We start from the raw sequence: 109,553 nt of genomic DNA on the forward strand, positions 1-109,553 counted from the left end.
AAAATCATTCCACTCTGTGACCCTGGGCAAGCCTCACTTTGCCCTTCTGTGTCTGTGTTTCTTCATCATAAAAGAAGCATAATAACAGCATCTACCTCTCAATTGTTTGTAAAGATTAAATGAAAGAGTATTTGTAAAGCACTTAGCACATTTTAAAGTGCTGTGTAAATACTATTAACTATGATTACTCGCTTAATTTATTCTTTTTTTTATTAGAAAACTAACTGTATTTGGGGTTAGATACTTTAGTTCAGTCCACAGAAGACTGATCAAAATTCAAATAGCCCTTTTCTACTGGTTCTGCAGAATTGCCAATTGTTTTACTGTGCCTAGAAAGTAGGTATGGTCCAGCTATGCATAATCTTTGGCACATCAATGGTGTCCAGGAAGTACCAGATTTATCAACAACAGAGCAGGGAGAGCTACTTAAAAAAAACTTCTGTGTATCAAGAATTCACTGCGGATATGATTAGTGAATCAATGTGCTAGAAAAATAAAATATCTCAACTTTGAGGGAAATTCCAAAATGATTTCCTCTGAAGACCTGAAATAACTACTCAAAATATTGTGGTAAGCCACCATATTACCAGAGCCAAAAAAAATTCTGTTGGGTTTGCCAAATGTACAATGCCACCATGAACTCTTACCTGTGCCTGTGCTACTCTCTTCCTCTCCACCCTTCCATTCAGAGGTAAGACTAGGGATAGGAAAATGGGCAGCCACCCAGGGTGAATAAAATCATGTACGACAAGGAACACTTTTTAATATTATGTTTTATAAATGCACATTCTGTTATGCTTGGAAATTATTCTCTGTGTTGCATTCAGCTACTTATTTTGTGGTTAATTGAGTTAAATGCATTTCTGTGGCCCAGAACCAAAATTTTGGGGTTTATAGGAACCAGGTTTATGGGGAGAAAGGGTCTGTTCCCCTGAGAATAAAAGAAATTGACTCATATCTAGTCTTCCACGTTCAAAGGAAATGGTCCTCTCCCACACCTACAGGCCAACAAAATAGAGTCTCCTCCAATGGATCTCAAGAGGCTTAGCCAAGAAGCTCCTCATTGCTCTGCTTTTCTCTGAGTCACTTGGTCTTCTCTCAGCTTGATCCCCAAGATTCCCTACAGGGGGACATGCACTAGCTTCCCTCAAGAGACCTAAATCTGCCTCCTGAGTAAAGTCTCTCTTCTCTCAATGTCTCTCTGAGCTTTCTTCATCTGTCTATCTCTGTTCTCCACCTTCAAAACCATGCCCAGGTTGATCATGGCACTGTGAATCCAGCCTTCATTCTTAATATGGTGTCAATGGACCAGAAGGGTTGGAGGGTAAGGCAAGTTTTAACTTTGTCAAGGAGTCATCATCAGTGCCAGAACAAAGACTCTATTAATCTTTTTAACACAGAGTTAACCTTGATAACTGGTTAAGGAAATGCAAGGAGGACTTCTACTATCTACTGCTGCTAATAGCTAAAGTCCCAAAGTCTCTGGTAAATAGTAATACATAGAAGTATGAGTTTCAGACATTGCCTGAATATTTAAATGCCTTGTTCTGTGACTTTTATCCCACCCCACCTTTATTTTTCTCTCTTTAACACTTTATGTTGCTCAGTTGCTTTCAGTTGTGTCTGACTCTTTATGAATCCATTTGGGCGTTTTCTTAGCAAAAATACTGGAGTGGTTTACCATTTCCTTCTCCAGCTTACTTTACAAATGAAGAAGCTGAGGCAACCAGGGCTAAGTGACTTGCCCAGGGTCACACAACTAGTAAATATCTGAGATCAAATTCAAACTCAGATCTTCCTGACTCCAGGTCCTGCACTCTACCCAATTATCACCTAGCTGTCCAACTAACCCTATTCAAAAATAAGAGAGTTTATGACAGTGGAAAAGAAGTGGATTTGAAGTCAGAAAACCTAACTTCAAATCCTGGTACTGCTGAGTGACCTAAGACAGGTCATTTAAACTTTCTCAGCCTCCATTTCTTCATCTATAAAATAAAAACTTTGAGTAAATAACTTCCAATGTCTCTGCTAGTTCTGTGTTATGATCCAATGGAACTTCTTAAAGCAAAGGCGTCCAGAGTTTCCTCCACAAAGAAAAACTTCTATTTAAACTAAAACAAAAGAGAAGAGGCAAGAGGACATATTAAACTTCTATCTCTTGGTTTTCCTCTGATGCTCCTTAGGAGTTTTAGTCCTTACATGTGGAACATATTGAATTCCATTTCATTAAATTCAACATATATTTCATAAAGGGCTGCTAGGTAGAACAATGGATAGGGAGGCTTACCTGGAGTCAGGAAAACTCACCTTCATGAGTTCAAATCCAGCCTTAGATACTTTCTCTCTGAGTGACACTGAGCAAGTCACTTACCCCTATTGGCCTCAGTTTCTTCATCTGTAAAAGGAGCTGGAATGGGAAATGGCAAATCACTCCAGTATCTTTGCCAAGAAAACCCTAAATGGGGTCGCAAAGAGTCACATCCAACTGAAACAACTGAACGACAACAAATATTTAATAAGCTCCTACTGTGTGCAAGTACTAGAAATACAAACACAAATACAGTCCTCAGCAGGAAAGTGCTTACATGCTTAGCACAGTCAGACCTCATAACACTTACAACTTAACCCTTCATAAATGTTTCTCAACTGACTATACTCTTCTTAGAGAATAAAACATGATCACAAATCAGTATGCTACATGGAACGCTGAAGAGGGAGAAGCTACTAGCCACCCCCACAACGTTCTAGTCCTTCCTCTGTGCTCTGCCTTCCATGCCTGGAGTGTGGAAGACTTTGACATTTACTTTGTAAATCTGTAACTCATTTTGTAGCACAGTTTAGGGACCACATCCTACAGAAGGTTTTTTTTTTTTTCAGATCTACCCCATTAGTACTCCCCCTCTCAAAATTACTTTGCATTACTTTATGTCTATTTGGCATTTACTTAACCATACACACATTGTGTTCCCACGCCCACCCCCAAGCCTCTACCCCCATAAGAATATAGACTCCTTAGGACTGTATCCCAAAGAGATCATAAAAATGGGAAAGGGTCCCACATGTACAAAAATTTTTATAGCAGCTCTCTATGTAGTTGCCAAAAACTGGAAGTCAAGGGGATGTCCATCAATTGGGGAATGGCTGGACAAGTTGGGGTATATGAATATAATGGGATACTATTGTACTATAACAAATGATGAACAGGAAGACTTCAGAGAGACCTGGAAAGTCTTATATGAACTGATGCTGAGTGAAAGGTGCAGAACCAGCAGAATTTTGTACACAGCGACAACCACAGTGTGTGAGGAATTTTTCTGGTAGACTTAGCCCTCCACAGTAATGCAAGGACCTAAAAAATTCCCAATGGACCCTTGAGGCAAAATGTCATCTACATCCACAGAAAGAACTATGGAATTGGATCGCAGAATGAAGCAGACTCTTTTCTCTTGTATTTTGTTTTGGTTTGGTTTTTCTCATGGTTTCTCCCATTCATTTTAATTCTTCTATGCAACAACTAAGGTGAAAATGTATTTAGTAAGAATGTATGTGTTGAACCCCCCAAAAAAATCATCATGAAATATTACAAGTCATACTACCTTCCAAAGCAATGAAAAACAGAATTGGTAGAAGTCTACAGAAAGCTGTCTACGAAACTCAATTAAGCCAATTTATCCCAAGAGCTCTGATGGGCAGATCAGGAATGAAGACAACAAGTAGGGAGAAAATGAAATTGATTTGCCAGCATTCTTATGATGATCGAGTCCCATCATCAGCAAGAATGGGGCCACCAGATTTGGATTATAACACCCAAGGATCTGATTGCTGCTTGAGAAAATAGAAATGGGCCTTAAGAAGATGACTCTGGGGAAAAGCCCAAAGGACCAAACCAAGAACACATAGAAGAAATCAATGCCAGAAGGATGCAATTTTGAAAACACCAAGGGATTAATTTTCAATATTTTCCAACAAGGAAAAAATGCAAATGAATGGGATAAAACATTTATTGAGTTCTTACTTTGTACCAAGCATTATGCCAAATAAAAAACAAAAACAAACAAACAAAAAGAAGATAGGCTTGTTGAGGGCAAGGATTGCTTCATTTATCTTTGTGTCAGGGATGACCATGAAACACATGAAATGCTGAGCTCTCCTGGTCACTTGTACCCAGGTCTGAAGAACTTCATGCAATACTTGGTTGTTGTAATGGCAGCAGGGAGAGGGCTGGGTCAGAGGAAATTCACCAAAAAGCAAGGAAGAGCTGTCCACTTAGACTTTAAAGGAAGATGCAACTTGTACTCTAGCTCTCTCTCTCTCTCTCTCTCTCTCTCTATACATATATATATATGTATATATATATATATATATATATATATATATATATATATATATATATATATATATGTATCTGATTCTGTGTATCCTTCTGTGTATGTGTGTGTGTGTGTGTATGTCCCTCTCTGTAACTGTCTGTTTCTGTCTCTCACTATCTGTGAGGCTCTCTCTTAGATTTTCCACTTGGAAGATGCCCTCCTAACCACTCCTTCCTTTTTTTTTTTTTTTTATTAAAGGTGCCATCCCTTGACTCACTTCTTAAAGAGGCCTATTCACCAAATGGGTATTGCCTCACTCAAAATGAGAACCTGAAAAGACCTTAGCTTAAAAGGACCAAGATCTCCCACTGCATCCTGGGCCATCTCCAGTTGTCCTGGACACTGGACTCAGACGGTTTTGGAGAAGGTGAGGTTGGTGACTTTGCACAGCCCTCCCTCACTTAAACCCAATTAACTTCCAAGTCATGGCACCACTTTTCTGAAGTCATGGTTCTCTTTGACAATGAATGACAAACCACACCACACAACCACAACCATCCCCAAGCACTTTGGCTCTGTATTGTCTGAAAAAAATCCCTCAAGGTCTGTGTCTTCTGGTAAATTAGGTAGGGCTTATTCTGCTCTTAGTGGTCATCTTTTCCAAGAAGAATATTCTTGCAAAAAATTCTTCCTTTTGCCAGTCAGCTCTGGCCCAAGAGCTCTTGACCACTCATACTCACATGTTTGACTCTAAGAAATACAAGTGGACAAGATAGCCAGGGAACCAAATCCAAGCTCAGATTCACCTAGGCAGCACATGTGCCCATTCATACCCTTACCTAGGGGTGCTCTGCCAAAAGAAATGTAAATTTTGATCACTGAAAGATACCTTGGGGTTTACAGGTTGGATCTCTTTGTTAAGGACCAGGCCTTAAACCCAAATCACTCTGGCTATCATTGATTGGCCAACAAAAGGTCCCAGACCAAATCCCACTTAGTTGGTGTTTGGGCCCCAAATGACTCAGAGTGAATGTAAATAGCAATTGTTTCTATTTTGGTCAGAAACCCTGAAGGTCTTCCCTTCCCAGATTGATTTTTTTTTTTTTTTGATTAAGTAAAAAAGGCCATTCTCTCCTTCAATTCTTACTTAACCTTAATCACTGAAAGGACATTGCCTCAATCAAACTGAGACCTGGGAAAGACCTTAGCTTAAAAAAGCCAAAGCCTCCCACTGCATGGGGACCATCTCCAGTCATCCTGATCTATATTTTGCCACTGGTCCCAGATGGCTCTGGAGGAGAAAGAGAGGCTGTTTACTTACCACAGCCCTCCCTCACTTAAATCCAATTCACTTGGAAGTCATGGCTTCACCTCCCTGATAGCATGGTCCTCTTTGAGAACAAAGGACAAGCCATGACAAGTAGCCACCACAGTCCCATTTCAGCATCCTCTTATTGTTTCTACTTTTCTTCCAATGTCTTTGCAATTCAGACTTTCCAGAAAGAAGTGGAAGCAGCTGAGGTTGATCAAGGACAGATCCACCCAAAAGTTCACAGAAAGAGTTTCTGAGCCTAGTGACATGGGGAAGCCAGTTCAGCCATGAGAAGAAAACATCTAGATTGCTTGGAATCCTCTTGTGTTCACAAGCCAAGGAAGATAATTTTTCTCCCTCTCTCTGTTTTTTTAGTCTGTGATCTTGAAACAAGCACACTTCCCCCTGTTCTTTCCCAACAACGCAATACATGTAGTCCTGATTCCTTTTAGCAACACGAGAAGGTCTGGGAGGGTGATGGGAGGAGGAGGAGATGGTTGGAGGTAAATGTTTGAAAAGGAGTATTTGATTTAGTTTCCTTTTCACTTTATTCTGTGTACAATAAAATAGGTGATCAGAGTATGTTAAATTTCTGACTCTAAGAAGTGTGGGAAGTTAACTGAATGAGTGGAATCCAAAGATAAGTGGGGGCTCTGAGCCAGGTAGAGCAAACAGATTTTGTATTTTAATACTTCAAATAATATTCCCATTTATTCTCAAATTAAACTCAAACAGTCAGTGGGGTTAATCCATGTTATTTTCAGGCCTGGGCTCAGCACTTCAGTGCTATTTTCTAAATTCTAAATTCTAGGCATTTTAAGCTGAGTGCCCTCTGGTGGCGCATATGAATGCTGCAGCTTCTTAGGATAAAGCTACCCAAATGATGGACAAAGAGACTTAGACCTTCAGATAGAGCGTCATCTGGTGGGCAGGGCAGGTATGTCACCCCTTCCCTAGTTAAACAGTAATCAGGTAAATAAGTAAACAGGTGTCACCACACAACCAAAGGGTCCTATATAGCGACTAATGTTACAAAAAGAAGTGGTCAGGAAGAATTTATTGAGTCCCTACTATGTGCCAGGCTCTGTGCTAAGTGCTGGGAATACACAGACAGGCAAAAAGACAGTCCCTGCCCTTGAGCTCACAATCTAATAATGGAGGAAGACAACATGTAAACAACTCTACGCAGGACAAATTGGAAATAATCAACAAAGGAAAAACATTGGAATAAGGGGGATTGGGAAATGCTTCCTGTAAAAGGTGAAATTTTAGTTGGGACTTGAAAGAAACTAAGGAAGTCAGGAAGCAGAAATGAGGAGGGAAAGCATTCCAGTCAATGGAGGACAGTTAGTGAAAATGTCCAGAATTGATAAATTATTTTGGTCCTGGAATAGCAAGGAAGCCAAGAGAGCGGAAGTTTAATATATATTAGAAGACTGAAAAGGTGGAGAGAGCTAGGTTATGAAGGACTTTAAACATCCAACCGAGGTTTTTATATTTAATCCGGAAGGTGATAGGTAGCTCCTAGGTAGAGTTTATTGAGAAGAGATGCGTGACATGGGCAGGCCTGACTTTTAGAAAAATAACTTTGGTGGTTGATTGGAGGAAGGATTGGAGTGGCAAAGACCTGTTGTAGGCTGACCAATCAGTTGGCTATTGTAAAAGTCCCAGCATAAGTTGATGAGGGTCTGTGCTAGGGTCAATAGTATCAGAGGAAACAGGGGATGGGTTCAAGAGACATTGCAAAATCAAGAGGCCTTGGCAAAAAATTGGATAAGGGGCAGGGAGTAGGGTGGTGAGATATAATGAGTTGTCTTGAATGATTCTAAGTTGAGAGCTTTAGAAGACTGGCAGGGCAGTGGTGTCCTTGAGGTAACAAGGAAGTTTAGAGAGGAGGAATGTTTGGAGAAGAAAGAGAATGAATTTAGTTCTGAACATATTGAATTTAAGACAGATTTTTTTAGGACATCCTATCTGAAATGTCTGATAGACTGTTGAAGATTCGAGACTGGAGGTCAGCACAGAGGTGAGGGCTGGATAAGTAGATTTGAGAATCATCAGCAAAGAGATGGTAATTGAATTTGTAGGAGCTGATGAGAATGCCAAATGAAATAGTACAGAGGGAGAAAAGAAGGATCAAGACAGCCCTATGGGATAGCTGGGGTCAGCTGGCAGTGAAGAGAAGTTTGGAGGAGGAACGTAATTAGGGAATAAGATGTTGGGTTACACTTTGGATATTCATTTCATAAGTTCATTTAGAGTACTATGTTCATGGAACTGTGCTGGAAGCTAGATATAAAGACCAAAAAAAAGCCCTCTGGGACAAAATAATTACTATCCTTAAATTTTAGGGGATGCATTTAAATGGACAAATGCAATATAATTGTATCAGTCTGTCAACAAGCATTTATTAAGCACTTACTGTATACTAGGCACTCTGCCAAGCACTAGGGTTCAAAGGAGAGGCCCTCCAGAAGTTCATTCTAATGCAAGGAGACAACACAAATACAGAGCTGATGGAAGGCACCCTTACAGGAGAAAGCATTAGCACCAACTCAGGGGATCAAGACAGGCCCCCAGTAGAGACTGACCGAGTTGAATCTTGAAGAAAACCAGGAATTCTAAGAGGCAGAAGAGAGGAGTAAGAGCATTCAAAACACAGGGGACAGAAAGTATAAAGGAAACTACACTTTTGGCACCATAGTGCAGAGTGCTGGGCCTAGGACCCCAACACCTGAGTTCAAATGCATCCTTAGACACTTACTAGCTATGTGACCCTGAGCAAGTCACCTAACCCCTTTTTGCCTCCGTTTCCTCATCTCTAGAATGGGGGTAATCCAATCTCCCAGGGTTATGGTGAGGATCAAATAAGATAATAACTGTAAAGAGCTTAGCACAGCACCTGGCACATAGTAAGCACTAAATAAATAGAGCTATTATTATTATTTTCAAAGGCACTAAGATGGGTGACGGAAAGTAAAGAATGGCAAACAGGCTGGTACAAATGGATTGTAGAGTCCATGCCAGGGAGTAATGTGTAAGAAAACTGGAAAGTTTTCTTAAAAGTTTAAAAAGTCTTTTAAAATACTGGAAATTTAGGAAGGGTCCAGGTTGTGAAAAGCTTTAAATGACAAACAGAGGAGTTTAATATTTAATCCTAATGGAAATATGGAGTCCTTGGAGTTTATTGAGTATAATACCAATCTGATACAGTCATCCCTATGCTTTACAGTTAATGGGATTAGAAAAGACTTCCTGTAGTAGGAGGAAATGTTCCAGTTGAACCTGGAAGGAAGCTCATGCTCCTAAGAGGCAGTGTTATCACTGAGATCACATGAGTACTTCCATCTTGAATATGCAGTGAACATATGCACTCAAGCACTTTAAAGAATGAGAACAATATATTAATGTCTTTGTGGAAGTTCTGTAACCAGATATTGGTCAGGACAGCCTAACTGTTATCCAAATATAAAATAACTCAACAGGCTTGCCAGGAGTTGTTTATAAAATATGTAAGGGGAATTTCCTGCCAAAATGACTGGGGAAGGGAGGCATTCCTCTGAGTTCCCATATTCTAGCAAAATCCAAGTTTGTACCACACTAAATGATGATTAAGAAACAAAAAAAAAGAAACTACCGTAAATCAACTTTGTATTCCCAGAACTTCACGAAAAGCTAACCATAAGCCCACAGGCAATAGGGAACGGACCTTTCCATCAAATCTAGTGTGATCTTGACCAGAGATAGGTCATGTAGAGCCTATAAAGTTCTTTGTATGAAAGCAGGAAGAGCAGAGTATTCCCCAGAGAAAGTCCCAGAGTAGTGGGGAAAAGCCCTGGGTCAAAACCTTGGGAGCCCCACAGAATAGTCGAGGACAGGGACCAAAGACTGGTGAGTCTAGTACCTCCAGTGCAACCTTTATGCTCAGACTTTAACATTTCAGGCATAGGGGCTCTGATGTCCTATGACATACCATCCAGAGATATCACCATAGACCCTTGAAGATCCATGAGATCCTAACCCCAAGAAGTGAAGGTCAACACAAAATCTAGAGAGCTCAGGGTAAGACCAAGCAAGGGAAAGCTCCTCATCCACAGCAGAGCAGTGAGGAAAGATTGACCCTGTTACAAACCCGCAATTCAGAAACTCAAACTAAAGAAATTAGTAAACCAAACATTAATGCAAATATATCCCCTGAAAAAATAAAAAGGATTGAGTGATTCCATAACAGTTGCAAGCAGGGATAGTTTTCCACAAAGATTACATGAGTATCCAGAAGAAATTTAAAAGAGTTAAAAAATGAAGCAAAAGCTCTAAAAGAAAGAATTGGACAGAGAATTAGCAGCTTAGAACAGAAAATAGTAAACCTTACCCAAGGAATGGATTTCTTGAGAACTAAAATAGACCAAACAGAAATCAATATTATGAGGTAGCAAGAAATGTTAGAATAAAATCAGGCGGAGGAGGAAGAAGAAAAGAAAAGGAGGAGGAGGAGGAGAAGGAGGAGAAAAAGAAGAAGAATGATGATACAAGCTCTCAAAAAAAAAAATAACCTGGAAAATAGGTCAAGAAGAATTAATTTAAGAATCACCAAACTCCCTGAAAGCTATGATAAAACAAAATGCCTGAGTACTGTATTTCAAGAAATCATAAATTAGGATGTCCAGATCTATTAGAATCATAACACAAAATAAGGATTAAAAAAATAACACACACACCCCAATCACCTTCTGCAAGGAACTGCAAAAAAGAAAAGTCCCATGAATTTCACATTCAAAATCCAAACCTCTCAGGTCAAAGAAAAAGCCCTGCAAGTAGCCAGGCCATACCAGACCCAGGTCCCCACCACCCTTGGTGACAGATTAAGCTGGTGCTACAGAACTGACCAACGTCTCTAGACAAGCTGTGATACCTGGATAGTACAAGCTTGATAAGGAGAAGAAAAACCCCACCTTGCCTCTTGCTTCTAGCGAGTCCAGAGGATGTTAACTGTCTGACCTAATTATCAGTGCCACAACTCCAGACTTAATTGCCTAGAACTCTTTACTCCCAAACCACAGACTTTCAATTGCTGTAAGATTGTCCCTTGGGTGGTGTAATAGATACTAGGCCAGGAATTCCCCCCTTACTAACTTTAGGGGTATTAGGTAGTTTCCATTGTGTGGTGAGGAAACCAGAGAAGGGGTTTTTCCCCTCCCAGCAATTAACTCAGTGATTTGTTATTGAATGCTATAGGGCATGCATCAGTTTAACTTGGAGTGAATAAAGCATATCTTGTAATTCAACTCAACATGCCCAGTCTGCCCATGATGAGGAAATGCTAATGATAAGTACTATCTGCTCTTAAAATATGCCACCTTGAATATATGTACCCAAGAAGTCAGTAAGAGAACCTGGGGCACAGAGGGAAAGAGAGAATGCATTCCAGGAATGGGGAAGGTAGAGGAATAGGCATTTATTAAGCACCTATTATGTTCCAGTAAATATGCTAAGTCATTCACAAATATCACATTTGATCCCCACAGCAACCCTTTAAGATAGGTGCTATTGTTATTCTCATTTTACAGTTAAGGAAACTGAGGCAAACATGTTAGGCTCACACAAAGCTACTAAGTGTCTGAAGCTGGATTTAAACTCAAGTATTCCTGACTCCAGGTCCAGCATTCTATCCATTGTACCACCTAGCTGCTTCATATGCTTTTATGAAGGTGGGAGATAGAATTCAAAGTTCAGGTGGGAGAGAAAATTCAAAGTTAAGGGAGTAAAAAGTAGTCTAGTTTGTTTTGAACATAAAGTCCATGAAAGGAAGCAATGTGAAATGTTTGGAGAGGTGTGTTAGAGCCAGATTGTGAAACATTTTAAATGTCAGACTTAGCTCTTCTAGGTAGCATACTACCCTCCACCCCCATCCCCAATCACTCCTCCAACACACGCTCACACCAGCAGGTTGAGTCCCTAGAGAGGAAACTGCTTACTTAGCTTCAATGGGCATACCAACTCCGTGGTGGTTGTTTCAGTTTTATGGGTTAATCTGTTCAGTCACTCAGCTTCCAGGCTGACTCCTCACAAGTTGGGGCATCTCTAACAGGTAATCAATCAAATCTTCTGGACTCCCTGAACTCACTCTGTAATGGGTAACTGTGCTCTAGTCAGGCTTAGTTGGATACCACTGTGCTCCCTCTGCTGGAGTATTATTGTACCCTTTCGGAAAGTACAAAGGTCCTCAACTGATGACTGGCAGAAGCCTTTCCATCCCTTAGGGCCTTGGGTTTTTCACCTTCCAACCAGGGTTGGGAAAGGTTAGATCTCTCCTATTCAATAATCTTTCTGTTTCAGACCTAGGTTCCCTAAATAAGGGACCTCACCCTAACTTATGGTGACCATCCTATACATTTCTCAAATTCCTCTTTGCAAATGAGCAAAGAAAGAAGGCTAAAAGGATGATGAAAGCATTGAGTGAGTCTGTGCTCTAGGGAAAGTTTATTTATTGTCTCTTCTTCCCTTTACATTTACAACTGAGCTGCTCAAAGCTTTAGGTTTCCAAATGATGGAGTGCTTGGGTGCTTGTGATTGGACCCCAATTCCAAGATCACATTTCTCCCTACTTCAGAACACTATTCCTGACAGTTTTCTCCCCAGTCCAAGGACACTATGCCTAGCAATAACTCATGAGTGAGGCCCAATAAAATAAACTATCTTTCCCCATCACAAAAACAAGCTGACCTCACAAGAAATGCTCTTGCAAAAACAGGACTATCTTGTAACCACAGAATTATCATGTATTGATTCTCAAAGTTACCATATTCAATCCAGAGGTTAAGCTATAGACATCACCTCTCAAAATTATCTTGCTACAGATGTAACAGATCAAAAATACACCCCTGAGAAACCCCTTCCCCTGGTTTCTAGTAGTGAATGATGCCAGGGACTAAGGTTGTAAATTACCACCTAATTAGCATATCTGCCAGATAATCTATTACTTTTCCTACATAAACTTTAGCATCTTTCCTGTTAAGTTGCAAGTTCCTTAAGGAAAGAAAGTTCTTTAAGGAACTCTCCCCACCATATTGGTGTTACAATAAATCTTTGCCACCTTGACTTAAAAGAATGCTTGCGTCTGTAAATTTGTTCCAGATGACCCTCTCCTATTCTCAAGAGGTCCCTGAAGCTCTGAAACCCCCCCACCCCTACAAAAGTACATCACTACTAGGTCTGGAATGTTTCATTTACAAATGAAAGGACACATTTCTTTGTCTTTGCTGCTTATGACTTTCAAATTTGCTGAAACCTAAAGCACAGCTTACATGTATTTTATCCTATAGGAATTGGGGAATCATTGAAGCTTCTTGAGGAAGGTATTAGTGTAGTCATACTTGTGCTTTAGGAATAACAATTTGGTAGGGCATGGTTGTTCATACCTCTAATCCTAGTGCTTGCAGAGGTATGTGGATCACTTGAACTCCAGATCTCTAGGCTGTAGGAAGACTAAAGCTGCCTGAGTATCTGTAATGTGTTCTGTACCAATATGGTGAGCCCCTGGAAACAGGGCACCATCAGGCTCCCTTAAGAGAGGCAAACCAGTCCAGGTCAGAAAAGCAAAGTATGTCAAAGCTTTTAGGTGAATTAGCAGTAGGATATAGCCTGTGAATAGCCACTGCACTTTCAGCCTGGGTAAGATAAGGAAATCTACTGGTTTGGAAAAAGGTACCTCATCCCCTCCAGGACCCCACTGAACAACTTTGTGTCCATCCTCCTAGATTACCTATTAGTTTTATGAGTATCTTTGGCTCATGTTACTGTCTTGTCTGTTTCATGTTTCCTTGTACTAGCTTTATTGGTATTTCAAACTTTCTTAACACTTCAATTAGAGGGCTTTCTGCTGCACTTGCTGGCTCACTCAGAGCCATGAACTGAACTGGTAAAAGGGAAAAGACTTCCTTCCCCTGTTCCTTCTCTTACCCTGGCTCTGAGAAATGGACCTGGGGATATTTGTTTCTCTTCTATTTCTTTTGTCCTTCTACGTTTCAGGTGCCAGCAGCAATTCCCACTGGACTTGATATTTTGGAGCCAGGATTGCAAGCAGTATGGTGCAGTTGTTGTGGTTTGGGGAGCTGGGAATCCAGAAATGTAAAGGTACAGGGGGTCTACCTCAGAAGAATTTGACCTCTCAAGTCTTCTTTTAGTCAGAGCAATGGGGTTTTATTATAATACTAGTTAGATGTGCAAGATTTCTAGTAAACCTGCTATTGTGCCACCATTAGGAGTCAATGATATTCTAAGAATCCGCACAATTTAATGGGGATAGGATTGGTATTTATATACAAGAAAAGACAGTGAGAAGATTTGGATAGGATTGGAGTGGTAAGTGGTCCTGGGTGGGCCAAGTACAGACAATGGAAGAAGTTGAATGGTCCAGGCTGGGTCAGAGGGCCACTGTGAAAGCACAGTTACAAAGATAATTGAGTGTTCTAGGTACACTGGGATGGGCCAGATGCCTCAGGTGAACACCCAGGATCTGGGCTACTAAAATGTATGGGGATGTTCAGGGGTTGGGTTGCATTCAAAGACATGGTCTTTTCCTTTTAGGAGTCCAGGTCCCATTACCCCATCACAGCCTACTACGGATGTTCTGAGAAACCTGGGTATCTGGGACTCAAGAATAAGAGGTTTGGGGACTTGGAAATTGGGCTGTGCTCTGTAAGAAAGTGAGCGAGGGGAAGGCAGAAAACTATGCCTGCCAGTATTTGGGGAGTGTTTGTGTATTTGTGATTATACTTTCTGAAGTAAATATTTCTTTGTAAAAAACAAAACTACAGAAATCTACATTAAGACACATTGCCAATTTTTCCTTATTTCTTTGAAAGCGTACATTTTTTCTTGAGAACATTCTTTATGATATTTTATGTAGTTTTTTCCCCCCTTTTTTCCATCTCTCTTACTACTGATAGTTTAGTTAAAAACACTTGTCCTACTATGTATTTTTTATTAAATAAGTACTCTGCTTTGCATTAAAATTTGGGACTTTTAAAAATTGTTTTTCTTCTGTTTCTACCAAGGAACATAATGAAATATTAAAAATCACTAGGTATATGGGGGAGGTTCAGAATTTAGGGAGAAAAAGGAATAGTTTCTTGTGGAGTAGGAAAGGAACATAGCTCTTGGTTCAATCTCAGTCGACACCATTTTTCACTATAAGTTGAAATGTAACGTGAAGTTCAGTTCAGTTCAGTTGTTAAAATATCCCACAGATGACTCTATTGATTGGTTTTGTTTCTCGTATACCAAAGGATTCATTTTGTACTACAAAGATATGACCTTAACTCTATCTTCCAAGCCCAGGCTCAACTGGTAACTTCTTTTTTTAGCCCACTTTCTGCTATGACCTAGAAGGGCAACACGGTATAACAGATTTAAAACTAGAGACTTGGGAATTAACCAATTTATGTTCTAGCCTCAATGTCTGCTGGGCAAATCAACTTCTCTGGATCTCAGTTTTCTTATCTGTAAAAATGAGGGTAACACCAACCTTATCTATTTCACAGGATTTCCAGGAGAATAAAATTATATAAAGCATGTGTAAAGGCTTAGACCCATACAAATGTATGGCACTATACAGAAGTGTTACCTCCATTTTGTTCTGCTTTTAGGGAACTTCCTGTGATACAAGGTGGTAGGAAAAAAGGGGACCAGTAACCTAAATAATGGGTAGGTATTTGTGCTGCTTCCATTCACCGCCTACCACTAAATAATTTTCTTTTCTCTCTCAGAGAGGCATTAAAGGAGAAATAGTACTGAAAATAGGAGTTAGAAACACCACTTTAGGGTTCAGGGCTTTCAACAAACTACTGTTCTTCAGGATTCTCTCTCATCTAACAGAGAGGGATTGGTGACTTTAAAAATCCAACAACTGTATTTTGTTTATTTTCTATCATTTTTGTATTTTGGTGTTTTCAACTGTTCCCATGGGAGACTTCTTTTCCTGTGGAGACCAAATCTCTGTGCATGTTGTGGAAACAGCTTGAAAATTCATACCTGTAAAATACGGAAAACAAAGGAAACACATTACTTGAGTAACTTTTGACCAAAGTTAACAGTAGACAGCTGTGTTACTATAAATAAGTAGTGATTTTATATAATCACAGAAACCAGAAGTGAGCTATACTACAAATGAAAAACAAATGAAATCAAGGTGTTAGGTTTTTTGTCTTTTGTTTTAAGAATTAGGGCTCATGATTCTGAATATACGTATAGGAAGGAACTTCTATATTTACTGTGCTAAAAAAATGTTGATTTAAGGGTCTATGTAAGGAAACCAATAACCCTCTCTAGGGACAAAGAGGTATGAAATATATCTTAGGGGATGAGGTATAGGAAGTAGAGGCATTGCTTATTTAAGATTCTGTGGCCAAAAAAATTGCCCCCCAAAAAGGCTATTCATTACCATCCTTGGTATGTGGTACTTTTATACTTAAAAAAAAAAAGTAAAAATCTTCACACAAAGACTGGAAGACCACTTATTAGGGACATTTTAGGACTTTTGTTCATATATGGGTTAGACTACATGACTTCTGAGGTCTCTTCTAATGCTAAGATTCTATTTAGCAAACGCAGTAGAGATTTGTACTGATATTCATGGTACCTTCTCTTTACATAAGTATTTGTTGTGTGTGGGGAAAAAAATTACCTAATAAAAAGTCCCACCCTCCCAAAGCTGTTTGCAAATATTTCCTATGGAGTTTACCATGTATTCTTCATAAGTATTTTGTTTAAAATGATCTCTAGTTGGTAGTGGCTCAGAACACTTTAATGTGCCATTGTTTGTTTGTTTATTTTTTCCAGAATCTCTGTTAAGGAGCTAAAGATCTGCAGGATTCTTGATAGAATTAGGAGAGTTCCAATTTATCTGTTCAATAAGTTTGTCTAAGCAGGGGCAAGCCTGTATCTTCTTCAATGTCATTACCTTCTGAGATTAAATGAGTTCATTCTTAAAACTTATAATAAATTTCATGATTTCTTAGTTTCTTGGATATCAAGTAAGTAACCCATTTTGAACTCAAGTTCTGCACATTTGGTAAAAAATAGAAAATGTGAATAAATATTAAAAATAAAGAAAATAAATCTTGACTACATTTTATAACACAGAAAAAATTAAGTATGGGAAGTACTTTCCTTAAGAGCACATGACTGTGTAAAGTGGATTTTGTCTATATCATAGCAAAAAAACATTCTAAGAAGTGTGTTCTAGACAAAGGCATCCAACCCATGGCCCCTTGTAGTCAGCAAAACTCTGTAGTGCAAATGCAACCACACTTAAATGTAATTAGGAAATGTTTGCCAAAATAAATTAAAATGTAGTATGATATAGATATTGTTAATTTGTGGTTTTCTAAGTCAATATGTGGCCCACAGATACATGTTCCTATTTGAGTTTGACATCATTGTTCTAGAAAAAAGTAGAGGAATACAGCACAGGCTTAATAATAAAAATGAAAATCCCTGACCGTGTTTCATGGAAACGTTTCTTTCAAACTGTTATGTTCTTCTGTACTGAGGATATTTCCTGCCAAAATTTCATCTTTCCAACAAATAAGATTCACTCATAGCCGTATAGTTGTTGAAACTATTCTATATTGCAGGATTTCAGGTAGTGTAGGAGTTTCTGCCCTGAGCCCAAGAACTCCCCTGTATTTAAGTCAAATGATGTTTAAAATTTGCCTTCCTATTTCATTATCTAAATATCTCCATGACACCAATTATCATTATAAATGAGTTATAACCCTCATTAGCCACCCAGACAGGTGAAGTGTCTAGTATGGGCATTACTGCCCATGCTGAAATACCCCAAATATTATCCTTCTAACTATATTCTGTAATTACGAATTATGTGACCCCTCCCCCCCAATTTCCCACCTTGGTTTAACTACTCGCCTGACAGTGAAATGGAGCAACAGAAAGAACTACAAAGAGATAATGGCAATGGAAACACTTATGCCACATTACTATGCTGATCTTGATAGCATGCCAGTGATTCATAAAATTGACCTACTTACATAGAATCTGGTGAGATCCCTTTTAATTACAGGAATCAAAGTGGTTGTGTTACGCCAGGGTCCCCAACATACGTTGTTCCGTAAACAAATGTTAGCATGACACATTATGTGAAAAAGTCAGACTGGAAAAAAAAATCAAGAATATGCTAAATATAATCAGATTCAATCAAAACCACACAGCAATGTCTTTCTGTTTTCTACTTCTATGAGAGGTGAGGGAGAAAGGCCTTAAACCAAAGTTGGAGTTAGAGGATGAATTTGAGAAAGAAAAATTTGGAGAAATTTGAGAGAAATCAAGGGAGATTTGACAGAGAATAATCTTTAAGCCCAGATAATAGGGGTTGGAAAATGGAAAAAATCAAGGGCAACTAAGGAGGACATAAAAAAGGATTAAGAAGGATCAGAGAAGAGGATCTGAAGAGGATCTGAAGAGGAAGACTCAGGAATGAAAAGAAGGTAAATAACAAAATAAAACAAGAGAAGTGGAACAATTGAAGGGCAAAGCAAAATGATACAGTGGGTTTGTGGACAAATGGGTGAAACAGGAAATTGGTTCAAAGCAGGAGGGGTAGATTTGACTACAAAGTCTTTGCTTAGATTAAGGAAAAGAAGTTAAGGAAGATTGTCAAGAGAAAACGATTGGCTGACTTAAAAAAGGTCTGTCTGTGCTTAAGGTTGAGATATAAATATCCACAAGTAATTAAAACTAAAAAAGGGTGGAAAATCACCATCAATAGGGAACATAGGAGAAACTATGCAATGACTGACATAAAATGTGTAATGCTTCTTTTTTTGTGAGAACCAAGAGACTATTTGTTTTAAGAGGGAAGTCAGTTAAGGGACTGGAAAAATGCCTTTCTGTACTCTAGGTTGTACCTGAAGGAAATTAAAATGAGGTTTCAATGGGAAGGGGTGTTCTGGAGTGTAAGAGGGATGATTTGAAGTTTTTTAGGATCTTCGTGAGTAGAAGTGTCATACAGAAGAGAAAGGGAAGGAAAGGGACAGCTACAAAATTAAGAGTTTAAAAATAGAATTGATGGTCATCTTGGAAAAACAGAGAGGTGGATTCTACGATGAAGCTGCTGGTCCACCAAAGATTGACACAATGGACTTCACAAGTCATCAGTTGAGATCATCCAGGGGCAGAAAAATGATATAAGAATAGTAGTAATAATTGGGGATTCCCTAACAGGGGTGAGGAACTTGCAGCCTCGAAGCCACATGTGACCTTCTAGGTCCTCAGGTGTGGCCCTGTGACTGAGTCCCAGTTTTACAGAACAAACCTTTTATTAAGGGGGTTTGTTCTGTAAAGTTTGGATTCAGTCAAAGAGCTGCACTTAAAGACCTAGAGGGCCATAATGTGGTCTCGAGGCCACAGGTTTCCCACCCCTGAGGCAGCTATTCTTTGGCCTGTCAACAAGAATAGAGAGGTCTGTTGTCTTCAGGTAGTATTACATATCCGAGACATAGCAAAGAACCTCTTGAGACTCATTAAAATCAGATGACAAATAACCTCTTCTTGTGAATGACAATGGGCACAAATGATACTTCCAGAAAGAACCCAAAAAGTATTTGCAATGATTATAAAGTGTTGAGCAAGAGATTGAAATCATAGTGTTGTTCCATCCTCTTTTGCCCATTGAAGGCAAGGGTTGCAGAAAAGAAAATTTGATTTGGGGAGTAAACTGGCTAAAAATTTGGTGTCTGAGATTAGCATTTGGATTTCTGAACCACAGCTTAAAATATAGGGTTGATATTCCTGGCCAGAGATTGTATAACCTTATGAAGACTGGTATTAAAATGTAATTGCCATATAACATGCAAATCTCATCAAAAGGACTTTAAACTAAAATAGGTTGGAGGAGGGAGAAGGCTGTCCACGTTTATTTCTCAATTTTGGTACCATAGGGAGTAGTTACAAAGAAGAGCAAGTAGCCCACCCAGAAGGGTCCAAGAGACGAAATCCAAGAAATGAGCTGAGTAAATAAAGCCCTCATACATTCAAATGTCTACACGCAAATGCTCAAAGTTCAAGCAACAAGCAAAAGAACTAGGAGTTCTAAGTAAGGGTCCTACTCTAAGTAGGCAAATATGATCTAATATTTGAGTCTTGGTAGAAAGAAACCCATGACTGGACCATGGCTCTGGATGAGTATAATATATTCAAAAGAAATATAACAGGTACAATATATTAAAAAGGCAAATTCATGTGAGGAAATCCCAGAAAAGGAGCAGGTAAAGGGGGAGGGCAAAGGGGAGAATGATGGAGAGAAGGAAGGAGGAAGAAAGAGAAGTGATTTTATTATGGCAGTCTGCAGACCACTGGGACTGAAAGAGGAAAGAGAGGAGGAGTTTGGGACAAGTCAAAAGCCTGGCAAAGGCAGTTTCAATTATCCAGATATGTTTGTTTTCTTTCTCTGCCAAAAGCATAATAGCCAATCATTTTCTGATTTGCCCTAGTGACAGCTTCATCCTTCATGTAACAGAGGAGCAAACAAGGGGAAATTCTATTCTGGATCTGATTGTTATCAACAGGGAAGAAACTGGATGCTGGAATGGAAATGTTCGGAGGGCAACCAGAATGGTGAAGGGTCCAGAAAGATCAATTGAAGGAAATGGTTATTTTTGGCCTGGAGAAGAGAAGACTTCAGAGGACACAAGAGTTGTCTCCATGTCTCTGAAAGGTTGGGCAGTTGCGGGGGGAGGGGGGAGCCCACAATCAGATTTATTGTTAGCACCAGAAGGCAGAAGGCAGAACCAGGAAAACAGGTGCAAAGTGTATGAGGTAAATTTAGGCTAAATGGAAGGGAAAACTTACCTACAATTAGAACTCTCCAAAAGTGTCATGAGCTATCTCAAGATATGCTGAATTTCCCTCTTTGGAGGTCTTCAAGAAAAGGCTGGATAACTACTTGTGGAATATGTTATAAGGAGAATTCCTTTTACATGTAGGCTGAACTGAATGGCAGCTAAAGTCCCTTTCAATTCTAAAATTCTGTGCTTCTCTACTGTACTCTGTTCATTATGTACAGCATATACATAATGTATATACTCTCTGTATTCTGTACTCTCAAAAAAGCCAGTCACATAATTTTTGTTGTTCATATCATGACTCTTCATGACCCTATCTGGGGTTTCTTGGCAAAGATATTGGACTAGTTTGCCATTTCTTTCTCCAGCTCATTTTACAGATTAGGAAACTGAGGCAAACAGAGTTAAGTGACTTGCCCAGGGTCGCACAGCTAGTAAGCATCTGAAGCCATATTTGAACTCAAGAAGATAAGTCTTCCTGAATTCAGGCCTGGCACTCAATTCACTGCTCTACCTAGCTGCCCACATAATGTACACTATTAAAAGAAACATTTAAGCAGAAATAGTTTAGTAATTTGAACCATGCAATTGAGACCTCTTTTTTATTTTTAATAAAAAATATAAATGTACAATGCTCTTTAGAGAAATAAACATTCCCTCAATGTCCCAGAAGTACTATTTGGTTTAAAAGTCATATTTCTTTTTTAGCAATATATGTATTTTTAACTGATTTCTTATGAGTCGTATCAATTATGTTTACAACATTTTGCCTTTATTTCAATTAAAATTCCAGACATTCTCCCTTATAATAAGCCAAATCAGGTCTGTCATAATTGAAAGAGGATCAGCTGCTACAAGATAGCACTGGTAAATACTGTCAGTAAATTGGTGAACAACTTTGCTACAATGAAATAGTGATTTTACGTAAAGTACCATGGAAAGATATATTTTAGCCAGCTAGTCTCAATTCTAAGCTTCACTTTTTAGAACTTATTTAATATCATACTCTAATGATTTGATGTACAGCAGTTTTATAGGAAATTGAGAATCCAATGCCTGGTTAAAATAATTTTTTCCCAGATCTTTCTTAAATAGGAAAGAAAAGTGCCAATGTAGCTATTCATCCAAAGTGTGTCATAGCATGCAATATTTCAGAACTGGTGGTTTTCTCATCATCTCGGGTTCTTTTCTCTCTGCTTTTTGCTGTCCAACCACACAAGAAATGCTAGAACTTTCATAAATAAAAAAAGCTGTTTAACTGAAATGGGACAGGAAGTGCTCCAGTTCTTTTAATCAATGACATTTATTACCATGCTTTAAAGTAACCAAAATACAATGACAGCACAATCCCCAAAGTACTCAAAACATTCCTTTTTAAAGCCAAGGCACCTTCTCTTGGTTTCATCTGTTTGTCCACAAAGACCAAAGTGAAAGTTCTGGGAATAAAATAAGCACAACAAATTGTAATTTACTCTTACATGAATTCCATATCCTCTATGTGAGGGTAAAATTATCAACTCTTGTAAAGATATTATAACAAAAGCTCAAATGACCCCACATGATACAGAATTACTACCAGGGAGGACTTCAAGCATAACAGGCACATTCCATCGAACAACCATTTTCATTCTGAAATATTTACATTTACAATAACTACCTGGACGGTATTCAAAATGGTCCAGAAACAATGTAAACCAAGTCTTAGGATATTTTGGAAAACACATACGATCAAGTAACCAAAAACAACAAAAACATATCCAGTTTCTAAGACATTAAATATTCTTCATCCCTTTATTGCTCCAAAACACAAAGACTGAGGGGAAAGGGGAGGGCTGGGCTAGCAGTCTACTAATGGTGGTCACAAAATACCAAAGGGGCAAACTTGAATCTGCACACCAAAGAACACCAGGTTGTTAGGCTCACAGGCCAGATGAGTGCATACCTTACAACCAAAGAAGGACAGACATTTACTTGTGTGCTCTCCATCATGGTTCATATCATCTTCCCAGGGAAGATGTATCTTCCCTAAAATAACATTTCATAACAAACATTTGGCGAAAAAGTCATTCAACAGGGAAGAGTGGATCAATTACATATAATTTTGGTTTAGTAATAAGAGATCAAAACTTCTAATTATCTAAGAAAGGGACAATGATAAAAGACCTCATCACAGAAGCAGGAGAAGAAATATTAAATAGTATCCAGTACTTACTTGTATTTGTTTTAAACAAGTATATTTTTCAAAGATTTTTATCTGTCATAAGCCTGATTCCTCATACTGTATCAAACCCTCTTTTGGGGAAAATAAACCTTCACGTAAATGTAGACTTGGATATGAATGGTGAAGGTCAGTGGAATAATTGCTCTCTGCTCCCTCTGGCCTCCAACATTTATGGCAGGGATGTGTACAGCCATAACACTTATGTTTGAACCTAATGTGAGGCTCAGGACAGAGAGCTGTAGCTTGCACAGGACTGAAGTACTCATTTGCTCTGAGTTTTTCTTGGACACACAAGATATGGGTTCTTCTCTGGTAGGGAATCTATCTGGCTTGAACAAGTAAGAACAGAAATATAACCCTTCTATTGTGCCTTTCTCAGAATGGAGCACAAATCAGGCCCAAATCCCTTTTTAATCTCAAGTCAGGAAAGAAGTTTGGTATTTTGGTTACTGTGGCAGCTATTAGAGCTTTAAGCAATCTGTATGTCACTTTATTACAAATCTTGAGGCAGAAACAAGATCTCAAAGGATCAGCAGCTAATTTTAAACTATTTTCTCTACAACAGTCTCCCAAGCTTGAGTGTATGAAAAAAGTGTTTTAATATCTCTTTATAGACACCTGTCTACATTCTCTTTTTATATATATCTCACTACATTCAGCAACAACAAAATGTTCACTGCATCTGAATACCTGAAAAGTAATTTTAAAATCTGATTAATTTACTTGCTAATATAGATGGGGAAATTTCAATAGTTTACAAATATAGTTAGGGAGGACAGTTATCAGAGTTTTCAAATGAAGCTTCCCCAAATAGCTTTTCATATGGATTGTCTCTGTAAGTACAATATAACAGAAAGATCATCATGGGTTACAAAAATAAAAATGCATATAATTGTTAATACATATGCATAATTTATATTGGAATGATGCACAGAACAAATCTGTGATTCCTGCAGGAAATATACATTACAAATCACTCCAGTAAATTTGACAAAAGAAGTTCAGGCCCATTTTAAAGGCTGAAAACTTATGATTTACCAAACAGCCTAATTTGGTTTCTCTGAATAAGACTACACAAAAAACCAAAGCAAATGAAGTGATACCAACACACACAATTAAATGAAAAGAACATAATTAACCAATATGGAGCTAAGGTGCAAAACTACTGTCTTTTAACTTATTATCCTCCATGTCACATGGGTTTTTCCAAGCATCACATCATCTGCAAATCTATTGCAGCTATCAACATCAAATGAAATAGGACTGAATATTCTGAATTTTCCTGTTGTTGAAGGTTAAAGCAAAGTCCTTCAACATGTACAATCACAGACTTTTGTCAACAACTGCAAGTTAACATAAATGACCACTGAACTGCGTGCAGCAAATTAAATTCCAAAGCCCAATCTTGTCCATTCTTCATGTGATTCTGAATGTTCAATTCAGCAACTGATTCATGAGTTTAAATAGAAATGATCTTCACCCTAAAGAAAAAAAAACCCAACTTTTAACACCAAAGGAATTTCAAAACAAACTTTAAACTTGTGAAAATTTTTTGCCTCAATTAGGCATCTACATGCAAAGCAGTTTATAAGACTTTTAAAAAATATATTCAAAGAATAATAGGTTGACTTACTATTCCTCAATTCAATTTATAATTAAGATGTTTCCTGATCAATGATGTTCATTAAAAAACCAATTCTCTTCATATAAGATTAAAAAAAAGGAATGTGAAAGACTGATTGTTTATAATGTTCTTCCCTTTATTAATCTAAGTGCTCCTAGAGCAACTGGTAGAATGAAGACAATTTCAATATGACAAAATAGCATAATTGAAAATATCTAAAATAACACAAACCCCCTATATACAAGACAACTGTTTCTATAACGTTTCCCCATAAGGAGTATCAGATGCTCTTTATACACTCAGGTAAAACATGTCTTAATGTTTAGACACTCAAGTCACTTCATTTGTTCATCATAACAAATGACATAAAAATTTCATTTTAATCTAAACTTTTGGTCTGGGGAGAAAGAGAGACTGCAAATGAAAGACCTACCATGAAACACTTCAATAACTATCAATTTAACAAACACTATGCACTTACAGGAATTGTTATTAGCTTCTGTTTTTATAGTCTTGGTATGTCTGCTCGAGTTCTGCTGAGATTTGCTCTGCTCCTCTCCAGTTAGGAGAGCTTTTATTTCAGAGGGGATTTTTCCTTGATCCATTGCCATGCACCACTGCTTGTACTGAAATAATGTAAAATATATTTAAGCAAAATTAAGTCAAGTCATATTCAAAAAACATTTATCATGCACCTTCTATGTGCAGAGAAATAAAACCAATGGGAAATATACCAAGAAATTATGATACAATCCTTGCCATCATGGAGCTTACATGGAGGGGGAAGAGGTCCCACACATAAAACCAGTAACTATACTACAAATGGGTAAATAAAAGCACAGAAAAGAGGTTTAAAGTGCTGTATAAGGCAAAGATAAAAGCACTAAGATTACAAGGGTCTAGAAAAGGCTTAATGCAGAAGGTGGGACTTTAACTGAGACTTGAAGGAAAATAAAGAAGTTAGGAGCTAGAGATAAGGAGAGAGAAAGTACCAAAGCATGGGGGACAGCCAGAGGAAAAAAACTTAGAATCCAGAAGTCAAGGACTAGCAAAGAGGCTGGTGTCACTAGCTTGCAAAGGAAATACAGGTAAGGTATAAGAAGACTAAGTAAGTAGTAAGACTAAGTAGAAGACTGAGTAACATAGAGAGAACCAGGTTATGAAAGGCTTTGCATTTGATCTGGGAAGTGATAGGGAGCCACTGTATTTTAATGAGTAGGGAGAAGTAAGGGGATATGATCAGACCCGTATTTTAGGAAAATCAATTTGACAGCTGAGTGGAGGATAGATTGGAGGGGGAGAAACATGAAGAAGTGAGACCAACCAGCAGGCTATTCCAATAGTCCAGGAATGACTACTTGTTATTTATTTTTCTTTCTACTTCACTGTCATTATAGGTGTTCTATAATCAATAAAAACATGCAGGATAAAAAGAAACCTATAAATTGCTCCTACAAAAATCTTCCTCACATACAATTTACAGTAGGGCATAATACTCCAGTACAGTGATTCACCCTATATATTAATATAAGTTAAAGCTCCTCAGCAAGGCATTCAGAATCTTCTAACCTTATATTCTCTCTACTTTAAAAAGACATTTTTGGTCTGCCTACACAAATACAGTACTTCAATTACATTACTTACCTCTTCCACCACCAACCTCACAAGACTGTTACAAGGAAAAGTCCCTATAAACTACAAAGAGCTGTATAAACATAAAGTATTATTACTGTGCCTCCCCATAAATTATCATACCTCAGAGGATATCTGGCTGGTGAGGCTACACCAGAGTGTCAACCTCACAGCTTGCAAAACTCTCCAGTGTGGGCCAAACCAGATTAAAATGTAATTGGGAAATGTTTAACAAAAAAATAAAAATACAATAAAACATAAGTAATGTGAATTTGTGGTTTTCTAAGTTGATAGGCAGGAATCCATTTCTACTTTAGTATGATACCACCAATCTACACTGTAGGGTAGCCAACAGATTTTTTACTCTGTCATACATTAACTTCGTTGCTCTTTTGGCTAAGTGAATGGAGACAGGCACTGGATTAGAAATGCAGCTAAAATGAAACAAAACAGAAATGCCTTACCATTTCCAGTTCTTCTCTGAGACCACAGATGGCTCTCTCCCGACTAGATACCAATTCTTCCAGATATTGATATCTCAGCTTCTTTCTAGCCCTACATTCTCTTGCACTCTGCCGGCTTCTCTCAAGCTTTGCCTTCAAGTCAATTTTGGCTGGCTTCCGACCTCGTTTACCTGGTTTTTTTACTTTGCCTCCAACTACCTTCAGAAAAAAAAATATATATAAATTATTCTCTTTTCAAAAGGATTAGGATGTAGTCTATTATCAGTCTTTTTTGGGGGGCGGGGGAGGGAAGGGAGTGGTAATTGAGGTTAAGTGACTTGCCCAGGATCACACAGCAACTAACTATCTGACGTCAAATTTGAACTCTGGTCCTCATGACTCCAGGTACAGCGCTCTATCCACTGCACTACCTAGCTGCCCCTCTGTTATCAGTCTTGTGACTAATATAGCACACTGGCAAAAAGCACACTTTAAAAATAATAGTAAGGGATAGTTTCACAAAATCAAGGAAGCAAAATCCTATCAAATGAACTACTGATACGAGCTTCACACAGATTTTTTTTTTAAATGACAGATTTTTTTTCCCCTAAGACACAGAAGGGGACAGAAAAATAGAAACTTTGATATTATTAAAATGTAACATTTTTTCATGGAATTTATGAAATCGGGAAATTTTTTTTAAGAAAGACTAGCTCAACTAGGTATATATGGCTATTGCTGCTACCCTTCATATCTATTCAAGTTCGTATCAACGGAAAGTCACAAGTGTTTCGGATAATGCTCTTTTCTTTTTTAGGGCCAGAGACAGAAGCCTAGATAATTTCTATAGGTTCAGAGTTTTCCCCACAGCTCCCAAGTTCCAGAGAGATCTAGCCTGTCCTGCCATTCATAAGCATGCAATCACAAAATCACAAGAGTTGTAACAGACCACAAATCATCTAGTCTCCCCTCATACCAGCCACATGAGTAGCTTCTACAACACCCTTCACAACTCGTCATTCAGTCTCAGTCTGAACTCAATTGATGTGGAACTCACTATTGTATGAGGTAACCCATTTTATTTTTGGATAGCATTAGTAGAAATTTCTTCCTTACAGGAAGTTCAACTTTATTGCTTTGTAACTTGCATCCATTAGTTCTAATTTTGTCCTCTAAAAAATTATAGAAAATAAATGTAAACCCTCCCTTCAAATGATGTACTCATAGCTATCATGTCCCTTATTAAGGTCTTCTCATTTCTAGGTTAAAATCCTCAGTTCCTGTAACCATTCCTTGCTTTACATGGCATAAAATGATAACAATAACTCCAGTCACCCTCCTCTGGTGATGCTTCAATTTGTCAGAGTTCTTAGAAAATGTGGCATCTGAGACATAACACAACACTGCACAGCACAGAGTATTACAGAACTATAATCACTATTATTCAGGACATTCCTATTCATACAGCCGAAGACTACATTTGGGTTTTTGGTTTGTTTGGATTTTTTTCAAACCACATCATACTAATAACTCCAACAAAGGTTTTAGCCAATTAAAACTCAAATTTTTTTCATCCAAAAAAAATTAAACCACACAACTATACTGGAACTAAGTTCAAGACTTTACATTTATCCCTCTAACATTTCATATCTTTTTGCTTTAATCTGTCATCCCAGAATACCAGGATCTTTTTGAAATTTGTTACCCACAGCCTTTCTAGATTTCAATCAGCTACAAATTTGTTAATTATGCCATTCATATATTCATCCAAGTGATGGATAAAAATTCTGATGAGGAATGGGTCAAGGGCAGAACCACATAGTATATATAACCAGTACACATCTCCTAGTAGATATTGTCCATAAGGATACCATTAGAGACTGTCTAATATCTCCTATAAATTCAGATGTTCTACATATATAGATTCCCAGATCTTCCAATTATCTTCCTGGCCACATTTTAGGTGACTGGAGAATTGGTTTAAAGTTGAAAAATGGGGACTTCTAGTCAAGATAACATAGGGAATAATGGCTGCAAATAAGTCAGGTTCCATAAATTAACTGGGTGAGCTCCTCATCCCTTCTCTTACCTAGTCTATCACAATAGCCTCCTAGCTGTGAACTAGTCCAAACAATCTGAAAATCAACTGGAATTATGCTTAAAAAAGAAAAAAACTAACTCAAATATCTATATCCTTTGATTCAGTGACCCCACTGCTAGGCAAGAAGGTCACAGAAAGCTCTTATATACACCAAAATAGTTATAGAAAACTTTTTACAGTGGCAAGAACTGGAAACAAGATGCCAGTCAACTGGGGAATGGTTAAACAAATAGAAGAGAAATGGGTTAATATCTGGCAGTTGCACTGGTGTTAAAAGAATCCTTCTTAAAATTGAAGAGGAAAGAGATAGTCATCAACTGGGGAATGGCTGAACAAGTTGTGGTATATTAATGTAATGGAATACCATTATGCTATAAGAAATGATAAGTAGGCAGATTTCAAAAAAACCTGAAAAGACTGATAAACTGATACTGAGTGAAGAGAACTGATCCAGGAGAACATTGTACACTGTAACAACAACACTGTTCAATGACCAATTCTGATAAACATATTTCTCAGCAATACAATGATCTAAGACAATTCCAAAAGATTCATGATGGAAAATGCCATCCACATCCACAGAAAGAACTATGGATCAAAGCATATTATTTTCTCTCTTCCTTGCAGTTTTCCCTTTTTGTTCTGATTCTTCTTTCACAACATGACTAATGTGGAAATATGTTTAATATGATCGTACATGTACAGCCTACATCAGATTGCTTGTAGTCTTGGTTGGGGGGTAGGAAAGGGAGAAAAAGAATTTGGAACTCAAAATCTTATAAAAGTGAATGTTGAAAACATTTTTTATGTGTAATTGGAAAAAATAAAATACTATTAAGTGGGGGGGAGCAACCAGAGTAAAATGAAGAAGACCAATATATTGGTTGCTTTTCCTCTCATAAAAGCAAACAAAAAAAAGTGGAGAATTAGAGTTATTATCTAGAAAAAAATTGAAGAGGCCTGTCATGCCTCCAGGTTCAAGTTAATATTCCACTTCAACGAACCTTGGAATAATTTCAGGCCCAATTCACTGGAAGTAATTTGGGCTCTTTAAAAACAATTATACCACAAAGCAAGATCAGTTAGGCTCCACAGATGGAGAAACAGAGATGTTCAAAAGTTAAGTGTCTTGTTCAAAGTTGTACAATGAGTCAATGAAATAGTAACTGACTCCTGATATCTTGAAATTTTAACAGCTTCTCTATGGACAAAATTGGTGATTTTTGTATTAAAAAAGACCATTAAAAATACAGGTATATGAAAATAATTTTAACAATAAATAATTTAAGATTTTTTAAAAGTTTAAAAACTAATGAAACAATTTCATTCTACATCATAGTTTCTCAAACAGTGGGATGATTTATTTATCTTCCTATAGAAGATTGGCTTTTAGGTGAGACTTAAAGAAAGTCAGAGAAGCTCAGAGAAGGGAGGTGACTCATTCAAGGTCACACAGTCACTGGTGGTACTAGGGATGAGATTTAAAATCCTCCTGACTCTAACTCCAGCATCTATTTTATCACTCTGCCTCTATCAAGATAATGGAAGAATAAAAAAATTTTTTGAAGGATGTCACATATTGGTTAGTGGCATTACCTCATTACTGCAAAATGTGTTAATACACAGGAAAACTTATAAAATGCAGCATGTGACAACAGTCAGTTGTAATGATAGGATACCTTCATTCCTGAAGATGAACTGGTATTTAACATTTAAAACAGACGATTTCTAAGAACTTTTGATTGCTTATGTCACTAGGACTACAGTGCTCTATCATAGTCAGCAAAGGAGGAACAAACAACTTGACCTTCCTGTGTCTCAAGCCCTGAAAAGAAAGACAGGATGTCTCAGGAAGTGGAAAGTTAAGAAGAGCCTTCCCTCTAGTGGTGCAGCTATGTGAACTGGCAAGGCAAAAAACAAACACATAAGAGGTTTCATGTTTTTTTCTTTAAAGAAATTTAACAAAAATAAGTTTACAGTAGAAGCATGGAAAATATATTCAGGAAAGGTACAGCTGTGGTTCAAGAGCAAAACAGATCCCTGGATCTTCTTATCTGCCATGAAGGTAGGCCCAGTCAGAAAGCTATGCTGACTGTACAGCTACAGGGAGTCCATCAAGTCTGGGAAGTTCCATTTCCTTGTGCACTGGACTTTCATATGGAAGCTATACTAGCAATTCAAACCTTAGTACTCTGGACCAATTAAAGATGAATTCATTGCTTTTTTAGAGGAAAATCAGCCTAAGGTAAGTGACTTAGTAGATACTTCTCCTCCCACCAGGAGAATTTCCCTTTCCTCTTATTTGCTGGTGCCATAAAGATGAACTCTCAAGGCAGCAAGCTCTCTAAAAGAGATATGCAAGGCAGCTAAAGCAGGAACTACTTCTATTGTTGCAGGCTGACTTTTTTGCATTACAGCCTACTTTGGACATTTGGAAAAACCTGTGGATCCCATATCAGAATAATGTTTTTTAATTGCACAAAATAAAATACACAGGATTACACAGATAAACAAAGGTTAGTAAAAACAAAGATGTAAGAAGTCCATGGGCCCCACGTTAAGAACTTTTGTTCCATAGGAGGTACAAAATTTCATCTTTAAACAAAGTTCTTTCCCTTCTGCCAATGAAAATGAAAATACATTAAAAGGGGATAGTACAAGTCAAAAATGGAAAGACAAAATGCTTAAGGAAGTAGTCATTTCTCTATTCAGAAGTAAATGATCACACTATGTGTTTCCTAGCCCTAAAGAATACAAGTTTCAATGAAACTAAAAAATCTATCTAAAAATCTACTATATACTGATAAAGATATGAAAAATGTTTCCTGTTTTCCTGCCTGGCCACTGCCCTTCATCACCATCCTACAAGAGTTAAACCAGGGTAATTAATATTTTGACCCCAAACCAAAATAACTACATAAAATACAGCTTGTAGAGCAAACTCTAGTAAAGTTTTATGGCAATCTGTTATGTACGATTTAGAGTTAACTAGATGACATGGAGTTCAACAGATCATCCTTGGGACCTCAGGAAGGGGAAATGATATGCCAATGAAGAAATATAAGATATAAAAGACAATAAATAGCTAGATGCTTAGGAAAAGCTCAATGTTTTACATATTCTGAACTACAGTCCCACTTTAAAATAATCAATTTCTAGTTGTTACACAAACTTGATATAACAGATGGTTGTTCATCTTTTGAGTTTTCATTTTTATTCTTCTCAATCCCTAAATATGAGCTCTTTTCTAGAAAGAATCTGTCAACAGGTAATGAGGAAAGGCAGCCTGACAGAGTACTAGATTTAGACTTGTGGACCTGGGTTCAAATTCTCACTGAGTAACATTGAAAAAGTTTTATCACTCCCCTGGGCCTCAGTTTCTCAGATGTAAAACAGGGATGGGAAAATGAACTAAATAACCTCTAAGGTCTTTTCCTATGGTTTCAAGACTTCTCCAGGTCCTTTAGTGGTTCCTTAATCCTATCTGAACCTTCATGCACTACAATTCCAAACAATGACAGTAAGGTGATAGTTGCAATGTGTCCGTAACCAATAATATTTCATTTTCACATCCTAATAACTTTTGTCTATGGGGCTGGCGTTCCATTACCTTTAAAAATGAACTCCATCAAGTTGTTGTGTTTGTCCTTCGTTCTCCAAGAGGACCATGACATCAGGGAGATGATGACATGACTTGCAGTTGACTTGATTTGAATGAGGGAGGGCTGTGCAAGGTCACCAGCCTCACTTTCTCTTTCAAAGTCATCTGAGTCCAGTGCCCAGATATTTTATCAGGATGCCTGGAGATGGACCAGTTTGCAATGGGAGACCCTAGCCCTTTTAGACTAAGGCTTTTTCAGGTAGTCACTTAAAGTGAGGTAACACCCATCAAGTTACTTAATATTCAAAAGAGAGACTGCCCCTTCTTTGGGTCATCAGTGAGAAACTTATGGTCTAGGCCATTGTCACATTTGCCACAGGATACCTTTAAGGTTTCTGGTCATTGACACACTAAGTGTTTTTGTTTTTGCTTTTGTTTTTATATATTTTTCTAATTATATGTAAAAATAATTTTTAATATTCATTTAAAAAAATTTTTAGTTCCAAATTCTCTCCTGCTTTCCCATCACCCCTTCTGAAGAAGGCAATTGGGATCCCCTCATTCCTGTGCAGTCATGCAAAACATAGCCTCATATTAGCTATGCTGTAAAAGAAAACAGATCGAAGAAATAAAATAAAGTTTTTTTAAAGTGTGCTTAAATCTGCATTCAGACTCCATCTTTTCCTTCTCTGAAGGTGGACAGCATTTTTCACCATAGGTCCTTCAAAATTGTCTTGGGTCAGCGTACTGCTAAGAATAGCTAAGTTATTCACAGCTGATAATCATACAATATTGCTGCGAACTCTGTACGACGTTCTTACGATTCTGTTCACTTCACTTTGCATCAGTTCATAGAAGTCTAGTTTTTTTTTCTGAAACCATCCTGCTTGTCATTTCTTATAGCAAAATAGTACTCTATTACATTCACATGCCACAACTTGTTCAGTCATTCCCAAACTGATGGGCATCCTATAAATTTCCAATTCTTTGCCATTATAGAAAGAATGGCTATAAAATATTTTTATACACATAGATCCTTCTCTCTCTCTCTCTCTCTCTCTCTCTCTCTCCCAATCTCTCAATCTCTTCAGGATATAGACCTAGTAGTGGTATTTCTGGGTCAAAGGGAATGTGCAGTTTCCTACCCCTGTGTGCGTAGTTTCAAATTGTTCTCCAGAATGGCTGGATCAGTTCACAACTCTACTAGTGTCACAACAATGCACTAGTGTCCCAATTTTTCCACATCCCCCTCAAAATTTGTCATTTACTTTTCTGTCATATTAGCCTGATATGTCAATCTGATAGGTATGAGGTGGTACTTCGGAGTTGTTTTAATTTGTATTTTTCTAATCAATAGTGATTTATAGCGTTTTTTCATATGAGTATAATTAGCTTTGATTTCTTCTTCTGAAAACTGCCTTTTCATATCCTTTGACCATTTATCAACTGGAGAATGACTCATATTCTTATAAATTTTACTCATATACCAAAGGTTCTCTTAACATTCATGTATTATCTCACTCAAGGTTAGCCATGGAGATGCCAAGCTTGAAGTAACTAGAAAAGGTACCAAAGGGACATGGCAACCACAATTCAGACTCCGGCTCCTTTTGGGGCACTTAATACCCTCTCAGCTCCACTCCCCTAGGTCCCTCTCTAAGCTCTTCCTCCAGTTCTAGGCTTGGATTCCTCAGCAAGCCTTGCCCTAATTTATTTTTTTGCTGGAGATTTTCTTCTACGTATTTTTATGCTTTCCGTGTACCAGTGAAGCACTGAGACTGTCCATCTATTATTCCTTACTTTCATACGTCCAACCAACCCAATTCCTTTTCTCATCTTCATACATTTTCTCAATCATAACCCTTGGCACTTCTGGAGTAGAGCTCTTCACTTTAAATTACACTTTGGCCAATTTGTAGTCACCATGCATCTTTCTACTGCCCTTTGGACTATCTAAAACTCAATTCCTAAGAGTTGTGGTATTCCACCATTAACAACCCTCTAGTATTATCTTAGCCACATTCAATCTAGACTGCTCTCTTACTCCTGTTTGAATCTGTACCCAACTCACTGTCCAATTCATTGTGCCTGTCCCAAATACATCCTTCCAAAACAAAGGCTTACCACTTTTAAATCTTAAAGGTATCCTTCAGCCAAGGATCTAAAATGACACTTAAAACAAATTTCATATGATCATCTTTTAGAGGGGGAGACCAAAAAAAAAAAAAAAAAAAAAGGAAAGTGATCTGTATAAAATGTGATCAGGACACAACTTTAAGATTCTGCAAGCCTAACTCTACACTAAAAACCCTCTCTATGTGTATCTCTCTTACTGTCAACTACAACTTTAAACAAAGGAAAATCTTTGCTTAGTTCTTTGTGCTTCTTGTCTATTTCTGTTTTTCTTTCCTTGGTCTGTCTCTGTGGTCACAGCAAAGGACACAAAGACTGCAAATCAAAGCTACTCCCAGAAAAAAAGGGAGAAAGGGAGAGAAGGAGGGATGGAGAAAGAGAAGAAAAGAGAGAAGGAAGGAGGAAAGAAGAAGAAGGAAAGAAGGAGGGAGGGAAAAGAAGATGGGGAAGGAGGGAGAGGGGGGAGAGAGAAAAAGAGAGAGAGAGAGAGAGTGTAACTTGCCAAAATAGCTACTAATAAGTATAAAAGATCAAGTACAAAAAAGCAGCAAAGATGACTGCACGTAATAACAATGATTATATCTGCTCTTTGCCAGAGATGAAAAAAACACACAAGGCCAGACAAAGAAAAATAACACGTATTAATCCAACTCACTTGGAATATGATTAAATTTAAATGACATTTAAATCATGTCCCCTTGAAGGTTGTTTTAATATTGTGATTCCCCATGTTCATTTAATTAAGTCTTGTTAATTACTTGTGATCTCTCAAATTCATCCCTTCCTCTCTTCCCCCTGTTCCCATTCTAGTACAGGCATACCTACATTACTTTTCTAATTGGTCTGTCTGCCTCCAGACTTCTCCTTACTCTAATTCATCCCATACATTGCCACCAGATTAACCTTCTTATAAAAACTCTTTGATTATGTCTCTCTTACTTAAGAACTTATAATAGTTTCCCCATTGCTTACTGAATCAAGTCCAAGCACATCATTATACCAGCTGAGGCTCGTCATCCTGTCTCCCATTCCCTCACCAACCTTCTCTCTCTTCTCCAACAAGTATTCTGAGAATCAGTCCAGCTAGTGTCTGAGACCTACTGACTGTATTTATTCCTACCCCTACATCTTTACTCATGCTTTGATCTCCTTTCCCTTAATCTGCCCAGTACCCTAAATGTTCTTCTCCCTTCCTTTCTTTCCCCAACAATGCAAATCCTACACATACTTCCTTCAAAGACCAGTTAAAGATCAACTTCTCTTCCAAGATGCCTTTCCTTCCCAATGGCATTTCCCTTTTCTGCCTCCTGTTATCCTTGGGGTTGGCATCATACAACATACAATTTAGATAAGATACCGTCCCTGACTTCTTGGAGTATTTCCTTTTGTCCTGAATTGTGATTTTATCAGTGTAAGGCCATCCTAGTGTGAAAACTCTCTCTTGTAATTTTTCAGTAACTAGAACCTTAGATAAGTTCAGCTTTCTCACCTCTATCCTAGCCTGATCCTAGGCTCTTAAGCCTTGTGAAAAGAGGGGATAAGCTAGAAGACCTCTAAAATATCAGTCCCTCAGCTTTAGATCTACATGATTCTATAATTTGCCTGGTGCAACAGGAGGGTGAGAGACTTGTCATGGACACACAACTGTCAGAGGCAAGTACTTGAAGATCCTACTGACAACAGAAGTAGTACTCTATTTCTATCTCCTGTGCCATCCATGCTACCCCTACTAGCACCCAAAGCCAACTAAATGAATTTAGATTTAAATTGCTTTCATGAGAAACATTTCCTCCACTGGCCTCTATTATGCTTTGCATTCACGCTGCCTGCAATTCCTTCAGGATGGCAAACTGTCTGCAGAAGATGCCTATGAAAATTAAGAATGGTGAGATTTTGTTATGAACATGCATCCTAGAAGAAAGATTATAAACCATGTTTCTAAAGCAACTTTTTTCTGAAGCTTCCAATCAATTTGACACTGAATGAATTTAATCTGATTTCCTGACAAGTACTTCCTCCACTAGCTGGCCATACTCTAGGGCAGGGATTCTTAATCTTTTTTGTACTACAGACTTCTTTGACAGTCTGGTGAAACTTGTGGATCACTTCTCACAATGTTTTTAAGTACACAAAACAAAATAAACAGGATTAAAAGTCAATTATATTGAAATACAGTTATCAAAATATTTCTTAAAAATATAAATTTAAATTTTTTTAAAAATATAAATTTCTAGCTAAGAACCCTTGGTCTAGAGTTAATCTTTTAAGCTAAGAATAACCTCCAGGATAGTGTCTATTAAAACGTACAATACTAGGCAAGACAAAGAAAGAAAATCAATACATTGGGACCCACCGGTAAGGCTGAATTTAAGATTAACTAGCTTTTACCTAGAAAGTAGGAACAGAACTCTGTGGGAATGATACACAAGGCAGATGATAGAGCTGGGATGGAAAGGGAAGGAAAGGTCTTAAGTATGAGGTACAGTCCAAGGAGGAAACTTGGTGGTTTCTGCTTGGTTTTTGTGGAGGTGCACAACCTGGAAGAACCCAAGAACACTAAGAGACCTAAAATTTGCCATAATTTTGCTTCACGATGATTAGTAGAGAGACACGTGATATTAGTGACTGATTTATGTAGTGCTTTAAGGTTTCCCAAACAACAACCCGATGAAGCAGGCACTATACTTATTACAATTCTCATTTTATAGAAGAGAAAGCCAAGATTCAAAGAAATGACTTGACTTGAATGACTTGACTGTTAAGTGCTAGAGGCCAATTTTGAACCTAGCTCTGACTCTAAGTCTAGTATGGTTTTTTTTTTATAATGACCACAAACATGCCAAAAAATCAGTCTTTTTACTACTCAACCAACTTTATGTCTTTGCATTAGAAAGGGAAAATCAGAAGGGGATAAAAGGCCACCATCACCAGACTACAGCCAAAGATAGTCCTATGTTCATCCTCTCCTCTGAAAGGTAGGGCTGGGCCCTAACCCCAAAACTAGAAAGCTAGGCAAATGACAGACTATTAGTAGATCTTACTTAGACTGTGGCTTCAAGACATCTAGAACACTGAAGAAGAGGAGCAGTGTGAGAATGAAAATCAAGATTTAAATAATAAACTAGGACAAAGGTTTTTGCATATGATTCCTGACCTCCAAAGACTGGATATTTAAATTCTGTATTGTGGACATGGTAGGTAAGGAAAAGTGGATTTTCTTAAAACAGGCATTAGTACATCTGCATGTTCTATGAGAGAAGCAGTTTGGGGCTATGCATAATCTCCAGCATTCCACTTCTAGTTTCATGAACTAAGAAAGCTGTAGAACTGATTTTGTGCTTGTCCTTTGTTCTTGAAGAGGGCCATGACATAAAAACAACTCTTATATCAAGGCCCCTTTAATGAAAAAATATTTTCTGAGTGTAACACTATGCTAAGGTAGGTAGGTGGTTCAGTGGATAGCGTGCTGGGCCTGGATTCTGGAAGATTCATCTTCCTGAGTTCAAATCTGTCCTCAAATACTAATTAGCTATGTGGGCCTAGGCAAGTCACTTAACTCTGTTCCCTTCAGTTTCTTCATCTGTAAAATGAGCTGGAGAAGGAAATGGAAAACCATTGCAGTATATTTGCTAAGAAAATCCCAAATGGGGCTAGGAAGAGTTGGATTCAACTGAAATGACTGAACAACAACAGGTACTGAAATACCTGAGAAATATTTAGTTTTCATAAAGTTGGGAAAATAAGATCTAACAAATAAAAAGTTACTAATAATACAAAGTAACTGTGTCGAGAGAGTGATACAATAACAAGTAAATACCTAAAGCCTGGCCTGGTCCAAACAACTTTCTGTCAAGTTTATCCAGGCACGTGCCTATCAGCTTTGTGCCCTTGGTGTTGCTACTGGGAATCTATCAGTTTATTATCTGTAGCTGGGTAAGTCAATCAAAGCAATGTGCTCATACAGGCAAAGTGTGTGGAACACTTAGCTCTACTCTGTTCATGGGATACAGACTGCAACCCACCCAGCTCTCTCAAAAATGTATGTTGCAATGAAAAATGAAGGGGATGGAAAGACAATAGCAGTATGAAAGTGAACACAGACCAGCACACTAATAGAAAAATAATTCAAAATAAGCCACTGCACTAATGATAACTCAGCTGTATTCTTATAGGCAAACCACTGATTCCCCTTCCCTCCCCCCCTCCCTCCACTCAAATAATACCAACTATACAATCCACACAGACATTTCTCTCCCTTCCTACTTGTGCCACTCTCTTTTTTTAATTATCTTTTCAAAGAGGTAACTCAGGAAATATAGGGCTAGACTTGGAAGTCATGAAGCCATGGGGTCAAATCCTGCCTCTGGCACTTGCCAGCCATGACCCCAGGCAAATCACATAAACCTATCTGGACCTCAATTTCCTAATCTACAAAATGGGGATAATACCTATAATATCTACCTCACCAAGTGGCTGTGAGGTTCAATTTAGATTAAATGTATACAGACTTCGGAAAAGGAGAATGTTTGTCAATATTGCCACTTTATGACTTTGGACAAGTCTCATGTAAAAGGGGGGGGGGAGATCAGACTAAGAGATTTCGAGGGTCCCTTCCAGCTCCAATGCTCTAGAACTATTTGCACAAATTGTACAAAGAAAAAGGCAGATGTAAAAGCTGTACAAGTCTGGGACTCCTCATCGCATCTACAATCCTAACGAGGAGCTATCTTTTCAGTATCCAAATGCCCAGAGGCATAGTTCAATTTGGTTTCAAACAACACAAACTTTGTTCTTAATTCAATTAGAATGAATGACTGAGAAAGAAACAATAAAACAAAATCAAAAGAATAAAAAAATAGAAGAGAATGTGAAACATCTCATCAAAAAAACAAATGATCTGGAGAATATATCAAGGAGAAATAACATAAAAATAGTTAGAATGCCTGAAAATTATGATAAAAAAAAATCTTGATAAAATTTTATAATAAATTATCAAGAAAAATTTCCCTGAAGTTCTAGAACAAGAAGGGAAAGAAAATCCACTGATCACCATCTGAAAGAGATCCCAGGAGGATAACTTACAGGAATATCATAGCCAAGTTTCAAAGCTCTCAAATTAAGGAGAAAATATTGGAAGCAACAAGGAAAAAATTTAAATATTGTGGAGCTACAATAAGGATCATACAAGATCTAGCAGTTACAGTGCTGAAGAACCATACGTCTTAGAATACAATGTTTTGTGGAGCAAAAGATCTGGGACTACTACCAGGGGTAGTACCAAGTTAAGTATAATCCTGGATGATAAAGAAATGGACATTTAACAAATTGAAAGACTTTCTAGTATTTGTGACAAAAGCAGCAGAACTTAAGGGAAAACTTAACCTGTAATATCCAGGAGAAATATAAAGTAAACATTAAAGACCAGTTATAAGAGTCGAAAATAAGCTCAAATTGTTGACTTCTTATATATGAAACTATAATCTGATCTTTAATGCCTATCATTTTTATTTGGGTAGTTAGGAAGAAAGGCTCTGGTTGAGCTGAGTATAATGGGGTGAATCTAAAAAAAATGTAGGAAGAGATAAAAAGGAGCAATTATCTCATACAAATGAGATAAAAAAGGAAGAAAGAAGCTAGTAGGGAAACCTTAGTTTACTTACTAGTAATGAAACCTTACTTTCATCAGCAATGGGTTAAAAAGGGAACAACAGATATATCTAGAAGGATATATAAAGTCTTCTAAATTTCTAAATTCAGAAAGAAATAAGAGGGCAAGGGGATAGGATGGGGAGAGAGGATAAAGAAGGGATTCTTAGAGGGGTGGGTAGATTAAGGAATAGGAGGCAAGGTAGCATGTAGAAGTAAAGTAGAGTAGTGAAAAGGGATAGGAACATGATGAGGAGGATAGTAAGGAAAAATAGGAAGGAGGAATATATGCAACAAGTAATTATAGCTTAGAAATGTGAATGAGATGAATTTATCTATAAAATGAAAACTGACAGATTAAAAATTTGAATTCAACAATATCTTGCTTTCAGGAAATGCTACAAAAATGAGAGCTATACACAAACAAAGTAAAGGTCAGGAGTAAAATTTATTACATTAAAAAAAGCAGGGGTAGTAGTCATGATTTCAGACAAAGTTAAAGCTAAAATAGATTTAATCAAAAGAGAAAAATAGGGAAACTATATTATGTGTCTGTCATATTATTCAATATTGTTTTAGACCATTAAAAATAAGTAGATATTATAATATACCTGAGAGTATACCTGCCAAAACAGACACAGGAACTGCATGAATATAAACATAAAACACTTTTTACACAAATAAAGTTAGATCTAAATAATTTAGGTTAATATTTATTTTCATGGGTAGGAAAAGCCAATATAATTTAAAAAAAAAACAATTTTACCTAATTACATAATTTTATCTATTAACATAACTATTTATGTAATGCTGTCTCAATTAAACTGCTAAAAAATTATCTGAGTTACAAAAAAGAATAACACATTTCATTTAGAAGAAAAGGTTAGGAACTTTAAAGAAACTAGGGGAAAAGAGATGTAACAGTAAGCAGACTCTGCAATATCAGACCTTAAACCATATTATAAGATGACAGCATTACTGAAGGGTAAAATACATAATTTTGATTATATTAAATTAAGATTTTCTCGTATAAATAAAATCTATGTAGTCAAGAACAGAAGGAAATGCAGAAAACTGGGGGAAAAACTTTCATATAATATGTATGTGTACATGTATACATCTGCACTTAACTGTGTGCAGGGTGGGGGGGAGGGAGGGGGAAGAATGGGAAAAAAATAAAGTAAGAAGTGCACAAAAGTGAACAAAAGAAAACCTACAAGGAAACAAAGAAAAGCTGGATAGCTCTGAAAACAATGTGTAGTATTTATTATACAGGTTTTCTGGAAATAGAAAGTTATTGCTTTATATTGAATCCTTTTTTTATGTTCTGCTATATATATGACAATATTTTTCTTTTTGTATTTAAGTTTAAAATAGACTTAAAAACTTAAAATAAAAAAAAAAAAGAATGTGCATTTTGCAACCAATATGACCCCTACCAAGACCATTTTGGCAGATAAGCGGAGAGACTTGAGGCAGGGAGACCAAGTAGAACAACAGTTCAGATCTGAGGGGTGAAGACCTACTTCAAGGTAGCAGCTGTTAAAGTGGAAAGAAGGGGAAAGATACAAGAGATGTTGTGAAGGCAGAAACGACAAAATTTGGCAAAAGACTAGATATGTGGTATAAGAATGAGGATGAGACTGCAAGCCTGGGTGACTGGAAAGATGGAGGTGCCTTCCACAATAATAGGGAAGTTCAGAAGAGGGGTGGGGAAAAGATAACGAGTTCTCTTTTGGGTATCTTGAGTTAAGATAACCTATGTGACATTCAGTTCAAGATTCCCACAGAGCCAGTTCAAAACTTTACTTTTCTCTTCTCAAGACTCCCACATGATCTTCCCTCCCTCCACTTCACCCTTTCAGCAGAGTTGAGGAAAGAAAGGCCATTCACGCAGAACTCCACCTTCTCTCTTGATTAGCAACTCAAAAATCTCTAGACATTACCTCACATTCTCTTCTCCTTTACCTCAGTTTCTGGTGAAGAGAGGGCTCTTCTCATCAAGACCAACCCCTCCACTTGTTTCAATTTTAGTCGCTCCGTCTGGCTTTTAAAGTTCGTCATAACCTGATCCCTTTCTACCTTTCTGGTCTTCTTACATCTTACTCATTTTTACTTTGCCAGGCAGTAACACTGGCCTCCTTGCTGTTCCTCCCACTTTATACTCTATCTTCCAACTCCAAGAGTTTTCACCAGCTATGTCCATACCTGAAATTCTTTCTCTCATTTCCATCCCTTAACTTTCAAGTCTCAGCTAAAGTCCCACTTTCTGTGAAGTCTTTCCCCATTTCTTTAATTTTGCACCATTTCTCTGAGACACCTCAATTTCTCCTTTAAATATCGTGTTTGTACATGGTGTTGCCTCTATTAGACAGTTTTTTCTTTGAATTCCAGTACTTACTCAGCACAACGCCTGACACATGGTAGGGCTTTAAAAAATTATAACTGACTTATCTTTCATCCATTCTCTCCAGTACAATCAACTACTTTCTCATTTTCAATCTCTCCCCAGCTACTTGCTCCTTCCCTATTGCCTACACAAACTCCTGACTTGACCCTTTCATATACCTCCCCTTCCTCGGATTCTCCTCCCTTTATCAATCAAATTCCTAGAAATGACAGCTGCCTCCACTTCCTCTTTTCTCCTAGACACTCTCTCTCTTCTCAAGGTTTTTAATGACACTGCTTTCTCCTGCTTCTCCTCCTACCTGTCTGGCCACTCCTTGTCAAAGTATTTATTTCAGCATTTATTTTCCTGGGTCTGCTTTTTTTTCTTTTTATCAGTTCATATGTTTTCTTATGCTTCTTATATTCATCATTTTCTAACTGTGTAGTAATATTCCACTGCATTCAGGGACTACACCTTGTTTATCCACTCCCAAATGCTAGAAAATGGCTTTGTTTTCAAATCTTGGCTACTACAAATATTTTAAAGTACAGAGGACCTTTCTTTCCTTTTTAATCAATGACTTCCTGAGGGTATATGAATAGCAGTAGAATCTCTAGGTCAAAGGATATGTACATTTGAGTCATTTTCTTAGTATGTTTCTAAATTACTTTCCACAATTGTTGAATCAATTCACATTTCCACCAACAGTGCATTAAATGTGTCTGTCTTTCCACAACCCATCCACCCTCCTACTTTTTTTTAAATTACTTCCCTTCAACAAGCTTTTATTATAAGAGCTTAACATGCATGAGGCACTTATCCCATTACTGAAGGATAAGAATCTGTCTTGGGCCTTCTAATTTCTTTAAAATTCCTCTTTCTCAGTGATCTCATCAGTTCAATTATAATCTCTACACAGATGACTCCTATACATATATAAATATACATATATATATATATACATATATATATATGTATATATATATACATATATATATATGTATATATATATATATATATATATATACACATATATATATATGTATATATATATGATTCCACTCTCTCTCCTGAGCTCTACTACTCTATTACCAACCGTCTATTTTACATTTCAAACTATATATCCGGTAGACATTTCAAACTCAGCATGTTATAAATGGAAGTCATAATCTCCCTATTTCTATGAAGGGTACTACCTTTCTTATCAGTACCCAAGTTTGCAATATGAACATCATCCACAACTCTTCTCTCCCCCCTTATTCCAAATATACAAGATGCCAAATCTTATCAATTCTACCTTCAAAACACCTCTAGCTCAAATACCATAACCACCCTATTTCCTTCCCTTATCACTTCTCACCTGAACTACCAAAATAAGACTTCTCTTTGGTCTCCTGCCTCCAGTCTCTTCCTTCACCAATCCATATCCCACGGAACTACCAAAGTAATATTCCTAAAGCAAATGAGCTGGAAAATAACAAAACAAACAAACAAAAAAACAACTCCAGTGGTTCCTGATTGCCTCTAAGATCAATACAAACACCTCCACTTGGCATTTAAAGCCCTTCATAATACAACACCAGTCTGCCTTTCTAGGCTTATTATACATTTCTCTCCTTCACGTATACTATGCTACAGCCAAATTGATCTATTTACTTATTTTCATACATGACATTCTATCTCTGGTAACATTCTATTTCCAGTATCTAGGCCTTTGCATTGACTAGCCCCCATGCCTGAAATGCATTTTTTCTTCTCTTCCATCTCTTAGAATCCTTTGTTGTTGTTCAGTCATTTTCAGTTTTGTCCAACTCTTCATGAACCCCTTTGTTTTTAGAGGGGGTTTCTCAGCAAAGATACTACAGTGGTTTGCCATTTCCTTCTGCAGCTTATTTTAGAGATAAGGAAACTGAGGTAAAAAAGCTTAAGTGATTTGCCTAGGGTCATACAGCTAGTAAGTGTCTGAGGTCATATTTGAACTCATGCCTTCCTGACTCCAGGCCCACCACTCTATCCACTAGCCCACCCTTAGAATTCTTAGCTTCCTTCAAAGCTCACCTTAACCATCACCACTAGGTAATACTTTTGCTATCTCCCCAACTCTAAAATTAACTTGAATTTACTTCAAGTCTACTTATATGTACCTCTTATTTCCCACATAGCATGTAAGCTCTTTGAGGGCAGAACTGTCTAATTTTTTTCTTTGTCCATAATGTTTAAGCAAAGTACCTGAACGTTGACAGACAATAAAGACCTGTTGATTAAGAGTAAAGTTAATTTTTTAAAAATTATCATAAACCTACTTTAAACAAGGCAAGTTTGAGCTTTATCTAAATAGCAAAACACTAGAGCCAGGGTAATTGGTTATCTGCTTTTGTGGAAAACCAGAATGGAGTTAAAATTAGAAGGGAAATAGGTAAGGAACTGATTCCCCAATGACAAATGGTTAAGGGATATAAGTAGACAGCTTTCACAGGAAGAAATCGAGGCTACCAACAACCATATTAAAAATGCTTCAAAGCACTTAGAGAAAAGCAAATTAAAACAATTCTGACACGCCCATTAGATTGACAAGGGGACCAAAAGAAGAAAACATCAAATGTTGAAAGGGCTGCAGGAAAATAAGCACAATGATGCACTGGACAATTGTGAAGTAGTCCAGTCATTCTGGCAAGTAATTTGGAACTATACTCCAAAAATCCCTAAATTCTGACCCTTTGACCCAGCTACACCACTATCAGATCGATACCCCAAAAAGATCAAAGAGGAAAAAGACTCAAATGCACAATCATATTTGTAGCAGCTCTTTTTGTAGTGACAAAAAAAACCCCCAAAAAACTAGAAACTAAGGAGAAAACCCATCTATTAGGAAATGACTAAACAAATTATGATATATGCAATGTAAAGGGATATTGCTGTATCCATAAGAAAAGATGAAATGGACAGTTTCTGAGTCATTGAGAGGATGTTTCAGAGGAAACGGGAAACAAGCCTATGAAATGATGCAGAGTGAAATGAACAGAACTGGGAGAACGATTTATGCCATGACAACAGCACTACAAAGGAAACAAACTTTGAAAAATCTTACAGCTCTGATCAATGCAATGATAAACTGCCGGTCCAGAGGACTGAAGATGAAACACACTTCACCTATCTCCTGAAAGAGAGGATTACACAAGGAGACTAAAACAGCACATAAGTAAGGTAATTCTCACCACCCTACCTTTGCAGGTATGTATGTAGCAATAGTTACATCTCCACATCAGAAAGGCTCTAATGGGAGAAAAGCTGAGGGGAAAAAAATTACATGCAAAGGAGATATGACAGAGGAACAGACGATGTAAAGAGGCTAGTCATCTGGAAAGCATTGGGAAGGCCTGATTTCTACTTGAAAAAAGTCAGTTCTAAAAATGTCTAATTCTTTCTTATTCATGGAGATGAGTTTCTCAACATTTAAATGGGAAATAGTATCTTATCCTTAAGAAATCTGCTATATAAGGTACACTAACAAAGACAAACAAAAATAGCCATAGGACATTTTGGTGCATGAATTAATCATTCAATAGCAGCAGTTACCAAAGCAAAGGAGTAAATACCCTGGATAAGAGAGAAATTAATGAAAGGAAAGTGGGACCTAAAAGATGACCAGCAAGAAAGGAGTTTGCTACTTTGTCTTCTTAGTCAGATAAAGGCCTCTTCTGTTTCTTGCTAGGTTATTTCAGTCATGTCCGACTGTTTGTGACCCCATTTGGGGCTTTCTTGGCAAACAAACTGGAGTGTTTTTCCATTTCCTTCTTATTTCACATATAAGGAACTGAGGCAAACAGGGCTAAGTGACTTGCCCAGGGTCACACAGCTAGTCTGAGGCCCCATTTGAGTCTTCCTGATTCCAAGCCCAGGGCTCTAACCACTGTGCTAACTAGCTATCCTGATAAAGCTCTCTAAAGAAGACCAAATTTCAGGATCTGGTGGAAAAAATAAAGTAGATGGGCAAGGGTTCCTGCTCAGGGGCAGAAGTGGTTTCAACCTAAGGGGGTCTGGGGCAAAGGAGGGGGGAGAGTTTGCCTAGGGCACAAATTAATCTAATTAAGAACTCCCCAACCAAGAGGAATGGGAGACGTCCAAGGAAACGACTGCCGTCACCGAGCGAGAGAGGAGTCCCAGCTCGGAGGGGCAGGGGACAATGAGCGGTAAGAAGGCCAACTTTTCACCCGGGTGAATAAGGAAAGGGGAAGGGCCGGGGTCCACCAACCGCCCTGGGGGTGAGGAGCCTGCAAAAGGCCGGCCCCCAGCGCCCCTGGCCACCCGCGGCCGGATCTCAAAGGTGGGCCCGCCGGCCGGGGGCCTTGCCTGCCTCGGGCAGAGCTCCCCAAGCCCTGCGGTGGCCCCCGAAAAGAAGCCGAGCGGAGAGGGCCGTGCGGGCCGGGGCTTACCTTGCTGTCATCCATGTCAGCAGGCTCGCAGGCCGGGCCTCACAGCCTCGCCCGCCCGCCCGGCTCCGCCCCCGGGGAAGGACAGGGATTTATTTTTTCAACGCGTGCTCAGGTCTAGCCTCTAGCCCTCTCGGGTCCCGAGGTCCCAGGGAGAAGGGGTCGGTTCAGAAATGAGCCAGGGAGTCCCCGGAGCGGCCCCAAATGTCCCCCTCAGCCGCCGAGGCCTCCTCCCCCTCCATGACGGTTTCTCCCGTGTGTTTATATTAGCGCCAGGGAGAGGCGGGGGCCCGGAGGGAGTTCGGCGAAGGAGTCCCTCGGGTGCCGTAGACACGGGGGTTTCTGGGAGTTGTAGTTCTCCTTCAGCAGGCCTGCCATTGGGGCCCCGGCCTCGGACGCGCGTAGGTGTGGATCTGGGAGAGTAACAGCTTCAGGTATATTCTAGAAGATGCGTGGCGGCGGTCTTCACCCCCTCTCCAGGCACGTGCTCCCCCTTCCGCCGTCCTCCTTGTCCCCGAGGAGAAGGCTACCTCCCAGCGACGAAAAGCTAGATTTACACGATCTGGGGTGGGAACTACGTGTCCCATCGTTCCCTGTGGGTTCGGAGGGAGGCCAGAGGGCGAGGGGCCGGAGTCGCTCCGAAGGGATGTCTGAGGGTCCGGCACCTCCAGCGGGTCCCCTCTGGAGTTGGCTCCCCTTTTCAATCCGGATCTGAAACATGAACCAAAGCTGTGTGGTTCCTGGCAAGAGAGAGTCTAGCCTGCCTCCTAACGGAGTCGCCCAGTAGGTGAACTGGATTCTTACAGAGATGCGTTTAAGGAATGATCCGTTATAACGAAGGAGGAGCCTGGACTGGACTGCAAGGATGGTTAATAAAAAAAAAAATCAGTGTCATAAGTCATAACAGCAAGCCAAGAAACAGGAATACCACCAACCAGCCACGTCTACACAGCTTCCTCACACCCCCGTAAAATACGGTTTTGTTTTATTGCAGAAGGGACAGACACCAGACCTGGGTTTTCACTAGCGTAGGAACTTTAGTGTAAGGGAACCCTCTATACCAGTGCAGACCATGGGTGCCTGCTCTGCAGCTTGCTCTTGGAGTGTGGACTAGACATTTGCCTAGGTTTATGCAAACGAGTCTGGGTCAGAGATCAGAAGCGGACCCAAGTCTGCAGCTAGGCGGTGCAGTGGACCGGGCGCTGGACTTAGCAGTCTGAAGACCTGGATTCACATTCTGCTTTGGAAAATTACCTTTGTCTCTGTTTACCTCAGACACCTCGACTGTAAAATGGAGATTAAAGTAGCACCTAGCTCCCAGACTAGGCTAAACTAAATGGGAGGGCTAAGGGAAGAGAACGCTGGCCTGTCACATTCCACTCCTTGGTGGCAAGACTCTAAAGATCTAGAGTATGGCTTCTTAAAATTTTTCTACTTGTGATCCCTTTCATGTTAGGCAGCTTTCATTGGCCTGACAGCATGCGCAATGGAAAGTGAACACGCTTTGTGTTCAGAATCCAGGCTGCAGTGAAGTTGTAGACCAGCAAGCCCTACCAGAAGCACTTCAGATTTATAACCTGGATGATTTTGAATTAATTTTAGCTAATTACATGTTCAGAAACCTTTTACTATTGCCAAATTTTTCATGACCCCACATGGGATCTCAATGCACAGTTTAAGAAGCCTGTCTAAAGCAGTGTTGTCAAACTCAAATAAAAATATATTGCTGCAAGCAACATGATGGCTTAGAAAACCACAAATTAACATTATCTATGTTGTGTTGTCTTTTTATTTCTTTTTATTAAACATTTCTCCATTACATTTTAATCTGCTTCATGTTGTACTCAGGAGTTTTGCAGGTCACTTGTGGTCCACAGGCTGTAAGTTTGACACTGCTGTTCTAGAGAACCTTCCACCATCTAAATGGCTTTAGGACCATTATGGACAACCTTATCCTTGAGGATATGAAGAACATGTACTGGAGACATAGATAGTACTGGAGGAAAAAGAAGAGGAAAAAAACCCCTTCACTGAAAAGAGTAAAACCAAACCCAACAGACAAAAAATGTAATGGCCCCTAAAGGAGTGACTGTGGGAGACAGTAAACACCAGAAATCCTAGAAATCACTTTTCACCTTAGAAAGGACAGCATTCTGGTACCCTCTTGCACGTAGTCTACTTTGGTTACAGAACTGATACCAAGATTCACCTTGTACTACCAACCCCCCCCCTCCCCCCAGTATTTTCCAACCCACAAGCCTAGATATCCTCCTCCCTGAAAGCCCTATTGTTGATACCAAATGTCTGTCTTTTTTTTTTAATTTAACTTTTAACATTTATTTTCACAAAATTTTGGGTTACAAATTTTCTCCCCTTTTATCCCCTCCCCCCCCCCCAAACCCAAGCATTCTAATTGCCCCTGTGACCAATCTGCTCTCTCTTCTATCCTCCCTCTCTGCCCTTGTCTCCATCTTCTCTTTTGACCTGTAGGGCCAGATAGCTTTCTTTACCCCTTAACCTGTATTTCTTATTTCCTAGTGGTAAGAACATTACAGTTGATCCTAACACTTTGAGTTCCAACTTCTTTAGCTCCCTCCCTCTCCACCCCTTCCCTTTGGAGGACAAGCAATTCAATATAGGCCAAATCTGTGTAGTTTTGCAAATGATTTCCATACTAGTTGTGTTGTATAGGACTAACTATATTTCCCTCCATCCTATCCTGTCCCCCATTACTTCTATTCTCTTATGATCCTTTCCCTCCCCATGAGTGTCGACCTTGGATTGCATTCTCCTCCCCATGCCCTCCCCTCCATCCTCCCCCCCACCCTGCTTGTGCCCTTGTCCCCCACTCTCCTGTATTGTGAGATAGGTTTTCCTATCAAAATGAGTGTGCATTTTATTCTTTCCTTTAGTGGAATGTGATGAGAGTAGACCTCATGTTTTTCTCTCGCCTCCCCTCTTTATGCCTCCACTAATAAGTCTTTTGCTTGCCTCTTTTATGAGAGATAATTTGCCCCATTCAATTTCACCCTTTCTCCTCCCAATATTTCTCTCTCACTGCTTGATTTCATTTTTTTTTTAAGATATGATCCCATCCTCTTCAATTCACTCTGTGCACTCTGTCTCTATGTATGTGTGTGTGTGTGCATGTGTGTGTGTGTGTACTCCCACCCAGTACCCAGATACTGAAATGTTTCAAGAGTTACAAATATTGTCTTTCCATGTAGGAATGTAAACAGTTCAACTTTAGTAAGTCCCTTATGACTTCTCTTTGCTGTTCACCTTTTCATGGTCCTCTTCATTCTTGTGTTTGAAAGTCAAATTTTCTTTTCAGCTCTGGTCTTTTCATCAAGAAAACCTGAAAATCCTCCATTTCATTGAAAGACCATTTTTTCTCCTGAAGTATTATACTCAGTTTTGCTGGGTAGGTGATTCTTGGTTTTAGTCCTAGTTCCTTTGACTTCTGGAATATCCTATTCCATTCCCTTCGATCCCTTAATGTTGAGAGTGCTAGATCTTGTGTTATCCTGATTGTATTTCCACAATACTTGAATTGTTTCTTTCTAGCTGCTTGCAATATTTTCTCTTTCACCTGGGAATTCTGGAATTTGGCCACAATGTTCCTAGGAGTTTCTCTTTTTGGATCTCTTTCATGCGGTGTTCTGTGGATTCCTTGAATATTTATTTTGCCCTCTGGTTCTAGAATCTCAGGGCAGTTTTCCTTGATAATTTCATGGAAGATGATGTCTAGGCTCTTCTTTTGATCATGGTTTTCAGGTAGTCCCAGAATTTTTACATTGTCTCTCCTGAATCTATTTTCCAGGTCAGTTGTTTTTCCAATAAGATATTTCACATTATCTTCCATTTTTCCAATCTTCTCGCTATGTTCTGTGATATCTGTCTTTCTCATAAAGTCCTTAGCATCCATCTGTGCCATTCTAGTTTTGAAAGAACTATTTTCTTCAGTGAGCTTTTGAATCTCCTTTTCCATTTGGCTAATTCTGCTTTTGAAAGCATTCTTCTCCTCATTGGCTTTTTGAACCTCTTTTGCCAATTGAGTTAGGCTAGTTTTCAAGGTGTTAATTTCTTCAACATTTTTTTGGTTCTCCTTTAGCAGGGAGCTGATCTGCTTTTCATGCTTCTCTTTCATCCCTCTCATTTCTCTTCCCAGTTTTTCCTCCACCTCTCTAACTTGATTTTCAAAATTCTTTTTGAGCTCTTCCATGGCCTGAGCCCATTGGGTGGGCTGGGACACAGAATCCTTGATTTCTGTGTCTTTGCCTGATGGTAAGCATTGTTCTTTCTCATCAGAAAGGAAGGGAGGAAATGTCTGTTCTCCCAGAAAGTAGCCTTCAATAGTTTTATTTCTTTTCCCTTTTCTAGGCATTCTCCCCAGCCAGTGACTTGACCTCTGGATATTCTCCTCACACCCACCTCGCCTCCTGGTCCTCCCAGCCAGCGTTTGGGGACTGAGATTCAAATGCTGCTTCCCGCCTTAGGGCTTTTGGCGGGGGCAGGGCTGCTATTCAGTGTGAGAATTAAGTTCAGGTGGTCAGGGGCAGGGCCGCCTCTCAGGCTCAGTTCCCTCAGGGGGTTTATGTACAGACCTTCCACAATGGATCCAGGCTCCCGCCCGCTTGGGGAGCCCCTGTCTGCAGCCGCCTCTCAGCTTCTACCTCCCGGGGGGGGGGGGGGGGGGCCGAGCCATGGGGGCACCCCACTCCCCTCTCGACCCGCCAAAGAGACTCTCTCACTGACCCCCGTCGCCTGTGGAGAGGCTTGTGCCGCCGCTGGAGATCCCGTCCCTGAAGCCTACTCGGATCTGTACCTCTCGGAGCCGCGGCCGCCGCAGGTCTGGGCTGGGCTCCGCGTCTGCAGTGTGACGGACCTTTTGCGAAAGGTTTACAGGTCCCTCTGTGGGTGGGGGGACCCGCGTGGCTGCTGGAGATCCCGTCCCCGTAGCCCGCTCAGATCTTTTCCTCACGGTGTCGCAGCCGCTGCAGGGCTGCCCTCTGCTCCCAGTCCCGGCGCCCAGTCCACAGCGTGAAGGACCCCCCGCGAGAGGTTTGCAGGTCTCTCCGGAACAGAAATCTCCCTCGCTCCAATATTCTGTGGCCTCTGGGTGCAGAATTCATCATGAGTTGGTCCCCTCTAGCCGTTCTGTGGGTTGTGGGTTCGGAGCTATGTGTATGTGCGTCTTTCTACTCCGCCATCTTGGCTCTGCCCCCCAAATGTCTGTCTTAGTAGAGACCTCTACTGAGGGGCTTCCCCACTTCTTTTGCAGGGTTTTGATTACGATTTTTGCCTTCCTCCAGGAATGCAATAGTCAGTTAAGGTATCCCTCTCTTCCAAGAAAATACACATTCATAGTTATGTAGCAAAAGTTTCACCTCCCCACTATATCACCCTTTGGTTCCCTATCTATCAAGCCCTATCTAGGAAGAAGTTGAATGCACCAATCCAAAGAAAAGGAGGCCTGTCAATTAAAGGGGAACCTGAGCTGTTTCTTCAGGGTATATGGAGCCTTCTGAGGTGGTAAGAACCTGGAAGCCTAAGTGACACTCTGCTGGGAAAGAAATAATGAAAGGCTGGAGAAGAGCAGCTAGAATTACATCCAAAAGCAGTGAACCATTATTGAGTAGGTCTTTATGGAGACTGCATCTGAAAAAAAACACTGAGCCATAGTGTACTGGCCCTTTCTACTGTGGCATTGATTGATCACACACATGGCTTCTGAGAGGTAGAACATCTAACCTTGGCAATTAGGTCATGTTAATAAAGTTGTTGATTAGAAGGGAGCAAACCTCTTGCCTTAATATGGGATAAAAGGGCCATTTTGTCAGCTGGGTCAGGTCAAGGGCTACATGGTCAAATGAGTACTCCCATTGGCATAAGGATTCCAACTGGGAAAGATTAACTGCTTTGTCCTTAGTTAAGGTTACCATATGGTTCTATGTCCAGCACAACATAACATCATAGCCCCATGTTCAGATTGGCAGAGGATCCGCTGTCCAATCTCTGTTGTTTTCCTGAAGGCTTTAAACTGGTTGTTTATTCAAGAGGGGACATCTATTATCTTTCATGCATGGAAACATTCCCCACAAGGAAATGTCTGTGATAGGAGGCAATGGAAAATTACTTCATTGGTCCTGATCTGAACCTTTATTGGTCTAGTCTCTCCAGGCCCCAAATCATTCAGCCAGATCCATGGCCACTACACATCAATCAGTGTAGGTATATTCCTCTCATATTAGACAGAGCCATTGGTAAGCCAGCAAAACAGGAGCCAGATCAGGGGTGTGCTGGAATCAGTTCAAACAGGCTCCAGAGAGTTAGTTTAAAATTTTTCAGTGTGAGCATCTACGCTTCAGAAATTAGCAATTGCTACAATTCAGGCATTGATTTATTTGTTGATTACTCAGACATAAGAAGTAATGGAGAAAATGTTAATAAGGTCAATTAAACTTTAAAGTATGTCATGCACACATATTTTTTTTTTTCAAAGATCTGGTTGCTAAGCATTTACCAGCAGACCCCTGAACCAGGTCCTTATAAGGGAAGAAAGCACTAGGCTCACAGAAGAGACAGAGTATTAGAGCCTGTCCTGGAAGCTTATTCCATACTATATCTAGAATCATCTGGATCCCTGGCAGAGTCAAAATTTGTTTGTGTTAGTCATGGATGAGCATGACTTTTTAATTTACAATTTCCAGTGCCCTGTATATCATGTTAGACAGGTCATCTTGGGTCATCCAATTCAAAATAGGAAACAGGTTGTATAAGTGATTTGTTTAACCCTGAGCCCAGTAATAGGTAAGTAATTGCTTTTCAAAAGTGATAGATTAGGTGGCCACATAAGGGTGTGTTCAGCTCTGGAAATCTAACAATCATTTGTTTTTGCCCTCTCTAGGTACCTACCAAAACTTCCACTCCTCCTGGTCTTTATGAACAGAAACTTCTAAAAATATAGGCCCTACAGATCATAAGGGCCCAAAGGAAGAGACTGCTGGTCAATCTACTTTAGATCTTCCATGATTATAGCCTATTATGGACCCCACTCAAAGGAAGCAGTCTTATGGGTGATTCAATAAATGAGGGCCATCAGGATATCTGGTGGGAAATATGGGTTCTCCAAAATAAAAGAATCCAATAAACCTCTAGGCTTCCATTTTAGATTGTGGGAAAGGATGTCAGTAGCTTATTTTGGACTTGATCCAAAGTCATCTGGGTTTTACCTAGTCACAGAATTCCCCAAAACCTGAACAGGCATACCTGGACCCCATAATTTTTTAGGTAGGATTGATTTTTTTTTCCTTTTTTCTTAAATTTTCTTTCCCTCTCACTTCCTCTCACCCAATGGAAAAAAAAAAAGAAAAATAAAAAACATTCTCTAAGCAATAAGCATCTACTTTATTTCTTCCATGCATACGTTCTTCAAGAAATCTTATGAGGTTTACATATGCATGGAAGACACTTTGTTGGAGGAATGACCCTCAAAGCAACATTTTGCTCTTCCAACCTGAACACTTTAAAAAAAGTCGATTAACAATAAGAACAAGAGGATCTTGTATTCTCTATACCTTTTAATCGATTATGACTATAAAGATGTGATCTGCTATGGTATGTTATTTGTTAAGCCTTCTGGTTCCCTTCTCTAAGAGGAAAAATCTGAAGAAAACTATACAGCACGATAGTGAACAAAGGGTCTCCTCTCTCTCTCTCTCTCTCTCTCTCTCTCTCTCTCTCTCTCTCTCTCTCTCTCTCTCTCTCTCTCTCACACACACACACACACACACACACACACACACACACACACACACACAGAGTAATAATGACCATTCCTGAAACCTGCCAGTAGAACATTTAGCAACATCTGCTCTGCCAGGTCTAAAACCAGAACTCCTTTATTTGTGATAACTGCCTAATAGATGGACCTGACTCTCTAGAGTGCATATCTCAGGGGAGATCTAAATAAGAGAGGCTGCTCTAGTAGGCTCTTTGAAGTCTCTGTCCTGAACAAATCTAACACCACAAGGTTCCCATATATCCCATTCAGTGTGTTTGCTAGAGCTTCCTGCTATTGCTGGAAATATGATCTCTCACCCCCATCCTTTCTATTTGATCTTTACCACCTTTAATAAAATTCCTTTTTGCTCCCACACTGTGGTTCTCATCTTGGTAGACCCACAATTCAAATCCAGGCCCTTTGGGGCCTCATACCTTCAACAAAAAACACCTTTGTGTGTAGATTATTCAAATATTTTATAGAGATGGAAAAGTAGACATGTACTTGATGTTTTTCAATCACATTTTTTAGTGACAATGTCTATGAGTTTTTCCAAGCATTTGATATCCTCTCCTTTTCCAGAGATCTTGAGAATCAATCTCTCAACACCCTCCCCACCCCTAAAATGTCACACATTCAGCTTGGAGCACCTGTGGGTACTTTTTTTTGTTCATCCATTTTTGTCATCTCTGTTTTCTTTAGTGACACTCTCCTTCCTAACATAGTCCATTGGGGAAATGTGATAATAGAGTCTGAACATGGTGACTTCACTATTATTGATGGAGAAAAAGAGTTTATTACAGAAATCTTGACAGAACTTTTTTTATTCTCACATACACATAATTTTGTTTTTCCCTCCACTGCTTTTTGTTATTTTATGCTTAAAATCAACTTTTCATTATTCTTTTCAACAAGAATTTTACAAAGGAATTCTTTCTTCTAAACTAGTAATGTCTTTGGTGATCATGTCTCTCCACTTGGCAAGAAGATCCAAGAGTTGCTGCTGGAGGTGCTTTCCTTCCTCTTTTTGTCTCTTCATTTTGGCAACTGATTTATATCAGTTAAATCTTCTTAGGGAACTGTGATATTCTGTCAGTGTCTGCTCTGTTGTCCATTTTCCATTTTTCAGCATCAACAATTTGCTTAATAGGTTATTGTTTCCCAAGTTGTATATCATTCCCTTCCCACATTTGTTATTTCTCCTAATTTGGTGTTACTTTTGATCTTTGCCCTAAAATGTTGATGATCTGACCGCAGATAACTGATTTAGAAATGCCCTTCACACCAGTAACTAATCATTTCTTGGCTGTTGGAGTGTAAACAATCTCAACTGCGGTAATACTATTTAATGTTTACCATATTTAGTACTTCCCATTATATATAATGAATATGTAGATTTATATATATTATACATACACACATACATATGTATACATATTTCATAGATATAGAAAACATATAGAAGCACACCCAGGTACCACACGTAGAGACATTGTTTGCCATCCATATACTAAGTCTCCAGTAGTATTTGGGAAACTCCTATGAGGATCTCCATGGCAGCATGGCCCACTCACATCCTTCATCGATCATACCATTGCTCCACTTACGCCATGTTATCCTGCTCCCCATATCTCTAAGCTAAGAGAGCAAAGGTGCTGAACTACTGCCAAGATGTTTCATGTTCTCCATTTTGCTGTACAAGTTCTCACTGGGAAACATTAAAGGGAAAGGGTTCTTGTTAAAATGGTTTGTTGGGTTCACAGATTGCTTCCCATTAAGTCTTATGCATATGAGTCATTTTAAAAATATACACTTAAAAAATATATATCAAATTCTTTCCAAGTTTCTACTAAAACTGATTTAGATATTTGTTTACATGGACAACTCTGTTTCAGATCATTTCACGTATAGTTCAAGAGAAGTAGTCATTTAAAACAATGTCTATCAAAAAGGATGAAAGGTGTGAGAATTGAGTGAACAACACTGATTCCATCTTGTGACTCAGTTCTGGATCCAGTTCCATCCCTTTTCTATTCAATTATTAATCTAGTCTAATTTCTGTCTTGTGAGAAAACTATATTCAATTAAGAAAACTTTATTGCATTGTTTGAACCTAACCCTGCATGGTTAGGAAGTTGGACCACCTCTACGTGCTACTTAGAGACCCTCAACCAAGAATCTAGGTTATGCCGACCAGAAACACAGACAGATCTGAAGATTGATGCAAGGAGTTTTCTCCTAATTATACAACTCAAGCAACCCTTATGTCATATCTGAAAACTGGCACCATACCCATCAGTTATTCAATCTTTTAATTGAATCAGTTCAATCAATTATTGTTTCCATGTGATTGAATACAGTCACTTAAGGGGAGTAGGATACCTCTTTTTCTGATTTCCAACTTGGAAAATCCCTAATCTTTTCTCCAATTAAAAGTCAGATTACCTAATTTTGTATCCTGGCTAATTGTTTTCTTTTAATTAATCAGTCTCATTTGATTCATTGTTTTTCAATACATGAAAATCTGTCTCACTCTGTGTTTGGGAGTTTTTAGACCTGCTGGGGAGTCCGTTGACCCATAGTAAATTATATAACTTGGATCATTTCCTCAGCTATTATTAATTATCCATCACAAAGGGAAGTTTTCAATTTGCTACATTGATTTCTTTTCTTTTTCATCCCCTTTTTCAAGGGGATGAGACTTATATTTGAACCTTTTTTTGGTGCCCCTTCCCAGGAACTATAATCTAAGGACCTTATAGCATTCATTTATCAAAGAAGAGTCCACATCTGTAGTTTGGAGACGTTTTTGGAATTACTAACGATTACTGTGGATTTGCGAATAATTTAAGTCATAATGAAAACTAGGAAAAAGAAAGGAGGAAAACAACAGTATTCACAGGAAAAACAAGCCACTGATTGAAAGGATACAGGGGGGTGGCATGAGATTATGTGAGGTGGGTAAGGGAACAAAAATTAATCTTATTATAGGAACAACAAACAAGGATGAGCACTATAATATTTTGCATTCAGGAATGTCATGGCTGTGTTGATATGTATATTTGGCAGTGGAACAACAAAGCATTATTCCTGCTGATATGGTAATCATGAAAATATAGAGGAAAAGTGGGTGAGTCATGTGAAATTCATGAAATGCTTGAGATGAACTCACTGTTGAAGTGTTATTCATGTTTTGTTTTTATGTAGTTCTTTTTTATTTCATTTATAGATTTTTTTTTGCTGAACCTCTTGTTTCCTAAAATTTTAGTTGATTTTTACGTGGCTTAAAAATATTCCATCTCAACATTTGTTTTTATTCCAGAAGCATTTTGCAATGTGCTTTCCTATCCTTGGCCTACGCTGACAAATATGCCTGCATCTGCATATGCCAAGTACCGACCACTTTCACCATTTTATAGAAAGCCTGACAGCAGGTTAAATCTTCACCACATAGGCCTTGATGCCTATTGTGTGAATGAATGAGTACACAATGGAGACCCCCAGGGTTCCAGCTAACTAATCAGGAGGCGCTGCCAACTGAAAGTCAATGGAGCCAAGAGTAATTGAAACAATTTGTTCATGGGCAAGGAAAAAGTGACTCAACCAACATGTGAAAAATGAAGATCATCTTGTGAAATTTGGTATTGTTTCTAATACCGAGCTACAATAACTTGAGTGATGTGCTTCAGTTTCTATGATGCCCCTTGGGTAGAGTCAATGAGCACTTATTAAATGCTTACTATGTGTTAGGCAATGTGCTAAGCCCTGTAAATACAAAGAAAGGGAAAGACAGATAGGAAAGACACTATAATTAAGAGGAAGAAACATTGATGTAGTAAATGCTAAGGGTTGGTTGCATGTTTGTATGGAAGGATCATCAGAACTAGGCCAAGGTGGAAGGATACAGGTTATAGACACCTACCAAAGTTCTAAATCCTAGAAACAAGAATCTTTGGGGAGTCGAGTCCAACATGTAGGATCATAGGAGGAGGGAAATGCTTTTATGGAATTCTAGGATAGAGAAAAGTCCACAAGGGCACAGACATACAAGAGTCAGGCTCTGGGGGGCATCATGGTAAAGTGGATAGAAGGCTTGTCTTCACCATAAAGAAGACCTGGGTTCAAACCCTGCCTCTGACATGCACTGGCTGTGTGACCCTCAGCAAATCAATAGAAATCTTTCTTAACCCCCCTTAATTCTAGTGCTTGCTAGCCCTCTGTTAATTATTTCCCATTTATTTTACATATGTTTTAGTCTATATGTAAATACTAGTATTTATTTGTTTTCATGCCTTCTTCCCCATTAGATTATAAGCTTCTTGAGGACTCTTTTGCCTCTTTTTGTAGCCCTAGCACTCAACAGTGCCTGGCACATAGTAGGCACTTAATAAACATTTTATTGATTGACTGAGTTAAACTCTCAGTGTGCCAGGAAACCTCCTCCTGAGGTCTATAGTGTCTCGGTCACTTAAGGTCATGAGAAGACAAGGCTCCCAGAAGGTTCTTTCAGCTCTGTGAAACTCCCTTTAATGGTATCCAGTCAGCCTGGTCTGGTCTCATTCCTCACTGTGGCTGGTCTTCCAGTTCAATGCATTTCTCAGAAGGGGACCTCTCAATGGCTCATCTCCTGGCAGATGGGCAGCAAGTATCATGTCTCAGCATACCATCCTCCAGCTTCTCCCACAGTGGTCCACTGAAGCTAGGGTTCTGCAGCTCCTAGCAGTTGGTGTCACACCTAATCTATCATTCTATCACTGGACTCTGCGTCTTTAGTCCTCTACAGAGGAGAATACCTCTAATCTGGAAGGCAGCATGCTTCTCCCCACATCACTGCTTCACACTAGGAATCTCCCCACCTGTGGGTGATTCCCCTTTGCTACCATCCCTGCTACATTTAGCATCACAAAAATTTGTCTGGAGAACAGGAATCCTGCTGCTATCTATCCCCAAGAGAATTCCAGGCACCAATGTCAGGTTCAGATGTGATAACTAAATACATGTCAATGTCCTTTCTTCATCAGACATATGGGAAGCCTCCCTCATTTTCCCATTTTCCCCCATTCTCCTACACACACACACACACACACACACACACACACACACACACACACTCCTTAGTAAATATTATTCTCTTGTTCAAGACCTGACAAATTCTCTGATCTTCCCCAGATTATCAATACTAAATCCAAAAGGTATTTTCCACAGAAAATTGATGAGATTATACAAACCCATGCTTGTATTTTATTAGCTATACATAAGAAGGAGGACGTGGAAAAGGAAGGAAGAGTCCCCAGACTTGCTATACTTATATATCTACATATTCTGTGTGTATCTATCTATGAACACATTATACACATATATACATACCCATATGTATAAAATTTACTCTCCCCTTATAAATTAAAACCCTAACTTAAAACTTGAGATGGAAAAGAAAAAAAGAAAACGAAAAAAATTGAAATGAAGCAAAACTTAAGAAGATTCAGATTTGGTAAAGGCATAGAGAAGAGGATGCCAAAGCTAAAAATATCCACAAGGTGGCAGTGAGTTTAGGAAAGAATATTATGGCCTGTTCATAAGTCTATTGTTCTACTGTCCAGAACATCCCTACTAATCCCGTCTGATCTTGGAAGATAAGCAGGGTCAGGCCTTGTTAGTACTTGGACAGGAGACTGGTTGGGATTCTTCCATGATTAAGAATTCTGAAATTTCTTTATCTGATCACAGTCTCTTATCATTCCATCTCTCCCTATGTCTTAATCCTCCTAAACCTATTCATCATCCTTTAGTGACCTATAATTCCTCCACCTCTCAGTACTTTCCCAGGCCATCACTCCTGATATGGCTAGACTCTCCTCCACTCCAAATCTCTGTCCTTCAGTACTATAAGCCCCTTTCTTTAAGAGGTAGCCTGGTACAGTGGAAAGAGAATTGACTCTGGAGACACAGAGCCCAAGCTAAAATTCTAACTCTAGGGCCCATTACCTATGTGATTTTATGTAAATCACATAATCTCAGCAGTTTCCCCATCCGTTTAGTAAGGAGGGGGAGTGGAAAACGTTCTCTTTTAGATGAACACAATGTCAAAATACACATCAGTGAGTCTCTAACTAGGATACAGCAGTGCATTGTTCCACGAGCTGACTGGTTTAACCCTTCAAACTGTGACTGTCTTTAGGAAATTAGAGGGTTGATTATCAAAGAAGAAGGCATCATTTTGGAGTTTAAGACATTGTCCAGGAGGGCAGGCCTGGGTAGGGTGATTTAGCTAGGAGATCGTGGGCATTTAGAGAGAAAAACCAAGTCACCCAATCCAGGTTATGTTGGCTGTTTATCTACTCGACCTGCAGGAAATTCTCTCTACTTTTTCCATGAGTTAAGTACTTGGTTTACAGTCTCCTTTTCCCCCTAACTCTGACTCTCATTCTAAGACAATTCAACATACTTGTTGATATACTCTCAAATACTCCAAATTCCCAGTTCCTCTGAAATCTCATGACCAACTAGTCCTCTTCACCTGAGCTACACACAGGAATGGTTATATTCCTGATCATGTCATCCCCCAAGAGAGTTCTACTTCCAGAATCAAAAGCTCTGAAATTCCTTTAGCTAATCAAAATTTCCTATCATTCCATCTCTCCCTATGCCTTAATCCTCTTGAAAATATTTATCATCCTACACTCCCCTACCTCTCAGTAAGAACTTTCCCAGGTAATTAACTGTACTCTGGCTAAACTTTCTTCCCTTCCTAATCTCTACCCCCTTAGAGAATCAGCTTGACTCCACACTGTTCTTCCTCTACATCTCTTTGCCTGCCTCTTTCTCTCTCTCTCTCTTCAGAGAAATTCATTTATCCAAACTGATAGTAAAACAAATCCCTTACTCCCTCATCCTATTATATGTTATGCCTCACCAAAACCCATACTTTAGATACTCCCACATTCTACCTCTTCCTCTCCTACTCATATGTTGCTAAACAGAGATGGAGGAAATCATGCAACTGAGCTGCCTGGGTCCATTTTAAAGGTATTTTATATAGTATCAATTGGGCTCTTACTGCCATACAGCAATCCTCCTATTCTCCCAACTAATTCTCCATCACATTCACTCTTGGTTGTTCCAGACCTTCTCTTTTCTCTTGAAACCTTCCACACTGGGGTGTTGTGAGTCTCAAACAAGATAATGGACATAAAACACTTTGCAAACCTTAAAGCACTATTTAAATACCAGTTATTATTGTTATCCTACAGTCACTAGACTGGTGATGATTTAAATCCCTGAGCCTTCTACTACACTCCTGCTCAAGCAATATTTCTAGAGTAATACAAGAGTGCACAGGTAAATGTTTAAGAACTTTCCAGGAAAAAATGTACATACACACATTTTTGAAGTTTAATCTGCATTATTAACAATTTCTTAAGTCTAGACAATCAACAAAACAGTAAATCAAAAATAGAAGCCATTCACTGTGTGCTCTCTCACCTCCCTCTTCTTATCTCACAACTCCTTGTCATAATCTCCTACAATACTCCTATAGTCTCTGATGAATAGGTAGCCCTTCTATTCTCCAAGAACAGCCTCTCTACACAGGACTTTAATTCCATCCCGTCCCTTATTCTCTAACAGATAGCCCCCACTTATTTCCTTTAATCTTCAATCTCTTTATTTCTTCTTAAAATTAAAGTTCTTTCCCTACTGCCTATAAGCATGCTCAGAAAAGGAGTACATATAAAACCATGAACATTATATATGGCTTCTATATATATATATATATATATATATATATATATATATATATATATATATATATATATATATATATATATATATATTCAATTTAATGTAGTGGTACCAACATTGCCTTCTTGTGTATGTCCCTTTCTGAATTCTTTATGCTCTCTTCTGTGCAGTTTAAAAATATTTCATTAATGTTTCTTTTGTAATTGAGGTTGAATGGGCTTAAAGGAGCCTTTCTAGGGAGCATGCACCCATATCATGTTATGGGAGCTCAATCATATTCATCTTTAAAAAAGCAACTTTTAAGCAGAGTTAAACTACTTTCTTGTAGACATGAACCCAGACAACCTGTTTGAGATCCTTATGGACTCTACAGATTGTAAGATAAGGTTGGCCTGTTGGCCTAGAAACCTTGACAAATCAACCCCAAGTACTTAATCCTTTTTTCGAAACCACATACCTCTCAGAGGAAAGATCATTTGTAATGCTTACCCAGGGTGTGCCAATATACATGGCCCAAAGATCTACATATGTCTGTCTCTAAGGATGTGGGTCCTAGTGATCCTCCACCACATGGAATGATATATATACCTGCAAGAGAGAAGGGATAAGGTCATTAATCAGGTTTGCTCTGTACCATTTGTCTATAACATGTGTTTCTGAGCTCTTTCTAATCTCATCTAGAAAAAATATCTGGGGTCACATTACTCATGTTTGATGAACTGAACTGAAATTTGTACTTTACTGTCAAGATATTAAAGTTTCTTAAATGAGCAACACTTGTAGTGTAGCAAGTCTGGAAACTAATTTGATTTGAAATTATACAAATCTAACTACCAAGTAGAGAGAGTTAGGGGGTATAGACAATGGTAGCTGTTAGGCTGCTATGATAACATTGATATGATAACCATTCATATGCAGTTAATGTCTTCCAGATAGACTCCTATAGGTATTCATATGCCTCCTCTTTTTCCTCTTGCTTTTGACGCAAGGGGAAAGTCAGCAGCTCCAAGGATCTCAAACTATAGCCTTTCTTTTCCCCATAATGAGATTCTTTCTTCATTCCTTCATTCCTTCCTTTTTTCTTTCTCTCTCTCTTTCTTCTATCCTTTCTTCCTTCTTTTCTTTCTTACAAATGGGAAGGAAAAAATCAAACTAGAAAACATACTATACTTCGTATTGGGTATTGTTTTGTAAGATTTGTGGGAAATAACAGATGCCTTGTTTCTGCATCTGCAACTCTTGCCCTCACTCAGCCTTATTGGGCAAAATGTCTTTTATCTCTGGAAGAAGGAGATTCCTCATCTTCCCCTTATTGTTATCAGTGAATTTCTTAATAGATCGCAGAATCATAGAATTTGAAAGTTATAAGGGACCTCAGTGGCCATCCAATTCAACCTATACAAGAAAGGACTCTCCATTAGAATATCCCTAATAAAGTGGTCATTTGGTTTCTACTTTCATATTTCCAAGGAGTGAGAACCCACCAACCTCTTTTGACAGTCAATTCCATTTTTGCACAGCTCTAACTATTGAGTTTTTCTTGATATCAGCCCTAAATTTTCCTCTTTGCAATTTCAACCCATCACACCTTGTTTTGTCCTTTGGGGCAAAGGACAAGTCTAATCCCACCTCTAAATGATGGCCTTCAAACACTTGAAGACAATCATATCTCCCAGCATTTTCTCTTCTCTAGTTACACACATCCTGTTCCTTCCTTCATTCTTCACATGACATAAACAAGTCCCCTTACGATCCTGGTTGCCCTCTTCTGGATGTTCTCCAGTCTATCAATGGCTCTTTTATGCTGTAGCACCCCAAAATGAACACAAGACCCCAGGTGAGGTCTGACAAGGGCAAAGGACGTTAGAACTATCATTTCTCTGTTCCTATAAGTTATGTTTCTTTTAAACCATCCTAAAATGGCACTCACTTTTTTTGGCTGCCATATGACAATGCAAAAATAGGTTCAACTTCCAATTCTCTGACACCCCCAGACTTTTTTTTCAGAACAATCACTGGTTAACCATGCATTTCCATCTTGCAATTTGAAATTAATTTCTTTTTTCTATCCAAGAGTGATTCTTTACAGTTATTCCTATTGAATAACATTATTAGACTTGGTCCCAACCCAGTACTAGAACCTGTCAAGATATTTTTGGATTCAGACTTTATCCTCTTGTGTATTAGTTATGAATCTCATATTTTATCATCTGCATAGCTGTACCATTTGTGCCTTTATTCAAGATTGGTCATCAAACAACCTGGAGCTTTTGTCAACCAACAAAGTTTTTCACACGTTTAAAGACAAGATAAAAAGTAAAGGCTACGGAAAGAACAAAACTTCCAAACTTTAAGTGCCTCTGGACAATCTAATAGAGTCAAATGGATCAGAGAATCAGAGTTAATAGGACATATGCACATTCAATTTTTTTCCCCAGAGAGAAATAAAAGGGGAGAGAGAGTTATTCAATAAATATTTATTAAATGCCTACTATATGTCGTCCACTATGCTAACCACTGGAGATACAAAAAGAAGCAAAAGATAGTAATTTCCCTCAAGGAACTCACAATTTAACAGGGAAGACAACAATTAAACAAATATATACAAGCAAGTTCTATACATGATTAAGTAAGAAATAATTAATGAGGGAAATTAGAATATTAGAATTAAGAAGGGTTGGGAAAGGCTTCCTGCAGAAGGTAGGATTTCGGTTGAGATTTGAAAGAAACCAAGAAAGTCAGAAGGAGGAGGAAACGAGGAGGGAGTGAATTCCAGGCATGCCAAAGAAATGTCCCAAACCAAGAAATTAAGTGTCATGTAGATGGAAGTGCAAGGACGTCAGTATCGTTGGCAGGAAGTAAGGTGTAAGAAGATTGGAAAGGGGGGTTGGGGCAAAAGGGAAGGAGAGGAGTACGCCAGGAAGGATGTTGCATGCCAGATGAAGTATTTTGCATTTGATTCTGGAGAAGATAGGGAGTCACTGGGATTTATTGAGCATAGGGAGAGGATAACATCCCAGAATCTTTGTTTTAGGAAAATCACTTTGGTGGCCCTAATGGAAGATGAATTAGAATGGGGAGAAACTTCAGGTCTGCACGTTGTTGCAAACAGTCCAAGTGTGAGGCAATAAGGGCCTGCCCCAGAATGATGGTAGTATTAGAGGGGAGAAGGGTGCATATTTGAGATGGTGCAAAGGTGAAATCAGCAGACCTTCTCACCAGATTGCAAGTGGGCATGACAGGACCTAAGGAACTGAGGGTGATAGCTAGGACGTGAGACTGAGAATGGTGGTGCCTTCTATAGTAATAGGGAAGTTTTAATGGGGAGAGTTTGGAGGGAAAGATGAGGAAAGATGATCAATTCAGTTTTGAGCATATTAAATGTAAGAATTTGCTGGGCACTAGTCTGAGATGTATGAAAGGCAGTTGGTGATGTGAGACCAGATGTCAGAGGATAGGGCAGATAGGTAGATCTAAGAATTATCAAAAGATGATAATTAAGTCCATAGGAGCAGATGAGATCACCAAGGGAAGTAATATAGAGGGAGAAGAGGAAATGGTCCAGGACAGTATCCTGTGGGGCACCTAAAGGATTAAAGGAGATAATCTGAAGGAGGCTCCAGAAAAAGGAGTAATCAGAGAGATAGGAGGAGAATCAGGAGAGAGAGCAGTGTCCCACAAACAAAGAGAGAAGCAAGGATTGAGGAGGAGAGGGTGATGGATAGTGTCAAAGGCTGCAGAGAAGCTGAGATGAACGAGGAAGGAGAAAAGGTCATTGGATTTGATAGTTAAATAGTCATTGGTAATTTTGGAGAGCATTATTTCAGTGGAATGATAAAGTCAGAAGCCAGTGTGAGGAGAGAAAATGAAAGTACCTCTTCTAGAATACCTTCTCAAAGAATTTAGCTACAAACAGCAGAAGAGATAGAGGACTGAGGTTTTTTTTTAAGGATGGGGGAGAAACAGGCATATTTTCTTCCTCCTGGATCAGCGTGGTCAGTAATTCAGATTCAGTCCATTCCATGCTTTGTGTTCAGGATGTTAAGTCAAGTCAAATCAACAAGCTTACATTAAGTACTTACTAAACGCTGAGGGGGGCCATCTCCAGTTGTACTGATTTATATCTTGCCACTGGACCCAGATAGCTTTGAAGAAAAAAGTGAGGCTTGTGTCTTTGCACTGTCCTCCCTCACTTAAATCCAATTCACTTACAAGTCATGATGTCACCTTCTTGATGTCATCGACCTCTTTGAGAATGAAGGACAATTACAATTATATTCCAGGCACTCTGCTGAGGCCCTGGAGACAAACAGAAATGCAAAAATAGTTCCTGGTCTGAAAGAACTCACATTTTTTCCCCACATTAGGCATGTTGTAAAGAAGAATTAAAAGCAAAGGGAAAAACCACAAGAAAGGAAAAAGAGAGAGAAATTAATCCACTTCGTGGGCTAATTTTCCATCATGCTGGCTGTGTTGCTGAAAAGAGATAAGTCTGTCAAAGTTAGTTATCACACAGTGTTGCTGTTACCATGTACAACCTTCTCCTGGTTCTGACAAGCTCACATTTTAAAGGTGAAGAAAACATGTAAACAACTAGGTATGTACAAGATACAGAGAGAGAGTAGAGGAAAGGTAATCTCAAAGGGGAAGGCCTCCAGGAAGACAGATGTGGGATTTGAGTTGTCTTAAAGCAATTCAGAGAAATTAGAAGATGGAGATAAAAAGGTAGTATCTTCCAGACATGAAATGAAGGCCAGAAAAAAAGTACATATAAACCCATGAGCATTATGTAAGTATTTTCTCGGACAGTTCAAAGGAATAGAGAGACTGGAGATGGAATGTCCTGTGGGAGAAACAGCAGTGTTGGTGGATGACAGAGTGTGTAAAGGGGAGGAAATTGGAAAGGGAGAAAGGTGTCAGGTTATAAAATAAAAAAAAAATAAAATGTCAGGGGACTTTACATTTGATCCAGTAGGGAGCCATGGCATTTTAGTAAATGGAGAAGCAACGTGGTCATACGTTTCGGGAAAATTATTTAGGAGAGGAAATAATAATTTATATAGCACTTACTATGTGCCAAGTACTTTACAAAAATTATCTCATTCAATCCTTACATGAACCCTGCAAACGATGTGCTATTATTATCCCCATTTTACAGCTGAGGAAACTGAGGCAAAGGGAAGTTAAATAGCTTGTCCAGGGTCACACAGCTAGTAAGAATCTGAGATCAGATTTAAACTCAGTTCTTCCTGACTTCAGACCCAGAATTCTATCTACTGCACCACCAGCTGACATTATATTTAGCACCTGAGGAGGGGATGGATTGGATTAAAGAGAGAGTTGAGGCTGGGAGATCAAATTTTGCATTACTGCAATTTTTTGTTGTTGTTCAGTCATTTTCAGTCATGTCTGACTCTTTATGATCCTATTTGGCCTTTTCTTGGCAAAGATACTGGAATGGTTTGCCATTTCCTTCTCCATGTGACAGATGAGGAAACTGAGGCAAGCAGGGTTAAGTGACTTGCTCAGGGTCACACAGCTAGTAAGTATGGAGGTCAGATTTGAACTCAGGAATATGAGTCTTCCTGACTCTTGGCCCAGCTCTCTATCCACTGTGCCATCTAATATTGCAATAGGTTATAGCAATACTACAAGTATAACAGATGATGAGAGCTTGAACTAAAGTATGAGTGGAGAGAAGACATAAAAGAAGGTAAAAAAAAGACAAGATTTGGCAACAGATTGGATGTTAAAGTTGATGGTGGGAAATTGAGGGTGACATCAATTGCAATCCTGAGGCACTGGGCTGATGGTAGTGCCCTCAAAAGTAATAGGAAAGTTAGGAAGAGAGTATGATTTGGAGAAAAGAAAAAGAGTTCTATTTTGGATGAGGTGAATTTGATATGCCTAGGGACATCCATTTAGAATTATCTTAAAGCTGAATGGTGATATGGGAATATGACTGGATATGTAGATCTGAGAACCATCTGCACAGACTTAATTGAAACCTTGTGAGCTAATGATATAACCAACTATAGTATAAAGTGGACTATAATATAGCATGAAATGGACAAAAGAGATTCTAGGACACAGTCCTGGGAGACACCCATGGTTAGTGAGCATGATATGAATGAGGATACAGCCTAACAGACAGAGGAAGAGCAATTATAGAGAAGGAGATCCACAAGACACCACTATCAAAAAATAAAGCCAAAAAACGAGAATACCCTGAAGGAGGTGACCAACGGTGTCAAGCTCAGACTCAAAGAGATATCAAGAAGAAGACTGAGAAAGAAGCAGTAAGATTTGTCCATTAAGAAATCATTGGACCCCTACTGAGTCTGCATCTCAAAGAGATCATAAAAAAGGGAAAAGGCCCCACATGTACAAAAATATGTACAGCAGTTCTTTTTGCGGTGGCAAAGAACTGGAAACCGAGGGGATGCCCATCAGTTGGGGAATGGCTGAACAAGTTGTGGTACATGAATGTCATGGAATGCTATTGTTCTATAAGAAATGGTGAGCAGGTGGATTTCAGAAAAATCTGAGAACACTCACATGAACTGATGCTGAGTGAAGTGGGCAGAACCAGGTGAACACCTTACGCAGGAACGGCAACACTGTGAAATGATTAGCTACGACTTAGCTCTTCTCAGCAGTACAATGATCTAAGACAATTTCAAAAGACTTATGATGGAAAATGTTATCCACATGCAGAGAAAGAACTGTGGAATCTGAATGCAGATGAAGGCATACTATTTTCTCTTTTTTTTCTTGTGGCTTTCCACTTTTGTGGTGATTCTTCTTTCATAACATGACTAATGTGGAAATTGTGTTTAATATGATTGTACATATTGCCAAGACAGATTGCATACTGTCTTAAGGAGAGAGGAGGGGAGGGAGAGAGAAAAAAAACTGGAACTCAAAATCTTATAAAAGTGAATGTTGAAAATTGTAATTGGAAAAAATAAAATATTATTAAATGGGGGAAAAAAGATCATTGTGGTCTTTGGAAAGGGCAGTTTCAGTTGAACAATGAGATCAAGAAGCCAGATGGTAGAGAGTGTATATATGAAGAGAGTAGAGGAGAAATAGTAGCTGCATTAAGCCGCTTGCTTGAATTTATCCATGAAGGGAAGGAAGGCTATAGGACCATAGTTAGCAGGATCAAATGATTTTGTTGTTGTTTTATTGTTTTTTTAAGGATGGGGAGACATTTGCACATTTGTGTTTGTCCTTCATTTTTGAAGAGGATCATGAGATCACAGAAACGATGACATGACTTGCAGTTGACTCTGATTTGAGTGAGGGAGGGCTGTGCAAGGTCACCAACCTCACTTTCTCCTCCTGACCCATCTGGATCCAATGACCATCAGATATTTATCAAGATGACTGGAGATGGCCCAGGATGCAATGGTAGATCCTGATCCTTTTAGACTAAGGCCTTTACAGGTACTAACTTAGAGTGAGGTAATGCTCATTCAATGAATAGGCCTCTTTAAGAAGTGAGTCAAGGGATGGTCCCTTTAATTAGAAAAAAGCAGAAAAAAAAATCAAGCTGGGAGAGGAAGACCCTCAGGATTGCTGTTCCAAAGAGAAACAGTTATTATTGACATTCACTCTAAGTCAGGAGGACCCAAAATACAGGCATGAAGTGGAGCTTGGGCAAGAACCTATTGTGGTCCAATCTATGAGCTTCAGAGTGAACTGGGTTTATGAAAGAAAGAAAGAAAGAAAGAAAGAAAGAAAGAAAGAAAGAAAGAAAGAAAGAAAGAAAGGAAGAAAGGAAGGAAGGAAGGAAGGAAGGAAGGAAGGAAGGAAGGAAGGAAGGAAGGAAGAAAGAAAGAAAGAAAGAAAGAAAGAAAGAAAGAAAGAAAGAAAGAAAGAAAGAAAGAAAGAAAGAAAGAAAAAGAAAGAAAGAAAGAAAGAGGAAGGAAGGAAGGAAGGAAGGAAGGAATCTAGCCAATAAATCCTAAGCTAACTGGGTAGCTTCTGACCATCAAAATTTACCTTCCTTTGGAGAAAGGAGGGAGAGATAAGAAAATAGTAGAGAGAATGGGGATGATGCTGGGGCAATTTGTTGAAGAAGATGGAAGAGGATGGAATCTAGAGAAAATGTGTGGCAAGAAGGGCCACCTTTTCATCTGAGACCAGAGCAAAGGAGGAGAGAGTAAGGGAAGATGTCTGAATGATATGAAATCAGGAGGAGAAGGGGAAGCTATCACCATGATCCCTTGCCCCAGGCCACAACTCTGCTCACGCTGGCCCAACCTTTGGCAGCTCTAAGGAGTGAAACTTGAAGTGGTTTCCTGCTGAATGAATGAATGAATGAACAAATGAATGAGGAAAAATTATTAAGCACTTACTCTCTCAAAAACACTGTGTTAAGTGCTTACTAATACAAAAGTAAGAGAGTATCTATTCTCAACTCCCATTCTAATGGGGGAGACAAGATGAATGGAAGATTTCAGCTGCAAGTCAGATTGAAAAGTTCCATGATTCTGAAGGTATAACTGCAAAACATATGTTAATGTTTCTTCTTTAATGTCATTTCTACTGATAAAATCATTTCACTTGCTGATGCTGAACTATTTAACAATGTCAAGGATTTTGGTGGCAAGAACTTTCTTTTCTGGGTCCACAGTGGCTGTGGCTATGCCACTGACCCGGCTGCATCAACAGTCGCCTCCCAGGTTAATAACTGAGTGTACTGTACTAGAAGCATTGCTATTCTTAAGACTTTTGGGTTCAAGCTCTTGAGTTGTCTTCATCAGGGTTTGGGGGAAATGGTGACCAAAATGGTGGTGGTAGGGTGACTTGCTTGGCACATATAGACTCCCATCCTTCCCTTGCTGCTTCAGCTAGGCTGGCTTGCCTCCTCTGTGAACGGCTTTTATTGACACTTGATGAGGATAGATGGCCTCTTCTCCACAGGAGTTGCTTCTCAGGATGATGGCTATAAAGCAGACCTGCATAGCATACAGACCACCAGCAGCCTGCGGCCTGCCAAAGGATTTCCAGCAACCTGGGAAAAATGTAGAGAATGTAAAGAAAATAAAGATGTAATAAGTACCCTGTTTAACCCACCTTCCATTAGTGACCATTGTGCCTGTAATGGAACTTGATGGGTGGGTTACCACTGTGCACTGTGACCCACAGCAACCAACCATCGTCAGTCTGTCTCTAGTAGGAGAGGAGCAACAATCTTATGTTTTTGTTGTTTCCAGGCCGTACTCATGTTGAATAGGGACAAAGTGAGCTAATGCAGCTGATGCACACTATTGTGTGCGGCTTCTTCCCCTTCTTCGCTGGGCAGCTGCTCTCCAAGTTACATAAGTGTCTGGTGCTCTTTCCAAGGTCAGACACTGTTGAGTATTTCTTTATATGTGAGAAGTTGCTGTAGAGACTTTTTGGTTCCAACATTAAAGTTTTTGGGGTGACTTTGCAAAATGGATGATATAAGTAGTAAAGACTTTCAAAATGAAATAGGTTATTCAAAAGCTATTCAACTGTCACAAGGAGAACTATCCCACTTTACTATGCATATGAAACATATCCCATTGCATAAGCATGCCAAATTAGGAGAAAAATCCTCAAACAATATTGAACTTTTGATCCAGGAGTTTTATGGAGACTGACTATCCAAAAAAGACATTGTTTAAGTTAATTGAAGATCCTTTCTCTGTGGATCCACAGGAACTCCCCGCACATTTACTGCTAGAGGTTATTGAACTTCAGTACTCAACAGTTTATCAAAATAAACACAGAGAAACCAGCCTTCAAGACTTCTACAAGAGTTTGGACAAGGGAAAATTTAAAAATCTGTGAGATGGTCCTTTTCAGGTTTTCAGTATATCTGGGAGTACCTGCATATGTGCACAAACCTTCTCCAGTATGAACTTGAATAAAAACAAGCAACCATCAACTCTAACAGATGAACACTTGGAAGATATTTTGAAAACATCATTCTTAATCATGATTCTGAAGTACGATCAGCTGATTGCTGACGAAGTATAATAGACCCCATTAACTAAATGTAAACAGTAAGAAAACCTGAAAAATGTATTAAAACTTGTACCACTTAGCAAAGTAATTTTTTAACATTAATGTGACTTCATGATAAATATAAATCTTAAGTAATAAGTGTAATTAATTTTTATTAATTGAAATTTCCCTTTTCCCCTTTACTAATTGAAATTTCCCTTTTATTTGCAAAATAGTTTGATTATTACTTATATCTTTATTTGAAAAGTAAGGTGCTACAAACCTATCTGCAACCTGAAGAAGTTTAGTCTGTTTAATTTTGACCCCTACCTACTGCCACTATAAAGGTTAGACTGGAAGCACGACCTTCAGACTTGGTTGCCAGGAGGGAGAAAGGAGCTGTGCTGTCAATCCCAGGACTCTTGCTTATCTGCCTGTTGTTGGTAGTTTATCAACAGTTATTGCTGATGGTGGTAAGGCCCTACTTCTCCTCCTAAAAACCCTTTGTAGTTCAAAGTCAGGAGTCAACTCCAGAACCTGGGAATGCTGGGTAAACTGCCTGCCTAACAGGTACACACACACACACACACACACACACACACACACACACACACACACACACACACACACACAATGCAGAGATGTTTTTGAAAAGAGGCTTCATTTAATTAAGCTCACTTTTGGTTTCCTGGGAAGATGTTACTCCTCCACAAAGTCCTGTCATGATGCCTCATCATAGCATGAAAGTGACCATAATCCTTGAGGGCTAGAACAGTGGGAGCACAAGCTCTACTTCCTGGAATGACTTCAAGTACAGTTCCAGTCATGTACCATGTCTACATTCCAAGGGTCAGTCTAATTAAGTATGGAGAGGTTTATCATTACTAGGTTAACAGCCTGGTTATATTTTATTTCACGGTTGCCTTGGCCATGGTAAACCTGTGAAGCTAAGAAAAATACAAAATGGTCTTCAGTCCTTTACAATATTCTTCCTTTTGCTTTGGCAGAGATGGTGGCAGAGTGGTGGAAAGAGGGTCAGAGAGTACTGCAGAAGCATATTTTAAAAAATTGTTTGCATTAAAAAATAATCTTTCTCCTACCTAAAACCTTTTTCCAGACTTTTCCTTTTTGGAAAGAGGGTATAATGATCTTGACTAGGCAAAATTCTTGCTTCTCCACCTACTTGAATGATTGATACCAAGATCCTTAGAGAAAAGAATCTTCTTTTGTAATTCAAGGTTAAAATTGATCACAGGAAGGACCTTTTTTCCATCTTTAAGGGGAGCAGGTGGTCTAGGAAGAGACTGAGGGATGATTGTTAAGGAATATTAACCCCCAAACTATATCTTAAGTCTATTGTGATCTTCCTTGTTAGAGATTCCTATAAATGCTACCTCAAAATTGTCCTAGAGCAGCAACATATTGAAGGGTATGGGGAACTCCAGCATTCATAACATCTTCTTAAGTCAGAAATGACTTGGGATTAGATTGATCTTATGTTAAATAAAATTAAGTTAAATTACTTCTGACAAGACTAAAGGCAGAGTAGAGTTTTTATTTTTTTCTCCTTGACATTACTCAGAATCACAGTTTTTATGCTGTCTATTAACATTAACACCCTAAATGGGAGCCACTTGTCCTGTGGTCAATAAGTGGACAAAAGTTGGAGGAACTGAATCACACTAATCTTACTATAAGTGAAAACTGGATACAAAAGAAAATTGCAGTAAAATGAAAAGATATTTTACAGGTCTACTTGTGAAAAGAAAATTTTTAAAAAATTGACAGGATTGGTTTTATAAGGAGGCCAAGGACAACTGAAAATATCATTCCATAGGGCACTTGGTCATCTCATATTTCAATGCTCATGATAAGTGGTGCCAGGAAGAGGTTGCTTTTTCTCTACAGAAACACCTGTGCCTTATATAGGTGGGTAGACATTAGTTTCTGTTTGCCTCCCAAGGGTGTGCTCTAGATTAGCTGTTCAGAATACAGTCTCTACATTAACCACTAGTAAGTGAACCCAGGCTCTTTGGCATACGTACAAACACAGGCTGCCTGCCTGGATTTCTAAGGGTAAGCTGGAAAACATTCCTAGCTTCTGTGTTGACCCAAGTTCTTCTGGATTCAATCTCTGATTTTAAAAGTAAGGTGTTAAAATAATATTGATCAGGGGAGATTCTTGATCAATTTTATGAGTGCCTTATACAGTATTTGATAATGTGATTAAGATGGCTCATGCCCTCATTTCCCAATAAGATTTTTATCTCCTTTCCCTACATTGTGTGACCCAAAGGAACATACACTCACATTATATAGATTAGAGTACATTTACTCAATAGAATCAGAATTTAAAAGATTCTACATGAAAACTCCCACTTCTTTTCATCACTCTGGTAAGGAACAGAAAGTCTCCACTCCACTCCTCTCCCCCTCATTCCCCCCAAACTTTGACTATATATTCCTAGCTCTTTATCTTTTAGAAGAGTACATTCCTATGCTTTACTCTACAGTTGTTGGGGAAAATGGGAGAAACTGTCTCACCAATATCTATCCCAGCTCCCTGTGTTTTGGTCAGTAGGTTGCTAGAGGATTCAAAGTCTGGTGCCATCATCTCCTAAGGGCAGTTGCTCACCTACTTCATCTGTTTCAACCTATTTGCCTAGTACACTTTCACATGGTCACCACTTCCTTCTCTGGGTGGGCTCCATAAGATTTTCTTTAGTGTTTCCAACATCCAAGCAGCCATACCCTCCCTATAAATAGAGACATTGTCATCCCCAAAAAGAAAGTGTAGATTTCATTGTCACAGAGTGATCCTTACCCAAAATCTCTATGCTGCTAATCCATTGTCCATGCAGTCTCTCCCTGGATGCCTGGCATTGTTGCATTAAAACAGTCTACAATCCTTATTATAAATGTCCCACACAGCGCCAACAATTAATGACTTTCTGGCAACTCCTTTTATTTAATAGTTCTGACAAGTAAGTCCTGCATCCTCTGCATTTGTTGTCCTTGTCTAGTACCTTAAGAAGTTCAGGAAATTTTAGAGGAGGGAGTTGAGGTTGTTTTACGCACAGGATACTATTAACTATTAGCAAAAAGACTGCCATGAAGTTAAGTACTCTGTTAACCAACATGACAAGAAGGTAGAAAGATTATAAAGAGGGCTTTACAAAAGTCTCCAAATTAAATAAACATTTACTTAGATACTTAGTGATCTAAATGCAAAGGTGATATAGGGGAAGACAGTGAAAAATATATTGGAAAACATGATTCAAGGGTAATAAATGAGATAGATCAAAAGTCTGTAGACTACATAGAAATCTTGTGCTTATAGAGGGGAAATATTTTCTTTAAGAAAGATGGGACATGATGATCACCAAGACATGTGTGGATTATATTCCAACAGGTAGGAAATGACTAGCTACTAATATAGTAGTCATTTACAAATTAATTATCTGTGTACAGTTAGATTATCAGTTAGCAAGTAGTATTGCCTCATAAAACAAGGAGAAACAGTGTGTTTGGAAGGGGAGAAGATCTGCCAAATTTCTACAACAAACCATTTTCTTCCATCAATGGCAATGAATCCACCATACTTGGACTCACTGGTCTTCAGTGTGCCCTCTGAGGAAATAAAAGTAGTGTTAAAAAATTAACAAAGCTAGAAAAAGTAGCTGTACTAAGTAACATATATACTGTTGTTGTTTATACTTTGTTCTTGAAGAGGACCAATGATACATTATGAGGGTGATGTCATGACTTGTGAATGAATTGGGCATGAATGGGACAGAGGTATGCAAAATCACCAGCCTCATTGTCTCCTTCAAGAGTCATAGAGTCCAGTGGCAAGACAAAGGTCAAGAAGACTGGCCATGGCCCAGGATGCAGTGACCTTCCCAAATTAAGGTCTTGCCCAGGTCTCAGTTTGTTTGAGACTAAATCCATTCAATAACTGAGAGCTGGGTAAGAGTTGAGACAAAAGATGACTCAATTTACCAGCACAAAGATATCAATCTGGGAGGGAAAGACCCTCAGAGTTTCTGGTAAAAAAAAAAAAAAGAGTTGCTATTTACACTCATTCTAAGCCATCAGAACCTAAATAATGAGCCACAGAGGCTTGGGTTGGGGCTATTATGAACCATTCAGTGAAAGCCAGAGTGATTTGGATTTAGAGGCCTGATCAAATAGCTCTAGTTAAAACACAATAGATTTTTTAAAGTTCATCTTTCCAGAGTTATATTTCAAGAAATCAAAAATGAAAACCATGCAGGACAAAAAGTAAATTGTCCTAGCTTCTTGAAGAAGAAGAAGAAGAAGAAGATGATGATGATGATGATGATGATGATGATGATGATGATGAAGGAGGAGGAAGAGGAGAAGAGGGAGAAGAAGAAGAAGGAAAAGAAGAAGGAGAAGGAGAAAGAGAAGGAAGAGAAGGAAAAGAAGAATAAAAAGAAGAAGAAGAAGGAGGAGGAGAAGAAGAAGGAGAAGAATAGTGGCAATCCCCAACTTCTGCTCTAATTGGCAGGTTGGCTTCCCAGAGAGGGACTCTCAGAGACAATTAATACCAAACTGTCTCCTAAGAACCTCGGTCATTCGTTACTACAAATACAGCTTCTGTATTTAGACCACCATACTTGCAGTGAGGCACACATTTAAGAACTATGTATAACAATGTTTAACTCACAACATCTGCTCTGGAAGTTCTTCTCTCTGTGTAGAGGCTTCATACAGAATGCTTGTTGGTTTCGTTGTCCATCCTTCAGTCCTCAGAAATCAACGACATTACAGGGCAATATCTTGACTGGCACAGCACATGAATTGGATTTAAGTGAGGCAGAGTTGCACAAAGTTGTCGACTTGACTCTCTCTTTCAGAGTCATCAAATCCAGTGGCAAGACAAAAGTGAAGACAACTGGCCATGGCCCCATGGCCCAGGATGCAATGGATGAACTTGGATCTTCAATGTCAGACTAAGTTCAGAGCAGCACTGCATAGCTACTGCTTCAGCCACCTTCATGGCCAATGGAACAAATTGTTTTCATCTGCACATCTGCTGGGGGAGGTCTCCACATGCTTGAGGTAGACATTCCTCTAATTCATTGATGGATTTGAGGTTTGTTGGTTACCCTTAACCTAATTTAGTCTGGTGTATGGGGTATTCAGAGAGGACTAGCCCCTCTGGTGTGAGGGCTTGCTGAGTTCTTTTCGGGGCTGCTCATCCACGCTGGGTGTCCACCTGCAAACCCAGTTTTTAACTGTGACTCCAAGAAGCTGTAGCATGCACAGTGGCCACCCTGGTAAAATTCCTTTTTAAGCACCTACTGAACTGCCATACTGGCCTAATTTCTGTTCTGAATACCTGAAGTATAATGCCTCCTCACTCCCAACTCTTGGAATCCCTGGTTTCCTTCACAACTTCTTTTACATAAACACTTTCCTAATCTCCCCAACTGCTAGATACCTAGATATCTTATACATCCTATCCCAAAAGGCAACACAGTTTTTAAGTATAAGTATATACATGTGTTATACTTAAGTATAAATGCTACAAATTTACAAAAAGCAATATCTGAAAGGTAAATTATTTTAAATTATTGACGTTTCTTATCAAAATTCAGTATAACTACTGTCTTGTGATATATATGTGTGTATGTGTGTATAAAAATATGTAACTATATATGTATCTGTATATACACACATATCATCCTAGTTGATTTTCAAACTGTAAAAACAGCTGCTGCTGCTTAGTGACAGAAAGGATTGCATTTGTGATCTTAGTTTTCAGATCATTCAAAGAATACAGTTTTGATATGTACATGACAGTTTTGACATGACCCCACAAGAAAAAGCCTAATGGAGATAGATTAGGTTAACCGGGGAGGCAAGAGAACCTCCTCTTCCAGTTCACTAGTCTGAGAAAGCATCATCCAGAATTGTTTCATGCCACGTATGATGACAGGATAGTGTCTTGTTAAAATTAAAGCTTTAAACTTGTCATTCAAAATCCACAAAACTGAATATGTATAAGAGAAGTTTAAACAATCAATTTTCAAATTATGGTTCTTGTACATTTGTAGCATTTCTACTTCTGAAGTTATTAAAGCTTACATTTCACTAACGCTTTTGGGATACCTTGTATTCGTATTGTATATGTTATTCTTATACTTATGTAAAAATGTGTTGTCCCCCATTAGAATATAAGCTATATGAGGAAAGGCATTATTTTCATTTTTGTCTTTCTATCTCTAGCATTTAACACAGTGTATGGCACGTGACTCATGAAAGATTTGGCTTCGTGTTCTCAATTTATCCCTAATAAAGGGTGCGATCTTGCACAAGATTTTTAAAATGAAGAAATTAGACTAGACAATCTCTAAGTTTTCTTCCAGCTCTGACATTCTATAATTCAGTCAATGTCCATTGATTGATTACCAATATGCCTCAGAATTTATATTATCTCTTTGTATCTCAGCCCTAATTAAGAACCAAAGGCACCCATGGTATTTTTGTTATTGTTACTATTAAAATTGTACAGCATATGCCGTGCTCTGCTCACGGAACCATTTGCTTTGGGTTGACAGTAAAGGTGGTTGGGTAGAGTGGGGAGGGAAGACTGAAGAATCACTCTGGATGCCATGCTTAGACAAGCCACCAGATGGCAAGCCAAGCCCTAAATCATTAGCTCAAATAACTATGCAGGTGTGAACAGTACCTTATGGCTCCTAGTTCCCCAGACCCTTTTTAATTCCTCTGCACAAGTGTAGATGAGAACTATATTGTCTAAACTTTTATCTGATCTGAAGGTATGAGTTAATCTCCTTAAAATTTATAATTCATTTGGCTCACCTTCATTTCTATAGGATCTTACTTTCTTTTTCAACTTTGTGTGGTTACAAAGAATTACTTTTTCACATATACATCAAAATACTTTTACTGAGAGAAATGGAAAAATAAGCAAGGTAGAGCTGAAAGCAACTAGGCTTAAATGAGCCACGGCCAACACAATTAGGGTCTGAACTTTCTAAGTCTTTTGTGCTCAGTTTTTCACAGGCTTAGCAAGAAACCATACTGATAATAGGTTGACACCTTCCTCCCCAAGAATTTAGATTTCAGAGGAAAAAAGATATAGGGCAAACATTCTCAGCTCACCACACTAGTTTCCCACCATCTGGTTTTTCCTCTAATAAATAGCCACTATTCGAACTCCTGGCTACTTGCCAGGCAAGTCTTCCATTTTATACCTTAGCCAGGTATGCTGTTGGGATCTTTGTCTGAATCTTCTCATATGTCATAGTTGCCCCCACCCCCAGAGCTCTCAGGGAAGGACATCTACTGCTAATGTCTTCATTCTCCAGTTGACTTCTTTCTGGATAGTCATCAGACAACAAATGTGAATCCCTCTGAAAGCATACTATCATATCAGATCAAGAGGCAGAGTTCTATGATTAAGAACATGAGCATCCCCAAAGTTGGGGGAGAGGTAGAGACAGAGAAACAGAGGAAGGGAGGGCCAGATAGAGAGAGGGAGGAAGGGAAATAGAATTACAAAGCACTGACTCCCTCTTTTAAATTCTCACCAGGGATCATGACTTCTCCTCTCTCTATAGTTTGGTCCTTTCAATAGCCAAGAAGTTTCTTCACTGCCCTTTCTCTCTTCTTATTCATATACCTAGAAGAGAATAAAAGTAGCTGTGACTGAGTGAGGCTGCACAGTTAAATGATCTTACAGGCCTAGAGTCTTTGGGTTTTCATATCTCTTCTATTTCTCTCATTGTCCTAGAATTTTGACTGTGGCATGAGAGGGCAGATAAACCCTAAGGGACACAGCAGTTATAGCTGGAAGAATAGAAGGTGAGTTCTATATTGAGAAGAGCTGAAGTGCTTGGGAAAGTATGTGGAAATGGGTTCATTAATTAGTTCAAGGGACAGCAAACAGATAGTTTCTGACACCATCACTTACATTAATAAGAAAGTGACCACAGTGTTCAAAGCCGCCCTTTCAAACATGGTTCTTGCCATGACAAGCCTTGCCTAAAACCAGTTACTCAGGCTTGTTGCAGCTTTACATAAGATTTGTCCCTATCAAAGGAACTGGTTTTGCACGTAACCTCCCATGGTTTGAAACAGGTTTATGTGACTATGTTTGCACACCACTGGTACCTCACCCCTCCCATGTGTGCCAATGAAGATGAAGTGGTAATCAGTGGATGGTAAAGGACATCACATCGGTGTCCAAAGTTGAGAGAGTATTTGAACTATGTGAAAGTTCCAGGATTTCACAATAATTAATAAGTGCCTTTAAAAGACAGGACAGTAAGTTCAATGAAGAGTAGTGTCTCCTTGAAGAAGTCTTTCCTGGCTTCAGTTCATACTAATCTTTCTTTTCTCTGAAATCTTATGCTACCTATAGTATGGACCACCCAATCTGGCACTTTAACACATATCTTACGCATCCTAGAACTGTTTCATGGCTATTAGTCTTTTCTTCCCAAGTAGATTGAAAAGCTTTGAAGTCAGGGACTATTTTTTATACTTCTGTAGCACAATGATGGGTATAAGTAAGCTCTCAATACATGTTTGTTAGTTAGACTGGAAGTGAAAAGTAAAATTCAAGAAAGACAGCAAAAGGAAACATAAGTATAGGTTCTATTTCAATTTTCAGAGATAAATTATTGTTGTCCCATTATCACCAATAAGTGTTCTCTCTCTCAGATTTTCTAAGAGCCCTTTGTCCGGCTCTTGTCATTGCTTGCCATACCTCACTCTGTGTTATACTTATCTCCTAGAGTAGAAGGACGGAACCTGTTTCATTATTGTCTTTGTATACCTAGCATCTAACATAGTTCTTTGTTGTAGTTCCATAGTAGGTTCATAGGACCATAGATTTGGACCTGGAAGATCACTGAGTCCTCTCATTTTACTGATGGGGAAACTGAGGTGCAGAGGAGTTAATTGATTGGCCTAGCGTCACACAGCTCATAAGTGTCTATGGCAGGACTCAAATTCAGGTTTTTCTAGCAGGTATATCATTTAACTGCCTACATTTACTATATGGATGTTGAATTGAACTGATAATATCATCATCCTTTGGGTAGAACAGGTACACAAATACGTAGCAAAGACTCAGGAGGAAAAGGTACTTTTCTTTTGCAGTACCTAATACTCTCTCTGTTTGCTTTTCCCCAGACTGTCTCAGAAAGTCGAGAATCAAATAAAAGAATTTTTTTAGAGGTAGAAGAGAGCCTGAAGATCAACTGAACTAGAATCCAATCGCTAAATTCTACAAATGAAGAAACTGAGGCCCACATATGTAAAATATTTTGCCTAAGGCCACAGACCTACTTGGTTCTGGAACTGGATTAAGAACCCAAGGGCCTCTGTTCAGTGTTCTTTGAGCTAAATAATGAGACCTATCTCTAGTGCACTGATGATTTACAGGATTCAAGTTATTCATTCCTAAAAAAGAAAACTGTAGAAATTCTCACACTTGAGACTCAGACAATTTTTAGGCACAATCACTGGGACATTTCCATCTGCCTCCAAAATGGAAAAACATAAAATAGGAATCCTACATCTTGGAATGAAATTCAAGGACAAGAATTACTCTGCCTATCTCTAACTTAGATACTGGAATTCTAGACTCCTAAAGTAGTCCCTAATGTCTTGTACCCTTTTACAAAATTAAAAAGATTCCAGAGTCTGAAATGTGTGTATGCTTTATCATGCAACCCGATATGCAGGCATACTTCAGTGGTGAGTCATCAAGTGGCTGGAAGCAGCGAGGGAGTTCATCATCTTCAATGTGTCCAAATGCTGAGTCATCAAGTCCCTGGAGTCCCCAGAAGTTTCCAGAGGAACTCTCGGCACACAGTCGCTAGGATGGCCCCTATAGGATAATTCATCCATTGCTACACAAGTATGGGTGACATCCTGCACAAAGGCATGGAGATGGAAGATAGACTGTCATATTGGAAGAAAAGCATATAGGTCAATTTAGTTAGAACATAAAGTGTATAAAGGGAGGCGATGTGTAAAAGTCTGGAAAGCTAAGCTGGGTGACAGATTATGAGCTTTGAATGCCAGCAAAAATAGTAGAGGCAAATGGGAGCTACTGGAGCTTTTCAAAGAGGGGTCTGAGAGAGTCCAACTTGTGTTTTACGAAAATCACTTTGGTATCTGTGTAAAGGATGAGCTGGAGTGGGGAGGAACTTGAGGCGGGAAGACCAGTTATGATGCTCTTACAGTAATCCAGGTGAGAGGTGATGAGGATGTGGATTAAGTGCTACTGGCCATATGAGTAGAGAGATGGAGATGGGTGTGAGAAACATTGCGGAGGTGGAATCAGCCCAATTTGATTGTGTTTGGATTGTGATTGGATGTGCTTGTGTTTATATGGAGGGAGGGAGAGGGTTCTAACTCTCATATTTTTCCTGAGCTAAAAAGTCCTCTGAGTTCCTGAGCTAAAATGTCCAACTGCCTCCTATATTTCCATTTTGATATCCCAAAGCCATCGCTAATCCAATATATTCCAAACAGAATCCCTTATCTTTCTCCTTAAATACACTCCTCCTCTTTCGTTTCCCCAACCCCTCTTTCCCTCTGTTTATGATTTCCTATTTATTACCCCATATAGAGCTTGTTTGGGGAAGCTAGGTGGTGCAGTGGATTAAGCCCCAGGCCTGGAGTCAGGAAGACCTGAATTCAAATCCAACCTCAGATGCTTAGTTGCTGTGTGACCCTGGGCTTAGCTCTGTTTGCCTCAGTTTTCCCATCTGTAAAATGAACTGGAGAAGGAAATGGAAAACCACTCAAGTATCATTGCCAAGAAAACCCCAAAAGGGGGTCATGAAAAGTCCAGCATAACTGGAAATGACTAAAAAAACCCTTGTTTTGTATATATTTGTTTGCATGTTGTCTCCCATGTTGGGCTGTAAGCTCCTTGAGGTAGGGACTATCTTTTGCCTCCTTTTGAATCTCCAGCTCTTGGAATAGTGCCTAGAATATAGTAAAAGTTTAATAAATGTTTAGAGATGGGTGGGTTGACTGCATCCTAGAAGTGATCTTGACTCAAGATTCTCAGTCTCCTCATTTCCAAGCCTTATTGATTCTACCTCCCCAGCCCCTGTCATATCCAGTCCCTTCTCTTTATTCATACTACCATCACCCCAAGTCTGGTCCTCATTACCTCTCACCTGGACTATAGAAGCAGATACCCAATCAGTTTTTTGTTATCTGGTATCTTCCCTGGGGCAGCTAGGTGACACAGTAATACAGCACTGGGCTTAGAACTAGGACGACTCATCTTCCAGGTTCAAATCTAGTCTTAGACACTTAACCAGCTGTGTGACCCTGGGCAAGTCACTTAACCCTCTTTATCTCAGTTTCTTTATCTGTAAAATGAGCTGGAGAAGGAAATGGCAAACCATTCCAGTATCTTGGCCAGGAAAACCCAAATGGGGCCATGAAGAATAAGACACAACTGAAAAGCAAGTGAACAAACAAGTCTCTTCCCTCTCCAAGCCACACTCTACTTTGCTGCCACATTGTTACTCCTAAACCGCAGGTCTGAGTTTGTCACTTTCATTTTTAAGAAGCTTCAGTGACTACCAGTTGCTTCAAGGACAAAATACACATTTATTTATTGAGAATTTAAGGCCCTTCACAATCTGACTGCTACACTGTTTCCACTTATTTCGCATTGCTTGCTGTATGTTCTACATTCTGGCCAAAATATGTATTTATGTTCTCTGTACGTGTGTTCAGGCTCTCTTCCATTTCTGGAATGCTCTCCCTCCTCATTCCTATCTTGTGGAATCCCTAGTTTCCCTCAAAGCTGAGCTCCATTGTCCTCTCCTACAAGAGGCCTTTCCTGATTCCTCTCCTCACCCTATCCTTCACCACCTAAATTATTTCATCTCTGGGTTAATCTTCTCCAGTTCTTTCAAGTGAGTCACCTTCCATCCCGGTCACCTTCTGGCCTTCTACTGTACATGCATGTAGTTACAAGGTTTACCCTGCTACTGTACCTTCCATATCACCTGATCTCCAAAGACCTTGCCCTGGGGGACTTAACCCTCTTAGCTTTGGAACTTCTGCCCTGGGGCACATGTTGCCCAAATTGGTGACTTCATCACTATATTCTAGCCAGCCCCAGTCATGCTTCACGTTCCATCCCAGCCATCTTCTTGCCATCTGCTCTGTCCTCATACCATATCTTCTTCACTCCTTCTCCTACCTTCACCAATCCCATTATCCAGAAAAATAATCAGTTCAATGTCCTCTACTACTGGAGAGGGTATGGCAACTTTCTTTTGGCTCTACCTATCAGCCCTGTGACTTTGCAAACTTCTCTCTGGTTACTAGTCCCCTACAGACCCTGTCTTCTCTTTATTAGATGGTAGGGACTTCCCACTTTTGCATTTGTATTTCCAATATTTGGCACATAAGAAATGCTTTCCATTCATATGACATGATCTTAAATCCTTCCACCATTTGAGTTTTCTTCCTCTATGAATTCTTAAGTTTCCCAGTGTCCTTTCCAAAATGTGTTATCCAAAACTGAACACAGTACTCCAGATGTGATTTGATGAGGGAAAGAGGACAGAGTGGTCTAAGATTTCCTTCTCCTTATCTCTTTTAATGCGGCCCAATATTATACTGCTTATTTTTATTGGGCTTAGGGTTCACTATCCCCCACTTCTTTTAATGGATTATCATCAACAAATACTTCTTCTATCATCTACTTTTGAAGTTGATATTTTGAATCCAAGTGTTAGAAATATGCTTGACACTAAAAAGGTATCAAGGGAAATTTATTACAACAGAGTTTAGAGGAATTGAACACTTTGGCCAAAGTAGGTCCCCATCCTCTTTTCAGGAAGAGGGAACATTGAATACAGAAATGAGATGAACTATATACCATTAGTTTAAGACAGATATCCCACCAGGAGATGGACTGGTCCATTCTTCATTAAGTCACCATCTTCTCTACATGCCCATTACATAACCACCCTTGGTGTGATACCCCCTCCCAAATATGCTTTAACGTAGGACCCATGATCAGAAGATGGAGGGATAATCTTATGTAGAGTGTGTCTGCTTATATATATATATGTATACGAGGTTCATTAAGCACGCGCAATGAAGAAAAGCCTTCTCCAGGTTATTCTGGGTCATTTTCCCTGATTGGTTCAGGCCAGTTTCAGGCCTGGACTATTTTTATCAAAAATGTTGTGACTTTCTGAAGGCCACTATCTGTCTCCTGATTGGTTGAGCCCACCTGCAGTCTGCTAGCTTTCTTATTATCTGACATTCACAATGACTTCATCAACTAGTAACTCTGGAAGCTTAACTTTTGGCTGTCTCTCACACAACTGTAGGACTTTATACCAGGAGTTATTAAACTTTTCTGGTAACCTAACGAAACCTATGGTACCTTTCTCAGAATAACAGTTTTGAATGAATAAAGTTACAATGAAAACCAATTATGTTGAAATATAGTTATCAAACTATTTTTTGATAGGTGACTCAGTAGATAGTGTCATGAATTTGTAGTTACAAAGGCTTGCATTCAAATCCTGCCTCAAACACAAGCTGTGTGATACTGAGCAAATCCCTTTAACCTCTGTCTGGCTCAGTCTCTTCAACTGTAGAATGGGTATAATAATAACACTCCTCTCCCCATGCTGTTGTGAGGGTCCAATGACATAGCACTTGGTAAATCCTTTACAAAACCTTGAAGTACTTTACAAATATTAACTATTATATTTTAAGTTATTTGATTTAGCATGATGTATTACTTGTCAAAATCTTTATGGATTGTATCATCCAGAACCTTGGCTATTCCTTCCAGTTTTATATAATCTGCAAATCTGATAAGCATGCTATCTGTACCTTTATCCAAGTATTAATCAAATTGTTAAATAATCTAAGACCTACTACTTATCCCTGTCTCATTTCTACTGGAAGCCATCTTTCAAGTTAACATGGTACCATCAATGCTTACTCCTTGGGTGTGGTGATTCAACAAATTCTAACTCCACCTAACTTTTCTCTTATTTACGCCATTTCTTTCCATCTTCTCTGCAAGAACTGAACAAAAGACTTTGTCAAAAGCTTTGTTAAACTCTAGGTAAAAGCTACCAGAAACATTCCCCTGATCTGCCTATTGGTAGATAACTTTGCCAAAAAAAGGAAATGAGATTGTTCTGGTCTGACTAGTTCTGGATGAAGCTATATTGGCTCTTGATTATTTCAGTTTCTTTTCTAGGTGTTCACTAATCATCCCTTAAATAATTCTACCTATAATAAGATGAGAAATTAAAGTTTGTTGCAGTCATTGGCATACAGTTTGCAAGTTCCTTTGTCTAAAAAAGGAGACATTTGCTCTTCTCCAATTCTATTCTAGTTTTCCATGATTTTTAAAAGATTATCCAAGAATTTAGATTGTTTGAGCCAGTGACCCGAATATATCTGTAACAGTTAAGTGCTCTTTTACTGTATTCTTCTGGAACAAAAATCAGTATCTAATAAATAGACTGATAGAATAGTTTACTAACCTCAGAAAACAAGGCTTATATAGTATTTGATTAAAAGTAAAATATAAAACCAAAAGTTAAACTTGAAGACAGTTAACAATTTTTTTCCCCTGTATTTCCTTTAACCATCTGTTTGTGTGTATTTGCTTTTGTTTTGGGGTAATTGTAATAATAATGGTTGAAAATTTACAGGGGCAGCAAGGTGGTGTAGTGGATAAAGCACCAGTGCAGGAGTCAGGAGGACCTGAGTTCAAATCTCACCTCAGTCACTTGACACTCACTAGCTGTGTGACCTTGGGCAAGTCACTTAACCCCAACTGCCTCATTCTGGGTTATTCTGATGAATATCTGGTCACTGGATTCAGATGGCTCTGGAGGAGAAGTGAGGCTGGTAACCTGCACAGCCCTCCCTCACTCAAAATAAAATCAAGTGCAAGTCATGTCATCATTTCTCTGATGGTGTGGTCTTCTTTGGCAATGAATGAAGGAGGAACACACACACTAATCTTGGGTATCATCTTGCTTTTAGTCACTTTTTTTCCTGTCCTTTCATATTCAAAGATTTTTCTCATTGGCAAGAAAGTTGGAAGCAAAATATGATTTGAGATACATATGAGTATGTCTTCTTTCAGTTAGTTGCCCATTATCATCATCCAATCTATCCCTGAGAAGTGGTCTTGTCTTTTTTTTTTGATCTACCTCTTTTCCTCATTAACCACAGTTTATGTTGACCTTTAACATTTTTGACACTATTCACCATGCCTTCTTGTTCTTTTTAACCTTTGTCAATAAATTCTCTAGTGTCCACATCAGTCTCTTCAAACAGCTCTCCATTTTTCTTCTAATTTGATTTTTAAAAATTCTTTTTGACTTCAGAATTGCATTGTTAAGAGCTTCCTGTCCTTCCTGCGTTGACTTCCTCTGGACAAATTTAAGTCATGGGATCTTTTTGATCCTTTCTTGGTATCCTTTAAAATCTGTTCTCCAAAAGTCTAGAGTGCATGTCAGATTGTACTTGTCTTCTTAAAAAGAGAACCATTGATTGAAACATTTTTGAATGGACAAAAGAGAACAAAAGGCAGTTTAGAAAGAAGCACAGATATGTCATAAGTGTAGTTTTGAAAAGTCACATAAAGAATTCATCAAATACTTTTTTAGAAAAAGAAAACAGTATGAAATGGAGATTCATAGATTCATGTAGAATTCTCTTCCCAATCCTCTGTCATTAATTCTAAGACAGAGTGTCTACTTCCCTTAAGGTTTCCCATTATTTCCACCTCAGCAGCAAGTTTCTTGTTGGCAAAAATCTAGTGCAGAATAGCAACTCACCTCATTGCTTCCTCTCCCATTTGAAGAATGAAATTATCATTAAAGCAAGTCAAGACTTTAATAGTTTTTCTGTACTGGACAGAGAAAGAGTTCCCAAAGCTGTCTGGAAAATTGAAGAGCCCCATCATTACCACACCATGCCTCTGTTAGTAATCTATTTTTGGAACTAATCTATTTTTTCTTTCTGCTTAGATGGACATATGTTGGTGGCAATATTGCTTCTCTTTCTGCCTTAACTTACAGTCAAAATTTTTTTGTTTCATTTTGAGCTTAAATGTCAAAAAATTATATTCTCACATACATAGCAGAATACACACACACAGAAAGTATTCATCTATGGGACTATAAAACTCCATTTCATACTTCTTGGTTTTTAAAAAATATGTAATAAATTTTAAGTGTTATTCTCAAAACTATACTGCATACCTGTATTTACTTCTGAACTTTTCTGTTCTCATCTATACTTTTTAAAAATGTTTCAATGGCTCTTTTTGTTTTGGCATCACTATTGTTAACCTCCCCTCCTCTTCCTCCAATTAAAAAATGAGAGTGAGAAAAAAACCTCTTTATACACATAAGCATAGTCAAAAAAATGAATCCATGTAATGATCATATCTAGAAATATATATCTCTTTCTATATTTTGTGTCTATTACATCTCTGTCAAGAGGTGGTTAATATTTTTCATCATAAGTCTTCTGGAAATATATGATTGGTCCCTGCTTTAGTCAGAGTTCTTGAGTCTTTTACACTTTGTTTTTTAAAGAGTGTTGCTGTCCTTGCATAATTTGTTTCCCTGGTTCCGCTCACTTCACTCTGCATCGGTTCACATTATCCAGGATGAAATTATCCAGGTCTGGAATTGTCTCTTTTGTCATTTCTTATGGAGCAATAATATTCTATTCCTCAGCTGTGTAAGAGACAATCTAAGGGACTTCTTCAAATTTTAGATCTTTTCCTTCCACTCCCTCCTTTTAACTCTTCCCTCAGGGTAAGGGAATTTGTTTTGCTTGTGTCCGTTCCTTCTTTGGCATTACCCTCCCTTTTAACATCCCTTTTCCTTAACCCCACAGGTTTCAATATTGATTATGAGGTGTTTCTACACTAAATTATTTGTGAATGTGAATGTGTGTCCAAAACTTTTTTCTCCATTTGAGTTAACAGTGATTTTTTTTTTTTTTGAGACTAGGGCTCCCTGTCTGAGTCAGGCTGGAAGTATAGCACTCACTCAAAGGCCTGATTCCAATACTAACAAGGTGGTTTGCCCTTCCTGAAGTAGTCTAGTGGCCCTCCCCATTGGTGGGGAAAGGGGGAGACACCCAACAGCTTTAGCCCTACTGTAGCTCAGAACTCTTGAATTCAATTCAGCCACCAACCCCAGCCTCCCTCTTTCTATAGAAGAGATTACAAGTATGCAGCACCATGCCTGGCCATAAGAATTTCATTTGTTGTCCACTATCACCATCCCTTCCTCCATATTTGCATATTCTTCTCACCAACCAAAGTATGAGAAATAGTTCCCCTTTCTTTCTATGCTAGTATATTCTGTTTACCCTCCTTTCTCTTTCCCTTTTTAAAACCCTTAGTATAGAAGCAATATACACATAAGACTTCTGTTTTTTCGTATTTACCTACTCTTTGAAAACATTAAGTTTTTCCAGGAACCCTTGTTTCTTCTCTCGCTAGTAGAATGCTAGCACTATGTCCTCATATAGTTCTTTTCAATACTTCAAATAAATTCTCCACTATAGGTTTTTCTGGCCTCTTATGTTTTCATTTTAAAGTTCCTATTCTGCTCTCATCTTTTCATCAGGAATTCTTAAAACTTCTCTATTCCACCCACTAAAAGTCCATTTTCCTCTTATAATTATACTCAACTTTGCAAGAGAAGTTATTCTTGGTAGTAAGCTTCTCTCTTTTGCTTTTTGGACTATTGTATACAAAGACCTCTTTTCATTTTGAGTAGTGATCTTAACTGTGATTCCTAGACTGCTTCTTTTTGGATCTTGGCAGTATGTTTTCTCTGACACAAGAGCTCTAACTTTTGGCTAGAACATTGCTGAGATTGAGTGGGTCTTCTTTTGGGTTCCCTTCAGGCAGTGACTGGTAGATTCTATCCTCATGTTGCTCTTTGGTTATAATACATCTGGGTATATTTGTTTCAGGCTTTTATTTGGATAATAGTTTTCAGGAAGTTGAATGATTCCTATATAATTTTGACTTGAGTCTATGAGATAGATTTATAAAATATGACCTGATTTCATAGTCATTCTACACTCAGATGGGTAGTTATGAAAAAACTGTTGTTGTGTTTGTCCTCTGTTCTTGAAGAGGATCATGACATCAAGTTGATGACATGATTTGCAGTTTACTTTGATTTGAGGGAGGGAGGGCTGTGCAAGGTCACCAGCCTCACTTTTTTCTCCTGTGCCATCTGGATCCAATGGCCTGATATTCATCAGGATGACGAGATGGTCCAGGATGCAGTGTGAAATTTGGCCCTTATCATATTCTCACTTTGAGTGAAATACACCCATTCCATGAACAGGCTTCTTTAAGTAGTTACTCAAGGCATGGCCCCTTTAATTAAAAAAAAATCAGAATGGGAGCGGGGCACCCTCAGGGTTCCTAGGTAAAACAGAAACATTTAGTATTTAATAATTACATTCACTCTGTGCTAGGTGGGTGGGGACTTGTCTAGTCTATAAGCTCCAGAGAGAATTGAGTTTAAGGCTTGGTCTTTGAGCAAGAAACGTAGCCAGTAAACCCAAAGGAAGAAAGGCAACTTTTGGCCATGGAGTGTACCTTCCCCTGGGTAGAACATGAGACAAGAGGACTGGAGAGGAGAGGGGAAGGGAGGAGGGGAGGAGAGGAGAGAAGCTGCTACTCACTCACAGGTTGTTCATTCTCTAAGAAGACCATGATATCAAGATGATGACATGACTTGCAGTTGACTTTGATTTGAGGGAAGTAGGGCTGTGCAAGGTCACCAACCTCATTTTCTTCTCCTCAACCATCTGGGTTCAGTGACCTGATATTCATGAGGACAACTGGAGATGGCCAGGGATGTGAGACCATGTCCCATTCAGGCTAAAGTCTTATCACATTCTCTTTGAGTGAGATACACCCATTCAATGAATAGTCTTCTTTAAGTAGTTACTCAAGGGATGGTCCCTTTAATAAAACAAAGTCAGACTGGGAAGGGGAGACCCTTAAGATTCCTGGGTAAAACAGAAACAGTTACTATTTAGTGAAGGTTAAGATTGTTGTCCTTCATTCTTGAAGAAGACCACAATTACATCACCATGATAAAGTGAAGTTTCAATGTGCCCGACTATGGCTCATCAGACTAATACAAGCTCAGAATGCTCTACCACAGGTCAGACACAAATAGTCCATGTGAACATCTGGGGTAGATACTCCAAATTTGCTCATCCTATGTTTCCTTTGTGCTGTCTCAATTCTGTTTTACTCATAGAGCACAGCACTCTTTCTGATGTGGGCATGCCATGCTGAGCAGTCCTGTGCCAGTGTCTCCCATGTCACACAATCAATTCCAAAGTTCTTGAGACAGATCTTGAGAGTGTCCTTGTAGAGCTTCTTCTGACCACCATGTGATTGCCTGCCCCATGTGAGTTCTCCATAAAATAGTATTTTTAGCAAGAGTACATTTTGCATTTGAACAATGTGGCCAGCCCATCAGCATAGTTTGAAGGGTTGGCAGTTTAGTTGGAGCAAGGACCTCAGTGTCTGGTACCTTATCTTGCCAGGTGATCTTCAGAATCTTCCTAAGACAATTCAAATGGCAGCGATTCAGTTTTCTGGCATGGTGTTGATAGACTGTCTATGTTTCACAGGCATACAACAATGAGGTCAGCACAATGGCTCTGTAGACCTTCAGTTTGGTAGTTAATCTAATACCTCTTTTCTCCCATACTTTCCTTTGGAGCCTCCCAAACACTGAGCTCGCTCTGGCAATGCATATGTCAACCTCATTATCAATGTGTACATCCCTGGAAAGTACACTACCAAAGTGAGTGAACTTATCCATAGCATTCAGAATTTCTCCATTTGTTGTAACTGATGGTTCCACATATGGATGATGTGGTGGTGGCTGATGGAGCACCTGTGTTTTCTTGGTGTTAATTATTAGGCCAAAATTAACACAGGCAGCAGAGAATTGATCCATTCTTTGTTGCATCTCAGCTTCAGAGGCTGCATTGAGTGCGCAGTCATCTGCAAACAGAAAATCATGCACCATGCATCATCCTTCCCTTTGGTCTTAGCTTGTAGCCTTTTCAAATTGAAGAATTTACCATCACTGTGGTAACTGACCTTGATGCCATGTTCATCCTCATTGAAAGCATTTCACAACATGGCTGAAAACATCATGGTAAAAAGCACAGGAGCAAGCACATGGCCTTGTTTCACTCCACTCGTGACTGGGAAGACACGAGAGCATTGTCCACTATCCAGAACCTGGGCAAACATGCCATCATGAAATTGACGCACAATACTGATGAACTCTGGGCAACAAATTCTGACATAATTTTCCATAAGCCTTCACGACTATGTCACGACTATGACATGATAGTGTCGAAGGCCTTGGTCAGATCTACAAACCCGTACAGACCTCTGTTCTGCTCTTCATATTTTTTCTGGAGTTGTTGGGCAACAAACACCATATCAACTGTTGTTTGGCCTTTTCTAAAGCCACACTGGCTCTCAGGTAGATGACCATCTTCCAGGTGAAGGCTCAGCCTATTAAGGAGGACTCTAGCAAGAATCTTGCCAGCAATGACTAAGAGAGAGACCCTGCTGTGATTGTCTCAGGAGGCATCAAGGAGGCATCCTTGAATTCCTGGGGGGATAACCTCCTCTTGTGATATAACCTGGAAAATTTCAATCAGCTTTTCCAAAGGTGGAAAGTAGCCCTGAAAAGGGCTTAGTAGCCATCACACCTAAGGTACTTGTCCTTCCTGAACACACCCTACACCACTACTATTTAGTAATTACTATTTAGTAATTACATTCACTCTGTGCTAGGTGAGTGGGGACTTGTCTAGTCTATGAGCTCCAGAGTGAATTAGGTTTAAGGCTTGATCTTTGAGCAAGAAATGTAGCCAGTAAACCCAAAGGGAAAAAAGGCAACTTTTGGACATGGAGTGTAGCTTCCCCTGGGTAGAACACAAGAGGAAAAGAGAGGAAAGAAGAAGAGAGGAGAGGGGAAAAGAGGACAGGAGAGGAGAGGAGAGGCGCTGCTCCTCACTCACAGGTTGTGTTTGTCCTTCTTTCTTGAAGAGGACCATGACATCAAGATGATGACATGACTTGCAGTTGACTTTGATTTGAGTGAGGGAGGGCTGTGAAAGGTCACTCACCTCACTTTCTTCTCCTGAGTCATCATCTAATGCTTATGTCCTTAGAGAACATCACTCCCGAACACTGGGCTAGAGGTGGAACTCCCAACCCTTGCATTAAGAAAGATCTCTCTTCTCCTGTGTAGCTACCATTGCTCCTTCATACCAAAAACAAAGGGACACTCAGTAATATAAGGACAGGGTCACCAGAAGTGTTCATGAGAAATAATATTAAATCTAGAAATATATTCTGTGATATAATAAATTTAAGATAACACAAAAGGAAGTAAAGCTGGGGTGGGGTACAACCTGCCAATTCCTCTTCTCTCTGAGTTCTTGTTCCTGGGAAAGCACCCCTTGACAAAACCCATAAAGTCACACATGCATCTCCCAGCCTGTCCATTTGAATAGAGATCATCTCTAATGGTATTTTAAAATGAAAAGCAAGTTGTAGATACTAGAGATCTGCAGTTTCACATGTACTTTCTCCAACCTCTCTGTTGACCTTCAGTCTCAAATCTCCAACTGCCTTTCAAACATCATGAACTAGATATTCAGGAGACATTTTAAATTCAATATGTCCAAAACAAAATTCATTCTCTTCCCATCTAAATCCTGCCCACCCCACTCCAACTTTCCCTATTACTGTAGAGGGTAACACCATCTACCCAGGTCCTCAGCCTCACAACCTAAGTATTATCTTCAACTCTTCCCTGTGTCACCTCCATATCCAATCTGTTGCCATGGCTGGTCTATTTCACCTTTGCAGCATCTCTCTAATATGCCCCCTTCTCTCCCCTGATATTGCCACCCCTCTAGTGCAAGCCCTCATCACCTCATACCTGGACTATTGCAATAGTTGCAGGTGGGTCTGCCTGCCTCAAGTCTCTCCCCACTCCAATCCATCCTCCATTCAGCTACCAAAGTGATTTTCCTAAAGCACAAGTCTGACGATGTCACCTTACCCCTCTACACACAAACACACACACATACACACACACACACACACACACACACACACACACACTCAATAAACTCCAGTGGTTCCCTATTGCCTCTAGATCAAATATAAAATCTTCTGTTTGGCATTCAAAGCCCTTCATAGTTTAGTCCCCTCCTACCTTTTCAGACTTCTTACACCTTGCTCCCTGTAGTGACACTGGCCTCCTGACTATTTCATGAACAAGACATTCTGTCTCCTGGCTCCAGACATTTTCTCTGACTGTCCCTACCTAGATTAGAATACTCCCTCTCCTCATCTCCATTTATCCGGTATATACCTTCTTTGTACATATTTGTTTGCTTGTTTCTCTCATTTGATCGTTAGCTTCTTAGGGGAAGGGACTATTTTTTTCCTTCTTTTAGTATTCTGTCCTTAAATATCCCAGTAGCTGGCACATAGTACATCCCTAATAAATTGACTATTATCAACTATTTTTATGTTCTTCTGTGTGTATGGAAAAGTATGTTTTATTTAGTATTTGTTAAGTTCAGAATAAAAATAAAAATTTAAAGTGTTCAAACAGAGAAAAAGAGAGGAGAGAGAGGGAGAGAGAACAGAGAGAGAAGAGGAAGAGGAGAGGGGAGAAAGGAGACATAGACAGAGAAAAGGAATGCTTTCCAAGATCTCTTTGAGCAGTATTTGTGCCAATACACTCAGCAGATGAGAGTACCATTGTCCTGGGAGGTTCTCTGCCACATGTTAGATTTATGTTCTAGGAAGTTAACAGACTTCTGTATTGTTGCTATCGAGTCCGCAAACAACTGACCTGATGCCTCTCAGCTCATCAAGGAAGCACCTGTTACTGACACCCTCTTCTTCTTCCTAAGAATAGATGATTTCTCACCTGATAGTACCACATCATCCATTCTTTGGTGTACAAATAACCACCTCCTCAGAGGGTCCCACTCCTTTCTTTTTAAAAAGAGTCTTATATGTTACTTAGCTCTAGGGTCCCTCTCTCTTCTCCATTTCATATTCTTCTACCCTCCAACTTCCCAACACAGGATTGCATTTGTCTCTTACATCACTTTCTATTTTGTTTTTGCCTTGAAAGCTGACTCTTTGAGTGTATTATTTTTTTCTAAAGTAGCACTTTATTCTTTCCAATAGATTATATTGGTTAATGGAGAATAGATAAATGTTCTCTGAGCCTCCTTTCCATTCTCTTCTCAAAGAGAGACGCCATTATTCTAAATATAGACATAAATGCTATCAGTAGTTGACTCCTGGAAAAATATGTTGAACAGAAAAGACATGATCTTTTCCACAACTTTGAAAGCCTCTTTTTAGTCATTTCTATGCAGAGAGGTATCCTACTATAACCTCAACTTGCAATATTTGAAACTAAATCCCTCTCCAAATTACCTTTCCTCCTTAATCTACCTGCTTCAACCTTTCCCTGTCAAAAGTGATATTCTTTTTCCAGTCATGAAGGTTCCTTTAAAACATTTCTACCTTTCTGTACTCCTTGAATCTAATAGTCAACATGGGTTATAAATTTTTTTTTCAAAAGTTTTATACACTTGGCCTTTTCTTGCCATTTTTGCTACCATTCCATAGTTTAGGCCCTTATCACTTATGTTAAGTTATAACAACTGTCTCCTGTTTCCTTTCTACAAATGACTGAACAAAATACCACTAAATTAATATTCTTTCCACTTTGTGTGGTGGAAAGGCTGTGAAAGACGTGATTACAGAAAGTAAGGGGCAAATAAAAGAGGAAAAGGTCTGTTAATGTGTCAGTAACTTCTTCCCTCTCAAGGTTTCACAATTTTAGGGGACAGAGTCAAGATGGCAGAGTAGAAGCAAGGACCTGCCTGAGCTTTCCTCTCAAACTCCTCAAAAAACCTGTAAAAAATGAAAACAAATTCTAGAGCAGCAGAAGTCACAAAATGACAAACTGAAGCAAATTTCTAGCTTAAAACAGTCTGGAAGGTTGACAGGAAGGATCTATCACACTGGGATGGGAGCAGAACATAGTTCACTGTGGGGCGCCAGAATGAACAGAGCTAGAGCAGGCCTCAGGGAACTGAAGTGCTGGTGGCTACAACAGTTTCCAGACTTCTCAACCCATAAATGTCAAAGACAGCTTTGAAGGTCAGTGGGAAGGGTCTCTCACCTGGCTGAGAAGGGAGTATGGGCCTACCCCAGTCCCAGCCCTGCCACTACCAAAGTGGCTGCTTCTGGAGCCCTCAATTTAACAAAGAGCTCAAAAGTCAAGTAATTGGCTGGGAAAATGAGCAAACAGAAGGAAAAAATCCAGACTATAGGTTCTTACTTCTTTGGTGAAACTACTCTCTTAAATCATTGGTGACGAGGAAGATCAAAACATACAACCATAAGAAGACAATAAAGTTAAAGCTCCTGCATTCAAAGCAGAGAAATGAGGGTGATGTAAGAAAATCTTGATGAACTGTTTCCAGTTTTTTCCAGAGTTCTCAATCCACAAACACCAAAGACAGCTTCAAAGATCAGTGGGAAAGCTCTCTCACCTGGGGAAGAGAGGAACATGGTTAGCCCCAGTCCCAGCCCCAGGGCTTGGTGAAAAAGTATTTTCTAATGACAAGGAAGATCAAAGCAGACAATCAGAGGGGGACAGCAAGGTCAAGGCTCCTACCTCCAAAGCCTCCAAGAAAAATATGAAATTATCTCAGACCATGGAAGAGCTCAAAAAGGATTTTGAAAATCAAGTAAGAGAAGTAGAAGAAAAATTGAGAAGAGAAATGAGAGGACTGCAAGAAAATAATGAAAAATGAGTCATCAGTTTGGTAAAGGAGACCCAAAAAATGCTGAAGGAAATTACACTTTTAAAAATAGACTAACCCAAATGGCAAAAGAGGTCCAAAAAGTCAATGAGTAGAAGAATACCTTAAAAAGCAGAGCTGGCCAAATGGAAAAAGAGGTCCAAAAGCTCACTGAAGAAAATAATTCCTTAAGAATTAGAGTGGAGCAAATGGAAGCTAATGACTTTATGAGAAATCAAGAAATTATGAAACAAAACCAAAAGAATGAAAAAATAAAAGGCAACATGAAATATCTCATTGGAAAAACAACTAACCTGGAAAATAGGTCCAGGAGAGATAATTTAACAATTATGATCTACTTGAAAACCATGATCAAAAAAAGAGCCTAGATGTCATCTTTCAAGAAATTATCAAGGAAAACTGCTCTGATATTCTAGACCCAGAGGATAAAATAGAAATGGAAAGAATCCACCGATTACCTCCTAAATGAGATACCAAAAGGAAAACTCCTAGGAATATTGTAGCCAAATTCCAGAACTTCCAGGTCAAGGAGAAAATATTATAAGCAGACAGAAAGAAACAATTCAAGTATTATGGAAACACAATTAGGGTAACACAAGACTTAGCAGCATAATACTTCAGAGGGAAAAATGAAATTTCAATGAAATAGAGGACTGTCAAGCATTCTTGTTGAAAAGACCAGAACTGAATAGAAAATTTGACTTTCACATACAAGAATCAAGAGGAGCATGAAAAGGTAAACAGGAAAGAGAAGCCATAGGGAACTTATTAAAGTTGAGCTGTTTACATTTCTACATTGAAAGATGATATTTGTAACTCATGAGAACTTTCTCAGTATTAGGGTAGTTGGAGGGAATGTGTGTGTGTGTGTGTATTTATATGTGTGCGTGTGTGTATGAAGAGAGAGAGAGAGACAGAGGGCACAGGGTGAACTGAATATGAAGGGAGGATACCTAAAAAATAAAATTAAGTGTTCAGAGAAATGTACTGGGAGAAAGAGAAAGGGAGTGGTAGAATGTAGTAAATCATCTCACATGAAAGAGGAAAGAAAGCTTTTATAATTGAGGGGAAGAAGAGGGAGGTGAGAGCTAATAAGTGAGCCTTACTCTTATCAGATTTGGAATAAGGAGGGAATAGCACACTTTCAATTGGGTATGAAAATCTATCTTATCCTGCAGGAAGGCAGGGGGGAGGGGGATAGGAGAGGGAGAATAATAGAAAGGATGGTAGATTGGGGGAAGGGCTAATCAGAAGCATACACTTCCGTAGAGGGACAGGTCAAAAGAAAGCATAGAATAAATGGAAGGTGGGAAAAGATAGAGGGAAACATACTAGTCTTTCACAACATGGCTGTTATGGAAGTGTTTTGCATGACTGCACATGAATAACCTATATGGAATTAATTGCCTTCTCAATCAGGTTGGGTGGAGAGGGGGGAATGGAGAGAATGTGGAACTCAAAGCTTCAAAAATAAATGCTAAAAATTGTTTTTACATGCACCTAGGAAATAAAATATATAGGCAATGGAGTAAGGACTTTATCTTGTCCTACTGGAAAATAGAAGGGACAGGGATAAGGGGACAGAGGGGGTGATAGAAGGAGGGCAGATTGGAGGAAAGGGTAATCAAAATACATGCTGTTCTGGGGTGGGGGGAGGGGGAGATGCGGAGAAAATTTGTAATTCAAAATTTTGTGGAAATTTGTTGAAAACTAAAAAGAAATATATTTAATTAGGGGGGCAAAAGGATTTCCCAATTTCTTAAAGTCTTTCTTCAAAATTCTTTTCAATTCACTTGCCTGTCATCTCTGTGCTATTCCTCCCCCACTCAGGCCACAATCTCCATCTCATCTTCAGTGGAAACTTAAATTGTCAAGTTTTTACCTTATTTTAGCAGGATCCAACCCTCTATTTCATTTCCCAGACATCTGTACCTCCTTTCATCCAATCTAGCTCCCCTTTATATATTGCCTTTCTCTGTAAGAATGTACCTTGAGTCCAGGGATTGATTTGCTTGTTTGTATATGCATCCTTAGCATTTAGAACAGGTCCTATCACATAGCAAGCATATAATAAATTCTCTGTATGTGTATGTCTGTCTCTGTCTCTCCCCCATCCCCAGCAATCTTTCCTTACAATACTTGTGGACTATCTTTTCAGAAGTTCTTGGGCCCTCCATCTCAGCGGGGGCAAATACTACAGAACTGTTTCTGGCCTCAAATGCCCCAGGGCTAGCAAGTTTAGCTTTTTAAAGGCCACAAGGAGCATGGCAAATCCTTGGCAAGCCAAGTCCAGGAAATTTCTCTGAACTTTATAAATGAATAATAGAACACGGAGATTTCATTTAACACATTAACACCTTGCTCAAAAAATTCTCCAATGGTTCACAACTGCTTATAGGATAAAATACAAATGTCCAAGTCATCTATTTGTTGACCTAAAACTACGTCATCATATTTGTAGCCTTATCTCCCTGTGTTTTTATATAAGAATCCCCTGCTTTTGTCAAACTGGTTTATTCACTATCTTCTTAATGTAGCATATTCACTTTTTACTTATTTTGATTTCCATCACCTCTGTTTGTAGCCTCTCCTCTCCTCTTTGTCTATCTTTGTCTCTGTCTCTATCTGTGTCTCTCTCTCTGTTTGTCTCTGTCTTTCTCTCTGTATATTTGTTTCTCTATCTTTCTCTCTGTGTGTCTATTTCTCTGTCTTTCTCTCTGCATGTCTGTCTGTCTTTCTCTCTCTCTTTCTCTCATACTTTAGCTTGTCCCTATATACTAATTCTTTTTTTACTGCATATAAACACGTCTAATCTCCTTCATACTTTAAAAAAAATCCTCATTTGACCCCATGATCCCTTTAAGCTATCATCAAATAATCTTAATTCCTTTCACAGCCAAATTCCTAGAAAAAGCTGTCTACAGTCATCCCTTCTTTCACTCTTATCACTGCTCAGCTCTTTGCAGCGCATCCCTCATCTGAAACTACTCTCTTAAAGGTTATCAATGATTGTTGGTGGAGCTATGAGCTGATCCAACCATTCTGGAGACCAATTTGGAACTATGCCCAAAAGGCTATATAATTCTGCATACCCTTTGATCCAGCAATACCATTACTAGGTCTGTATTCCAAAAAGATCATAAAAGAAGGAAAAGAACTCAAATAACAAAAATGTTTATAGCAACTCTTTTGGTGGTGGCAAAGAATTGGAAACTGAGGGGATGACCATCAATTGGGGCTGAACAAGTTGTGGCATATGAATGTAATGATATACTATTGTGCTATAAGAAATGATGAGCAGGCAGACTTCAGAAAAAAATGGAAAGATTTACATGAACTGATGCTGAGTGAAGTGAGTTGAATCAGGAGAACACTGTATACAGTAATAGCAACATTGTGTTAGCAATGTAATGATCTAAGACAATTCCAAAAGACTCATGATGGAAAATGCTATCCACATTCAGAGAAAGAACTACGGAGCCTAACCATAGATCGAAGCATACTATTTTCCTTCTCTTTTGCTTTTTTTCTTTCTCATGGTTATTCCCTTTTGTTTTCCATTTTGTTTTTACAAAATAACTAATGTGGAAATGTGTTTAATATGATTGTATATGTATAGTTTATATCAGATTGCATGCTGATTTGAGGAGGGGAGAGGAGAGGGAGGGAGAAAAAAATTTGGAACTCAAAATCTTATAAAAATGAAATTTGAAAACTATCTTTACATGTAATTGGAAAAAATTAAAAAATTAAAATGTTAAAAAAAGAAAGAAAGTAATTTTGGCCTTCTTTAGTGTGGAGTAGGGAGGAAGGAAGGAAGACAGTTCTGAACTTAAAATGTACCCCCAAAATAAATAAAATTTGATTTTAAAAAATTAATTGATTTTGGAATTGACTTCTATCTTTTCTCTGCCTACTAAAATTTTATCCTTCTTTCAAGATTCAGCTCACATTCCACCTCTGTTCCGTCATTTATAGATTCAGACCAACAAAGTGAAGTGAGTAGAACCAGGAGAACATTGTACATGGTAACAACTATATATTATGATCAACTGTGAATGATTTACCTTTTTTTGATCAATACAGTGATCCAAAACAATTCTAAAGAACTCATGACGAAAAATGCTATCCACTTCAGGGAGAGGAAGCTGATAGATTCTGAGTGCAGACTGACGCATTATTCTTTTTACTTTTTTTTTCAAAATGGCTAATACGGAAAAATATTTTGTATAATTTTACATGTTTGTTGAGATCACATATCTTGTCTTCCCAATGGGCAAGGGAGAAAAAGGAGACAGGAAGAGAATTTAGAACTCAAAATTTTTAAAAAATGAATGCTTAAAATAAGTAAATAGTAAAATTAAGGGAGTGAGAAGACTGTAAGGAAATTGGTCTAGAAAGCTTAGGACCTAATTATAGAAAAGAGGCTGATAATGAAGTGTTAAACCAACTGTAAAATTGTGGCCATATTAAGTGATTCCTTTATGAGGTGCAAATAAAGTCCTTCTAGAGAATCACCAGAGAGAAAGCACAAATTATGATGGGCCACATCCCTGATGACTCTTAGAAGGCACAATCCAGTTAGTTTGCCGCCAGGCTCCATGAGGAACTCAGTTTTTCTTGAGGCACTGAGTAAGGAGCTCAGAAGGTAGATGGAGCTGGAGAAGGAGACTGCAAAGAAATAGGCATGTGGAGCTGAGAGAGTAAAAGTGTAGGCAGATGTGGCCATCACAAAGCGAGCCAGGACTTTGGAACTGTGTAGATCAGGAGTGGGAATTAACAGGGCAAGGAGAAGGGTGGAACAGCTGCTTTGTTGTTGAAATTCCCTCTGTACACAATCCTGTACTGCCATTTCCCCTCTGAGCTCCCTTATAGAAGCTTGGAATCTTTCCTTCTGGGTACTGGAGAGTCTGTTTGCCTTTCTTTGTTTTGAATGTTTACTTTGTCTTTATAAGCAGTGTTAATCACAGGCCTTTGCCAGACAGTGTACTTACTGAAAATAAGAAGGCAAAGAGTTTCCTCAAAGAGAAGGGAGAATGAGATCCAATCCTGATGATGCATTTTACCAGGTTGCTGTCCCTGAATGGGAACTAAAAATACAGAATTATATCAGTTTTTAGAAACAACTTCACTGAACAGATGAGAAATTTTATATTCAGAAACCCTTCCAGGCAATAAGTCAATAGTAGGCTGAAGTAGGCAAATAGGAATGTTTGAACAATCCTTCTCACCCCTCCATACCATCACTGCTATTAGAAACATAGATTTTGAGCTAAAAAAGACTTCATAAATCATCTGATACAATAGCCCAATTTTATATATGAGAGGCCCAAAAAGGTGAGATGACCTACTCAAATTCATACAAATTAAACAACTGAACACATAAGCAGAAGATTCAAACCCTTACCCCTTGTAATCTCCCTTTTTCTGAATTCATATCTATCATATTAATTTTACAAACACTGGTGTCATAATTGAACTAACGGGGCAGCTGGTTGGTGCAATGGATAGAGTACCAGGCCTGAAGTTAGGAAGCCTCATCTTCCTGAGTTCAAATCTAGCCTCAGACATTATTACTTACTAACTGTGAACCTGGGCAAGTCACTTAATCCGGTTTGCTTCAGTTTCCTCATCTGTCAAATGATCTGAAGAAGAAAATGGCAAACCATTCCAGTATCTTTGCCAAGAAAATCCCAAATAGGGTCACAAAGAGTCAGACACAACTGAAATGACTTAGTTCAATGAACTGAATGAACTAGTTCAATGAAAATTGAACTAATAATTGCTTGTGGTTAATTGCTCCTAATATTTTACATTTCTTTAAAAAAAAAAAACTCTATCAATAACTGCTTATTAAGAGGATGCATGGGTTGGAAACAGCACTAGATTCTGACCCAGAAGTCACCCTACTCAAATCCTGCCTCTGATACTCATGGGGTGATGGGACCTAGATCCTGAATTTTCCCTTACATATCAGCAACCCAGTCTTTTAATTTTCCCACAAAACCCAGTCGTTGGCAGCTCACCCCAACACATCTGGCCCAGCCCAGCCCAACTAGATACTAAACAGCCCTTTCACTGGGGCTCTCCTACTTACCCCAGACCACTTACCTTCTTTCACTGTCTGTAACCTGGTCCACCCCAGGCCATTTACCACTCCTTAATACCATCCAGATCTTTTCACAGTTCCTTTTTTGTATGTAAGTATCAACCTCACACTCACAATCAAGCTGCAGATTCCCTAGGAAATGCCTACTTCTATGTTACAATATACCTTGCTACTTTGACTGAAAGAAGGCTTGAGTGCTTGAATTCTTTGTACCTGATATTTTGGGGTTCCCAACAACCTCAAACAGCACCCATACCTTGGAATTTTACTCGAGTCACTTCACATCTCCAGGTTTCAGTTTCCTCAAACTCCACCATTTGAAGATGAGGCAACTTTTCTGAAGGGTGTAATAGAATAAGGTAATTAATCCCAACCCTATGGCATTTGTTAACTATTTTGGGTGGGGCCTCTTGCCTCTGTTTACCCTGTAAATAGCAGCCAGTTTAAACTAAGGTTCTCCCCAGGGCACACCCTCTCCTTGCTCCACCCTCTCCTTGCTCCACACCCCAACAATGAAGTAATAGGGAGGAGCTGAGACTCAGTCCACCTCCTCATTAAAATATCCACCAGTCAGGGTTGCCAGGGGAGGTCCGAATTATGTACTGTCAGTGTATGTACAGAGTAACTTATTCCAGTTTATACAGTGGTTTTCAAAGACATTTAAATTGATCTAGGAATTTTTTTTTGTACTTAGTCTAAAGACTACAACTGATTTATTCAAGGAGATGTCTAGGCCTTGTTCATAGCTAGTTCATACTTCAAACAATCAGTGATTCGGCTGAGATATTTTCTCACCAGATAAAGGTATGAATGTGACTCAACCCCTCCTTTCTCCCTTAAAATATATTTGAAAATGAAAGTGACATAAAACTAAAAAACATTCATAATTTTTAAATAAAAAATGCAGAAGTTGAACTAGAAGGATGCTAGATTGCCTTCCTTTGCTAAATCATATGAAGCTTTGCCTCGCTAAATAGATTATATCCTCCATGATGGTGGAATCATGTCCTGTATTTCTTTCTATGTATTCTCCATGGTAACTAAGTACAGTGCTTTGAGTGGGCACTCAACATAATTAATTTGATTTAAATGGGCAATAGTTGTTCAATATCCAAATGGCATTTAATCCAAGACTCTTTATTGAGATTGTTGGTAATGGATTCAAAATTTTTACTTCATAATGAATTGAGATATTTGTGAGTTAGGGATAATATGGGGAACAGTTTTTCATCTTTGTCATTCCTTTTAAAAATCAATTTTACATAAATTTTAGAAATGAGTCAAACAGATATTTAGAGGTTTAGTTGGAATGTTTCATCTATCAGTTCAAATAGAATTTTACAATAGGCTCAATTATTGGTTCAGGACTGTCACTAGAGGGAAATGTTTACATTTATAAACATGAATATTGTTATCGAATATTTTCATTGTTCATACCAAAAGCCACCATAATTTTGAACTAGGGCATAGTTGAAACCCATGTTTACTTTTAAAAAAATGGAAGAACTAGTCCTTTTAAAACCATCTCCCTCTAAAAACAAACATTAATTATTTATAAATACCCCTTCAATCAGAAGTAGGCCATCACTGTGTTCTTTTCAACTTTAGGGTTTTACAAAAAGCTGAATTCCTTTCCTCTTGGTGATTTACAACTTTCTGGTGGTTGTTATACTACCAAACTGGCAGCCAGTTTCTCATTTCCCTTTTGCTTCTTTCCTACTGATGTGTCATATTTACTTTTTGAATAGAATTAAATTAAGTTTTGCATTGTGACTTTTTTTTGAGAATTTCATAATACCTCTTGAGATAACTGGAAACACTGGGATATTTTAAAACAAAGACTAGGAATAATTGATTCATGGTCAGCAGAGAAGGACAAAAGAGAACACGTGAAAAATAGTTGACTGTTCCTTTTAAAGACATGTAAATAGTTCTTAACACAGAAATAAAACTTCCTTTATGTCATTCAATATTTATATAGTAAACCTGGTGCCTGAGTACACCTGTTGACATCTGAGTATTATTGTGAGAGTGCCTCACACAAAATCTCTCTGGCTTCTGACCTGACTCAGAGAGACTTTGGCAATTTCAGGTTCTAGGTTGTTTTGCTCTTCATCAAAGAGTCCTTAGTTCCCCTATAAATAGACTAACAAAGGCATTAAAGAAAATTAAAGGCTTTAATTTATTTAATCTAATTTTTAAAACACTATTTATTTATTCAACAAAATGTATAAAGTACTCCAACCCCAGACCATCAATAGTCAAGAAAAACTCTCCTCACCTTCCCATAGGGATGAAGATTTTCTTACTTATAACACCAACTTCCATGCTTCTAGGTCACTAAAGTTAACTTTCCCCACTCCCCTGCATTGTACTGCACTACCTGTAGGTCAGAATCTGCACAAACCACGTGACAAATTTATTGATGCTCTATAGTGCTGGTTCCTTCTGTTCCCTCTCAGGCTCATGTGGATACAAAAGTCTTTGGCGCATGCCTCTTTCTAGGTTCACATGGCACAGCTCCCTTCACCCAAGTCTTGGTCCACTCTACTCTTGTCTCCAGGTCCACCTGATGTGCCATTGTCTGTTGGTATGAAAAGACATGGAGATGGGGATGTCATGTTTGAGGTGGAGCAAAATAACCAATTTGTTTTGCCCAGGGGTGGAGAACCTGTGGCCTGGAGGCCTCATATGGCCTTCTAGATCCTTGGGTGTGGCCTTTTGACTGAGTCCAAGTTCTACATAGCAAAATTAAGGGGATTTGTTCTATGAAGTTCGGATTCAGTCAAAGGGCTGCACCTGAGGACCCAGGTTGCACCCAAGGTTGCACCCAAGGTGCACCTTGACCCAGGTCAAGGACACAGGTTCCCTACCTCTGGTTTTGCCTATCAAGTGTGAGAAGGGGAATGTGTATTTTAAAGTTGGACAGGTAGGTATAGTATAGAATTTTTTAGGGCTTGTTTTTTGGGGGTTTATTTTTTTTAAGCTTTAAAAACATGCTCAGTGAAGTCTCCATCTAGACCATCAGTAGAGAGCTGGTTCCCTGAAAATGTTGGTGTGTGATAGAATCATACAAGATGAAATGAACAACTTTGATAATACAAAGTGAACAAATAAACAAATAAAAAACAAACAAAACTTGGGGAAAAAAATCTTTGTAACAACTTTTTTTTTTTATACAGGTCTCATTTCTAATATCTATAAAGAACTGATTCAAATTTGTAAAGAATAAAAGTCATTCCCCAATAGATAAATGGTCAAAAGACATAAACAGGCATTTTTTGAAGGAAATATTTCAAGATATCAACAATCATATGGAAAAAGTACTTTAAATAATTAATTATTAGAGAAATGCAAATTCAAGCAACTTTGAGGTTCTGCCTTACACCTAACAAACTGGTGAAGCTTACAAAAGAGAAGGACAAATACTGGAAGGACTATGGGAAAACAGGTATACTGGTGAATTGTTGGTAGAACTGCGAATTTGTCCAGCAATCATTTTAAGCAATTTGGAACTATACCCAGAAAGTTATCAGACTGTAACTAAAAAAAAGAGGAAAAAGATGTACATATACAAAAATATGTATAGTAGTCTGTGATAGCCAAAAATTGGAAACTAACAGACTGTTTCACTGGGAAATAATCAAATTAATTATGATATATAAATGTAACAGAATATAATCTTGCATTAAGAAATGATGAAATGGATAATCTTAAAGGAAATTAAGAAGAACTTTATGAAGTAAAGTAGAGGAAAGTGAGCAGACCTAGGACAATAATTTATATATAAAAAATGATATTATAGAGAGAAAAAAGAAAGACTTTATAACTTTGATCAGTGAGTCCAAAAGAATGAAGATGAAACATGTCACTCACCTCATGACACAGAAGTAGCAAACTTTAAAAAATGAAGAAAGGGATATTCATTTTTGGACGTGGCTAATGCGGGAATTTGTTTTGCCAGATTATGTAGGTATTTATTGAAAGATTTATTTTTTGGCCTTCTTTGTTTTAAAATTTCTTCAGTGGCGGAGACAGGGATTGGGAAGAACAGGTTAATATTTTAAAAACACTTATTACTTGAAAAATAAAAATTATCTTTTTTAAAAGCAAAAAAAGAAATGATAGTACCAAGAATAAAAGGAAGTGCTATTCTGCAGAGGGCAATGGATAGAAGAACATCTGAGTGGCAAAGAGAGCAGAGCACCAGCAGTGAGATGACAATTAACACGTGATGAAGGGTGAGGAGAATTACAGTGGAGTTTTGGAGAAAGGACAGCAATCAAGAATAGTATTGCAAGCATTATCTGCTGATAGCAAGAAGAAGCAAAAACTGCTGGAAGCAAGCAACACTTTGAAAGTAGAGGCAAAATGTAGATGAGCACTAATACAGCAGAATAAATCTTGACAATCCTCAGCAGGAGCCCTATCTAGAGTAGTAACCTATTTTTTCTTTGTGATTATAATTTCTCTTTTTAAAAAATATATAGTGTATTTATTTTTCAGTTCGTAACATTCACTTCCACAAGAATTTGAATTCAAAATTTTCTCCCCATCTCTCCCCACCCCCACCCTAGGATAGCATGCACCTCATCCACATTTTTCTCCAGTCTGTCCTCCCTTCTATTACCCACCCTTCTTCCATCCTCCTTCCCCTCTATTTTCCTGTAGGACAAAATAGATTTCTATACTCCATTGCCTGTATAGCTTAATTTCCAGTTGCATGCTAAAACAATCTTTAACACTCATTCTTTAAGCTTTGAGTTCCATATTCTCTCCCTCCCTCCCCACCCACCCTCATTGAGAAAACAAGCAATTCAGTACAGGTCATACATGTGTAACAATGCAAAGCACTTCCATAATAGTTATGTTGAAAAAGAGTAACCACATTTCCCTCTGTCCTATCCTGCCCTTCATTTATTCCGTTCTCTCCCTTGACCTGTCCTCCCACAATAGTGTTTGCTTCTGATTATCCCTTTCCCCAATTTGCTATCCCTTCTATTATCTTCCCTCTCCTATCCCCTTTCTCCCTGCCTTCTTACAGGGTAAAATAGATTTCCATATCCAGCTGAGTGTGTGTTATTCCCTCCTTAAGCCAAATCCCATGAGAGTAAGGCTCAATTACTTCCTTTCATCTCTCCCCTCTTCCCCTCCATTGTAAAAGCTCTTTGTTCCCTCTTTTATGTGAGATTTTTGGCTACATTCTACCTCTCCCTTTCTCTTACTCCTAGTACATTCCATTCAACAGTAAATTTCATTTTTTTAGATATTCTCCCTTCATATTCAGCTCACCCTATGCCCTCTCTATGTGTAATATCCATCTATCTATCTATCTATCTATCTATCTATCTATCTATCTATCTATCTATCTATCCATACACACAAACACCCATGTACATATATATGCCTACACATATATAATATACACATACATACATACTCATACACACATACATATATATAAATATATATATTCCCTCTAACTACTCTAATACTGAAAAAGGTCTGCTGAGTTACAAATAACATCTTTCCAAGTAGGAATGTAAACAGTTCTACTTTAATGAATTCTTTAAGGCTTCTCTTTCCTGTTTACCTTATCATGTTTCTCTTGATTCTTGTATTTGAGAGTCAAAGTTTCTATTCAGCTCTCTTCTTTTCAATAAGAATGCTTGAAAGTCCTCTATTTCATTGAAATTCCATTTTTTCCCCTGAAGTATTATACTCAGTTTTGTTGGGTAGGGGAGTTTTGGTTTTAATCCTAGTTCCTTTGACCTATGGAATATCATATTCCTAGCCCTTCAATCCTTTAGTGTAGAAACAGCTAAATCTTGTGTTATCCTGATTGTATTTCCACCATATTTGAATTGTTTCTTTCTAGCTGCTTGTAATATTTTCTCCTTGACCTGGGAACTCTGGAATTTGGCTACAATATTCCTAGGAGTTTTTCTTTTGGGATCTCTTTCAGGAGGTGATCAGTGAATTCTTTCCATTTCTATTTTGCCCTCTGGTTCTAGAATATCAGGGCAGTTTTCCTTGATAATTTCTTAGAAGATGATGTCTAGGCTCTTTTTTTTGATCATGGTTTTCAGGTATACTAATAATTTTTAAATTATCTCTCCTGGATCTAATTTCCAGGTCAGTTGTTTTTCCAATGAGCTATTTCACATTATCTTCTATTTTTTCATTCTTTTGGTTTTGTTTCATAATTTCTTGATTTCTCATAAAGTCA

The 109,553-nt window shown here is 38.7% G+C and overlaps 1 protein-coding gene and 1 long non-coding RNA gene across 3 annotated transcripts; both read right to left on the reverse strand.

The window, feature by feature from the left end:
* Positions 1-21,767: 21,767 nt before the first annotated feature.
* Positions 21,768-47,582, reverse strand: CREBL2 (cAMP responsive element binding protein like 2). Its single transcript, XM_072653916.1, has 4 exons — positions 46,707-47,582; positions 26,425-26,622; positions 24,810-24,954; positions 21,768-24,185 (listed from the first exon to the last, which is right to left on the reverse strand). Exons 1-4 carry the CDS (start codon positions 46,719-46,721, stop codon positions 24,181-24,183), a joined length of 363 nt encoding a protein of 120 aa, XP_072510017.1. The 5' UTR covers positions 46,722-47,582; the 3' UTR covers positions 21,768-24,180.
* A 21,808-nt stretch (positions 47,583-69,390) lies between these two features.
* Positions 69,391-103,774, reverse strand: LOC140533757 (uncharacterized). Of its 2 annotated transcripts, none has more exons than XR_011977045.1 (3): positions 103,581-103,774; positions 102,210-102,305; positions 69,391-71,254 (listed from the first exon to the last, which is right to left on the reverse strand). It is a non-coding gene; the product is annotated as an uncharacterized lncRNA (long non-coding RNA). The 2 variants fall into 2 exon arrangements; XR_011977044.1 differs by lacking the exon at positions 69,391-71,254 and adding an exon at positions 96,721-96,942.
* Positions 103,775-109,553: the final 5,779 nt, after the last annotated feature.

Source organism: Notamacropus eugenii, chromosome 3, assembly GCF_028372415.1.
Source record: "Notamacropus eugenii isolate mMacEug1 chromosome 3, mMacEug1.pri_v2, whole genome shotgun sequence".
In the NCBI taxonomy this organism is placed as follows: domain Eukaryota; kingdom Metazoa; phylum Chordata; class Mammalia; order Diprotodontia; family Macropodidae; genus Notamacropus; species Notamacropus eugenii.

What these genes read in the sequence shown, in the direction of transcription:
- CREBL2 (XM_072653916.1), bottom strand. An exon ending in TCAGAGAAGAACTGGAAATG is followed by an intron (nt 24,955 to 26,424) that starts GTAAGGCATTTC and finishes ACATTATTTCAG; the next exon opens with TACAAGCAGTGGTGCATGGC.